The sequence below is a fragment of the Telmatherina bonti genome (genome assembly GCF_933228915.1).
Source record: "Telmatherina bonti genome assembly, chromosome: 12".
NCBI classification, from domain to species: Eukaryota; Metazoa; Chordata; class Actinopteri; order Atheriniformes; family Telmatherinidae; genus Telmatherina; species Telmatherina bonti.
The window spans coordinates 12578658-12722836 of NC_136610.1; the positions used below are offsets into that span (position 1 = coordinate 12578658).

The 144179-nt window shown below is 38.6% G+C and overlaps 1 protein-coding gene across 1 annotated transcript; it reads left to right on the top strand.

Annotated features, from left to right (window-relative positions):
* Positions 1 to 50218: 50218 nt before the first annotated feature.
* Positions 50219 to 112307, top strand: cplx1 (complexin 1; the record flags this gene model as incomplete). The annotated part of the gene is made up of 3 exons (XM_079250491.1): positions 50219 to 50249; positions 107228 to 107403; positions 112113 to 112307. The coding sequence occupies 3 exons, from the start codon at positions 50219 to 50221 to the stop codon at positions 112305 to 112307; spliced, it is 402 nt and encodes a 133-aa protein (XP_079106617.1).
* Between the last annotated feature and the right edge of the window lie 31872 nt (positions 112308 to 144179).

Sequence of the window (144179 nt, forward strand, 5' to 3'; positions counted from 1 at the left end):
AGGAACCTACAGAGAGAAGAAGAGACAGATGAAGAAGTTAACTCAGGAGATGGAGAGCTTAAGACTGTCAGAAAGACTAAGTTGGGAATCCTTCGCCTTAATTGCGTCGTGCCTGAGATCACTGACTTTCTTCGATAAGTGAGCTATTTATAAAATTCGACATGAAAACTTTTTTTTCTGCCTACGTTGCTGAAATTGGTTATTTTCTGCTTATGTTCAAGGTTTTTCCAGCAGATAAGTGGATGGAGTCCTGTTGTTTTCACTTCAGCTAATGGTGACAAACTACTTCCACTTGTGCAGTTTCTCCTTGGAAAATGTGAGACATAAATCAAATCACTGCAGGGGCTTTTTTTGGGATTTTTAACCTTCACTTTGGGGAAATGCTGAAGAGCAGGTCATTTACTAAATTTATCAAACACTCCAGCCAGAAGTCTTCTGGTAAAATGAAGACTGTGCTATCATGCTGTGGCTGCACAATAATTTTTGCACTATGGAAAGGTGCTGTTTTTTTCTACTTTTTAACTGGATAAGCTGAATGTAGAAGATTTTTTTTACATTTTTATTTTATGTTATTTTTAATAATACTGTAGAGTTTTTGGTGAAGTCAAAACATTTTGTTATTTTATTAAATGAACAACAACAAAACAAAACCCTCCTAAAAACAATCTACTTTCCTGACTTCTTTTGATGGCATGCTGACATTCATTGTGCATATTCCCATTATTAAGGCTGAGAAATCACACTTCACAGCTGTTCTTTCTCCAGCCAAGGGCCCAAGTGACAGCGGTGTTTGGTAATGGAAACACCACAACGATCAGTAACTTAATTTTAGCCTGCTGGCTGTCTCTTTTGAACATGTATTGTGGTTGATTTAACATTCTCTGAAAAGGTGAAAAAGAGAAAGAAGCAAAGGGATAGAGTAAGAGTTCAGATAAGAGTCACATTAGACTGACTTTTAATGGCTACAGAGAGCAGAGAGAAAAGATAGGATGCAGGATGAATGCAGAGTTATCCTTCATAAGGGGAACTGCAGTGTAAATATCTTCCAGAGTTTAGCTTTAAAACTTCTTCATTTTACATCTTATAACATCTTATAACTCATCTTTTTACTATAAAAATACCCTTTGGAGCATATCCAAACTATCCAAACATTACATGATTTCTTTTCTTTTTTTTTCAATTCACTCTTTTTTTTAATCATCTTTATTTTAATAATGTCCTAAAGACTAATCAAAACCAGTCAAAAGTTTGAACAAACTGAGTCATTCCTGTTGAATAAGCAGGTGTGTCCAAACAGGTACTGATTGTTAATCACAACTGTCTTAATAAACTTTTTGTAATCTAAAATTGTTCAGTTATGAATGACGAGGCCTACACAGTAAAAGAAAAGGTAGATTTAATGTTTAAAAAAGTTTTCAGTAACAAGTAAAAGACACATGTTATCTGTTCTTTTCAGCAACTCAAGTTGTTCCAGTGGAGCTGCTTGTCCCTGAGGTCAATTTTACTGGCTTACTGGGCTTACAGAGCAGCTCCACTGGAAGCTAATGTGCAGCTTAATCAAGGCAATTGTTTGAAAGGTCATCTAATGAGTAGGAGAGAAGATCATATGTTAGCCTTTATCCCTCGGTGTGGGATCTTGTGGTGAGGAGGGGGCCACCTGCTGCCTCCGGTCAAAACATTAGCTGATGCTAATTACCTACAGCTATTCGCCTTTCCCTTTTTTCTTTTCTTAACTGGTTCAGCTGTCGACCAGAGGAACATTTTACAAACACATGGAACAATAGATGCTAGCTGACTTCAGTATCTCCTGCATCATATATTAATGGATATTCCTTATGACATCGGTATATGTAAGTATTTCTGTCAGAGGCTAAAAGTCCATGTCCAAATTCTGATCATTTTCATTTCAGTGTGAATTCCCTCACTCTCTCTCTCTCTCTCTCTCACACACACACACACTCTAAACCACAGAAATATAATAAAGTCCAATTTCAGAAAAACTGAGGCCTTCAGATGGATAGAGTCAATTATCCAAATCCTCTGTCTTAGTGAGTCTTCATCTGCACACGCCTCGTATTGTTTCCTCCAGATGAAAATATTGAGATCAGACCTTGTGGATACTAATAGTAGCCATAGTATCTCAGTAAATGAAAACAAAAACTCCTAGGTACTCTTTTGAAAAACAATCTATATGTCCTTTTCTTCGTTGTAAAGTCACAGTCAAGTCTAAAAGTGGAATTCCATCTGCAGTGGAAATCAGCAAAACTTGTCCCAAATAAAACAACGCTCTTACATTTGGTTCAATGAGCTTTACTTTGCACTTTCTCTTATTTGCAGAGGGTGGTTTTTGCTATGGGCAATGTGGGCAGGTGCCAGGGAACAATCTGTGAAGGGGCACACTGTGTACGAGAGGGAAATTATTTATATATTTGTGTAAGAATGATGCAAAACCGGTGCACAAAAGCAAAAGAAACAGCTTAATTTACACCTCGTTCCATGTCAAGTTATGGGGGTGGGTGTTCAGTCTTCTGTGGAGGCACCAGGCAAGCTCATAAGTTGCTGTTGCAGTCATCAGCAGTGTGTGTTGCTAGAAAGGCAAAGGTTGGTGACAGGCAGCAGGCCACAATGCAATTAATATCTAGTCACAAACTGCTTCCAAATAAATTGTATTTCCATACAAGTTTTGGTTTTATATAACCATACTATGGCTATTTTTATTTTACTGACAGTGATACAAACTAGGCTGTTAGGAGTTCTCTTGTTGCAACAGTAATGTTAAACATGCAATGCATTTATGCACTCTCAAAAATAGAAGTACAAGATAAGGACATTTCTGTATCTATAGGTACATTTTAAAGAAATGTTCTCCCAAAAGTACAATACTGGTCTTTAAGAGACCAGAAGCGCACCTTCAGAGTACGAAAAAGGGTTCAAAGTGACATAAAGTACAAATTTGTACCATTTCGACCATAAGGGTACCTGCAGCATTGAAAAATGTAATGTCAATGGCTGTAATGTAACAAACTAGAGCAGAGTTGAGTGATGACAGTAGAACTACTTAACAGTCATTTACTACACCAGGCAATGAAGGTCAGATGCTGCAAACTAAGTGTATGGCTGGTCAGTATTTTGAGTTTTTGAAGATTATTTCTAGATTAAAGATAAGATAATATTGCTAAATTGCATGGACCAGGCCTAATCCTGTGAAAACATAAAAAAACATGACTTGAAAAGGTGAGGTTGAACTTGATAAGGTACAAAAATAGACCAGAACTGAAGGGTACAGAAATGTCTCTCAAAAGAGTACACCCCCAGCGACAAGCATTTGTACCTTTTTAGGTAAAAGCTGGTACCTCTACTTTTGAGTGTGTGCAGAAGCAGAAAATGGGCTTGGAATATGCCACAGCGACCAGGCTCTCATGAGCTGAGTCCAGCAATAAAGGATGAAAATTATAAAGTAAAAAGTTACAAAAAGGACAAACAATAAATGTGCACACTCTACTGTCATGTAATAGCCACAGCCTAATGTGATTAATGTTTATTAGCCTCTTGTTTATAGTAGCAGCAACACCCCAACTGGTTATTGTATGACTATTTCCAAATCTGGCTCTGCTGCAGGCTTTTCCTTCCTGTTTAAAGGGAGTTTTTCCTTTTTACTGTCACCCTGTGCATCCTGAGTAGGGGGCTTTAATTTAAGAGAAAATTTAATGCAATCCAATGGCTTCTTTAGCTTGGTGACATTTAATTGTTTACTTTTTTCTTCTAAATAAATAAATTGGCAATGAACAAGAACATGAATTCAACTGTTGTGTATGTCATGTATATTATACAATCACTTTGATTTTATGTGATCACAGTGGTAGTGGACTGTATATTTTAAAGTGACATGGTTGTGCTCTAATAAAGCATTTATTTAAAAAATAACAAGAAAATGAAACAAGTTGAAACATTAAGTGACTACAGAAACGGACAGGGTATGGGGTCAGTTAGGGCCTGTGTGTGCATTCATCTGAAGTTGAGTGTAAATAACAAAAGAAAGTCAAACTGGTGACCTTGTAGTCCGGGTCATCAATATATGATAAAAATGCACATCATGCTCTTCCAAAAACCAGTGTTGATGAAGGATTAGAGCAAAGTCGGTTTGCTGTCCTGCATGTTTTCCATGTATCCCTGCTCCAACACACCTAGTTTCCATGAAATGGATCCAACAGCCAATGAAGTTTTGCACAGTGACTGATTAGTTTAAGAGTCAGGAGTGTTGGAACAGGGATGCACGGAAAAGATGTAGGATTGTGGCCCTTGAAGACTAGAGCTAGACACCTCTGGATTAAAGCATCATTTAAATCACCAACTTATAAACACATACATGAATTTTTCAAGGTATTTGCTCCATGTTACTTTCTCCATCAGACACCTTAAAGGAGACTGTAGATGACTGTTCAGTTTGATAAATCACTTTATCTTCTACTCCAGGTCTGTGACTGCATGATGTATTTCTGTCTCATGACTGTCGAGTCATATTAAAAAAAAAAAAAAAAAAATCCCTTAAACACAATCATAAATTTGACTTTGTATTAGTAATTTTTATTAAGTTGTAACTTTTGTAATATTAATCTTAGAGAAAATACATACATTTAATGTGATTTTACACATTTGAGAATTTATTGATTTTTTTTCCATTTATGGAATAACTTTTAAACGAAAATGCAAGTACGTGTTTCTGGCACACATCATAATAGTTGTCTTACTCCATAGTGAGACTTAAAACCAACCTTATCTTACATTACAGTTAAAGGGCCTACTCCCATCCAGCCTGCTTTCCAAGAAGGCATTTTTCCCTTCAGTAGTGGCAGTGTTAGAAAAGTGATTGTATCAGCGGTACAATGAGAGGGCCAAAACATCTGACACAAAATGATAATTAAAAATTAAGAAAAATTCAAAGGAAGTTTTACTTTATTTCTCTGGAATTGTCTCTAATAACATCTGCAACACATGTTTCATGGTTATAACTTATTATTGTATCATCATGTTTATGTCTGAAGGACAAGCAATGTTTGGTAAGAAATCTAAAAAAAAGAAAAACAGGAGTCCAACTGAAAGATTTGACATTCACAGCAGAACAGGAGTACAAACACAAGCCATCCTGCTCTGTGACTCTTCACTGAACCAGATCCACTGAGCCGGACCAGTTTACAGCAGATTGCATTTTTATGTCACCATGAAGCATGATCTCAGTTGCCTGCAGTGACTTTCATCAGGCTGACCAAACCATTTAGGTCCTCCCTCAGTGCAGAGACATGCTGCCGCTGTTTTAAAGGCAGGGCTTTTCAGTGGGGCATCTTCTAGTTGAACATCTCAAAATCATGCAAACAACGCAGCAGAAAAAGACAAAAGAGCTTCAGCCCTTAAGGACCGATTATCAAACTTATTAACAGTTAACATAGCTAATTATCTGAACCAAAGCGCCTTTATTCTAAAGTTTGCCTAAGATCCATTTCTTTAAATAAATGTTTGTAGTCATAAAATACTATGAGATTTAAATCAGTGTGGGTTTCCTAGTGTTACGGCCCATGGCCTGTCCTCTAGCTCATCATTTCAACAAGCATCACCTGGGGGATCTGTTACACCTGGCTTTCTTCCTGGAGTTGCCCATGATGTGTGCTGGATACTGATTGGTCGCCACACGCCCACCTCACCCTTGATTGGCAGGACCTTCTACAGAGCACCGGAATAAAGGCTGTCGCCAACCTTTGTTCCTGGCAGCTGTGTTCTGGTTGAGCCTGGTGCCGCAGCTTGCCACTCCTTCAGTGACTGCGAAGGACTGTTTGGTGTTTGCATTGACGCTTTTGCGATTACCGCTGGGTTGGTGCCAGCTTTGGTGGACACTTTTGTTATTGGGTTTGTTTGGTTGTTTTCTGACCTTTGATGCGTTTAGGGACTAGTGGGTCCAAAAATAAAGCCTTCATTTGTACATTTTCATGGTATTCTTTTGTTAATGTTGTTACCCCTGGACAAACTCCATTGAGGGTCGTAAAACCTAGCTCATACAGAGAACAGACATCTCTTCCTAAAATATTTACTGTTTTTTTTTTTTTTTTTTTAATCTTTTCTTAATGTTATTTTCATTCATCAGTTTCTCTTAACTGTTAAATCCAGTTATGGGTCGCTAAGGGAAGCTGGAGCCATCCCAGCAATCATTGGGTGGGTGGCAGGCTACATCCTGGATGGGTCACCTGTCCATCACAGAGAGACAAACAACCATTCACATTCACACTCACACGGGTCAATTTAGAGTAATCAATTAACATGCATATCTCTGGATGGTGGGAGGAAGCTGGAGTACCCAGATGGAACCCACGTATATATGGGGAAAACAAGCAAACTCCAGACAGAAAGACCACCATTTGAACCTCCCCCACAGCCGAGGCCTGAACCAGCAAACTTCTCACTTTGAGGCTGAAGCTGCCATGCAGCCTTAATAGTACTCATCATTCTTAATTTTTTTTTGCCAATTTGGTGCAAAAAGTACTCAACTAAATCATGTAAACAGAGTATAAAATAGAATGAACATACAGATATTTCTAGACTATGCACTGCTGAAAGGAAAGTTACAGGCTCTAGTTGTTATGTGAGCTTCATTTCTCCCCTTTTTTTTAGCACATCACAATTCTAGACTCAGCTTTGACACAGCACATGCCAAACTGATATCTGTAATAAACTACATGTAAAATATCCATTGCAAGTACATCTGTGATCATCTGGTTGTTCCTCTGGAACATCTGATAAATGCATTCTTGTCACATTAGAATGACAATCTGAAATATTTCTATACTTCCTAACATATGTAAAGTATGTAAACTTATCATCACACATGTATTATCTGCAGCAGTTCTGCCAGAGATTTACTACAGTTTCTGTTCAGGTAAGATATGATGAAACTTTTTAACAAAGGTGTTTTTTATCTGTGAAAAGCTGCAGCATGACTCAGTTTCTGACATCTGTCACAATGCTACGACACTTTTTTCTCCAATGTCTGTACTGCAAATCTGATGCATTAATTGTCAACTTCTCTGTGTTAGCACATGATTTTGAAGCTGACAGACTATGGATTTGGTTTATTCTTTAGTTTTTTATTTTCCCACCTGAAGCATAACTGCACTGAAAGACATGCTGCTTTTCCTGCAGCAAACGTCTTGGATGTTGCAGCCTTAATGCAGTAAATAACCAAAGCACAAACTACGGAAATACCTGCAGAGGCCTGCTGGAAGTCAAATGTATTAAATGATCAACAAATGTATAAATAACTATTAAACTTCTACATGAGCTCAGTAAATGGAGTCACTTGATCATAAGTGAATTAATATTTTTCCTCTACAGTCTGTCAGATAACATCTCCTTCATACTCCTTAGTATTTACTTTTCCATTTTCATCTTCCTTCTTTAGTATCTTCTATTTTTTCTTCATTTCATTCCACTGACATGCTGTCCTTCTCTTTGTCCTTCCACTCCTCTCCTCCGTGTTTTTTTAATCTTTATTATTTTTCTGCTCTTCCTCCCTGCAGACACACAGTACTCCTGTGGCTAGCAAAAGGTCAGTGAATGCGGGACCATTAAATGCACACACTTCCTGGTGTCTGCAAAACATTAATGCATAAACACATAAAAAGCAAAGCACATGCGCATTTTGGAAGTACACAACGACTCACTTCAAGTTCCACAAGTTCAGAATCTGACACTAACTAGAAAACAGCGCGAGAAAGCTGACATGGTTTGAAGGAAAAGGATCACAGTAGGCATCTTCTGAAGGTGCTTTAGCACATATAAAACATGTGTAATTACCAGCTACTCAGCAGAACAACACCACCATCTTTAACAGGACTAATAGACTGTAACACTGTTTCATGCAATTAGTTGTATTACATGAGGAGAAAGTAATTGTTCCTTTTTCTGACATCTAGTTAAGATGACATGCTCACGTCATGCTAATTGTCACCTCATTCACATGGAGGTGATCTAAGGAGCACCGTGTCATCTGACTGTAGTGACGCTTTCATGCTTTCCACTGTTTTATTGAAAAGCAGAATGAAATGATTAAAAAAAAAAATCTGGAAACGAATGGGCAAAATAAACAAGGAAATATATAGCCAAATGTAAAAAGAATAAAGAAAAGCAAATGAATTAATTTAATGAGAAATTACTGTGAATATTTTGATGTTTCTTTTCTTATTTTCTTTATAATTAAATTCTTTAATTTTTATTTATTTAAGTTTTCCTGTTCTTTTCTCTATTTTTGCCATATATTTCCTTTTCATATTTCTCAATATTTTTTTCTTTTCACTGTTTATTTTCTTTGTGTACAAGCTGTCAACCGTCCGCTTTGAGGCTGGGCTTCCTGTCCACACCGAGAAGTCAATCCTCGCACAAGTGATGACAACTCACTGTTCTGTGAGCCGGTGGGCTTTCAGCACGAGTAGACTGCACCCGCCACTCTAATGGACTAACTCTTTATTTATTTAACCCCAGTTGTCTACTATTACCTGTTTCTGATGCTATTTTGGCCTTAAAGTAGACAATGTCATTGTTGAAGTGTCATTCACCTTTAATGACTTATTTAAGTTTGGTCCAACTTTTACACTGCAAAAACTCAGCCTTAAAAAACACGAGAAAAAAAATATACAAAAATTAGGTAAATGTTGCTTAAAATAAGATAAATTATCTGCCAACAGAACAAGAAAATGTGGCTTGTCGAGACTTCCCAAAACAAGTAAAAATACTCTTAAAATAAGAGGAATTCTCTGGCATAAAAACTAAGAATTATCTTACCTTTAAAAAAAAAAAGCATATGTGTTCTTGATTTAAAGATTTTTAATCTTACTTAGATTTCAGTTTTTGCAGTGTATAAGACAGCTCTCTATCACACTTCCAGTCACGGTGATGTTGCTCAGCTGATGATTGTGAACAGTCATTCTGATCTGTGCATCCTGTTTATCTAGACTGCTGATTACTTTTTCCCTGAAATGCAAGCGATGCAAGTTTTACATTTTTTTGCTTGTTCAGATGAATTCACAAGGATTCCGTTTTAACAATCACTACTGTTTCACAGTATTGAGATGCTACTTTATATGATATCACCTGTTAGGGTTAGAGTTAGAGAAAAACCTTTCAATGGACAACACATACTCACACGTTATCGCTGCAAAGAGTTCACACAAGCCAGCTGTCAAGTTCTGTGTTCTGTGTTTTTGGTCTTGGTTTCTTGTTTTGTTTCTGATTTCTAGTGTTTTATTTTGTAGTTTTCCTAGTTTGTTTATGTCTAGTTTCCTGTTTATTAACTCACCTGGTCTCTTTAAGTAAATCATTCCACCTGTGTCTTGTTATGTTTGTGTGGGTATATATACTCCTAGGTTTCTGTTTCCTGTGACTGGATCGTTGTGTTGATTTACCCGTAGTATCTTGCATTAACTTACCTGTAGTTTCCTGTGTTAGATCATTCATGTTCATTCATGTTTCCCTGTGTTAGTTTAGTTGCTTGTGTCACTTCTGTCTTCATTTGGGTCCTGGATTAAAACCCTCTTCATTCAGCATTCCTGACTCCCGTCTCCTGCATTTGGGTCCACACCTCCGCCACCATTATGACACCAGCAGATCCTGGTGAGTGGACAAAGAGAACTAACATTCAGCTTAGAGTGACACTCTTATTATTCCTTCTCCCAACCCCATCTTTACATCTAGAAAGGTCAGAGCAGACTGCACTTCTTAAGGAAGTTGAGATCGTTTAACGTCTGCGCCAAGATGTTGCATATCTTCTATAAGTCTGTTGTGGAGAGGGCAGTCAGCTTTGCAGCATCTGCTGGGGTAGTAGCATCAGAACCAGACTGGAAGAGAATCAACAAACAGATAAATAAAGCTGGTTCTGTGCTTGGAGTAACTCTGGAGCTGTTGGAGCTGATTGTCCAAAGAAGAATGCTGCACAAGCTGATGAAGATGATGGAGGATTCTTCACACCTTCTCCACAACACAGTGATGAAACAACAAAGTGTGCTCAGTGAGAGGCTTCTTCAGGTCCGATGCAAGACTGAAAGATACAGAAGATCATTCCTGCCATCAGCCTCCGGAACAAGACCTCCTCTAGTTAATTATTATTATATACTACAATATTGAATTTTCCTTTGGGGATTAATAAAGTATTTTTCATTCGTTCATTAATTCATTTCATCTGAGACAATTGTTCTCTCAGTTGTTGGTGTAGGATCTCCAGACCGAGGTTTACAATGATAATCCCCTGCAGTTCTTCTGAGTCTGCAGCTCGCATCAATACATCACGCTTTCTGTCTTTCAAACCTCCAACTTTTATTTTTAACTCCTGAAACAGGTTTTAACTAGTAGATTTCTTTTTTAAAACCCTTTTTTAATGGAATTTGAATGAAGAAAGGAAGTTGGATCAACAAATTAACCAATACAAACTAGTGGCTCAACAGTCTGATTTCTGTATTCTGAACACATTCAGTTGAAACCTGCAACATCATGTTCGGATGACACTGAAATAATCAGGAGCTGTGCATAAAAAATAACTGAAGAAATGAATTCGTTAAAAGTTTGTAAAGCATATTCAGAGCTGAGGACATTATTCAGATAAAACATCACACACAAGGTGTAAAACAAAGTAATAAAAACAACTAAAAGGACATGTATGCATGTCGAGAGCTGCTTTAAAACATTTTGTACAGTCAGTAATTTAAAGGTTGTTGTTGTCTCCCTTTTGGCTTTTCCCCCTGAAGGGGTCGCCACAGCCAATCATCGGCCTCCAACAACCGAGCCGGTATGGAAGCCCTATCAGCCTGTTTGTACTTTGGCAACCCTCTGCATTTATTTGAGATTGGGATCAACCCTCAGATATAAGACTGGACCTTCAGGTCACAGGACAACCTGAGCCACTGCCACCATGGAATATCATTGTCTTAAGGTAAGGGGTTAAATATCAAATTATGTCTGGATAGCAAGAGATTTTTCCTTGAGATACCACAATGCTTTATCTTATCTTGAATTTATTAAACTGGATTCTCTGGATAATCTTTTGATTACTAAATGAAACCTTGACAGGAGATAATGAGAATAACACATATATGTTTTACCGTTAGATTCTGACCAAATGTGATAAATAACTTACTAATGATGCTACACACTCATTTCTGAGCTCACCGTCAGCCATCTGTTGCCTTTGTGAGAACATGGCTTGTTGCCTTGTTAAAACTAGTGACAGTAGGCTGTTACCTTAACAGAACAAAGAGCAGATTTATTGAAATGAGTAACATCAACTTGATCCCTAAATGAGCTTCACTGTTGTCAGATAATGGAACAATAAATGCATGCTTCCCTACAAAAGTTAACATCTTCTATAGAAATGTCCAATTTTACTTTGATTTCACAATCTCTTGATGATATAAAATTATGTTTAAGTCTCTCTTGGGTAATTTGGTGAGTTTGCATGACTTTGCTTTTGTTTCCAGCTGCAACAGACCGCCACAATTAAAGCTATACTATACTGACACACACTGACAGAAATCTTAACCAAATTATCGAATATTCTCTATGCATCCATAAGGCTTCTCAGTTTTACCGTCCTCTGTTTATGTGAGACATATAAAAGCAACTTGCAATGCTGTTTTTGAATGTGACAATATATTAGCCGCCTTGGGGGCGCCATACCTCACTGGATGCTGTGGTTTCAGACTGTTCTCACATATTGTGTTTTTTTTTCTACACAAGTGGTCGAGTTGGAAGAGTTGCCTTTAAAGCAAGCCTTGTTTTCACATCGGCACAACAAATCACAAGCCCCCGTGCCTCAATGGCCCCACGTTTTGCCACAGCCTGTCGCTCCCTGTATATGACAGACACTCTGTAGTTGTCTAGAGCAAATAGTGATGATAGGAAGACCCGAGCTTTTGGCAGCTGCTGACAGGAATCAACGCTCAAGGCCCACATCCAGTCTTGTTTAATTCAAAGCCTTTCTGAAGAAAGTTGGCTCAAAGTCTGAAGGCTCTAACAAGGTTTAAAACTTATCCAGGAAGACTCCATGCCAGCGCTCATCATTTCAGACATGTATACATGCTGCCTGCTAATGATATTGTAGCTTCCATGCCATATTCCTGGCCTTTCTCGCTGGTCATCAGGTGACGGGATGAAATGCTGTGATGTAGTGCAGGCAAAGTGCTTTTAAAGCCTCATTTGTGCCTGTCATGGTTGGTTTGATCTTGTGCCCTTCCTTAGTCTCACACATAAACACACACTGTGGTCCTGCTAGGTAGCTACATACAAAACCAGCTTGTTGCTATATTTATGTTTCTTAAAAAAAAAAAAAAAAAAAAAAAAAAAGTGTAAGAGACAAAAAAGATACCTTTGTGTTGTTCACCAAGATGCTGATCAATGTAAAACCTTGACAATTTTCTTTTAGTTCAGTCCAAAGTGAGTCCAGGTTAAGGTACCTGTGCTCAACCAGGTGGCAAAATAAGTTTACAGCCACTTTCATACGAAGCAAACAGACAGATGCAGCGGATATACCTGAGACTGTGTGTAGAAGCAGGGGATTCTCATGAGATGGAAATTATCCTTTATCTTATTCAGACAAGTAACTTGTCCTGGGGCTTTATGAAGCTGCGTGGTAAACGTACAGAAGAAATAGAGAAAGGATCACAGCATGAGAGCTTATGTTCCTTCTGGTGCATTCATGTAAAGTGTGTGTGTGCTTTGGAAAGAAAATGTGTGTCAATATTTCAATCGCAAATCATATTCACATGCAAGTCAGGCTATTTTCCAACAAACAGTAATTAGGTCAAAACTAAAATCCTTAGGGATGTGGAAGATGGTTATCCTGGGGAAACAGAACCATTAAAGCACCCAACAACACCTTGGCTGCAATGTGGGTCTGCAGCTGCTGCCCTTTTCTTTGTATTGTTGGCCACTGATTATTGGCTTGGGTATGCTGTGTAGGTTTTTAGAGAAATATGTCCAGTTTATGGCCCTGTGATGGGCGGGGGACCTGTCTGGGGTCTATGCTGCCTCTCGGCCTTAGATTGCTGGGATAGGCTCCAGCTTCCCCTACAACTCTTAATTGGACCAAGCAGTATAGTGAATAAATGAATGAGTAAACAAATGAATGTCCAGTTTATTGATACATGTGTTGTTTTTTTGGTTGTTATTTTCATATTCCAAAATTTTGTCCTGGAACAATACAGGAAATCTTAACCTATTTGAGAAATTTTCTATCACAGTGTGGTGCTGCTCCTGTTCACCAAGCGTGCTCTAAAAACTAAAGTTCCGTATTTGTTTTTTCTTTCATAAAAGAAAAAAAAAAAAACAAGTCGATATGTCACTACTGTAAATTTGATTTGATAAAAAGTTTAATTTGCTTGACATTATGCAGTATTATTCGACTTATGCTGTTTTCCTGCATTGGCACAAAAAAAAATGTAACTAATGAATGCATATCTTTATGGATGTTAAGATACAGTATGCAAATAATTTTTATATCAACGTGTTTTCTAGGAGAGTTTTACACTTCAGTGTGCTTGTAGACATGCAAGTGGGCCTGCTGGAGTGCAACCATTGGCACAGACCTTTGGTCACCACTGGGCTGGTCGGCAAGAAAAGGCAGGCTTATTTGTAAAGCGCATTTCATGCACCAGACAATGTTATCCATAAAAAATTGAAAAGCATTGCAGCAGGGTGCAGAATGATAATTAAGCATGCTTCATAACAAAATTTAAGAGTACTAGAAATTAAATAAAATTAGTGGAACCGAAACAAAATGCAAATGCGAGAAATAAACATGAGAACTTTCGGTGAACTGAAGCCCTCTGATGGAGGAAGCTCTGTATGTACAGCATGTGTTATAATATAGATACGTGATGATTTTTATTATGCCTCCAGATGTAATGCATTAAAACTGAAAGCAAATGTGTTTTTTGGTTTTTATGCACAACTAAAACAGGTCTAAAAACATGTATGCCCTTTACAGAATCCTCCCAGCTTTGCTTCAGCTCATTTTGTTCTCTCACTAAAGAAGCAGCATGAATTAAATTTCTATTGCTCCCATAAGTTTGCACAAAACAGTGTGAAGGCCCAATCGGGTGGTTGATCGGTGCTGCTGACTCTGTGATCACTGCTAACTGCTTAAAGACTAATTCACTGCTCCTGTGCTGACGTTAATAATGGAGCAAGTTACTCATGTACAGCTGACAGTGCAACAAATCACAACACTCACATCATGCCATTGGTCTCCATGGCAAGATTTTATTACAGTCAATCATATTATAGTTCTTTAATCAGGAAGTATACAGATTAATGTTTTATCAAATGTGTTTATTTCATGTGAAGACCATGGCTGGATTTTGTTTGCACAAAATATACTAAAAACTAAATGTCTACTATTCTAGTTAAAAAAAAAAAGAAAAAAAAAAAAGAAAAAAATCAGTGCTAATGGCTACGACTTTAAGCTGCTTCATGTCAACAGTTTATAAATAAATGTAAAAATAAATGTCAACTAAAATGTTAATAAATTTCAGTCTAGTGAAATGTGATGCCTGAATAACTGAAATTCGTCCAGAAAAAAGTGTGGATCTAAAGTAGCATCCAAAGTGGTCTTTTCTTTTGTCTCTGATGTTGAAGATATATTAACACAATTATTTTAGTAGCAACTTGAGTCAAAGGAAATTGTAAAAAAAAACAAACAAACAAACAAACAAACAAAAACAAAAAAAAAAACAAACAAACAAACAAAAAAAAACATTTGGAGAAAAGCTGTCTTCAAATTTGAGTGAACTTTTATTTTTATTGAACATAACTTCAACTGATGCTGAAAACAGCAGCTCCAGATGTTTGGCTAAATTAATCCCATTTTATTTGCAAGAATGACAATTTCTTCAGTTTTTCCATTTTATTTTCCTAATCTTTCTCTCCCCTCTTTACCATCTGTCTCTCCCATGTTTTATTCTTCTTTGTTTCTATTAATTGTCTCTCTCATCTTGACTTCAAATTAGAATAAATCAGTTTGTATAAACGGCAGTAACTGGGGCCAATAACATCAATAAATCAAAAGAGAAAACCATTTCATTTATATTTAAGTATGAAGTATACTCTGCAGTAAATAGCTGTGATGTGATGTACCGGGGCAGTAAAATGGGATATATTGAAGTTATATACTTCCATTTAAAACTACGGGGTTTTAAATTGTTGTCATAAACATCAGGAACCCCTGAAAAGATTTCCACAAAATTAAACTTCACATTTCTGCTTCTTCCTCTTGCAGTTTATCATTCTAATCAAAACCAGCCATCAGTTTCATAACACAGTCTACTGTTATTAAACTACTTCTTTATAGCATCATTTAGATTCAGAATAAAACAAAATAAAATAAACACCTCATCAGTTAAACCAGTGGGTCAATGACCAACATTTAAAACACACAAGAAGATACTAATAAGTGAAAATGTGTATCAGGACCTAAGACCAGAGACTGCCCCGTGGACAGGATGCTGTCTGGGATCAGCTGTAAACTTTGACGAACCGTGGTCACAGCAGTAAGAGTGGGGCGCATCGCTTTCATCTCTCTATGACATCTAATTAAAGATGAGATGTGCAGCCGCTTGCTGAGATGACTGACATTCTACTTAAGGCTGAAAGCCAATTTATCTGCAGAGTTGCCCATAACATGAACAGAGAACACACTGAAAAGTAAAATCTCTCTCTGGTTTTACTGAGCACATCTGGATGGGATCACGTGCGTCAAGGGAGACGGGGTAACATCTGGATGCATACCACAGCAGCAGCAGTAGTAAATAATTCAGGGCCGTTACCTCGGTTGACATTTCCACAAATGGCGAGACGGAGTAATTCCACCCATCTACTGATATTGTTACAGACGCAAACAAACACACACACAAACTATAAATAGGCGAAGCTCAGCTCCTTCCTGTACTCTCGATATTGTTTCACTGTGAGGGAGAAATTATAGTCTTTTAGAGAAATCACAGACTGTTGCACCAACAACAGAAATGAGCGATTTGTGACATGCTGGGCCATTCGTTTCATGCCATTTCTCGTCATTAGTGAGGCCTTTACATGGACGATTGCTGAGTCATTATGCGAGCAGGAAAGTGTGTGAGAAAGCCAACAAAGCACTCACAACATCTGCGTTCAGTTTGAAGAGTAATGAAGTAATGGGATGATATGAGTGGCAGTCTGGATGTTCGAGTAGATTTTATAATCCAAGGAAATCATTTTTTACATATCAGGCAAAATGAAAATGAGTTGGTCCTTTATCAGGTTGTAGATTTAGGTGAATACTTGACACCGTTATGTGTGCCTCAGCCCAGGAAGCTTCATGAAACTAACCCGGCAACAAAAGCAAAGTGTGTGTGTAAGTGTGTGTGTTTGTGTGTGAGATAGATCTGATAACTCTAAGCAGAGAGATGAAACAGTTTTAAGTGTAAAGTTGCAGAAGAGTTTGTTTGGTAAAGCTACCGAAAAGTTTTAAAGCAGCGCTCCCAACAATTTTCAAATGAAAACCAGTTTATCCAGAATTAAAAGCAACATTGTTAAAACAAAACAAAAATAATAAAAAACCAAACAAGAAGCTCACATCAAACATCCCAGAAACACCTGTAAATGTGTAAACAGGGAAATGACAAACAGCACACATCCCAGACTTCACTGCTGAATGATGAAATCTGATTTAATAAGTGAAATGAACATTTTAATGGCCAGCTACTGGCTAATTCCTAAACCTATCCATCAATAACAAAATCCATAATCCATGTGTTTTAGGTTGAAATAAATCTGACGCAACTGAAGGAATCCAATGAAATATCTCGAAAGTGTTTTATGTTTTGTTCATGAGTTCCCAGACAACATCACTGGCAATTCTTCTTTGTCTTCTTTCTTTCTCTTCTGACCTGTTTTGATAGAGCACTGACATGCATTATGTACATTCCTGGAACAGTTATTTCTCCACAGCATCTCAAGGCTAGATAACTCTTTTTTTTTTTTTTCTTGCTTGGAGTTTCATTTGACAGCCATGATTTGTTTTACAGCACTCATCACATGCCATCAACACACACTGGCATGGTCTCAAAGGACTGGCTATTTTGGATTTGCACTATGGCTGATTCAACAAAGAAGTGCATTAGGACTTTACTGAACAGTCTGAAGGAAATAAAGAGAGAAAGTCACAATAAAAGACAGGAGTCATCCTCATTCTGACTTTTACTGGCTGGAGAGGGCTCAGAGAGAAAGCAGGATGCACAACAGATGTCAAATTAAGTCAGATTTTTGCACCTTGGTTCTCTCCTTGTTTCAGTAATCCACTTTAACACATTTTAAATGATTTTGTAGATTTTTTAAATGTTACTTGCATGTTTACATTGTCCCACCCCTCTTTCATTAACAGCCTTCTCTTCTATCTCCGTCCTTTTCCTGTAACCAGCCTGTTTCTTACAACATCAACCACAGCCACATATTTTTTACACGTCACTTGATTTAAATTCTTCTCTTGTTCAGGCAAAAAAAGTTTATTTGTGTAAAACATTTCATTACAAGACAGTTAAAAGAGCTTTACATGAAAACACTGAAGCATCACAGCGGGGTGCAGAGAGCATTTTAAAAAAGTAGCGTGTCAACAACACCAAGTATGCTAGAATAATAACACAACTGGGATGAATGGCACATGGAGTTGATGTGAAATACACTGCAAGTACAAATAACTCAAATTACTTGTTTTATTCATAACCTGCCAAACTGGTCCTCTACAGTGGTGAAACTGGACTGTTTAGACACAGCTGCTTAATCACCAGTTAGAAGTACACAATGACTGAATGATTTTAAGAATCGTCTTCTCCATCATGTCGATTGCCTGGTTGGCTGTGGGAGATATAAAAAGCTGTACAGGCCAAGCTTTTTCCCCAGCCTAAATAGAGACATTTTTTATATAATTTGTGTGTTTGATGATTGTTGGTACTGTTTGTATAGTTAATTATAATATTTACATGTTTGGGCCTATTTTGTCTTGCATGCCAGGAATATTTTTTACTATCTCCTGGGAATCAGACAGAATGAGTCAAATCTTGTCAAACATTTTATTTTTACCATCAGTGGTCCCGTATCCCACTGAGACTGACTGCGGAGCAGCGACAGCCTCTTTGGTTTCATGCTGGCATGCATGAGAAGCTGTAAAAGGATTCTGACAATCAAAAAGTTAAAAACACAGAACCTGAAACTTCCTCAGAGCTGCAACTCTCAGCTTTATATCTGTACCATTCAACTCTAGTGTACAGTCCGCTGTTGAGAAGACAAAAATTTTTTTCTTTTTTTAGCCTTTCACATACAAGGAAGACAGCTAGCTTATGAAAAAAAAACTGCTTAAATAATTGCACAAGAAATGGTGTCTGTATCACTCACTGTGTGCAACGTATGTATTGCTTTTATAGGAAATTCTATTTGCATAGATTTGACATTTACATTAAGTCAAAAAATATGTAAAGATCATTACTGGGTAATAAGGTGCCCTTGAGTCAGTCTCCAGCTAACGCCAATACTAATAATAAAGAAATGTTCTATTTGAACATCGGCCTAAATAAAATGGGTTTAGCAAGCTTCAAATCAGCAGATCAACACAGAAATCTTGCTGTCAATTTGGACTCTGAGCTAACTTTTAAGAGCCATATAGTAGCAGCAACTAAATCAGCCTTTTACCTCCTAGAATATAAATCTAGATATAGTGAAGGACTGATTGCTAAACTTGAATTGGAAAAACTTCCTTGTGCATTTGTTTTTAGCAAAGGCTTGAGTATTGGAATTGTGTTTTTTCAGGTCTTGTGAAAAACATCACTAACACAACAGCATCTACTCCAGCGATTTGCTGCTCGTGTCCTCACAGAGACCAAAGCATATCATCACAACAGATCTTTCAATTTCTCAGATATTCACGCTGCTTGCTGTTCCCCAAATAACTGATTTAAAAGTTTTACTGCTGGTTTTCAAGGCACTGAATGGTTCTGCTCCAGAATATGTATCTGTTTTGCTGAAGCCGTATGAGTCACATGACACAAGACAAGATTATCTGGGTTGAGTTTGCTTTCCGTCCCAAGAGGCTTCAGTGTTTACTTTTTATATGCTCCTGTTATCTGGAGCAAACTAGAGAACCTGAATTCTGCTCCAAACCTTAATTCTATTAAACCAGGCATGAATGCAATTTTATTTACCTCTCCTTTAAGAGAAGGTAGAGATTTATTTGTTTTTTAATACATTTTGTAGTATATGAATGTTAATAGTATTGATACTAATGACCCATTCGCTCATATATGTACCTCACTGTATGTATTCTTTCTTTTTTTTTTATTTTAGCATGTTCTCTTTCTAATTATTTATTTTTTATTCTTTTAGTTTGCTTTAGTTCATCTAGTTAATGCTTTGTTTTGTGATGCTTTTTAACTCCTGTGCAAAGCACTTGGAGTGTTTTTTGGCATAAATTGCAATACAAATAATATCTTCTCATTTTGCCCCATATCTTCTTCAAGTTACAAGTTAATATGTAAAAACATGAACATAGTCAGAACATTTTCCCCAACATTTGAAAAAATTAAGAACATTTGCAAACATTTTGTGAAAAGTTATTAAAACTCTGATGTCATTCTGCTCAGATATTTATTTGCTTCTGTGTTTTTGTATGAGTTTCACTCTGTCCCTGTGGTGTTTCCCTTCAGAAGATGAGACGTCTGAAGCATTAGCGCGCACACACACACACACACACACACACACACACACACATACACACACACACACACGCGTGCACAGTGTCTTACTGAACTTATTATGAACCCACTGCAGTAGGAAGTCATCAGCAGCATCTTCACTATGACAGAGAACTGTGAGCATCACTGCATCTCAGTTTAGCTAAGCTCAAGTCACCCAAAGTCACACTAAAAACACAATTAATTCTTATTTCTGCAGAGAGTATTATATTAAAGCTTGTTAAAAAGTTTGGACTTGTGTAAGTGAAGTTAACTTGAGCTCAGGTAAGACAACACAAATGTTACAAACTACTATTGTACAAGAATAAAAAATAAATCTATCCCTGCCAAAGCTGAAATTTCATATCACAAAGGTTATGTCACATTGCAAAACATTTTGGTAACAGGACTTTCCATGGCTTTAAATGCTTGTTGATTGAGGTCCTGCAGTCATATGAAGCAGTGGTGGAGGGGACCCAAATATGGGTTGGGAGGCAGAAATAAATATGTTATTCAAACAAAAGCAGAAAGTGTTGCAGCAGCAGAGAGTTGTAACACAAAGTTAACAGAAACAGTTTCAGGTTGAAGAAAGAAAAACGCTCCTCTGTGAAGCTCTTTTTCTATGGAAAATATCATCAGACTAAAAGCTCAAGGAGAGCGTAGACCTCCGCCAAGCACATTGTAATTAGCACCCAACATAACTTCAAAGTGATCTAGAATCCAGGATCTCTTCTAGGTCGCCCCCAAAATGTAATCATTTGTTCCTTGTGAGACCCCCAACATATCCTGAAAATATCATCAAACTCTATCCATAACTTTTTGAGTAATGTTGCCAACAAACAAACAAACAAACAAACTCCAGTGAAAACATAACCTCTTTGGCGGAGGTGATTAAAAGACCAAGTAAACAGAGTCCGCAGAAATATGTAAACAAAAATATTTGACCCTTGTGTCCACCGAACAGCATGGAAACAAACAAACAGCACCTCTACCGAAAGCACACATCCCACAGATTCCAGTCATACCAGTTTAATATTGCTATGACCAAGATTCACTCAACCAGAGTCAAAAGAAGGCTGAATTTATGCATCACTTTTGAAAAACATCATTACATCTTCCATCTTACCTTTGCTGTTTTGCCTCCAAAACTTTGATCCACTGACATAAAACTGCATTCAGTGAAGCAACTACATTTCCCACGGTGCTTCGGGAGTAGTTAAGAGGTCAAAATCACAATTTTGTGCCCGGTAAAATCAGTTTGATTGGACGACAACAGGTGTCAGTCATTCAGCGTCACAAACATTTCCTGCTTTGTCAGTGGCGATTGGTCACATTTATGTAAACATGATGACATCAGCATGATTCTACCGTATCACACAATTAGAAAGAGGGGTTGTCATACTGATCGGCCAATCATAGCCAAAGTCACGTGCATTATGCACACACCCACTACATCTGATGACGTGGTAGTCAGTGGCGCGGCGTCTCCTTTTTACTTTTTGTTTAAAAACCAGAATGCAGGATCCCTTCTGGATCTCCACCAAAATTTCATCATTTGTTTCTTGTATCCCAAAGATTTAATCAAAATCCATCCATAACTTTTTGAGTAATGTTGTTAACAGCCAAACAAACTCCGACAAAAACATGACCTCCTTGGCGGAGGTAATTAAACAAGAGGAAGCAAAGAGAAGCTTTCTGTAAGCTGTAACAATAACTAAAACATTTAATTTTCTCATTTGCAGCCTTTGCTTCTGGTGCAGAATAGTGATTTTTGTCTCACTTCAATGACACAAAGGTCCAATAAGATGCAACGAGACTGTTCAGATTGGGGACACTTTGAAATCCTGGATTAGTACGCGATTTAGGAACACATGAAAGGGGCCCCTCTCCCTGAGCCGTCACCTTATCATGGTGGAGGGGTTTGTGCGTCCCGAAGATCCTAGCAGCTATGTTGTCGGGGGCTTTATGCCCCTGGTAGGGTCACCCATGGCAAACAGGTGTCTAGGGGAGGGACCAGACCAAGCACGGCTCATAGACCCCTATGATGACGACCAACCCGGGCATGAATGTTCCCTTGCCCGGACGCGGGTTACCGGGACCCCCCTCTGGAGCCAGGCCTGGAGGCGGGGTACGTGAGCGAGCGTCTGGTGGCCGGGCCTTCGCCCATGGGGCCCGGTCGGGCTCAGCCCGAAAGGGTTACATGGGCCCCACCTCCCGTGGGCTCACCATCTGCGGGAGGAGCCGTAGGGGTCGGGTGCAATGTGAGCTGGGCGGCAGCAAGGGGCGGGGACCCTGGCGGTCCGATCCCCGGCTGCAGAAGCTGGCTCTGGGGACGTGGAACGTCACCTCTCTGGTGGGGAAGGAGCCTGAGCTTGTGCGCGAGGTTGAGCGGTTCCGACTAGATATAGTTGGACTCACCTCGACGCATGGCTTGGGCTCTGGAACCAGTACCCTCGAGAGGGGCTGGACCTTCTTCCACTCTGGAGTTGCTCATGGTGAGAGGCGCCGAGCAGGTGTGGGCATTCTCATCAGCCCCCAGCTTGGTGCCTGCACGTTGGGGTTTACCCCGGTGAATGAAAGGGTAGTTTCCCTCCGCCTCCGGGTGGGGGGACGGGTCCTGACTGTTGTCTGTGCTTATGCACCGAACAGCAGTTCAGAGTACCCACCCTTTCTGGGGTCCTTTGAGGGAGTGCTGGAGGGTGCTCCTTCTGGGGACTCCATTGTTCTGCTGGGGGACTTCAATGCTCACGTGGGCAATGACAGTGAGACCTGGAGGGGAGTGATTTGGAGGCATGGTCCCCCCCCTCTGAACCCAAATGGTGTTTTGTTATTGGACTTCTGTGCTCGTCATGGATTGTCTATAATGAACACCATGTTCCAGCATAAGAGTGTCCATATGTACACCTGGCATCAGGATTCCCTGGGCCGCAGTTCAATGATCGACTTTGTAGTCGTATCGTCGGACCTGCGGCCACATGCCTTGGACACTCGGGTGAAGAGGGGGGCGGAGCTGTCAACTGATCACCACCTGGTGGTGAGTTGGCTCAGATGGTGGGGGAGGAAGCCGGTCAGAGCTGGCAGACCCAAACGTGTTGTGAGGGTCTGCTGGGAACGTCTGGCTGAGTCCCCTGTCAGAGCGAGCTTCAACTCCCACCTTCAGCAGAGCTTCGAACATGTCCCGAGTGAGGCGGGGGACATTGAGTCCGAATGGGCTGTGTTCCGTGCCTCTATTGCTGAGGCGGCCAGCCGGAGCTGTGGCTGCAAGGTCGTTGGTGCCTGTCGTGGCGGTAATCCCAGGACTCGTTGGTGAACACCAGCAGTGAGGGATGTCGTCAAGCTGAAGAAGGAGTCCTATCGGGCCTTCTTGGCCTGTGGGACTCTGGAGGCAGCTGATGGGTACCGACAGGCTAAGCGGCATGCGGCTTCGGCTGTTGCCGAGGCAAAAACTCGGGCATGGGAGGAGTTCGGCGAGGCCATGGTGAAAGAATTCCGAACGGCTTCGAGGAGATTCTGGTCCACCATCCGGCGGCTCAGGAGGGGGAAGCAGTGCTCCATCAATACTGTGTACAGTGGAGGTGGGGAGCTGCTGACCTCAACCCGGGATGTTGTGGGTCGGTGGAGGGAATACTTCGAAGACCTCCTCAATCCTACCAACACGTCTTCCCATGAGGGAGCAGAGCTGGTGGACTCAGGGGTGGACTCTCCTATCTCTGGGGCTGAAGTCGCTGAGGTGGTCAAAAAGCTCCTTGGCGGCAAGGCCCCGGGGGTGGATGAGATCCGCCCGGAGTTCCTTAAGGCTCTGGATGCTTTGGGGCTGTCCTGGCTGACACGCCTCTGCAGCATCGCGTGGACATCGGGGGCAGTACCGCTGGATTGGCAGACTGGGGTGGTGGTCCCCCTTTTTAAGAAGGGGGACCGGAGGGTGTGTTCCAATTACAGGGGAATCACACTCCTCAGCCTCCCTGGTAAGGTCTATTCAGGGGTCCTGGAGAGGAGGGTCCGCCGGATAGTCGAATCCCGGATTGAGGAGGAGCAGTGTGGTTTTCGTCCTGGTCGCGGAACAGTGGACCAGCTCTATACCCTCTCTGGGGTCCTGGAGGGGGCATGGGAGTTTGCCCAACCAGTCTACATGTGCTTTGTGGACCTGGAGAAGGCATTCGACCGTGTCCCCCGGGGGCTCCTGTGGGGGGTACTCCGGGAGTATGGGGTACCGGACCCCCTTGTACGAGCTGTCCGGTCCCTGTACGACAGGTGTCAGAGCTTGGTCCGCATTGCCGGTAGTAAGTCGGATTCGTTTCCGGTGAGGGTTGGACTCCGCCAAGGCTGCCCTTTATCATCGATTCTGTTCATAACTTATATGGACAGAATTTCTAGGCGCAGCCGAGGGGTTGAGGGGATCCGACTTGGTGGCCTCAGGATTGGGTCCCTGCTTTTTGCGGATGATGTGGTCCTGTTGGCTTCGTCTGGTCGTGATCTCCAGCTCTCGCTTGAGCGATTCGCGGCCGATTGTGAAGCGGCTGGGATGAGAATCAGCACCTCCAAATCTGAGACCATGGTCCTCAGCCAGAATAGGGTGGATTGCCCTCTCCGGGTCGGGAGTCAGGTCCTGCCTCAAGTGGAGGAGTTTAAATATCTCGGGGTCTTGTTCACGAGTGAGGGAAGGATGGAGCGTGAGATCGACAGACGGATCGGTGCGGCGTCTGCAGTAATGCGGGCTCTGCGCCGGTCTGTCGTGGTGAAGAAGGAGCTGAGCCAGAAGGCGAAGCTCTCGATTTATCAGTCGATCTACGTTCCTACCCTCACCTATGGTCATGAGCTGTGGGTCGTGACCGAAAGAACCAGATCTCGTATACAGGCGGCTGAAATGAGTTTCCTCCGCAGGGTGGCCGGGCTCTCCCTTAGAGATAGGGTGAGGAGCTCAGTCATCCGGGAGGGGCTCAGAGTGGAGCCGCTGCTCCTTCGCATCGAGAGGAACCAGTTGAGGTGGCTCGTCCATCTGGTCAGGATGCCTCCTGGACGCCTCCCTGGTGAGGTGTTCCAGGCACGTCCCTCTGGGGGGAGACCCCGGGGAAGACCCAGGACACGCTGGAGGGATTACATCTCTCGGCTGGCCTGGGAACGCCTTGGGATCCCCCCCGCAGAGTTGGCAAATGTGGCTGGGGAGAGGGAAGTCTGGGCTTCCCTGCTTAGGCTGCTGCCCCTGCGACCCGACCCCGGATAAGCGGCAGAAGATGGATGGATGGATGGATGGATGAAAGGGGCCTGCGTTGGAAAAAAAAATGTAACTATGCTGTTTGGCTGTCATTAAACAAAACAAACAAACAAACAAAAAGGGTTATATGTGGGCAAAAGAGACAGAATTAGGCCTCTTTTAGTTACAGAGAAAACGCAGCCCAAACAACCCAAAGAAGACAATAACAATATATAAATGAATAAATAAATAAAAATAGCAGACCCTGAAAAATCATAACACATAAAAGATGAAAATCATAAACAAATCTAAATAAAACAGATCCCTATAGGCTATTAAATCAAATATTTATAACAGTAAAAATGATGAGTTGAATATATGGTAAACAGATGATTATAGACAACATCACACAGAAGATATTACAGTGATTGATGCTCATTCCCACCAATGAATGATTGATTGAATGAATATGAGACACAACAATGAAGAACTAAGAGAATACCTGTGTTATAAACCTGAATGTCATTGGAGAAAAGCTACTGTTAAACTGTAATATTTACAGACAAAAAGGAAAATGCTCATGCAGGCTTCAAGTATCATCATGACAATCTGCACTAATCTGACTGCTCCACCTCAGGAGGGTGGAGGGTTCAATAAAGGGATGAATAGCTAACATTTTACTTCCTGCTTCCACCATCTCCCTGACGAGGGATATTTACAACGAGAACGAATACAAGCAAGATTGAGTTAACATTTCCTCAGCATCACTTGCTAGAAGCTTCCTGCAGAAACCATGAGTCCTCTGCAGCCCACATTAACTAGTCATCCTTTCAACAAAGGGACTTTTTAACAGACTCCCACAAGAGGATTGCATCTTCACCAAACCTTCTGCTTTGCTTCAAGACAGAGAGCTAATTACACAACCCTTACTGCACATTTTGATAAACATCGCCCCCATGCCACACCCCACACTAAACACTCAAGGCTGAAAAAATTGTTGTTATTCAAAAAACTCATCTAAGTGAAAAAACAAGGACAAGAAAAAAAAAGCATCTTATATAAGAGGCAGCAAGTGTTTTCTCCCAGTGTTGCAGAGACACGTCAGTAGAATCATTCTAGTTGCGAGAAGGGTTTAAATAAAGTTTATTGAACTTGAGAAGAGTTTGTTTTAGAAACTAAAATGTTAAAGGTAGAGAACAAACTTGGCAAGGTGGAAAACATTTCACTTTGACAGCAGGGAGAATGTAATCACAGTGGTGTGCACAGACTTGGGTAGGGATGGACTGCCCATGGCTATTTTCCCCTGAGTGTCAAAGTGACCTTTTTAACACTAATGCCAGTGGAAACACATAATTATAAATTCATGCTGTGCAGTCGAATCTGTCTGCAGTGACCCCCTCCACCACCACCACCACTCCCCTCCATGTTATTCCACAGACGTCAAATGCATGCGGTTAAATTTCAAGGAAATGTCTGTAAATTCGTGCAAGTGAGTTTGAACATTAAAGACTTTGACAGAATAAAATATGTTTTTCACCAAAACAGGTCCAGCTTTGGCGTGGTTTTGTAGGAGCTACCCTGCTGCAAGTTAATTATGATTGGATGTGATTTTCACTCGCTGACCACCCACAGATCAGCTGTTTATGTCATTGCTGGTTGTTTGTAGCGCTGCTTAAAATGGTCCAACTGCAGTGGAAATGATTAAATAGAAATGTGTAAATTCATAGACCATTTTAAACAATGATAATTTCCAAAAAACCAGACATCTGGGTTGTTCTGTAAAACCTAAAGGGGCAATGTGTTACATTTCTGCAGTTTGCTGGCCAAAATCAATGTGTGCATTTAAAAGTGGCATCATTAGTGTATTACCCTAGCCAATATTTTGACACTTTCTTAAAGATTATTATTACCATTAAGATTTTATTTCATTTTCTACACTACAAAAACTGAAATCTGAGTAAGATTACAAATCTTAAATTGAACATATGCTTATTCTTTTGAAGGTAAGATAATTCTTAGTTTTTATGCTAGAGAACTTCTCTTGTTTTAAGAGTATTTTTACTTGTTTTGGGAAGTCTTGACAAGCCAAATTTTCTTGTTCTGTTGGCAGATAATTTATCTTATTTTAAGCAACATTTACCTCATTTTTGTATTTTTTTTCTTATTTTTTAAGGCTGAGTTTTTGCAGTGTATACCTGTAATGGGTAGCCTAAGCCAGTAGGCAAGTGTCATGACAGTCTATCATCTTGTAACTACAGCAGCTGGTCAGGGACAAATAGGACCATAAGTGTGCATGTTCCCTGCAAGTCAGTCCACACCGATTGGGATGCTGGGAGAGAAGATCAGGGAGAAAGACTTGCTATCCCAGCAAGTTGGTAAATCTGTTCAGCTGTCATTTACAGCAATGCAGAACCGTGCATGTCCAGCGGCAGTACAGGAACCATTTTCACCCTTGTCAAAGGAAGAGCACTTAAAAGGCAGCATGACCAAAAAAATTGTACTGTCTAAATAAGCCTAAAACTAACTTAAATTAAGTTATAATTATACAAGATAAGCCTAAAGCTAACTGAAGTTTTCACTCAGGTTGTTGGGCAGTGTTTCTCATAACCGGCATGACAGCAGACCCTGCTAAAATGCATCATCCTGGTTAGTACAGAAATGAATGTTTACATGGATTTAGTAGCTTTCCACGTTGCAGTAAACAGTGGTTATTTGTCACTGTAAATACCAACCTATAAAGCCTTCCCACCTGCCTTAAGTCCGACTCTACTGAGACCAAAAGTCAGCATTTACAACCACTATGAAAGCTACTGAAACTTTGTAAACGTATACAGTAGTTCTGATGTAACCAGATTAATAATATGTTGCAGTATGTATTATCTATAACATCACTGAGCTGTTAATCTGAGTGAACACCGTATCAAGCATTGGACGACATAGTTTCATCACTGTCAAGGCTTTAAAGGGTCATTGTGTAACATTTACATCCGCCTGACGTCGGAATTGTGGCTACAATTCTAACGCATGCGCGTTCTGGCACCTCACTTTCTGAAAAACAGGCATCGTAACGACAGTAGCCAACGTGTATCAAAAAGCCTCGGCAACACCAAGAAATAAAAATATATATTATGACTGTAGTAAACACAACCGAATGAAAAATGTTTCTTTAGGCCAATTTATCAGCGCATTTGACTTACTTGTCGAGAAGAAAGTTGGCAACTTCGGCATCCTTTTTAAAACCCTTCTCCATCTTCAGCTCTTTCCACCTGGAGAAAGCTAGTCCAATGTTGATCCTTGTTTTTTGTATTTCCTGGTCACGCTGCCTTTTAAGTGTCCTTTTACGCTTTCTCAGCCATGGCAAGCAGGGCTCCCATGCTGCTGCTGCATATCCGTGGTCCTCCATCTTTGTTAATAACAATTTAACACGATTTTCCCCGCTGACGAAAAGCCGTTGGTTCTAGCAGCTTTAGGCGTTTTAAAACGGCAAATTCACTGATAATTTTTAGCCCAGTAAAATGCCTAATTTAGGTAAATGAAAAAAATAATTAGATCTAAAGTTAAAAATGCAGTTTTTGGATTAACTAAACGAGTGGAACGCATCTGGAGCTTTATAACAAGAATTGGCGATTATTTATTCTGCCATTGGGGACGTTTGTCCCTCCCCGGAGGCTGTATAATTTCACGATTGCGGACTGTCATGGCCCGCCCTGCTGGCTTACCCGTTGAATGGAGAAACAAGTCTAAAATATTTCGTTTTATGTGAATGTGTTGGGCTTCTAACAGAGGTAATAATACACCAAAGATGACGCACATATAAATACAGAAATCAATTTTGGTCAGTTAACAACAAAAAATCTTACACAATGTCCCTTTAAGTTGGAGCAGGGAAACACATGACACTCGTGGCACAGTGACTCTTAAGAACCAAGGCTTGAGGTCCCTGCTGTACAGTTTGGTTTGTAGGCTTGGCCAGGTTTTAGTGTTAAAGGGTGCAGTGTGTAACCAAATCAAGACTCAGTGACAGAAATATTAATGTATGAACAAATACTGTACCTTTATTGGAATCAAATCACTTTAATAAACTAATTCTTATGCTTTTAATTCTAGAATGAAGCATTAATATCGACTTGTAGTGGATCCACGTACATGGGGGCTGCATATTTATGGCACGATTTGTACGATGGTGTCTCTCAATAGACAAACAACTGTGAGTGCAAAATAAGAACCCCATGAGCTTTGAAATGGCAGTACCAGATTTGTTTGTAAAGTGCTGGAGCACCATTTGGATTCAGTCAGAAGCCAGTGGATCCAGACCAGAATAAAATAGAAATTGTATTGTAATTTTGCAAACATACAACAAAACTAAGATGCATTTGCTGGAATGAGTTATTGCATATAAAGCCCAGTTGTTGCACTCATAGAGGAAAACATGTTGTGAGCTTTGGCCACTGACAGCCTTTGTCAATTTGCAACTGTGCTTGGCGTTTGAAGTCATTTCTTTGACCATCTTTACCAACAGAAATTTGTATACACTGTACTTTTAAATGCATCTCAGTTCACTTGTTGATTTCTAGTAGTTAACACATGTTTAGAGGTGTTACTTCTTATTGGTATTTGGTTTGGCCAGTAAGAGTAGACAACCAATGCTTTGAGGCATGATTAACATACTGAGGAGATCTCTCTGTTACCTGGGGTGGCTTACCCAATTTTCCAATCCTGAAAAGTTGTACTATGAACCAGATTATCAGCTCAGTAAATGGACCTACGGTTTCTGATCTCGATGAGTGTACCCTTATATAAAAAGGGTGGCCTTTGCAGCGTCTGACCAATAACAAACACGCAGAAACCCTGCAGAGAAGCATATTTTGCCAAAAATATAAGGAATTCAAATACATTGTCCAGACCAAAAACAACACTTGCTCCAGCAAAAGCCAAAAATTAATAAATAAATGAATGAATAAAAATGCTGGCAGAAAATTGCAGACTCTGAAAGTTTGTGCCGATTTATACTTTAGACAGTATGAAGGGACAGAATTCATTCATTCATTCATTCATTTTCCGAACCGCTTATTCCAATTCAGGGTCGCGGGGAAGCTGGAGCCTATCCCAGCCGGCTTTGGGCGACAGGCAGGGTACACCCTGGACAGCTCGCCAGTCCATCGCAGGGCCAGGGACAGAATTCATTTATTTTCATTACAACACACATTTACTTTTTAGTTCCTATTCTTATTTTTTATTTTTGTAATTCCATGCACTTAATAATTTGCCTGTCTTGACAAAGATGGAGTCTGGACTGTTTGGTGGATACTGGTGTCTCACTTGGTGGTGGTCTGCCTATTGTACCAAATAGGGGAACTTAATTGCTCCCCATCAATAATCAGTTACCTTGCTAATTGCGCAGGAAGAGGGAAACCTGCCTGAGTCTGAGCCTGTCTTCCACCTCGGGAAAAACCACCAAAAGACACTCAGAGAAGTAATGAACTGTAATTCAGTTGGGGGACTCAGTGTGACATCAGCCTTTGGTTTAAAGCGAGCCATGATAAATGGATATGTATATATGCTGAAGCAAGTATTCAATTTGTTTTAGGTCAGAGCAGACTTTGTGAGAGAGTTCTATAAGAGAAAGTGCTCAACATGGAATAAGAAAAAAATAATTACAAGCTGGAGCTGGAGAAACTGGAACATGTCAAGAAGGTGATTAATTGACGTAGGCTTATTTACTTTCAGCCACGGAGAAACATTTAGGTTTGCACACATTTTACAAAGTCATCATAAAAATCAAGCATTTTTAAGGACGTGAATGAAACCAAAATGTTTTGTACAGTCAAAAAAGGAACTGAAAGAGTGACTGAAATAGTAACACGGTAAATATAAAATCACAGGAGATGGGGTCCACTATATCAGGGGAATGGGAGCTAATGGAACGGCTCCTCTCCTTCCTCATGACAGTGGCATTGTACAAAACACGCAGATTATTTTGCATATTGCCCTGAAAAAGCACCCTGGCAGCAGCTCAGCATTTAGACAAAGAGGGGAAATATTTTAACAAACTAACTTTATTGAATTATTTCTAATATTTGGCTTTTTAACCAACTAATCACCAATATTATGTAATATTTTATTACTTTTATGGTATTTTGAATGTTTGTTTCAATATCTACAACATCTTTTCAATATCTTTTTTGTTTTTTTTTTAGGTTCAGTGTTTAGAGTTGTTGTTTGGAAAGGAAACGTCCTCAATGTAGTGACATCTTTATATTAGGTGTAATTTTTTTTTTTAGAAGATGCACAGTTGAAACCCATCCTGCTGTACCTTCTGATATTGTAATTATTAAGAATAATCTGCTCTTCTGTTGAATCATTATACAACATAATAAATACATGCATCTATTTGAAATTGCCCATATTCATAATGAAGGTATTTTATGTATTCCCTTTCTGCTTTCTTTGTCTTTCTTCAGCATCCAGGAAGCAACGGCTGGATGAAGGCTTGCTGAACCTTATTATTTAGAGCCTTGCTGCATCTCCCAGATCCCCTGTACACATCTCAAAAACACAATCCCCTAATTTCCATTTTCACTTCATTATCACACTGTGGCACAACACAGTCTTTCAGAATTATTCCTAAAAACTTCCTCTGCAAGGTCAAATTTTAATCTTTTCACATCACATGCTATAAACCACATCCAGGGATGTTTCTTCATCAAAACAACCAAAAGTTGTTTCCAATTAAATGAAAAATTTCTCCCAAACCTTTATTTATCTGCTAAAAACACAAACGTTAAAGCATTGATCTTTTCAATCTGCCAGATGAAAACACGTTGAATTCTGACAGGACAACACATTTAAACATTTTGCCAATATTGACATTTAAAAACGATGTTTTCTTTATTGGACCGTGACTCTCATAGTGAAACACAGCTGTTTTTGTGTGTGACTGAAATCAACATCTGTGTAAATCATTTTAATGTTTGTGGCTGCTGATACCAGACATCACTGGTAGGATCTTCAGGGATTTCAGGCATCAAATCTGTTTTTCAGTAAAATAAAAAAAGACGCCTCAAAAGTTTCACATGACTTCCTCTGCACATCAGTATATTGTGTCCTCCACTTGATCACAGCCTCTTATCCTTCTCTTCTCCGTGTTTCCTCCACTCTTAATGAACAAGCATGTATGATGCATTTTTTATTTTTGCAGACTGTTTTGCAAGTTCAGACTCTTTGAGGGCCACCGTTCTGCAGGTTCTGGTCGCTTCCTCGTTCCATTGAAAATTAAATGAATCCAACAGCTCAGTCTGTATTGCGCAATGACCCATTATTTGAGTCAGGCCTTTTAAAACAGGAAAATGTAGGACAGCAGCCCTTAAAACTGAGTTTGACATCCCTGAGTTACAGCAAATGAAATAAAAAAACAATAAAACATCAAAGATATCCTAATAATTTAGAACTAGAGCTCACCACATACATGCAATATAAAAGATTATTGAACACAAGACCAAGATTTACACAAGTTTATACAAGCCATGTCAGCTGAATGACAGGACAACCTGTTTGAAGACTGGCCAATCAGTTGCCAGAAAAGCACAGGTTCTTTCCAGATGTTAGGGATCAGAAGAAAATCCCAATTCCTTATTGACTAGCTGTTGCTCATAAAAGTGATCATATTATTATCCTAACATTTAATATGAGTGAAATTTAACCCTCCAATATAGCTTTTCTGGTAGTTATCATTTATCTTGAGTGAGCCTAGTTTTATTTAAACCTTTGTTCATTTGGAAATGTCAGAAACTTTTATCCCGATCTTTCCAAATGAAAGCTCAGAACTGTTCTGCGCTCGTAAAGAGTTTAATTATTCAACTAGACAGACAGATGACTTCTCCACACAGCTGTTGATGTTTCACAAATGTGTTCCCGCAGCATGTGAATGAAGTAAAACTGTGATGTAGACAGAAGCTAAATGTTTTGTGTCAAAATTCAACTTTATCAACCAAATTCAATATTTATCATAGTAGAAAGCCTTATTTAAACATTGCAAAGTTAAATGTAATATAAGTCATACAAAACCAAAATACCAAGAAGCATTCTTCATAGTCCATAAAAGACCCATTTACCCAAGTTGCAAAATCACTGCTATTATTAGAGATTGTAATTGTTCCTCTCATGTTTCAAAAGAAGCAATGAAGCATTTCTGGAGGAGGGACTAGCTGGAGAATCACAACGTTCTGCCAATGAGTCTGGCCTTGCAAGACTTCCTCATATCAGCGCATTTCTTCTTTTTTAAACTGAAACCTCAAACTTTGCAGCTTTAGTCTTGGCTGCAGCCTTTGGCATCAATAAAAGGAGAAGAGAGCTTCTGACAGGTGCAGAATTTTATTCTTCTCATTTGGGATGTAGGAATGTTCCTGACACCACCAGCATCACCACAAGTAGTGACAATTATAAAATAAAATAAAACAAAGGAAATACATCTGCTTATTGTTTGCAAGATATAATAATAAGCAGAGTTGAGAAGAAATTCAACTCCCAACGTATGCAAGAAATGATAAACTTCACTTCAGCAATTCAAGTTATAAGTACATAAGTCCGTATTCTAGTGCCTTCATGTGCAACATCCAAAACTTAAAATATCATAAGAAAATCATATTATCATTCTTAATGCTTCACTACAAATTTACATTATATGCACATTTACGGCATACCTCGCTCCGCTTGCCAAAGGGCGCAAGTTGTGACTGAAAACGCTTGCCTTAGCCCACCTTCATACGAGGCACTGCTGGCCTGTTTGGCACATACACATGTCGGCTACACAGAGAGTAAACAGCGTTGAGACAAATGAAAACACAGGCATGTTTAAGAGTGACTTCTTTTAACCCTATAGTCTCAACATGCATGTACAGTCAGATTTAAATGATTCCTGATTAACTCACTTATAAAGGAAAAGAGGAGAAGTCGTCTTTCTGCCGCAGAGACTGATAGGTGGAACGTTTTGCGGCAAGTAACGTGAATGACGTCAGCGGAACACAAATAATTCAGTAAAGGAGCAGCCATTTATAGTCTTAATATATAAATATATTAATATTAAAATTTGATTTTTTTCATTTCAGTTAATACTTTTCTTCTCTGTCATCATGCATCTGTTCTACATTCACCTGTCAATTATGCAGAAAGCCTCTAAACACTGAAGCTATTCAACAACATAACCACAGTTCATTTCAGCCGCTCATTTCCTTCCACAGAACATTATTACCCATGATTCATTTCCTCGTCATTAAGACTGTGCTGAAAATAGAAAATGAGATGATAATAAAAAAAGAAAAAAGAAAGGCAAACAGATGTGACAGAGCTCATCCCATATTCAGTCTCTACAGTATCTGTCTGCTGGTTGCCTGGAACTGAGCTGGCAGATGCAGAGTCAAGGCTGCTCCATGACAATGTCAGTGCATTTAAGTAAATTATCTCTTTTTTTAACCCAACAATCATAAAAAAAAATGAATCTGCACAGTTATACTGGCAGTAATGTGAAATAAGAGAAAAGAGAAAACTTCAGAAGAATGAATTTAGATGACTAAATGCAGCCTGAAACTGCACAACAGACCCCTTTGCAAGGCAACTGTTTTGACCTGAAATAGGACAAGCACCTGTGGTTTTCTTAAGGGCTGCTTTCCACTTCATGGAAGTTTGGTTTTTAATCATGTTCTACAAATAAACAATATGCACAGGTGCAAAAGTGGAAAGTGTGTGTGAAAAGGGCCTGCTTTTAGAAAAGTTGGAGAATCTGTCGACTCAGCTGGAAATCACTGCTCAAAATGGAACATCATGTATTTAATACATCCAAGTTGCAAGAAAAATAAGTTTGTTCCCATTTTACCTTTCTGAAAATCCTACTAAGACATGTGTGTTTTTCTCAGCCCAGAGTCTCTGTGTGAGGGACATGGAGTTTATGCATTTACTGCAACACCAAAACATGTTACTTTTTTAACTATCACCAGTTTTTTTATGTCTTAATCGAAATAACAGGCTTTTGTTTTAAAGCTCTTAAAACTTACCACGTGAGCAAAACTTCAAAGCAGTCGCTGACAGGGAACCACACACTCCAACCAGTGTCTTCTATGTGTAACAACACATTCCAAAAACCAGACGGTTCTTTGAATCGAATCATGTGATGCATCGGGTTTGATTGATGGAGGAATAAAGCATTTCAGGATCTTTGGCCACAAACTGCTCTTTGATGCTGTATGTTGATGCAAATCCCAACACAACCCCCTTCATCCAAACACTGGGGTGTTCCATTGAACATAATGACCACACGATGAATAGATTTGCTAATTAATGAAAATCTACTTATTTTAGCACTTAAGCACTATGAATACAGTTTCCTGTCATGTTTACTTCCATTTCAGAAAATACACGCGAGAAGGTTTTAGCCATTTAACAACCCAACATACTCCCATATTAGACATTTTGAATTTCCCATAGTTCTGTATGATTTTTCATTAATGCCTGGCATGGGTCATCTCAGCCATCCACCCACATGCAGTATGTTACAGTTAATTGTTATCTTTTTTTTTAATGAAAATATATACTCATCCCCCGTTCTTCACTCCTGATACATGCAATGATTCACACATTCAAATGCATTTTTCCTGTGAACCTATGATCCTTGTTGGATTGTTGCCATAATTTTCAAAAACCGCATTGCCTTAACAACTGCTGTGCAAGTGCATTATGTATTACTTCACTTTATATAAGTGCACTTTGTAATTATCTTCAGCTCTGCATCTGAGGAGGATGGGGAGGCTAGTGTTAGCATGAAGTCAAAACAGAAACAAGCAAAGCTAAATTTATGTTGGAGAAAAATGACTTTGCTTTTACACTTAATTACACATTTGGCAAAGATAATCAAACCAAACAGAAGTATTTTCCCCTGATACTAAAACCTCCAGGTCACAAACCTCATCCTCTGGAGAAACTGAGCGCTGTGTGCCAACGGCTCAGCAGTCTCTCGCAGGGACAGTTTTAGTGTCTTGATGACTTCTCATGTTGACTTACAGGCAACGTGGCTGCATTAACCCACTGCTCAGCTTTGGCCAGAAAGTGTTTATAATGAGTCAGAGCTGCATTAGTGGTCCTCTTCCTTCAAAGCTGTGCACTTTTTTTTTTTACTGTAAAAGAAAGATGAATATGGTGCCTAGGAGTAGGGTTGAGATGGATGAATAAGATGTCACCGGAGTATGTGTGTAAGACAGGGAAATGGATGAAGATTTGTGTGTGTGTGCCTCAGCGAGCATGTGCACTCCAGCTATTGCATTTTGATCATTAAACAGCAGTTTACCAAAGATATGGTTAAAGTTTTCCTGTGGCTGCTGCTTTACCAACTTAAGTTTTTAAGGTTATTACACTATTAGCTTTAAAGCACAGGTTGCAGAATCAGTTAAGTAGCTGAATTATCCTGTACACAGAGACAGTTACCGACACATACAGTCGTAAAATAATATCTTTTGTTCTGACTCAAACATATTTTATTTGCTATTTCATGTCATTATGATGTACACAATATAAATATGTAGGATGTTTTTCTTTTGTTTGGTCTGCCTCTGATCTTTGCAAAGGTCTGTTGCATTTGCATCACATTCATCATTGATCCCTATTCATTCCCAATAAGTTGCACTGCTGACACAGTAACTCTGTGGTCTTTTGGCTTAATTATGAATACCTACAGTTATGTTTAATTATGTTAGTTATGTTTATTTTATTTGTGTTGCTGATAGTTTTGTTGTTGTTGGGACTCATATATTTTTTAACATTTCCCTGTCCTTTTGATTTAAAGTGATCTAGATGATTATGAAATGGATCTAAAAGCCTCTTGTCAACTTCTTCACAACGACATTTTAATTTTAATCAGGTGTGTTGGAGCAGGGGGGCTGCACGGTGGCAAAGTGGTTAGCACTGTGGCCTCACAGGAAGAAGGTTGCTGGTTTGAGCCTTGGCAGGTTTGGTCAAGGTTTGGGCAGTGTGGAGTGTGGAGTTTCTGTGTGGAGTTTGCATGTTCTCCCCGTATAAACGTTGGTTCTCTCCAGATACTCCGGCTTCCTCCCACTGTCCATTAGGTTAATTGGTTACTCTACTCATTCCTTAGGAATGAGTGAGGAATAAGTGAGCATGGTGAGTGGTTGTTTGTCTCTGTGTGGCCCTGTGATGGACTGTTGAGCTGTCCAGGGTGTACCCCGCCTTTCGCCCAAAAGACTGCTGGGATAGACTCCAGCTTCTCTGCGACCTTTCATTGGATAAAGCGGTTAGAATAATGAATTAATGTTGGTATATATATATATATATATATATATATATATATATATATAGCTGCTACATCTGCTATATATATGTATGCACACACACACACATTATTATTAATAATAATAATAATAATAATAATAATAATCAGCCAGAAATTCATATCAGTGATATCTGGGTACGAAAAAATGTATGTGTTTTTACAAGAATGAGAAAGTCTGAGTACAAATCAGGTTGCATTATGTAACTAAGGATTTCAACTATTTCCCAGTACAAAAGTCGTCCCATTAGAGAGCCTTCATACTTCATGATCCCTGTATATGTAGACAGAATAATTTTCCGAAAAGTTTGTGTCTTGCTTAGTAATTGTTTTAGTGATTTAAACATGAATTTTAAAACAACGTTCTAAACATGATTTAACATTTAAACGTGATTTAACATTTAAAACAATGTTAGATCTCCATCAAATGCTTTATCGAGGAAAGAGTTCCAACTTTTGGCCTTAAAACTGGCCCTATTAGCATCCAATGCTGATGTTGTAGCTAGCTTAACATTGATATTCAAAAGCTTTTGGTCCTAAAAGTGCAGCAAAAGCAACAGATGTCTCAGACTGAATGAATCACAAGAGTTAAACACAGAAGCTTCTTTTTAGTTTTTCTCTTGGACTGCTCTTTACATTTGCTGGCTTTATTTAAGATGGTTTACATATTTACCAATCATACTTTTTCATAAAAGAAAGAAATGGTTTGAATTCATCTTCCTATTTTGTGCATATAAGTACTATATTAATGTTATTACAGTATGAAGCCAGTGATGTTTTAATGTTCTTTCTGAGTAAATCCTGACACATTTATGGAGAATGAGAAGATGTCATGCATGCTGTCTGTTTGAAAGGTGATGCCATCTTGAAAAAATACTCTCCCTTTTACCACAGTTCAAAACTACCTTTGTCTACAAATAGTCAAATGAAGTGGAGAAAGGAAGCAAAAAGGACACGTGCACCTCACTGCTAACTGAATTGCACGGTTTGCTGAACAAGTAAGCCGATTTGACTCCAATCTGAGATTCCTGAGTGAAATCCAACCCATTTTTTGATGCACGTATTAAATGAATCTTAATCTAAAATATATTTAGCAGTATATTCATTTAGTCGTCATGAGTGATATTGATAAAAAAAAAAAAAAAAAAGTGTTTTCACAAATAAACTTTATTGTGAATGTGTGTGATGGTGATTTCTTTTCTTTCAAATATGTAGTCAGACATTTTTTCATCTGTCTATGAGGATTAGAAATGAGTTGAGATGATTTTAATCTTTATAGTTTGGGATTAGAAAGATTTTTCAGAAGCTAAAGTTTAAAGGTAGAGTATGTAAGATTTTCTATATTAAAAAAAAAATTTACTAAAAAATAACTACAATCATAATTATGTAGATACAGTATCATGATATTATGTATCATGTAGGTTCCAGTCTGTCCATATTTGATGTGTTGTTATATTACAAGTTTAATTAATGACAAAGACCCTTCTTAAATGTTTGCCTACCAGTAAAAAAAAACAGTGCTTTTTGTCATTTGTCATTAATTAAACTTGTAATTTAATAACGCATCAAATATGAACAGACTGGAACCTACATGTTCAAAAAACTTTCTAATTATGATTCTAGTTATTTTATTAGTTAATTCATTTTGAAAATATTGAAAATCTTACATACTCCACCTTTAATGTCGCGTCAAAACAGCCCCAGAGCACGAAAAACTGTCATGGCAACTCAACAAAACACATGATGCCAACTGCACATTTTGATTAATGCACATATTTAGACCTCATATAAACCAGAGGAGAACCATGTTTATTGTATAATACAGCTTAAAAGGTTTAGGCACAGTGTAGGTCTACGTTGTGTATGCTGCATTTTCAGCCAGTTTATGCTACGGTGAACTTTGTGTGAGCTTTGCACACCAGAGGTTTTACCCATTAACTGCCTTTAATTCCCCCCTGTAGTTTAAATGCTGTCCTTTTTTAATATCAGCCTAATTTCTGTCTCTCTACCCCGCCTTGTTCACTGTAGTGGTGAAATACTCTCATGGTGCTTATTAGGTTTTCTTTCAACCTACCATTTAGTGCACAGAATATTATGTGTTGCCTGTTTTTTTCTCTTCTCTTGCTATTTCTCACCTGCCTTAAAGTTTGCTCCTCTGCTTGGGCTCATGACTTTTCCAGACTAAACTTTACTTTGTGTCTGCATATAAAAGGTGAACAAAAAGGAAAGCTGCAAGATATTACACAGTTCTTTTTGGATTTACACATTTAAAAATCACTAAAAGTTACAAATGCTATTTTAATGCTGTACATGTTATTTTACTTTGCACAACACACATCTTCAAGTTAATTGACCAGAACTCAAGCTGTATTCAGCAAAATGTACAGTTGTCAGCTTTCTCCATTAGTTTGTGGATAACTTTGTCTCCTCTTTTGTCTTTAGGGGGTGTAACAGCCAGATCACGCTGGCATCTGGTGATAGACGCAGTCATTGCAATGCATTGCACTTTTCCTTGGTTGCTGATCGGGTATGGACCATTCTGAGGTGTCTAACAGCTTCTATGCATCTTGCTGGATTAAAGAGACACCATACATTCACTGGACTTTTTATTAGTTGTAAGTATTCTGCTGGATCTTCTTCCTTTCAGAGATGCCTCAGTGTGAATGTCCCATTCCACCACATCCCACAGCTTCTCTATTAGATGGAGATGCAGTGACTGCAGAGCCCACTGGAATACAATGAACTCATTTTCATGTTCAAGAAAGCATTTAGAGATGGTTTGAGCCTTGTGGCATGGTGCATTATCCTGCTGGAAGTAGCCATCAGAAGATGCTACACTGTGGTCAAAGAAAGGTGGACATGGTCAACAACAATACTCAGGTGGGCTGTGGTGTCTAAAGGATGCTCAGTTGCCATACTTTGGGTTCCTTAGTAACAAGAAACTATCCTCCACACCATCACAACACCACCAGCAGCAGCAGCCAGAACTTTTGATTAAGGAAAGATGCATCACTGAATATTTTTTCTATCATCTACTGTTAAATGTTTGGAAAGCCTGTGTGAGGTGTACCGTCAGGTAACTGAGCAGGTTTAGCTGGCTGGTGACAGCAAGTCACTGCATGCTTCAAAGTTCATCCAGCTTCTTGTGATTTCTGTCACTTTGTGAATAAACACAAGCGATCCACAGAAAGCCATGAACGGCCCATATCATGAAACTGCCTCCATGTATTTAAAAGATGACAATGCAGCTCCTCCATACTTTTCATTCCGGTGTGATCTCTTCTACTTCTGAAATCTTCAGGACAATTTTGGACAAATTCTACTTTGGCCTCTATATTCTTGAAGCCTTAAATATTTCCCACTTTCTGGCCGCCTCTCCTTATTTGCCGTCATGGCCTTTTCTTTGATGTATATGATGTGAGTGAAGTATATTTTACATCTTCTATCATTTTTAATCATAAGTATAATCTTACATATTATTTCATTTATTATTATTAATCAATATATAATCAATTGATTATTTTATTATGACCTGATGTGGCTCTATAACAGAAGTAAAAAAAAAACAGGCACACAAAGAGAGCACAGGAGAAGCAGAAACATAGTTCCTGATGAGAAAAGTCAAGGACGTTGGTTGGACTGATGTTTCAACTGAAACCACACACACACATGGCTCGAGTGTAAGTTATCAGTAATTTTCACACAGACAGGAGCAGACAACTCCTTAGAAAGTGGACAATAGCAGGTTTGTGAAGCCATGGGAAAAGAGTAGGGAGGATGCAACTTTCACAGGAACCTGCTGACACAGCGCCAGGACCAAATAAGGAGAAGACCACGGTCCTGCAGAAGGAGCGACGCTCTCAACAGAAATGCACATTCAGATGAATTTGCATATTCATGCACACACATAGTCACATGATTTGTCCAGTATAAAAGAGGAGGGTTGACGTATGACAGGCGAGATCTTCAGGCTGAACCTGGGACCCTCGCATTCGATGTATTAGCTTAGCTGCTAAGAGTATCAGCAAGACCTCCTCTCGAGATATCTTCTTTTCCTCAACAAACAATAGTCAATTCTAACTTGAATCCTCTGTCTTGGTCTTCTTTCTCATTTCAACCAGATTTGAATTATATAACCTTCTGATCAATGGTTTAATGTGTTTGCATTTTTAAATATTACAGATTTAAGAGAAAAGAACGACAACATGAGCCATGTTCTTCACTTGACTGGATGGACGGAAGGATTTCAGCTGACGGGATTTTCACACATCAGGATCTTGCTTGCAGTAAAGTTTGTACCTCCTGAACTGAACGACTCAGTGACGCCAAATCCATTACAGTATTAAACATTCATCCCAGTGGAGTATTGTTCTGCAAATTTATGCAAACCCGGGAAGCTGCAATTTCTCATCTCGCACCCTTTTAGCTGTTGCTCACTTAGCAAACCATTCAGCGTTCACAGATGTTCTTTGGTTTACATGATTTGTTCATGCCAACTTGAGACACTTCATAGTTTTTGTTGGATAGCTAAGAGTTGACATGTTCTCTGGAATTAGGTTCATGTAGAGGGTTCTAATCCTCGGGTTTGTTTTATGTCATTTGCTCACTTCATTTGAGAATTCTTTGGAGGAAAAGGTTGAGCGAGCTGCCAAGCTCAGGTAATTATTCTTCTTCGCTTTTCTTTCCAGGGTATTTTTCCCAAATACTGAGACTCAGATGGTGATAAAAGTGAAATATATTTCCTTCAGTTTTCACATCACACGCGTGAAGCTTGACTTTTCAGCAGCTAAGCTGAGCCCACAGAAGCACCTGTAAGCTCTGTTATACAAGGAAAGGTTCTTATTTTAATGTGACTAATGAGTGCAAGACTTCTGTTTGATAAAGCAGAAACCATTTTTTTCTGACAAAATGTGACCGTGAACCAGAGATGAGAGGAGGTTGGGGTCGTAGGTTTTGTGCTGCATAGGAGGATCAATTCATCAGCCAGCTTCAACTAATTCAATTTAAGCTTCCATTTACTAGCCCAGGAAAATTCATAGAATTGAAATCATAAACGTAATAAATAATGTTAAGCAACGATGGTAATTGGAAGTATTTATTGTGTTTCAGACACAAACAGGTGTGTTAAATAGATGGGTTTGCTTGTGAATGGGACATTAATCCAGCTACAAAGACTGACAGACTGACAGAGAAGATTAAAGGTGGATTCTGCATGTTTCTCTGATGTCACCCTACCAGACTGATGAAAGTCCTTCAACTTCAAAGTTAACTCTTTTTATGAATTTGTAGAAACCTTGGCAACAAGGTTTTTCTTGTTCCTGATATTGTTTTTGTCAGGTTCTAATTATTTTTCTTCATTTTATATGTGCACCATTTTAGAAAAGACAAATATGATCAACAGTGTGTCCAGTCTGGTTATTTAATCATGTAAAGTGTCCTTCAAGTTCCAATCAGTAAGGCAGGTCATGAAGAGTCCAGGCTATGGCTCATATGCACCGATAGTCAAAAGAGGAGAAGAAAGCCTTTCATATCGAGACAAGAAAGCTCTTGAAGAGCCCTGGAAGAGAACATACCTACTCTGCCTCTCATCATCCGCCCTACTACCTGGCAACAGAGAACAGAAACCTTGTTTCCTGTTAATAACTTGGTGTCTTATCTATCTTCCTCACACTATCTGCAGTTCTCGCTCACAGAACTGGTTCTGGTTGGTTGGGCTCACAGGCTTCTCTTTTCTACGTGTGTGTTTAACCTTTGCTCGCAGTTTGTTTTGCTCTGCTATGTGTGTGTGTGTGTGTGTGTAAACTGCAGTTGTCCTCTGATAACTTGAGCTCATCGAGCCTTGCATCAGCTTTTATACCATGGAACTGCGTACTGCCAATCTTCCTTCTCTCATCAGGTTATCCCACCCAAAATAAGGCACTGTAATGTATGTGAATATATCTAAGCAATGGAATATAAAAATATAGCCCAACATTTCCAAATCCAACTAATTTATACTGGATTTTCCTTCTTGGCAAGAGACTTCCAGTGGACACTGTTGCACTTAGCAGACGGTCAGAAACGGAAGGTGTTAGTTGACCCCCACACATTTCATAAACTACAAAAGTATTGAACAAATAAGCACAAAATGATAACATGCCATAGTGAAATGCCATGAAATGATAACCACTTGCCATCCTTTGTATTTCTATAATTTAAGCCTTATGTGTATTTGTTATTATGAGTCTACCATTTTCAGTCAACAGATTTTATTTATTTAGATTTATTGTGATGGGTACTTTAAGTTCAGATTTATTTTGAAGCACTTGAACGCCACCTGTCGAGCCCCTGCAGACTTGAGACGGACGCCCCCTCCGTCTAGCCTCAGTCTGATATCGGGAGGACTTGTTGTAAGTTGGCTTGCACTGATCTCTACAGTGATCTTTTTATCATCGTGTTTTAAATATTTATTTTCCATCTGTATGTATTCTGTTAAGTTAACAACTGCTGGCGTAGTGTGGTTGTGCTTTGTAAAAGGCTATATTACTCAGTAGCAACTTGTTAGTTTAGTCTGTGTGGCTAATGCTAGTAACTTGGCTGCGTAAAACAAGTGAGTTTTCTTTTTCAGTTGTGTCAATGCCGTGACTGTGGGAGCAGATGAGCCTTTTTTATTTTTATGTTTTGAACCAGAACTCAGATGTGGTAATAAAGAAGCCGTGGATTCTGAGACTGGGTACCTTGGTCTTCATTTCACACAACGCAGAAAAGAATAACCTAACCGCTACATTTGCTCTGAAAGATCCAGGCCTCTTTTGTTTGAGTAACACCTGTTTAGGGAATACTGGCTGAATCAAAAGAAATGGACTGGTTGGGCAGATTACTTTAAAATTATAGTTAGTTGTTATTTTTACTAAAAACTGAACAAGTTAGCAAAGAAGTTGCAGTATTATCAAAATAAGTAGTAACTCAGGAACACAGTTACTCCATTGGAGGGATAAGTTTAAATATCTTCCTTGTAGCAGAACTTTCAATTCAACTACATGCTCATTTATTCATAATGAAACTGAATATCAAATGTGACTAATGAACCAAATAAAAAATACATAGAATAAATTACTTACAAAAAAGTAATAAATATTAATCACAGACTGCTTGGATGTCGTGACTCCATCTTAGAAGTTTTTTACGTGATTATGATGGCCAACATGAAGAAACATTTTGTGTATTTGCATAAAAAAACATTTCACATAACATTCTTTTCTTTGAACGTTTAACAGGAAAAGTGATTTCTGTGATTTCATTAAAAAAAAAAAAAAAAACTGTTTAAAACTGTAAACCATTGTTTTCTTTGTTTTTTTTGTTTTTTTTTATCTGGATGTACTGTTGCTGTGTGTTTGTGTGTGTGGCTCTGTACATGTGCTTCAGCTTACCACACTTGCCCTAGTCTACCATGACATTTTAATCTTCCTCAGTCAATTATTATCACTCTGCAAATGCTCTGGTCACATGAAGACAACTGTGCAGAATAACACACCATTTTCTCTTCAGTAACTGTAACAGTGCTGTAATGGTGGAATGAGAAATAAGGTAGATTACCCTTCCTTGAAAAGTAAAGCCATTAGTAACACATTATCACACCGCTGCTGATCTGCGCACCACAAGAGTTGGAGGTGAACACAAGAAGCCAGGGTATAACACACAGATAGGGCCCCAGCTTTAAGCTCAGAAAGATACCTCTGAGACGATCTGGGTGTGTCAGGGTGTAAGGGTGCAAACATACTTGTATTATCTTGTATTTGTTTAGAATAATGTGAATGCACATTTAAACTCTGGTGCAGACAAAATAAGCAAATCCTGGTGTGTTTGAGAACTGGGGGTCTCGGGTCACTTGCAAGTGAATCCTGGTGCAGTTTGTTTGCAGTGTGAAAGCAAAAAGACCATCCAGTTGACCAAAGAGAGGAAGTGACATAGGAGAGGTTGTGATACGTCTTGTCTGATAACTCTTTGCTGCTCCTGGTGCTCATACTCGACAGATTCTGGTAAAGCCACATTGGGTTTGAAAAAACAAAGTAAAATAAAATACCTAAGACTGCATAAACTTAGTGTCACTGAATGTGATCAAGCCATTTTTGGACCTGTTCAATCAATGAGCTGGACTTTCTTCTTCTTTCTTCTTTGCTCAGCAGCCGTTTGGGGAAATATTGCCCATTGCAAGCAGATGGTGTAATTATATATATATATATATATATATATATATATATATATATATATATATATATATATATATATATATATATATATATATATATATATATATATATATATATATGTGTGTGTGTGTGTGTGTGTGTGTGTGTGTGTGAAATGAAAATGAATTAAATGATATTAAAACTACTTTATTAATCCTAAAGGGAAATTCAGTATTATAGCAAATAATTAACTAGAGGAGGTCTTGTTCTGGAGGCTGATGGCTGCTGGCAGGAATGATCTTCTGTATCTTTCAGTCTTACATCGGACCTGAAAAAAGCCTCTCGCTGAACACACTTTGTTGTTTCTTCACTGTGTTGTGGAGAGGGTGTGAAGAATCCTCCATCATCTATACCTGTAAATAAATTCAGGCACTGATGCATTGAGGCATCAAAGCAGTTCTTGGATTTTTATTTAAAGGATCAGCTTGTTATTTTTGCTGACATTAGCCCTCGTCCAGAACCAGAACTGTAAAACTTGTAAAAGAGGAAAGAGTGACTTCATTCAGAGACTTCTTCAGCGCTACAATGAAGGCCATCATATAACACAGGCCAGCTCTGAACCTGCTTGTTGCTTGGTAACACAATCGCTAATTGGCCAATCACATGGCAGCAACTCTGTGCATTTTGGCATGTAGACATGGTCTAGATGACTTGCTGAAGTTAAAAATGAGCATCAAAATGAAGAAGAAAGGAGATTTAAGTCACTTTGAACATGACATGATTGTTGCTGTCAGACAGGCTGGTTTGCGTATTGTATGTGGTTTTAACACAACCAGCTGTAGGCGTCACAGAGAACAATCCAAAATACAGAAAACATCTAGTGAAGGCAAATGTTTGGATGAAAATGTCTTGTTAATGTAAAAAATCCAAAGCGAATGTGCAGATTGGATGTGCTGAAAAGACAACAGATAACTGTTTACAATCAAGGTATGTAGAACAAAATTTAAACACAATAGATCAAACCGTGAAGCAGATGGTCTCCAGCAGCAGGAGACCACGCTGGGTGCCACTCCCGTCTGCTAAGACCAGGAAATTAAGGCTACAATTCACACAGACCCACCAGAACTGGACATAGAAATTGGAAAATCATTGCTGATCTAATGAGTCTACATTGTAGCTGCAACATTCAGATGAGAAAACAAATTAGTGTAAGCAACATGATAGCATGGATCTATCTTATCTCAGATAAAAGGTGCAGGCTGGGGCTGCTATAATGGTCTATGGAATACTTTCCTGGCACACTTTTTGTTGTAACAATTCTGCATCTGCAGCTCATCCAGATGCCGCATCTCAAGCTTTAACTAGGACTAAGTGATGTGAACACATCACACCAGTTTTAGTCAGTCAGGCACAGGATAGATTTTAAAATCCTCCTGATCATTTACAAATCTGGTTTAGGACCGGTCACCAGAATACATCAGAGAATATAAACCAAGCAGAGCTCTTCAATCCAAAGACTCAGGTCAACTAGTGCAGACCAGAGTCCAGACTAGAGTCCAGACCAGAGTCCAGACTAGAGTCCAGACTAGAGTCCAGAGCAGAGTCCAGACTAGAGTCCAGACCAGAGTCCAGACTAGAGTCCAGACTAGAGTCCAGAGCAGAGTCCAGACTAGAGTCCAGACTAGAGTCCAGAGCAGAGTCCAGACTAGAGTCCAGACTAGAGTCCAGACTAGAGTCCAGACTAGAGTCCAGACTACAGTCCAGACCAGAGTCCAGACTAGAGTCCAGACTAGACATGGAGAAGTAGCATTTAGCTGAGATGAAACTCTCACCAAATGCAGACACTTTTAAATCCAAGTTAAAAACATTTCTTTTATCTTACACCTATGCATAAAATCTGCACAGGAACCTTTAACTGATCTTGCTTTCAGTTATCTTAATATAATTTATTATTTTATTGTGATTTTTTTAAAACTTCTTGTTGTCTTTTATGCCTCTTTACACCATCTGTAATGTGTTTAATGTTTCATGTAAAGCACTTTGAATTCTCTTGTACATGAAAACATGCGATAAAAATAAACTTGCCTTGCATCATTTAAGTGTCACAGCACACCTGAGTGTTGTCACTGACCATTATGATGACACTGTTTAATCTTCTAATAGCAACTTCCAGCAGGATAGATAGCTCTCATCATCTCCAACTGGTTTTGCTGAACATGCCAACCAGTTCACTGTACTCCACAGTCACAACATCTGAATCCAATAGAGCATCTTTGGGATGTGGTGAACAGAAGATTCACATCACAGGTGTGCAGCTGACAAACCTGCATCAAATGTAATGATGATCATATTGATGATGATGATGATGGTGGTGATGAAGAGGAAGAAGGATAATGGATTAGATATGGTACTTTACAGTATTATTTAGGGCACTGTAAGTGCTTCAAATGAAACCATTTTCCATTCACACCAAATCCATCCCTGTCGAAGGTAAGATCATATGTAGCTACAGCTGCACAGTCTGCACATCTGGCAGACTGATAGAATCGTGGCAGCCAATCCACACCATCCACCACCTAACATTCATACACCAGTGATGCTTACACTTGAAGCAAGGTGGATGAAGTGCTTGGCCCAAGGATAATGTGACAGCTGGACAAGGATAACGAAAACACCACGAAGAGTTAAGCCAGTTTTTAAGGGTTTGCAGGAGATCCCTCATAAAGTAGCAGATATGTGTAATTATGTTTTTCATTTTAATTTTCCTCATATTTTAAATTATTGCTGCTTTAATAATATAATTTCCTTTTGGGGATTAATAAACCAAACCGAGGACTTTAAAGGACAATTAAATGTTTTCTGTTTTGCTTTTCCAGATGTAAATGTTTGCAAATTAAACAGTATCCATGTATCTCTTCGGTATAAGAGGATTCCTCCTTGTTCAGTTTGGTGTCAGAGGTCTGATGATGCGATCCAGGAACACACAAGAGACTCCCAGATACTGTGCAAACCATCATTATTCTATGTGATATGTTATATCAGACATGTAATATCATGTAGTAGAATTTAATTCATCCATTGTCATCGCTTAGTCTGATTAAGGGTTGCAGGTAAGCTGGAGCCTATCCCAGCAGTCTTTGGGCAAAAGGCAGGGTACATCCTGGACAGCTCACCAGTCTATCACAGGGCCACACAGAGAACACAACACTCACTATGAGCAATTAAGAGCTACCAATTGACCTAACATGCATGTCTTTGGAGGAAGCCGGAGTACCCTGGATGGAAACCGAAAGCGTGACACCTCCAACCACGCAGCCGAAGCTCCAACACGTTCTCCATCCGACTGCTCTGTCGTTTCAGGGTAGCCCACAACCCCAATTTTGGTTTCCGTTGCAGAGAAAAAGGGGGGGGGGGGGGGGGGGGGGGCATCCAGGCAGCGTAATGTGTGAATAATTGATATCTCTGTAGCGGTTTGGAGGACGCTCGTGGGACGTTTCTCCCTCCATCCCTCCATGTGATTCGGTCGCCTCTTCTCAGCTGCATCACCGTCCGCAAACCACCACCCCTTTCACTCCTCTTCCTCCTCCTCCTTCTCTCTCTCTTTCTCTCCCTACGTATGTGAGTGAGTGTGTGTGCAGTAATACGAAGCGGCAAACAGGAGGAAGCACCAAGGACGTCCTTTTTCGAGCCCCTGGAGCCGGAGATGCAAGGGACGAGCAGTTATTAGCCTGAACCGCTGCTGCTGCAGGACAACTTCATCCCGGGAGGTGCTGCAGCTGAAGCTCTTCCTCTCTGATCCTTGTTTTGGTGTGTGAGTGTGTGAGGAGGATTCCATCCAGTCGCCGGACGGAGGTAAATCGATGCTTGATGCCGCTACTGGAGCGCAACAGAGCGGCTTTGTGGAGCTTTCCAGCCGCGGTGGTGCTGAAATCACGAGGAAGTGCTCGTGTTTCTGCATTTCCACGATCCGTGTCTCCCCCCACCTCTTTGAATGCACATCAGCAAATGTTGATTGTCAAAAAACATATTTCGTGCACATTCGATGCATATCCAGCTGTGCACGTGCATACATCAGACGGCATTTCTCGTGCCGTGCGAGCAGCGTTTTATGCCGGAGTGGGATGTCTGTGTCCTGAGTCCCTCCAATGGAGGATGGAAAGTTTTACCACATGATCAGGATAAAACACACAGGAGTGGTTTAGTCCTCATGACGGCACACTGTCCTGCCAAGCTGAGGACTTCCACCGAGCACTTTCTTAAAACTCGTTTCAAAGCTCGGAGGTTACTACGCCACTCAGGCTCCTGTCGTGACACGCGCACTGTTCACTCTGATACTAAACACGCTCCTGTGCGGAAATACCAGAAAAGCAAGGAAACAGACAGATAAGTCCTGATTTGGTCAGTAGTTTGGTAAATTCACAGAGCTGAGTGTGTTGTTGTGTTTAAAGCGCTGACCTTGGTGTCCTTCATTTGGCGCAATAAAGAAGCGCACAGTTCACCTGATTACTGCGTTTTATTTGCCATGTTTTATTTGTTTTTGTTTCATTTTTGTGAATCTATGTGTAAAGGGATTTCTCTGCTTGATATTTCTATGTAAAGGGTCCAAAGTGTCCAGCAAAGAGAACGAACAGTGATGGTTGTTTTTGTCCATCTCCTCTTCCAGATCTGGCAACACAGGATTCTACTTTTCCTCAACTACTGAATGTAATATCGATCGGATAAGGAAGGCGGGGAATTAAAAGCCATCATCATGAATTTCGTTATGAAACAAGCGTTGGGAGGTAAGTTCAAGCTTTTTAAACATGCACGGGGTGCTTCTGAAGCTTCTGTTTCTCTTTAAACCTATTAGTTTTACATACTCATATGTGCAACTTTATCTTTCTTTTGGTTCAGCTGGAGTAAAATTAAGTGGTTTTCTTGCTTCTTTTTGTCTTTGTGGTGCGTTCTGCGTTTTTTTTTCCTCCACACTTTGGAGCGCTGGACAAATGGCGCAATTGGCCCCGGGGGCTCACAGAGTGCAGCTTACTGTGGTAATACGCTAAACCAAACAATTGTGACCAGAAGGCTATTTCACGTTTCAGTGAATGCCACTTACTAACCAGTTCAACCAGGTCGGGGCTGTTGCTCAGTTTTAACTATGATCAAGCAGTGATGCCTCTTGACTGGACGCCGCAGCGACTCTTATCTCGACATGCTGAGTGCACATTTTCCACCTGAAGCTGGGAGAAAGATAATCGAGACTGAATCTAATCTCCATTCATTTCATTCCTGCATTCAGACATGTGGATGGTTTTCTAATTGCTTCTGCTGACTCCCCGGACATGAGATTATCATCACAGATTAATGGATTTTGAAAGAATATGAACTGGTTATCATGCATGACTCTGCAGATGGCGCAGAGGAGGGGGGGGGGGGGGGGGGGGGGGGGGGGGGGATTAAGTAGTTTTCACTAAAGAGTGAAGCCCCCCCCCCAAAAAAAAAAAAATGTTTCCAACCAGTTTTCACACTAAAAACTAAATATTTTCAAGCTTTGTTCTTGGGCATCAATGAAAAGCTGATTTTAAATCTGTCAAAATAATGTACCCAGCACTTTTTATGGCATCTCATTGATAAAATAATGTGACGTCACCTTTTTTTTCTTCGTCGAGCCACCCGTAACTTAAATTGTCCTTGTTTATTCAGAAAACTGGACAGTTTGTCAAAACCCTGAGTTAAAATACATTTCTTGCAGCTTTTAATGTTAAATTACCAAAAAAATAAATAAAAATGAAAAAAGGGGGTGTCGGGGGCAGGGGTGGCTTGTTATTACAAAACGGATTGACGTCATCTTTACATCTAGACATTATGGGAACGTCCTGAGCCCTGCTGACTGAATGGCCAAAAGGAGCTTTGAAGACACAATGTGAGCACTGGATTATGCACTGAGGACAAACTCAGAGGTGCATTTGCTAAATGAACAGCAGATGTGGAAAGCCATTGTCAGATGTTTCTCTTTAAATGGAGCATCAGTCAACACCTCTGGCGCTCAGTGTAAAAGAAAGATGTGGATTGTGGTGGTACACTGCTCTTATTGTGTTGCCCAGCTTTCACTTCCACCCAGTTCATATGTTTAACTATCTGTCTGTGGTAAGCAATTAGTATTTTAGCTTTCATATCAGTGCTGAAAAGACTCCCTGTTTGGAGAATCGGATGGTTTCCCAGTGGATGACGAAAAGTCAAACCCTCTTCAGAAGACTCATCAAAATAAATAAATAAAAACACTGGAATCTAATAAGAACTCCATGCAGGTTTAGCTGTTGTGGATGTTTAGGATATTTACATTCATTCTTCTTGTAGCCTCATTCTCCTGCTTTAGGCTATCTTCAGGAAAGCTTACAATTTCCCACACTATAAAAAATGCCTGTATAGGAAAACAAGTAATATACAATATATAGTATATTATACCACCCATTATGTCCCGACATGATATACTATATTTTCCTTTGATTAGATATTTCTGTTATGCCAAAAAAGTCAAAGTTTGTATTTCCAGTGTACTGCAGTCTTTCTAAGTTCCGGTCCGCAGGCCCCCCTGCCCTGCATGTTTTAGACATGATCCTCCTCCAAAGCACCTGAGTCTTCCTCATCAAGTTCTTTGCAGCCTGTTAACGAGCCCTTTATTTAATCTAGGTGTGTTAAAGTAGGGTTAGCTATAAAACATGCAGGACAGGGGGGCCTGAGGACCAGAATTGAGAATCACTGCATTACTGGCATAATACCACACTGAAATAAAGAAAATAGTTTAAAAGTTATTGATTTTTTATTTTAAGTTATAAGAATTCAATAAATTTAAGTTTATCCAGTTCAGGTATTTAAGTCAAATCCTGCATAATTTTCACTGCAACATAAATACTAATGTCAGTGGTGGGGGTGAATCCCTGTACTGTCCTCAACAATCATGGTGCAAACTTATAGATTTTATCTGAACGTAAAATTAAAACTAAATGTAAATGTCTGAATGGAAACAAAACACAAGCAGTAAAGCACAAACTTTATGGGGCAGCAATCATAAAAGGTAAAAGTCCTGCTCGATATGAGTTTCCCATCATCCTTTGCTGTCTTTATACAGTTGATACAGTGGATATGTGAATTTAGATAAAATTTTATGTCACTAGGATGCTTTGTCAAACTTATCTGTTGAAATTTGAGTGTAGAAAATAAATCTCAGATGACTTCAGATACAATGAGTTTTGGCAGAACCATACCATGCTCATTTGTCTGTGTTAGTCATTATTATCACACTGCTCAATGTTGAAAAATACCAGAAACAACCAATTTGGCTCAGTGATGAGAAACTGTCTATACAAAACATGAACCATAAATAACCAACATAAAAAAGTTTATATTCTAACAAAATCATGGTTTACTGAAGGAAACGTTTTAAAAGGAGTCTGGCTGGAAGTGACGCCTCACAGTTTTTGTAGTCATCTGAGGTACTTCTTCTCAATATCCAATAAAAAATACAGAAAAACAGAAAATTTCTTTACATTTTATGATAAACCTTTCCCCATTTTTGTTGGGACTTTTCTTACGGTGCTTAAGTTGGAGCCATCAGATTGCGCTTTTTAGAGCATGTAAATTCTTTTTCCTTGCATCAATGCAGAAAATGAACAACAACAGGTACAGAGACTCTGTTTGCACATGTGACAGTTGCCAAGCCAGTAAGTAGTTGTCTTCACATGTCATTTTGGGCAAGACACCAACACAAAGAAACAGAAGTAAGCTAGAGGATGAGCATTATTCAAGAAGGAAAAACAAGTCGAGAATCAACCATAAACTTATGAAAACTGTATGTTTCATTTCTAGATAAATATAACTGCTAAATGTTCAGGTTTAGTTTGTTTCCACTGAACAGTAAAAGTAGAAAACAAACAGAAGAAAAGATAATAAGATGTATAATAATGGATGAGATCTCTTGGTGTAAATATACATGACACATCAGTTGAATCAAACTAAGCATCTCTCTTTGGTAAAATGTGCTCTTTCACTGAGAAAGTATTGATGAGAACATATCAAACCCCCGTTTTGCATCCACACAAATTGAACCAAATCAAAACATTCTTTTTTATGTACAGTATGAACCAGTTTAGGAAATAAAGCGTTATGTAGCATTTCCACATCTGGCTGAAATATTTGCAACATGTACAAAACTTCCACCTCCTTTTTACATTCAGGTAGTTTCTTAACAGCTCCTATGTGATACTTTGCAACTTCCCAGTACTTATTTTTAGGATTAGGACTTGAAAATGTGCAATTTTAGGGCTAAAATTTGTCACCTTAACAATTTCCTTCCACTGGCTGCTTTTATGACACAGAATGCTCGTTTCCTGCTTTCCAGTTTGTGGCAGTAACATTTACTTTTGATGAGGGTTTAAAGAAAGAGACAAAAAAATATTAAATGAAGATTTAGGACTTCAACAAATATTTTCTTTGACGCGACAGTCTTTATTTTGGCTACACAAGTCCAGTTTGACTCATTAAATGCAGTTTCACTCATGACCACCAGAGGGGGCATATTCTTAAGTTATTATTTTATAATAAAATATAATTATACTTGTACCTAAAATAGTTTTAATTGCCTGATTGAAAAAAAAAAAAAACAACCACAGATTATGTGTTATGGGGAACCATTTATATCATATAATAATAGACTTGTGCTTTTCTTTGTAGCAAAGTGTAAGAGTATGATGTTAGGGAAAAAATGGTCATTTTAATAAAATTGAGATAAGATACAGCAAAAGATAATGCTCATTGGACACTTGCAGAAAGACACACACATTCCTGACTGTGTGTGTCTTGCTTTCCACAGATTTCTATTCAAATAAATGGCTGTACTGCTTTTGTTTGCTGGCTTGGTGCAGCATTTTAGGGGATTATTGTAATGCTGTCTGAAAAGCTTGTCACATTGTTGGGTGTCTAGGTGTGTTTATCGTTGGCTCAGTGATATGACAACATGCGACGATATATGATGGAACATGTCTGCATTTCACAGAACATGCTAAACCTGCCTGCTCATCTGCAGATCCAGCGATGGTTTCTTGAATCAATGCAGTGACTCAAAAGCTTCCATTTGAATTTTGAATATCTAAAAATCTTAGGATTATAATTTTAAAAGTTTAACCAGCAAATGCTCATCTATTGTACAGTCAGAGCTGTTGAAATCGTATATAAAATATTAAACATCCCATTAGATTTAGTAAATTATGACTAAATAATCTGAAACATCGGACTTATACCTGCCTAATAATCTCTAACCTTTTGCACATGACTGACCTTAAAGCAGCTCAGGCTGTCGGGTCACACTCTGTTCACCATGAAAGATCAGTTGATATCACCTAAACAAAATGTACATGTTGACACTTCAAGGCATGGCAAAGTTACTTGTAAAGCACCTTTCATACAAGACCGTTCAAAGTTCTTCATTAAATACAAATACAGGGCATGGACTGCAAAGCAATGAGGATTGTGGGTTAAACACATAAGACTGCGAGTAAACTCTAGTGGTGGTGGGTGGCTCTGGACAGGAGAAATGGCTTACAGGTCGATGTGGAAGAATGTAGTAAAAGTTCTCATGGGAATATGCTCAACCAGAGACCACTAGGACCTGATGCAGCTCCATGTTTTCTCTTGTGTGGTGGAAACAGATACTGTCCTTCATTAACCAATAGATGAGCAAGTTTCATCTTTTGTAGTGTGTTTTGTCTTCTCCTTCAGTAATTCTTAATTCAGTGCCACCACTGGCGTGGAGATGAAAGGGTCCTTAAAAGGTCCAGTCACTTCATGAGTACATAAACTGAGAAAGCAAACTCGCACTGGAAGAATGTTGCAGCCCCCAGCAGAACTGAACCGAGTCCCCATCCAAACAGAGCCTAGCAGACTGTCTGGGTGTGAATGTACTCTTAAGATCATTTAAATTAGCCACACATTTTCATTGTCTGGCTGAATGGATCCTGAATTCATTTTATTGATGCAAGACATCAAAAAAATCAGAAGTCAGCTGCCGGTGCCACATAGATGCAAACCCCGCTCTAAACATTTAAAAAAAAAAAAAAGTATTTCTCTGCTGTACGATAAGTTGACATAATTTATCTTTAATATATTCAATGAAAATCTGTGGCTTTTTTTTTTTTTTTTTTTTTACATTTTTGCCTGCATTTCCAAATTGAAAATATAGACAACAGGTTGCATGTTTTGTTGAAACTTGGAGGTTTTGAGATTAATATTTTATTAAGTTTCATTATTGTAATATTAAGGTGTTTGGTTTCTTTGTCTGTGCTTTTCAGTCTATGAACCGTTTTAGGCGGCATGTTTAATAAGTGGCCCTGCAATGGACTGGCGAGCTGTCCAGGGTGTACCCTGCCTGTCGCCCAAAGCCAGCTGGGATAGGCTCCAGCTTCCCCGCGACCCTAAATTGGATTAAGCGGTTTAGAAAATGAATGAATGAATGAATGAATGAATGAATGAATGTTTAATAAGTGGTGCTGCATGTTTGAAGCTCAGCTGAGTTGAATTAAAGTTAAAATATGGATGATTTCTCCATAAAGTAGTGCTTGCAGATACACATGTGTTACAGCTTTCTGCCTCTCTGCTTTATGTGTGTCACATTGGTTTGAATGAGTGGTGGGAACATTAGTGGGTGTCGAAGAAGCTGTAGGAGCCCACTATCAGCTACAACAAGTCTCCCTGTCAATAACAGAAAATCAAAGAAGCTGAAGTGTCCATAAAAGACATTTCACACGTGAGAAAAACCAGGCCGTTTGTGCCAGGGTCTTCACCTTTAGCAGAGTGTTTCTTTCCATCTTGGGGAGCAAGTTTTTTATTTCCTTCTTTAAAGAGTAATGGGTTTTTCACTGTGCAGTGGATTAGCTGTGGGCTATTATCTCACTTCTTCCTCTGTGCACTCTGAGGAGAAACTCACACTCCATCTGCTCCAAACTGAGCTCTGGTTTATATTCTGTTTGTTTTACACATTGAAGCAAGGTCTTGTGGCTACACAACATGAAAGCACTCTGACCCCTGCATCTTTTTTATGTATTTGTGGATTTAATTAGTCAGAAACAGACAGTAAATGAAAGAAAACAGATGTACATGTTACACCTGAAGACGGGATAAATCGTAAGAAAATGATCTTGTTAGTGTTGCTAACTAGTGGCACATGCGGGCATGCTATCACATAATTTCTTTAAAGCATGATTTATTTTTACTTAGAAACAATGTGAGCTGTTTTCAAATAACTTTGTATACTTTGTATATCAACTTCAATAGGTAGCACCAAAAAATTATCATAAGCAATGGACAGAAACATGCTAATGCTATAGCTAGCTAACAGCAGCTTATTTAGCATTAAATATGTGCTGTGACTTTATTTAATATGTATATCCTACTCTTTTTGTTTTTATAAAGGATCATTTATGTGCTGTTAGAGGCTTGGTGTTATATATATTTGTAACATTGAAGGTACCTTGAGTGTTATTTAAGATATTTTTGTTGGTACAGTTTGATATGGTACACACACCCACATGACTGACGGTTCTGTTGTCTCAAATCAAACATGGAAAATTAGGCTGTTAGCAAAGATAGTAAGCTTAGCATTGGGCAGCGATAGTTAAAGCTCAACTAATGTTGAAAAGACTGTCTGGCATGCTAGCTCGCTATAACAGGTTGGTTTGTCCCCACATCTTGAGCAGTGTTTTAAAGTGCAGATACTGAGTGCTGAAATGTAACCAAAGATTATAACTGTTAACCATAAACTGAACAGATTTGAGACAACAGAACCGTCAATCATGTGGGTGATGTGGCGTACGCCTAATTTACTTTATATACATATATATATATATATATATATATATATATATATATATATATATATATATATATATATATATATATATATATATATATGTGTGTGTGTGTGTGTGTGTGTGTGTGTGTGTGTATATTTGCAAATTCTTTGCTTTATAGTTTTGCAAACATCACCGTATGGCTTTCCTTCACCACTTTTAATTTTAATTTTCACTATGGTTAAAATAGGTTAAATAGGTAAATCACTCAAAAATTCATGCATGTGTAGTCTAGCTAGAATCGTTAAGAATAAATGTCGCTGAAACAACTTTGACAAGTACACGGGTATTCATCAAAAGGGATTTAAAGCAATGTGCGTGTATGTTTGTGTGAACATGAAAGCTCTTATTACAAGAACAGGAAACCAGGCTGGATAGAGGGGAGGATTTGTTACAGATGACATCATCAGAAATGCGAGTAAATAGAAGGCAGCTATCTCAGTCTCAACGCTTTGTCTCCATCGAGATGAGACTTCAGCTCCTCCCTCTGCCTCTCCTCCTCTGGTCTTTTCTTGCCTGGAGTGGAAAGAGGAGGAGAATAAGGTGTAGGAGGAGATGAAAAGTGACAAATTGATCTTTTAAAGGGGGTGTTATATCATCAGCGGCCAATGGCAGAGGTTGTAAAGTGGCGCTGCACTCTAGACCGACAGAAGCTGTAATCTCGTTTTAATGGGATATGTTTTCTGTCCTCGACGGCCTTGAGTTTCTCTTCTTCTCTTCTTCTACTCATTCTTCTCTTAAACATGTTTGTCCTACAATGTGTTTATCTCCTTTTAACCTTCCTCATCTACACATCTTTGCTGCTCTTTTCTTACACTTTGCAGCACCTCTCTCCCTTCATCCCTCTAAACACACTTCCTTAATGCTCTCTCTCTTCACTTCATTCTCACTTTGCTCTTCCATTCTTCAATTTAACTTTCTACCCTGCCTCACTCTTTCCACGATTACAGTAAATCTAAAGGGCGAGGCAAGGAAACCTCAATCAGGCAGTCACAGTGGAGACTGTGGCCGGGTGTGTGTGTGTGTGTGTGTGTGTGTGTGTGCATGAGGGTGTATTTCAGTGTCTACTTGTGTGTGAAAAATGAACAGAGACTTAGACAGAGAGTTGTGTGTGACAGGCGCAGAGTCCAGGGAGGACATTAGTTGTGAGCTTGAGCTGCCATTAGATGATACACTGTAAGTGAGTGTGTGTATGCGTTGTTTGTGTATGTGAGCTTCCAAGTGTGAGAGAAAGAGATGATGCTTTTACAAACAGAGACGCACACAAAACTGGCACAAAAGTACACACAGTAAAACAACTTCAATTTCAAACTTACTTGCAAATCTAAGAATGCACACACACACACACACACACTCTAAGAGTCGTAATCAGTGGGATGCGACAGACCTCCTGCCCAGCTGAAAACCACAGGAGGCAGAATAACACCACACTAGTACAGATATAGCAGGCTGCAGCTGAGCCATTTTCACCAACAAACACACAGAGATTCTCCAAGACGACAAACTTCAGTGTGTCAACAGATAATGCCACCAAATCGCACTGCTGTATACACACTACTGATATTCAGGACTTTTGGGAGGAATCTGTTTGCAAAAAGACACACTGCAGAAATAAAATGAATCATTGCTTCTGTAAATGCATTTTATTATTTGGGGTCTCTTCTGTGACTGGTTTAATTTCTCAACAAGACCTCCAATCCTAACAGCCATATAGGTTATCCATTCATACCTTTTAACATGGCCTAAAATTGGGTCGTACTAATCACCCTTACAAGTAATGGGAGGAAGAAAGTACTCACCTTTTGGAGAAAACACCATGCCAAAGACTGTAGGCTTGGCCAAACAAGACCAAAATACATTCTTTTTACAAGACAACCAATGGGGGCCATTTTTTTTATCTTCTTTTTAATGTACATGCAGTAGCTTTCATGACCACTAGAGGTCAGATATGGCCTAAATGTCATCATAGGTTGTTTTGAACTGGAGGGAAAAAAAATTAGGCCATATTTAAGATTAAAAAAAACAAAAAAACAAAAAAAAAAAAAAACAGGCTCCAATTTGCAGCCCAGTTTCATCAGAAATGTGTCTTTTTTTCTAACTGGAACCAAATTTTACAAACAGTGGCAACAATTTTTTTTTCAAGAAATCAAAAACAAATGTGTTTTATGTTCAGTTTTTACTCAACTCCTACCTTCTACATCCTCATTAGCGTTTCTGAAAACCTTATATTTATAGATCATCACACTTGAAACAGTTTCATATAATGGAGATAATAAGCATGTTACAAGTTTTGAAGGAAAACATAAGAATGTAACATTTTGAGAGCCAAGTTATTACAATGTAATAGTAAGAAAAAGGATGAGACAACAATTTAAAGGCAGAAAATCAATCGTATAAACAAGGTTTTATGATTTTAATGGTTATAATTGGAGGTATTCACTCTAAAAGTCTCCTATGTTTCAGTAAGTGGCTTCCTAATGTGTTTTTAGGCATTCTCTGACAGAAAGAAAAGCTGTAATTCCTGTAAAGTGGCCACACTGGATCACAATAATGGCTGAACAGAACATTAGCTGTAAGCTAACTTGAAGCAATTGGATTTTTTTTGACAAATGTTCAAGCATTTTTAACTTTCATAGATAAATTTATGACTTCAGTTTGCAACAGCTTGAGCAAATTGTAACTAATTGCTTCACTCCTGTCAAAAATTATTCAGTTCATTACTTGTTTGTGTTAAGAAATAAGCCAGTGGAGAGTGATCACTGTCGGAAAAGACTGTGGGTTTACAGAGTGGAAGAGGAGCGAACAAACCCAAATTGTTCTATCAGAATATGTTGTTTGTGATTAGATTAGTTTAAAAAAAAAAAACCTTCCAGTTTCACCCCTAAACACACAAACATGACGGGTGGTTTCAGCGAAGCGGTACATAAGCTCATCTGACAGTGGCTGCAGAGCCCGTCAGACATAAAAGGCCGGGAACCATCGCTGTAAGCAGTTACAGTAGCTGCATGTGTATTTAGTCACACAAATACACACATGCAGGGCATTTGTTAATGAAGTAGTGCGGGTGTAGCGGGTCATGTGTATGTGAGACTTTGTCATGTCAGATACAGGCATTAATTATGAAGTGTTGTGACTAATATTAATGGTGAAACCGTGAAAAATCAGTCGAGTGTGTCGCATGAGACAATTCCTTGTGCTTTGGCTGTGTGGCCAGTATAGCCTTTTATTATCCTCAGGATTAATTAGGATCAGCCGAAGACACCTATAGGACATATGGCTGTATTTAAAAAAATAAAAAAAAGTGACCTTGAAACATCACCAGTCAGTGCAGTTTTCACTTGTTTGAGGATCAAAAAAAAAAACAAAAAAAAACAAAAGGCTGATTTGAGATTCTGTATGGCAAACCTGCTGAGGAATTGATTTGACATTATTTCCATTTTCCAAAGAAGCAAGTTCTTCGGCATGCTTCCATCTCTAATTTGTGTTTTCATCTGACTGTATCCAGGTTATGCAAATGAGACTTAAAGACTGTACTATTTTTCCAAATAAGAGAAAAGAAAACAGAAATTAATTTAAAAATGTACAAAAAAAGTTTTGTTTTTTTTTTAACTTGGTTTTATTTGCTAAAATGTTACATAACTCACCAAAGATGGATTTATTCACATCATTGTGACAATATAGTATATTATTAAAGCCCTAAAGTCAGTGAGTTTAAAAATATGACCTTTTTCATACTTTTTGCAGAAACGTGTTTGCAACCTTCAGAAGACTAGCATGCAGCAAACCGTACGAGATGTCACCGTTTAACTCGAGGTTTAGATAACATGACACATAATTTCACCATAACACACGCTTCCTGCTGGATTTCATATAAAACCTTAGCGCTTGGCTGGGCAGCCTGGGAGCAGCTCAGATGAGTTTCTTCACACTTAAGTGGCTTTTGGCTGACTTGACGTGTAGAAATAATGTTTAATGCTGGAAATCAGGCCATTTCAACCCAGTTCAAAGAAATGAGCTAAGAAGGGAAGCGATGCAATCCTGATAAACTAAGTTGCAGCAATAAAATGTGCCCCTTTTCAGCACAATGGGATTGCAAAGTTGTGTTAAACTCCTTTCATGCTGGGTGAAGAATTCAACAACTATTTTTAAAGATTCATGTATCTGATTTGATATCAGGTTGATGAAGCGTTTATTATTAATTAATCTGTTATTAATTTGTTCATATGAAACACAAAATAGAAAACTCAAATTCTCTTAATCCGCTACCAAGTGTTTGTTAAAAAAGAACATTCTGCTCCTAATTACACTTTGAGAGCTGAAATGAAATAAATACGACTGAATGAGCTAGACTGCAAAACTTACCACCAATTAGTGCTCCCCAAGGACAGGAGCGTTGGTGAATTAGAGACAAAAAAAATGTTATCACAGGCAAGTTCAGGAAGCTTATGTTCCAGTTTGCTCATGGGGTTCTGGTCTTTGATCCAAACATACATTTTCTCTGCATAAGACAAGAAAGGGGACAAGACAGCATGAAGTATTAAGCCCCTGATGTAGATGACCAAACTGCCTTTGACTCTGCAGCTGATTGAACATGTTTGATCCTAGTTTTTAAGCTTTTGTAGGAAAATATGACTTAATGTGCTGGCGAGAGAAAAGGAGTGGCGAGCTCTAATGCCACTAAGTTATAAAATCAAATCCTTGCAGTCTACAGATTTAATAATCTGATTAGACATGTACCTGCAGCAACAGTGATATGTTCACTTGAAGCCATTGCAGACAGGCAGGTAAACAAACTCCATCCCTGAAGACTCTTTATGCAAGTCGGCTGCATGATGTCGCAAGCCTGGAGTAAAGATGTTTCAGCCCAAGTTAACTCTGCAAAGTCTGACATGTCAAACAGAGAAGAAATTAAGTATTTTGTTATTTCAACTTCTGCGATGGACTAGCGAGCTGTCCAGGGTGTACCCTGGCTTTCCCCCAAAAGACTGCTGGGATAGGCTCCAGCTTCCCCGTGACACTTCATTGGACTAAGCAGTTAGGATAATTAATGAAAATATGAATGTTATTTCAACTTTTTGTTGGATCTTTAAACTGAACACAGCTATTTATTTATTTAGTATCATTATTTGAATATCCATTAACGCTAGTAATGTTTGACTGAACCGTTCAGAAATGCTTCTGCAACAGCCATGTTTTTTTTAAGATATTTTAAAAGTTCAATGATCAAAGCATAAGTTTAAGATTACATTATTAACAAACTTCTATGCATAAAAAAGAACTCCTCCAGTGAAGCCACGCTTACTAAAGTCAGACCAGAGAATAAAAAATGGTTTTGTCCCCATAAAGTCTCAGTTGTTCTTTGTACTTGTAAATAAAAAATGACCAGTGAAACTACACATCAGACTGATCTTCAGTCAGTCTGAAGATGATTGATGTATTGATATTTTACTTGTCATCATGGTCCAGCGAATCAGCCCAGAAGGTCCTCAAGTCACACTTTATGTTATCCCAACAGACCAACAGAGACCACCCCAAGGATATTTTTTTAAAATCGACTTACAGAAAACTTCCAGAAACTACCATGTCCGAAAAGCCCCTGAAGCTCAAAACCAGCTATTTAATGAAAGGATTAGTACATTTACATCTCATGTTTTCTTTTGCAGCGACTGATTTTTATGCATGTCACATTTCAAACCAAACAGTCTTCTGTTATATAAGATCTTTGCCAAAACGGTCCCTGAACCACTTATTATGACAGTAATGATAATAATAACATCATTTTTAGATCCAGATTCTTATTCTGGAGAGGTTATTGGTGCGTTAAAATCTTCAGACCACCCAGACTTGCTTTGTATTGTAATGACAATAGATTGACATTTCCAGTCCGTGGGTTTTTTTTTGCCCTGCAACAGCCTACTGGGGGCGGACAGTCTGTCAGCCGCGAAGGGAATCCCCATGTGGCCAACATGCCTGCCAATCAAGTCTTTTCATTTTCAACATGAAAAGTCCCTGAGGTGTCCACTGTGCGGAAACCGCTTCAACTGACATGAAAGAAATGTGCAAATATGGCCTTAAAAAAGTTGAAAACACACCTGCTACACACAAAAAAAGCCCAGATTTTCTGGATGACAGTTCAGTTTTGAGTTATCACTTTGCTTCAGGGAGCAGAATAATTTTCCAAAAATGCCTTATAATAGTCTGCACTCACACAATACAGCGCCTTTTAACCTTCACCTGGTTGTCTTGTGGCATTTTTGAAGGAGTGCACAGCTAGTGAGCTTTGATTCAAGATGCAGTAGGTGAGACTGAAATGTACTGTCTGCTATAAAATATATGTATTAAAAACGAACATGTGTAAATGTTTAGGAGAAGCAAACTTTTTCAGATTGCACACCTTTGTTGTTGATGATGGTTTACATGTTAGAAATTGTTTCTGTTTTCCCAAAACTGAACAAAAGTTAGGCGATCGGCCGCAGTTTATAAAACTTTAAGGAAATCTCATCTGTTGATTGTTGTTTTTTTTTGTTCTTTTCCATCATGTTAATGGCCTTAAAATAGTCAGCATGGAGAAATATGTGTGTATGTGGGATATACAGGCAGCCAACTGGTTTGCAGAGGTATTAAAAGGATGTAGAAAACTCAACAGAAAGCTATCATGTGACGTAAAGGCTGCAGGTTTGTCCAGCAGAACCGTGCATCATGAGATGGGCAGCATAGTATAAAAGTGGTCTATAATGCCGTAATATTAAGGCTGATATCTGCATATAGCATCATGGCTAATAGCTAATAAATTTTTAAAAAAGTACATCCCAGATTTAACTGGTGGACAAGGTAAACATAGGAGGACAGACAGTCATGGTGTATGGATTCAAATGTTTTTACCATCCCATATGAACTGTTCACTGTTGTTTCATTCACTGTTCAGGTCAGACTAAACCACCTGAAGTATATGGTTACATTTACTTCATATACTAAGTACATGCTGTACTTACAGGATTAGACCTTCACTCAGCATTTATCACATGTGAGAGACTCCGCTTTCATATCGAATCTCCCTGCATATGTCATCATAAAAACAGGTTTGACTACATTATAATACAGATTATATTAATTTTTTTTTAAATGAACTCTTATATATTATCTTCAGTGTTTTTCAAGGTTTTGATACAAGACCAAAAAATACCTGCGAAGTTAGCTGCATATCAATATCTGTGTAACTACTGTAAGTATATACCACCTCTTCAAACAATAATGTCTTACATGTCACAGCCGAGGTGAAGACATGTTAAGAAAGTTGCATGAATGATCTCTTCATCCATGATGTTTGCTTCCATCTCCCCTCCTCCTAATTAGCAGTAGCTCCCCTTTACTTTGCTAACTGTGAGCAACTTTGAGCCAATTTAACTGGGGAAATGAAAGAAACCATATTGAACAATAAATAAATAAGAAACCAAATAAACAATGCACAATGCTTTATGAGACTGCCGTTGGCATGACAAAGAGAGGCAACACATGCAAGCATGTAAAAATGCTCCCCATGTGGCAGTTCCACTCACTCATTCATCCCTGAAGACAATCCAGCCTCTATGAACCTAAACATACAAAGACCTTAGTTCTTTGCTTCTCGGAGCTAATTACTTCTTAAATTGGATTTTTGCCCTCCCACTATTCCTGATTGGGGGGGGGGGGGATCAAAACACTCTACCTGCCTCACCATAGAGCTGAGAGGCAGTGAGAGCAGCTGCTGCTTACTACCAATTCACACTTTAACCTAGAAAATGGTTAATAGACCGATCTGTGGCCTAACAGCACTTCATCATGTGCAGTGGTAAAAGGAGAACTAGATGGCATTCACGGCAGATATGGAGCACCCTCTTGATTGTGTTGCTTATCTGCATAAGGTTGTTTGAATGTTACTTTTCACTTTTGTCATTTGTTATCAACATTTACTCCTGGCTGCCTGCTTGCAGGATATCAGGGTCACTTTTATCTGGTCTCTGAACTGGAACTGAAATGGAAATCTTACTGTATGGTATTTTTATTTTTTTTTTTTTAAAATTTTTTGTTGTTTGTTTTTTGCACATAAAGTTATGTAAGTAGCAGACAGGAACTTTTTTTTTTTTTTTGCACAAGTTGAACTGGAATTGTATTGGAATTTCATTCCTTGTGAAAAATTTGTAACAACACCGGATGGCGTCCTGCCAGCCTCCTTCAGGCAAGCGGGTGGGTGGAAATAAACAAAGTAGGAACCGTAAACATGAATATGGACAGGTAGAGTCAAGCTTATTTCAATTGTTTAATTAATATATTTTAGATTTTGCAAGCATGCATTAAAATATTGCATACATTATTTTTTTTTTTCAGTTAAATTGCTGAAACTGCTGACAAAAAGCAGGATGCTTGAAATCTGAGCTGCAAAAACACTATAATTTCAGTACAGGATTAATTTCATTTTTTGCACCCTTATATTTTATTAAATAATAGCAAATGAGTCTAAATAAATAAAAAAATAAAAAATAAATAAATAAAAACTAAAAAAAACAAAAATGCATTTCAGTCTGCACAGCGAAGCTTTTTGGCAGCCTCATATAAACTTGTATCTTCTACCCTTAGCGGTGCTGTGACAATATCACCACTCAACTATATAATAAATGATGCGCGATATTATGTTGCATCCTAATCCAGCGTGCAGCCACTAAAGATCGCCATCCGTCACATGGACAACCTGCAGCAGACTAAAATAAATAAATGACTGGCTTCACTGTGGATAAAAAAAATTCTCATGTCGCTCACAACACTCACTAAAAACTAGGTAGGAAGCAGGAGCGGATGGTGGTGGGACATCTAATAAAACACTTTAAACAAAGAGAACTGTTTTCCATCTGAAATAAAGATTTTGGTTTTGCTGTTTTCTTCGATATTTTTCAGGCCATTATTTTAGTTTCAGCCTGATTGTTAGGTTTATACATTAAAACCTGTTTGGGTGGGCACCAAAAGTACCCCGGGCATATAACAACCCAATTACAGTTACGTTTTGACAGCGTTCCCATGTCACCATAGTAACCAAATAGGCTGGTTTGACAGACAGATACTGAAATGAGCATCTTCATAACACATGGAAGAAAAGCTTACCATTTTCTGCTCAATTTCACATTACATATAAGGAAGTCGTGCTCATTTGATGAATGTCTTTCACACCAGCCTGGTATTGTAGACGCCATTTTATACACAACTTTTGTTGCGCAAATGAATATGTTAAAAGTGGAAGAAAATATCTTTTCAAGATACATAAATATCAGTAATACATGTAGTTTGCCTTTTCTGCAAATTACTTGACTTTGTGCACATACAGAAGGCAAAGACGAGCACTGGCCAGGACACCCTGTCAGTGGGCTCAGCAGTATCCAGAACTTTATGAAGGGGTCAGCAGCTGTGCACTTGGCACACACTCACACATGCAGATACACACACACACACACACACACATACACAAACTGGCAGGGTCAGTACTGTCTGAACTACAGTCAGAGGGAATCGGTGTAGCCCGCTGAGCCTCCCGGAGGATCCTGATGCAAAGAGACGACACCTTCCACTGTGACACATGCACACACGACAGGGTGAGATGTTATCAATGGACACAGCGGGAGTGCTGGAAGCTGCAGAACTTCCTTTTCTCTAAAACAAATTTGGCCTTGAAGTGATTTTTTTTCCTTTCCAAGCATACATATAAGAAGTGAGTCGGTGATGTTGCTCAATGAGCCTAAAAACTCCTGCAGATGTAAAAGGGATAGTTTGTTCTACCAGGCAGCGAAAATCAACATCCGCTCAAAATGTATGCATGCCCAAAAGGAACAAACGTAATAAAAAAAGAGGAAAAATCATGTGAGAATAGTAAGAAAATGATGCAAAGAATGAACAGACATTAGTCCAAAAACAAAGCTGTGTGGAGAGACAGACAGCAGCACATTAGTGCCACAAATGCACACCACAGATGGGCTCCCTCTCCTCCTCTGCAGTAACTGTGATGCGAGGAAATGAGTCATCTGTTTGGCCTGAATGTTTGCACCTACATTATGCAAGATCACTGTGCCGACTTCCACGGTTCATTTATCTGCGATTTCACATCAAACAGCGCTGTTTAGTTTGGGTCAGGACAGGCGAGGAGATCAAATATAGATGCTGTTTTGCCACCTTCACTGCCAAATGAAAACATTTCAAAAGTTGCACTCCAGAGTTAAATCAACGTAGCCACTGAGGTTTGTTTAACCCAGTTAGAGGCTTCACATGGTGATGTTTGGTCATACGAGCTTGTGTTTGCAGCATAGACTGTATATAAAGAGATGGACAGAGTCTCTGTGACGTCACCCGTAGGTTTCTGAAGAGCTGAATTGAAGCTCGGTGGGCGGTTCCTACCGTCGCCATCTTGGCAGCGTCATGCGCGCCGTCTCTCCCGGAAAATACAAATATGGGCAAAGAGGTGGAGCTGAGAGGGCAGCCGTGAGCATCATGGTGGATGATTGACATCGAGCAAACTCCGAGCTTTCTGTAGCTAAAAGCTAACCGAGCTAACCCCAAGATAACGGGAGCTACACAGCTAACGGAGGTAAGCAGGCTAAAGCTAAGTCACATTGTTAACCGGCTAAAAACCGTGGTTGTTCTACGTTCTTCTGACTTGAAGCCAGAGAATGGTACCTGTCAATCAAAAGGACGCGCCCCTAAATTTGCCGAACTTCGAGATTAAATTACTTTAAAACAGGCGAGTTAGAAAAAAATTCACTCGCCCCACAGTTGTCATGAAGGTAAACCTGACCTATAAACCGAAAATGGATTTTTGAACCAGGCTGTAAACATGTTTATTTCTGCTATGAAGTTGGTCTTTTTAACATGGGAGTCTATAAGGATTTGCTCCTTTTTGCAGCCAGCCCCTAGCGGATGAAGGGGAAATGCAATTTTATGCACTTCCGCATAGGCTTCACTTTTAACCGCCGGAGGTTGCCGCTTGGTTTGCAGGCAGAACTCCTTAGTTATCAGAAAGATTATGAATGAACTTGGATATCAGTGGATGGGGTCAGATGCCACAGTGGGTGAGCTGGTATAAGGCTGACTTTTAGGTAATGTTACATCCATTTTGTTTTTTTAGATCAATTTATGCTTTACATTGAATAAGAAAACTGCAGTTAATTAAACTAAAGAGGAAAAAAAAGAAAATATTAAAAACATTTTTTTTTCTTTCTCTTTTTGCTGTTCTAAATTTAGGAAGTCATTGCATCAGTTCTGTCTTTCCCACCACAATATTCTTCCTCACACCACTGACATTTAGTGACTTTGCTGTGTATGGCAGCCAGTATCTACTTTTCTTACTGAGGAGTTGGCAACAGTGGTCTTTTACACTCTTGGTTTCACTGGGGGAGTTATGTTCCCACTCAAGGCTGAGAAGTGTTTCAATTCCCAGATTAAAACATTTTCTATAGAGAAAATACTTTTACTTCAGCAGCTGTCGCTACTCCCACACCAGACTACTGCAGATGCAAAGTCTAAAGAAATTATAACAAATAAACTTAACATCCTTGTTTCTGGACAAGAATGCAACTATTCTGCTTTCTAGACAGACATCAACTGACGATAATGTTAGATAAATATATCAGTGTATCCCTAACATGCATAGATGTGTAGTAAGAAGAGCAAAATCATAGTTAGGTCACACTGAATTTGAACCATCTGTCTTCATAAATGAACTGTGTATCAACCATTAATAAAAAGCATTTCGGAAGTATAGGATAATTTCCTGCTCCAGTATTATTCACCAGTCTATTAACAGCTGAACTTCATAGTTAGCACTGCTAATTCCTCTCTCACTGTTTTAATTAACCTAACCACATATTAGGAAATTAAGGTGACTGTTGCACAGCAACAATCTTTATTGATACCAATTTCCTGCAAATGCTGCAGCTGATTATGCAAAGGAACCACTGTTGCCTAAAATAAGCACTGTGACGTCTTCTCCTCTTAGATAATCACTAATTTTCCACTTGGCTCTCTGCTGCAACATGCTGTGCGGCTCTGCCCAGTGAAAACAACGTGGAGTTCTTTGGCTACGACAAAAAGCAACAGCTAAACCTTCACCGCACCCTCTTGAAGAAGGTCCAGAATGGCCGCCCTCTTCAATATGTTATGTTGGCATAAAATTACAATCCACTCCTTGGCTTTAGCTGCAACGCTATATAACAAACGCATGGGAGATTAATAGTGGTTCCCTTCAGCTTTAGCTCTGAATCCACAAGCATGCACAGACATACACTGAACAAAAACACACATTTTCTATGAAAAACAAATGAGTCTGTCATTTATCTCCACTGCAGACTGAGTCGCTGTACGTCCATTAAACCATACCGCTCCCATTTGTCTTGCTGGATCATTAATCACAGCACCTGCCTGTGCAGATGTGTGTATCTTCATCCTGCACATGGGAATTCATCCAAGGGGTGTTAAGTAGTGCTGATGTGGGTCTGGAGGCTTCGCAGTAGTGACTGTCTGATTTACAGTGCAAGGTTGAGCTGAAAGCCTATGGATAAAAGACACGCAGCAGAACACCCACTGAGGTTTCAGTCAAGGTTACATCAAGGCTGGTGCTTTTATCCTCCCTGTCACTAAAAGCTGCAGTTGGACTTTTAAACTTGAAAGCAGTGATGTTATGATGCTGCTTATCTTGACTCTCCTGGTGGAACAAATTGTTAATGTCAAACGAAAACCATCGAGTGCAAAAGAACAACTTCATTTTAAAGTCAGTAGCAGCCACGGTATCTTAAGCTTTAAAAGTTTGACTAATTTGAAAGACAATTTTGATTAAACGGCCATTGAGTTCGCAATTTATCACAACGAAGACCTTTTCTTTTTAGAAAAATGAAGAAGTTTTATTATAAACCCTAAAAAGTAATAAACTGGTCAATGATTGAGTTTATGTTATTTAACCAACCTGGATACAAATACACACAAATAATACAGTGTGAAATCAAATTATACAGTTGTGCTCATATGTATTCATACCCTTTCATTAAAGAAGGAAAAAAAAATAGCTGCCTGTAAAATAAGATGAAATTGACTAAAGTAAAAGTAAATAAAAAATGTATGAAAATCATTAGATTATTTTCTAATTCTGGTTCAATAGAAATATTCTTTTTTAAAAGCAAACAAATAAGATCATTTTTTACCTATTACATCACTCATAAACTAATATTTAGTTGAACAATCCTTGTTTCCGCTACAGTCAAGTGTTTTCTGTTCCTCTCAGTCAGACTTCTGCACCTGTTGACAGGTTTTTTGTCCCACTGTTCAACAGAAAAGTGCTCTAATTTGTCCAGGACCAATTTGTTTTTTTGTTTTTTTTTTTCTTTCTTCAACTCAATTAAATGAAAAAACAGTGTCTTATATTATTAAATTATACTTTTGCAAATTTTTAGTTATTGTTCCTTTTTTAAATCTCCAGTTATTTGAGTGACGGTTGTGAATTCAGCCTTTTCTTTAATGAAAGGGGATGAATACATATGAGCACAACTGTACTTGAACACATTCACTGTGCGAATGAACTTGTCAAGGCACTGGGCTAATACTAAAATAAAAAACAAGTAAACAAATGAGGAAGAAGCCAACTGTAAATCTCACACTTCCCTCAACCTATAGCTCGCTAAATTGTCCATTGTTTTGGTCTGTAATCAAAAGTCCACTGTGAGGAACATGAAAGGCGAGCTATCACTACCCGCTGTAGAGGAGATGGACGTGTTTTTGTCACTAAACCAGTTCTCCTTGTATGTTTGTCTCTGCATCAAGAACAAATATTTGATTTATGGTGCATACACATCATGCTCATCTGCTAGACTCTTGTCTGGTTGGGGACTCGGTTCAGTAGGGGGTCGGTCGGTTCGTCATTATTCCTAATGAGATTGCATTTAGGCTGCACTTCTCATACAATTTGGACCTTTTAAAATGTTTTTTACTCTCCACCCGAGGAAAATATAGAGCTCCATCAGATCTTAGTGGTCTGAGCTGATCAGATTTCCATTAAAACTTTTACCAAATTTTTCCATGTGTCCCCCATGAGCTATTTTTCCTTTCCAGAGCTGTGTATGTCCCAACACACATTGTGTTTACCCATGGTGCCGTGCTCTGAACCCACAATGCAATTAGTTTTGTAGTCTGCTTCCTTTATCTGATCCACTTGAAATGGACCAAAACCTGCATTTGTAGGTGGACCACGCCTGTTTCTTCGATCTGAATCAGAATTCGTTTGCACGTTCACAAAACCCCAAATGAAGTGAACTTCCCAATCAAATGGACTAGGATTCAAATGCAAAAGGCTGGTGTGAAAATGCACTTAATGGCTGTAAGTACTGGAAGTTGTCTGGATAAATGGGAATTCAAAAAGTGCAATTAAAATGATCAAATGCAATAAACAAACAATATCTGAAGGAATATTTAATTAGTATAAAAATGTAATAATTTTCTTTTTCTTTCTATTAAATTAATCAATATGCATTGTTATCATGAATACTTAGCATGATTATTTCAATGGAAATGTGACATTATTCATTTCCAGTGAGGGTTGGACTATACCAAGGCTGCCCTTTATCACTGAATCTGTTCACAACCTTGATGGACAGAATTTTTAGGTGCAGCCAAGGTGTTGAGAGTATCCGATTTCCTGGTCTCAGAATTGGGTCTCTGCTTTTTGCGGATGATGAAGTTCTGTTGGCCTCATCTGGTCATGATTGGAGCAATTTGTGGCCGAGTGTGAAGTGGCTGGGATGGGAATCAGCACCTCCAAATCAGAGACCATGCTCCTCAGCCGGAACAGGGTGGATTGCCCTCTCCAGGTCGGGAGTGAGGTCCTGCCTCAAGTGGAGAAGTTTAAATATCTCGGGGTCTTGTTCACGAGTGAGGGAAAGATGGAGTGTTAGATCGACTGAGGGATCAGTGCTCCGTCTGCTGTAATGGCAACTCTGTGCCGGTCTGTCGTGGTGAAGAAGGAACTGAGCCAGAAGGCGAAGCTCTCGATTTACCAGTCGATCTACGTTCCTACCCTCACCTATGATCATGAGCTGTGGGTCGTGACTGAAAGAACGAGATTGCAAATACAGGCAACTGAAATGAGTTTCCTTCGCATGGTGGCCGGGCTCTCCCTTAGAGATAGGGTGAAGAGCTTGGTCATCCAGGAGGGGCTCAGAGTAGAGCTGATGCTGCTCCTCCAGAAGAGCAGGTTGAGGTGGCTCGGGCATCTGGTTAGGATGCCTCCTGGACACCTCCCTGGTGTTATGTTCTGGGGCACCTCATTAAAGGAGAAGACCCCGGTGAAGACCTAGGACAAGAGAAAGGGATTATATCTCTCGGCTGGCCTGTGAAAGCCTCAGGATCCCCCCTGAAGAGCTGGCAAATGCAACAGGGGAGAGGAAAGTCTGGGCCTCCCTACTGACCCAGCAAATGGATGGATGGATGGATGGATGGATGGATGGATGACATAATAATCTAATTGAGATCTATAATATATAATTTACTCATTAAATGGAGTAAACTATTTGAGACATAACAAAGCTGAGTTCATTTGAGCTCTACCATGAACATTCTCAAAAGGCATTTTTTCCTATTAGATAAAATTTCTTTTGTCTTTTCTGGAAAAAAACAACAACACAAGCTTTCATCCAGTACAAACAAAATAAATTAACAATGATTCACCGTTCGTTTGATCTCGTAGCTGCTCTTTTTGTAGTGTACACATAAGCTAGTGGTGGTTTTCCACCTTAATTAATTGATGTTAAAAGCATTAACAAAGCTTGTTGGGTCATTTCCTGATTAGCTGGTGAGAACAAAAGCCAGCAGGGCTCTGAAACCAAAGGGGTGAGGAAATCTACATTATGATGATGTTGTAGGTAAACCCAAAAAAAAAAAAAAAAAACAAGTTAGGCTTTAATTAGTAGACTAATTCCCTGCCTTATTCCTTTTTGTTTTCATTCCAAGTCCTTATTCTGTATTTCAGTTAGCATGTGTCCCTACATGGTCCATTACAAACATCCTCTCTTGCAGTCTGCACAGGACAAGCTTTACATCCTGCTGGTTGTCATATGTCGAGTGTCCTCAAAAAGCCTTAGTTCCAAATACTGCCAAGGTTTCTGTGGTTTAATTCCCGTCGGGACAAGCCATGCAGAAAATGTATGCACTCACGATATTGTATGTTTCTGTGGATTAATAGCTTGTGGTATTGGCCCGGTTGTGGTGGAAAAAAAAAAGACATGGAAGAGGACAGGATGGTTGAGGTAGGGATGGTGAGCACACAACTCTGACTTTACTCTGCTGATAAAATCATAAACACGTCATCCACCATCTGTCTCAGGGAAATTCCTCCTCCATTGCTCTGGAATACAAGATGCCGCAGGACAAGTATGAGGGACAGACATGAAATTTGAAAAACTAGTCACGGTAAATCTTCACCAGTGATAATCAACCTTTTTTTTTTAGGAATGACACTTTTTTTTTTTTTTACACTAAAAACAGAATCCCATTTTACAGAACCAAACAAAAATGTTAAATAATGACCCTCTTCGATCAGTAAAAACGGGACCTGGTTAGATTTGACAAGGCTTCACTTGTCTGCATCCATGTATCATTGCTATCTTTGAGAGGGACTTTATCTTTTTTTAAATATCGCTGATAGTTTTGGAGGCATAGTATTAATGAAGCTAGCCAGCAAGTTGCAGAACTTGGAGGAAAACTTCCAGAACTCTTGTCAGAACATTTGTGGGTTTTTCAGTAAAATTGCCGGCAAGAAGGGACGTTTGTAATGGACCATGTTCACACAGCCAAACAAAAAGTCCAAGTTCCTTACGTTGTTTGTTTGTAAATGGTGTTTAAGTTTGTTTGTGACTATAGTTGTATTAATTCATTTTCTGAAAATAGACCAGAAGTAGTTGAAGAGTTTTCTCGGTGCTGCATTAAATGTGGGAAGCTTCCTCGTAACACGGGGAAATTTAATCTGTCTGATTCTTTCCCAAACTTGTCCTGCCTTCACACACACCTAAAATTAGGTCTGACGACCTCTACCTGATATTTTCATTTAGTTTGCACCTGCTAAAAGTTTTAATTGTTTTGTTATAGATTTAGATTAAGTGGATTATTTTTCATTTTGGTTTAGTCTCATTTTCTTCCATTGCCAGGAAGTGAACAAAATAATGCATTAGCACCAACTAGCTGGGAAAGATTTTGACCAATGCCAACTACTCCTGTTTATTTACATTGTTGCCTTGTGATCTTCAGAGACTAAGCGCATTATTTTGTGTTAACTAGTAAGAGTAGGTGGTTATTTTAGGCCAAAATCTTAAAACAGCATGAGACTGTTCAGCTGTTTGAAGACATTTTTCAGACACCTAAAGTTTACCAGACTGTACAGGCCCCATTTATTCAGTCTTCCTCTATTTTAGCCCGAATCTTATATTAGAAAAAAATAAAGAAAGAAAATAAAGAAAAAAATAAAGAAAACATCTGATTCTAACCAAGAACAATGTTGTGTTTTTGTTCCAATAACATGCTAATTTTCAGTAAATTACAATCATTTATGGTAAAACTATGAATTCAAGACTTAGCTGATGAATTATTTAGCTTTTTTTGGAAACTTCATGCTGGTGCTGGAGTCAGCAGAGGTCCAAAGTTTTAGTTTATACACACCAAAGTGTTTTCAGTTTATGGACTCTCTGGGGACTGAATGTTGTTTGTGTGTTTTTTGTTTTGAGATTATTTTTGCTGGAGATTTTACAGCAGATCCCTCCAGCACTGAGTCATAGCATGATTAATGTGTCTCCCAGCGAAATCCTGAGCTCAGGTGATGACTCCAGGGAATCGGCTCACCAATCCAGATGCTGATTCTGAGCTTTCAGGCTGGATGTGCTGTCCACAGCAGGCTCCAGTCTGGGCTTATACATCTCCACTGTGTATGTGTGGGTGTGTGTGTGTGTTTTTTTTTTGTTTTTTTTTTTGTGGCCACCCAATTTGAGTATGTGTAGTGTGGAAATATGTTTTAAACCCAAGTTTTTATTCCAGGTTTGTGTTACTACTCATGATAAATTCCAGCCTTATGTGGTTTTGCACCAGTCCCAGATGGCAACAAAAGAAAAGCTTAAAAGATGCTAACTAAAAAAATCTGAGTTGTTTCAATACGTTTAAGAAATAAACCTTCCATTAAGATGAAAATCACTCATCAAAAACTGTGCAGATTTGTACAAGAAAAGAGAAACAACCAGAGCATCTGGTGTGCTGACAATGTGCTGCAAAAGCGTTTCAATTTGTCACAGAGGTGCGGCAGATCAATAGTCTGAATGGTGATTGTGTGACAGCCAGAAGGGTTTTCACACAACAAGCAATTTAGAAAGGATCCTTGTAATGGATCATAGCTATTTAGTCTCTCTGTGTAGGTCTTCAAAACACAAGATTGTTTTTCTTCTTCTATCAAGCATGAATAGAAGAAGACGGCATTGAAAGTGGAGGTCTCAGAGCCGCTTCAAGCTGAAGTGACTCTGCTAACTGTGAACTTTTGTGAAGGTGCAGGAGGTGTAGGTGTTGAGAAAAGGCCGCCGTGAGTGGGAGTGTGAACTTCTGCCGACCGCTAAAAAGTTTTATTAAGCTTCCTGAAGCTTTCCACCTAAACAGCAGCAGGCATCTAAGGACCCAGGTTGAGCCATTGTTGCTGGCACAGGCCATCGCAGCTACGCCGACCCCGACTTCACAACTCCCAGCAGAGCTTTCGGTATTTTCTCCTGTTCTATTTTAACCAACATGAAAAGATTTCAGCAACTCTATTGAAACCTGCAAAGGAAGAATGAGAGCAAACTTCACAGTGTGTGACCACAGTTTGAAGAATCTGGTTGCTTGGAGCATTTTTTCAAGTAAACATGGCACACAGGCTGTGTAAAAAGATATGAAAAAATAGGCATAGTGAATCACTGAAGTCCTATTTACAAAGAAGAGTAAATATGTCCTCTTTAAGATCCCAAGCCATCGAATAAAGAGCAGCTACAAATAAAATAGACATGAAAATGACTCTGACCGACACAACAGACGTTTTAATTAGTTTGAATGGGGATGCTTGGTGCCTCATATTGGAGGATGATGAAATATGTCACTACGAGGGAGAGGAGTATGAAATTAGGCCACTTAAGTCATGTCCCACAAAGCTGATTAAAGGAATCAGAACACCATCTGATTAAAAACCTGAAGGTTCGAGTGGAACACAAGTGTGCATTTACAAACAAACTCAAAGCAGAGAAAACAGAAATGATTCAGGATTAAATTGTACAAATATCAATGCTTAGGTGGCAAAAAAAATCAGCTTATCACATTTTCTTAGCCCAGAATCAGTTTGGCTTGATGTTACACTGTCACACATGTGAATGAAATTTTTAAATTTCTAAATTTCTAAAACACACTGAATCCCAACTCATCACACCTTTTTAACAGTTTAGGCCCATAAATCAAACTCCACAGCTTCATTGTGCCTCTTATCCTTCTCCTACCATAAGGGACAGTTTTCTAATAAAAATAAAGCACCAAAGGAGGTTGGAGAAAAAAAAGGTAAATTCACAATTCCAAGTTTGGGATTTGTGCTCAAATCCAACCTTAATTCTTCTGGTTTTTACATTTATCTGGACTTTTTTCACTCTGCTACTAATTGGAACACATTAATGTAATAATGTAGTTATAAGGTTTGGTAAATGTCACAGTTTGGGTATTATAAAGCAATTATTGATGCATTCTTTACTTTCCTGTGTGACAACTTAACTATTAGTGAAAACATTTTTTCTCATATTTGTTGCGACAAACAGCAAAGAAGAAAACATCTACTGCTTAATGCAAGACAACTGTTTCCACCACATCAGTGCCAAACATGGAGCTGAATCAATCCAAGTCATTCAGAATTTATGAATTTTTCATTCTTCATCTGATCGGGAAACGTTTTTCCTGCACATAGCTGCCTAAGATCCAATATGCACATATGTTTTGCATGTTTCCATATAAGGCCCCTTCCTACGTGGTCTGCTTCCTGTATGTGGCTCATTCCAAGTGAACAGACAGCCATGTTTGTAGGACCAGTGTTCGCTTCTTTGATCTGTATCAGAACTTAGTTGTACATTTACACCTCCACAGACGAACTGAACTTTCCAAGCAAACAAAATCCCCAGTAGATGCAAAATATTTCCACAAATTACCTTTTAATGCCCACAGGATTCCTCCCTTAGCCATTGTGTGTGTGTGTGTGTGTTTGATATACAATCCACAGGTCTTTTGCTTCCACAAGTACTGCTTTTTGTATTGTTTAATATTGTGTCCATAAATATCAGTGAAAAATACAAAACCTTTGGCATATATTTGGATTGTGATAAGTATCTGAAAAAACTAAAGAAATGGTTTAAATATTCATAAATAGGAAAGGCAAGGCTGATAGATTTTTTGTCTGTTGTGCTTTTTCAAACGTTTACATCACTTTATGTTACATTTTAATGTAGAAAAAGTGCTTTTTAGATAAAAGTTTGAATTGATTTTATTTGATAAATACATGGATGCCAGTTGGCATTACGTTGCATTAATCCTGGTCATTTGTTTATGTTGCTGTCGCACAAGCAAAGTAAAAATATCCTCCTAATTTCTGTCTGAGACTGTGACTACATCACATGTTGGACACTGGGAAAAACCTGTCACGCTTGCAGCTGATAGGAGTTTTTCTGCATCTCAGCTGTCTTGATGCAGCTTTGTGTGAAAAGACCCCTTCACAGATTCAAGTTGGGTAATTTATTCTTACAATGGTTAGAGGTTCAGGTCTGAGGGCACGGAAAATGGCCTCCTGCCAGACATTTGATATAAGCACATCACCTTCAGGTTAGAGAAGGTCAATCCCTCCGTTTGCACACACTGAGTCACTGATTCAATGCTAACTCCCGACATACAGTAACATTAGCTGTAAGCGTGACTTTGCTGAATTCATGTCACCTTTGTGAGTCTCTGGAGAAAAAGAAAAGAAACATGACAGAATCAATAGCAGCCTAAGTATCATGCTGTTGGAGGAGAATTGCTTTTTCTATTGCCGGAGTGATTATGAGAGAGCATTGGCAGCTTTGTTATCAGGGCAGTGCACAATCCAGACAGCACTGATTTTTTTTTTGGTCCCCCAAAACAATAATCAATCCATATCAAAGAGGCTTGTCCCAAAGGCCAAGAGAGCAGCATAAAAATCTCCTTTCAGAGAGCATAAAGACATCTATCAGATGGCAGCGCTGAGAATGTCCAGCAAAATATCTTTAACTCAGTATTTCAAAGCTTGCATACTGCAGATGTAGCACACCACTGACTGACTGCAATGCTGTGGTATTTTTAGCACAGTGAGTAATCCAATACTAATAAAACTAATTAAAAATAAGTTTTTTAAAAGTCTGTTTTATTACCTACATGTTTAAAAGCAGCTTGACGTGAGCAGATAAATGCAGAATCAGCAGATTTTTCATACTTTACCTTTAACCTCTCACTTGTGTATTTGTTTCAAAACCCAATTTATCCTAAACTACAATTTTTAAACACTCATTTGCAATCTGAAAAGACACATATTAATTAATTATGTGTTCTGTCTTTTTCTTAAAACTGGATCAAGTTTTCATCCATTTTTAAAAGTAAACTTTTGATCATGGTGTCATGTTAATGGCATGTACTGCTGTTCCTTTTAAAGTAAAACCTACACTTTAAAGGCAGAGTATGTAAGATTTCAAGGCGATTCTTTCCACCACCACGTGGCAAACACCAGGTCGTGAGCAAAACCACAAAACTGCTACCTCCACAAACAACCACAGGTTGGCAGTAATGAGCAAAACTCACCCCTCACCCCTCCTCCTTGCCAGCTCCAATGAGGGCAGGAATCGCTTGTGAGCTGAAGCTCAGAGCCGCTCTGCAATAAATGGGCTTATACTCACCCTACTGGTGGAAAAAAAGTACTTTTTTTTTTTTTTTTTACTGGTCAGAAAACATTCAAGAAGGGTCTTTGTCATTAATTAAACTTGTAATTTAATAACGCATCAAATATGGACAGACTGGAACCTACATGTTTAAAAAACTATCAAATTATGATTGTAGTTATTTTTTTAGTTAGTTTACTTTGAAAATATTGAAAATCTTACATACTCTACCTTTAAGATTTCTGCCTTTTAAACCAGTAAAATGTTTACAGTGCAATATTTTACCTTGTAGACCCATACAATTCTCTGTACAACATGACAACATTCCTGCTATTTTAACCAAATGACTTTTCCAGTAATACATTTTTAAAGTCTTGATTTAAATCAAAATAAGTAAGGAGGCTGGAAAAAAAGATAACACATCTAAACTATAGTCTGTCTTTATTTATTTAAATGTGTGTTTTGGTTTTGCTTTCAAATATGAATATTTATGCAGCTTTAACTCTACAGAGAAACGCATGCATCCACCATGCAGCTGCTGCGTGTCGTTGTGTCAGACAATCTTGACTGAAAATAAAAATGAGAGTGCAAAGGCGTGCTGAGGAGCACGCAAACTAGAGGCCAATTTACCGCGTGGCACAGAGCTTATGCAAATGCTAAAGCTGCTAATTACTGATGGTTCCTGCTCAAGTGAAAATGAAAGTGATTTCAAACAGTTTCACACAAGAAGTCTTGATTAGTTTCTTTCATTTGCTGATGAAGCAGTGCTGCAGAGGGACGAGCTCCAGTGTGGCAACACAGACATCATCTTGACTCAGATGTTTTCAGGTCTTTTTTGCTTTGTCCAAACCAAAAATAGCAGCTAACATAAACTGCTGTGCATGATTGTATCACACACAGTTGAAGTATCTCACTCCATGTCTACAGGAAAACGTTCCTTTATGTTTTTAGTAAAAGATAGGGATGCATTTTACATCATCTAAAGCCATTTGAAGAAAGATTTATATCTAAGTCCCACTGTAAGGTTATGCTACTTATGTTTGAAGGACATAATCAGCAATGATTCAACCTTTCTAACACAGATGTGTCCTCCCATGAAAATCAAGCTTTATATTTATTGTCATGTCCATCTGATGTTTATTGATATAGATGAGATAACATTTAAAAAAAAAAAGCAATCAATACCACTGTTAAGCATTTCCTACTTGAAAATCTAAGTTTCACATGAGAAGTTTTTTATTGATAATTACCATACAGTACCATGAGTTTTTTCTACGTCTGAGGTAACTCATCAGATAGCAATCTATGGTAATGCTCATGTCACTGGCAACACATTTTTAGCCGCTCACCAAGAGCTTTCTTCCTGAATCTTGGTTCAGTTGAAAATGGATGCTAAATGACTGCTGTGCTGTTTTACAACAGTGTCTAATAGTTACAGTGCTTGAAACACTTGAATATGTAGACCTTTGAATTGGCATACTAACTGAGGGAAAAGGTGTAGTTACAACTAAACCAAACTTGTTTGTAAGTTTTGATCAACAAAGACCGCCAAATTAAGCTTCAAGATTGTTTCTTCATATCTCTTAAATAAGACTTATAAGTTAAATAAAGTACAGCTGCTACTACGTTTTATCTATTTTTTTTTTTTTTTTTTAGTTTCTATGAAATGCATTTATCACCATCATGGTTTTATAAATCACCATGGTCACATGTGAACACCAGAGTTGCAAATTAAAACCACTGTGTTAGAAAAGGGCCTTGGTTCTACCTAAAATATATCATTTTCACAAAACCACCATAATTGCTGTAGTTTCCCTTTTTATTCTGCATATGCATCAGTATTTTGGGGTTATGTGTACATTAACCAACCATCCCAGTAGTCAAACAGCACAATGGAGCTGCACACTTACTTATGTCGAAAGCGTTGAAGGTGCATCTGGAAATAAAACATCTCGCATACAGAAAATACACAGAAAACAAATCATTATTGTCAGCATCTTGGCTGCTGCAAGCTGACCTCCACTTAGTTTATCAGTGGTGCCGAGGAAAGAATTTCTTTATAGGCTTGTTTTGTCAGCCAAAGGAGCAACCGAAGCTATTCTGACAACAGTTTACTCCCAATCTTGCACCTTCCAGGTCCGCTTGGCCTCCTAAACCTTGGAACCACAAGCTTCTCCCCCTGGGCATAACATAGGTTTGCCACTGACTAGCCCTTGTCATTCAACCCTGAGGAATAAAGGTTAATTTTCCAAGTGAGCAGCTCCTGTCGCATGCATGATTCATAAACAGTGCAGCAGCTGTGTGGTGGTATGCACACAACTCCAGGCACTGAGTGTATCAGCCCTTGACTCATGCGTGACTCAGTTGGAGTCTCAGACATCGAGCCTGTCAGAAGGTTTCACTGAGCTCGGGCTTAACTGGTGCAGCTCACCAGCTCGGACTCAGAGAGGAGAAAGAAATCGACCAGAAGAATGTGCAGACATGAGTGTTGTATGTCTGCTTCTTAAAGAATTGAACTGTCTTTGGCTCTACTTGAAAGTCTGTTTTGTTTGAGATCCAAGAACTATCCCATTAGCCATTTTCTCCTTTATCTGGATAAATACCCAAAGCCAGGCTCAATTTTAATTTCTTAAACATTCAAAGTTTTTTTTAAAATTATTATTATATGAATAAGCAAGTTTAAGTGATGCTATATTTTTACAGTGCCAGTCATTTTCAACATCTTATTCTTGTGAACATGCTATAATTTTACATTAGTCTTTGAACTTGTCATTTGAAGCTGCATACTTAAAGTGGAACTATTATGTGCATTTCAGGCTAATTTATTTTTATTTCTGAGCCCAGAAGGGCTGGGATTTATGGAGTTATTGTCACAAATCGCTTTATTTACTTCAGACCGACCCTCTCCGTAGGCTGTCAGATCAGCCTGCGGGCAAAACGAGTGGATTGAGACTCTTCCGCATTAAGCCCCGCCTCCCGCCACTGCACTACATTGGGAGCGCGCTCCGCAACTGTTTTCATCGTCATTGTAACATCTCATAAACAGAAGGATTAGGCTAATATGAACTCAATAAAAAAAAAAAAAAAAAAAATACAATGTCAACACATAGCATACAGCCCTACATGTTGGAACCTGAATCAGACCCTGAAAACAAAGTGGAAAACAGCAACCCACAGCAACGAATGCAGCAGGATGTCTCTCTTTGGTAAACTCACCAGCCATCGTTGGAAATAACTTTATCCCACGTTTTCCACCCGCCTGATGTATTTCTACATGCCCTTGTTAACCAGTAGAAGGTAACCATTCACCGAACCTTATCCCCCGGGACGTCACAAGGATTTCCAAGTAGAAATAAACTCTCTAAAACGACGCCTTTTTCGTCGCCATGGAAACCAAACGAAGAGAATGCTGAAACTCAAACTCAAACTCAAACATGCGTTTAGGTGATAAAAAACAGTGCCGTTCACATGTCTGATGAGGATTCAACACTGTAACTCTGTAGAAGGCTCAGAAAACTCAAAATACCATAATAGCACCCCTTCAAATTCAGAGGTACAAATTGAAGGTTTTTATGCTCAATGTCAAGTATAACTGATCACATGAAGGATGGTTTTGGCCATTTTAGGTCTTAAGAAAGTCCAGATTCTTTTCAATGGAAACACATTAAAATAATCACTGTGTTTTTTATCCATTCTAAATAAAAATATATTAGTATACCTTCTAACAATCACAACTATTCACATGGATATCAAAATCTCATGTTGTAGCGCCCACTCAAAAACACAACTTAAAAAGGTATTTGCTCATTTAGTATTTCATCCTTCTATTAAATTGAAATTATGAAGCCATTTTAAAGCCAAGCAGTTCATCTCTATGGCATGTGTTTTGGTGCATCTTTTTATCATTTCATTTCTTTGCATAATTTGGTTGCAATGATTAGGGTTAGAAAATAAAGGTTATGACTTGGGTGTCATCGTCTCAGGACTGATAACTTTAAATGCAACACAAAGCTGTAAAAATGCATTCTAACAATGAAACGTAACATGTGTTGCAACCCGGTCTTCTTTGTGTGAACGGGTTGAAAGTGCTGATCAATTTAGTTTTTTGAAAGCTGCATTGCTTTGATTGTGTTTTTATACACATTCAGTTGGAGAAAAGAGAAAAAACTGAAACAAATAAAGGCTGCGGAAAGAGAAGCACATTTGATTAACAAGGACTGGATCAGTTGATAAAACAGTTCCAGTACCAGGAGTAACAAGGTCATTCAGACAGATTGCCTTCAGAGAGAAAAGTTTGTGTGTTTCTGACAAATTTTGTTCATGAACAAAAAAAATGAGATGTTTTTATTCGTACAGTTTTATTTGGCAAGTGTAAAAAGAGAAAGAAAACAAACATTCAGTGCGTGGATCCAAACTAATTTCAGTGAAATTGCTTGTGTTTGAAAATGTTCCCCTCATCAGTAATACAATAATGACACTTTCTCTCTGAAGTTGGATGTTGACTTGCGTAGCTTTTGCAGTTGATTAAACACCAGGCTTTGTCTGATTCTGCACAATGTATTACACACACCACAGCTTGTTTATTTGACACAATATGTTCTTTCCTGTTATTCCTTTTGATACTGCTTGAAAACCAGAGGAAACTTTAATTCAGTTTAATTGTGGAGCAATATATATCTGTATCTGCAAAAGAAAATGATTTGCTTCCCTCCATATTGCTCCCCTGGGATTATGCAGGTTTGCCGTAATATAGTGAAATAATCACCACTTCTTACACTTTAGATCATAGCTTCATCAAGGTTCATGAAGACATTTAAATCAGGGCTAATGACTGTCCCTTAGAGGATTTGGGTTTCAGTATAGAACATCCATCTTTGCTCTGAGGCTGATAATTCCCCTCAGCATCCTCCCTGACCTTACCTTGTTCAGCTCCCGTGATAAATCAGCAGTCTTTTTCTAGTCAAGGAGCTTTGGAGTATGTTTTTTACAGCTTCATTTTCTTTTTTTCTTTTGTCCTTCCTCTTCTGAAAAAAACCTGACATTGGAAAAACATACCTGAATTAAAATGCCAAAATTGTTTTTTTAAGAGCAACACCAAATGAATGGAATCCATAAACCATCCTACATCTTCCCATGCCAAAAACAAAGTAGCATTACCATCATATTTCATGTTTTTCACTCAGCAGGATTTATGTAGTGAACTGCATTAGAGTCTTTTGGTTCATGGCTGGTCACTTTTAAAAAGGAGATTTCTTTTTTTCTTTTTTTTTTTTTTTCTTTTATGTGTGTATGTGTGTGTGTGTATCAAATTCATTTAAGTTTAATGAATAAATCGTACTCCAGCTGCTAACTATCATAAGGAAATTTCCAAATTTTAACATTCATATATTTCTAAAGTGTAAGGATTCAAAGTCTTTCAAATTGGCATCTTTATATAACATTGTCTATGTATTTAGCTTAAAAAGTGATCTAAATTCTACATTTTATGCACAACATGATTCAATAGAGAATCATGGCATGTATTTGAACATAAAGATACATGTTGTTTTCTTGTCTTTAGCATAGACTCTAAGTTCTAGTTCCCTGTTAAGTCATTATTCTTTGATTTTTACAATCCCAGTCTGCGATGTGGAAGCCTGGGAATACCTTTATCCCTAGAGCACTCTTATTCAGGAAATGTTACATCACCAATATATAACTATGGATCTATGACTTACCTCACAAACAGACCACAGTTTGGGAGACTGAAAGTTTGTGTGTCTGAGATGGAGGTCAGCAGCACTGGTGCACCACAAGGAACTGTACTCTCACCATTCCTCTTCACTCTTTACACCTCAGACTTCCAGTACAACTCTGAGTCCTGTCATCTGCAGAAATACTCTGATGACTCTGCAGTTGTGGGGTGTATTAGGGATGGACAAGAAGCAGAGTACAGAGAACTGGTCAGTCAGTTTGTTAAGTGGTGCGGTGACAATCATCTTATATTAAATAACAGCAAAACAAAAGAGATAATTGTTGACTTCAGGAGAAGCTGATTGTCCAAAGAAGAATGCTGCACAAGCTGATGAAGATGATGGAGGATTCTTCACACCCTCTCCACAACACAGTGATGAAACAACAAAGTGTGTTCAGTGAGAGGCTTCTTCAGGTCCGATGCAAGACTGAAAGATACAGAAGATCATTCCTGCCAGCAGCCATCAGCCTCCGGAACAAGACCTCCTCTAGTTAATTATTATATACTACAATACTGAATTTCCCTTTGGAGATTAATAAAGTAATAATGATACTAATTATTAAATATTTATAATATCAATATTTATCAATAATTATAATGATATAAATATAATTCTTATAATTATTAATAATTAATAATAATATTAATTATTACCGGCTGAAGATAGCCTTATAGGGCTGCACCTACACTCATAGAATCTGGGGTTACAATAAGTAACCAACGTTTTGTTAGGTGGAGTCCTAGCTTAGCATGCTAGCAAGTAGGAGCAGCATGCTAATAGCCACCCAAACTTTTGTCACTGATTAATCAGCGATGTAATTTAGTCCCTTCTGCTGTGCTCAGAAGAACCGGCTTGAAGTCTAAAATCTCAATAAATCTTATCCACTAATCTCATCCATCCACTGCAAGAAGCTGGAGCCTATCCCGGTAATTAACAGGCATGAGGCAGGGTACAGCTCGGACAGGTCACCGGTCTCCCACAGAGCTGATAATTAAATCCATTCATGTGGAAATAATAGAATCTACCTTTTTAGAGGAACTATAGATCTTAGTATAGTAGTAAAATAAAGAGGCAGTAATTTAACTGTTTGTTGGGGATTTACTCGACTCTTATTTATTTCTATGTTCAAGTGATGAAGCAATGTTTATTCATGAAGCAAATTTTTACAGATAAAATCACAAAATATTCTACATTGCTTTTTTTATAATAAAAAAAAAAAAACACAACCAGTGTGATGGGTTAAAGTAAATATATCTTCAGCTTTACTTTGTTTTATATTGCTTTGGCATGTTATTTATTTACAAATGAGTAAGAAAAGCTACTGTTGGTTTTGCATTTCATTTCTTTACACTCCCACTTTTTTCTTTTTTTTTTTTTTAGTGTAAGCAAATACTAGAGTTGAATAACTACAAAGTTTCACATGACTGGATCACTTCAGAGTGATGGCAGGTACTTTGGCCAATCCTAGAGTACTGACAAACAGTTTGCAATGGATTCCACCATTTGCCCGGCATTAGTCAGCTGAACACATTAGCTGTTTGGACCATCTTGCACTAAGCCAGAAGCTGACTTCCTGAGCGCCTCCTTTTTGTTATATTTAGTTATGAAACATCCTCTGAGTTGCAGCCAGATTTGTCAAACATTGTTAAGGACATGTCAAGTTTGTCCCAGCTCTCCCCGCATTGATATTCCTCACTTCTTCTCCTTCCTTTGCCAGTCAAGGTCAGTGACATGGATGAGTCAGCGTCACAAAGCCCTCCGTCCCACTCTACTTGTTTTTCTTCCTCGACAGCTCACAATTTTGAGCTTCTTTATTTTTTTGAGCTTCTTTATTTTTCCAGCCTTTTCTTTTTTTTTTTGTTCCTCCTTCTTCTTTCCCTCCATGCTCCAATTGCTGCCTCTGCCTTTGATTTTCACCCTCTACGACTTTCACTTCTGTTTCACTCGCTTTCTTCTCACATGGATATTAAAATTCTTGCATTTCAGAAAGGAATTGCAGATGTGGGAGAGCCTCACTGCCACTGTAAACCTGCTCAGAATCGAACACTGACCTCGATTCACAGCTTGCTTCTTACTTTCTTTTGCTCTTTCTGCACAAGAACAACTTCAAAGAGCTGCGGGAAAGTCAGGGGACTGGTCGCCTGCAGAACATCACAGGACATGCAGACATACGCAACCCAGCCTGGAAGTGTGCCAGAGCATGTGGCATGACTGCAAATCAGTCAAGGGAAAGGCATGATGGGATTTTTCCTCTGCAGCCAGACCCACTTTTTCACACATGAGAAGGATGCAACACAGCGCGACTTGTGGAGCTGGAGGTCAAAGCGCCTTAAGAGGAGGAGCAAGGTCATTTCACGAGAAACATCTGAGACACTCCTAAACCTTTGATTTCTGAATTTCAGATACATTAAGGTTAAAGTGTTTTGTAGGATGAATAATGCAGCGTGGTGTTGAAAGTTGAAACCACGAACTGTGCAGAGTGGGAAGTCTGTGGATCTGCTTTTTTTCCAGTTAGATTTCTCTAAACTACTCCTACTTATCACTGACATGAGCTTATAAGTAGGAGTTTAAGGAGGAAGGTGTGAGTCAAAAAGTTGATTTGGTCCAAATAAAATGTTATATTCATTACCACTATTTTCCTTTAGTAATGATATAGAATGATTTATTAGCAAGGCTACACCATGACAACATGAGTTTATTGTTTCCTGAAAAGTTTCTTTAATGAAGATGACAAGCTGGATCATCTGGTTTGGTTTTTAAGGTGAACCAGTTGGAGGAAACGGTGTTCTTGTCTCAGGATGTCAGTAACTGTTTTTTTCAAGGCTCTTTCCTGATCGTGCCTGAAAAAAACTATTAACCTTGTTGTCCATTATTTTTTCATTAACTAAAAATGAAAATGTAAAAATATTTTATTTATTCCAGATGGAAATTATAATGTATTATAAATAAAGTTCGTAGTCAGTGCTATAGCAGGCGATTTCTGTTTGAATCTGCATATTCTACAATAATAAAATGATATAGTTTGTCTGCTAATGGGGTGGGATTTCACAGCTAGTGTGAAAGCCTTGTAGGTCAAACCATTATAAGCTGGGAAGAGCAATGAGATGTTAGCTGGCTGCCCCGGGATGTTGCTAGCAGCCACTAACACTGGAGCAGTGGAGCACTTTATGTACTTTCAAGAAAATCACCATTCGTCACCCTGGAAGCTGAACCTGCATGTGATCTCATATTTTTCAGGTTCTCTTCTTAAATTATCCCAGTTTTAGAGGTGGCTGCTATAGGGGAGTCAGAGTAAACTGGTGGTCAGCTGTTCTTATCTTTTTTGTTGTTTTTTGTTTGTATTGCAATGCAAAATCTTAAAATTATACAAGTTTTAGAGCCCCAGAGTGGTATTGCATAAAAGCAAAACAGGCTTTTTTTTTTTAAAAAAAAAAAAAGATGTTTGATTTAAATACCTGTTTAATGTACATACTCTTAAGTGTTGACCTCTTTATTTTACTAATTTACTAGCAAAGTGGACATAGCAAAGACAACTTCAATTTAACTGGATGTATATAAATGTGAAATTGGGTTTAAATATGGATCTCAGCTTGAATAAAGGGTCCAAAAATGTGAACCCTTGTCCTATATGTCCTATCTTTCAAAGCTGAGATTGACAAACCAAATGAGTCTCTATGCAAATAGATCATTCTTTACATTTTGCAAAGCATCAGATCAGTTTGTTTTATGCAGCTGAAAAAAGTTGGAGAATCTGTGATTACTCAGAGTCTGTGATTCAGTTTAGCTCTCTTTTGTTACCAACTGTCATGTTATTTCCAGATGGATGGATTGCAGATTAACCCCATGAAAATTTAGTCTGCTCTGACAACAGTGAAATCATATTAAAAGGAGATATATATTGCTGAAAAAAAAAAAAAAAAAAAAAAAAAAAAAAATATATATATATATATATATATAGATATATATATATATATATATATATATATATATATATATATATATATATATATATATATATATGTGTATGTATGTATGTATATTTATAAGTCTTTGCTTTATGGTTTTGCAAACATCACCATATGCCTTTCCTTCACCACCTTCACCACTTTTAATTTTAATTTTCACTTTGGTTAAAATAGGTTTCATCTGCATTTTCAACTTTTTAAATACATTGAGAAATTGCAGTGTCATCAGACTCATGCAGAGCTCGACATTACTTTGCATGTGCTTGCTGACTTTGCTCCTGCATCAATGCTCGTGCCTGAGAGGGATTGGAGTGAATCACATTTTCATTTTTCACATTCTCAAAAAACCCCTCGAAAGCGACACAAATCCAAGCCGCGGGTGACGGCATGGAGATCTCATGTTTGAGCAATGGTGTTAGTTATCATTGATATCAAATTTTCCTCCATGTGATTGATGAGAGAGTGGCGGGATGAGACGAGAGTGATTATGTGTTGCGGGTAGCCATGAATCTGCCAAGCTAATTTTCACACTGAGGCTCTCCAAAGCCATCAGGAGGCAAAGAGGATTGAATCCCAGTTTCAGATATTAGCATAGAAGCAGGAGGTAAAATTGGAGCTAAAAGCATACATGTGGGGTGAGAGGGAAGCAGAGCCTCGGGTCTCGAGGATCAATGTGTGCATAATGCTGCCTATGCATACCCAAGGAGAATCTCAGTAAGCTTAGTTTCGTGCGGTTTTCATGGAAATGCTCTTTCAGGAGGTGACAGAGGGGATGTGGAATTCAAGATGACTTTTCTTGAAGGTCATCCCACAATTTGAGATTCAATTTAAACTGTTTGCATTGGCATATGAGTTCAGATTGAATTTTATATCATCCATCTGGCCTGTTTACAGTCAGCTGTTTATAAAATTCCTTCAAACAGAAAATTGGCTTTTTCTTTTTTTAATTTAAAAAAAAAATTGACCTACTTGAAGAACTGTTAACAAAACCTCCTCCTGTTCTTTTCTTACACAGTTTTTGACTTTCTGTCTTGTATTTACGTGTATTTTTTAAAGCATTAAAAGCAGCCTTTATTTTAAGCAGAGAGAGATGACATCATGGCTGTGATCAGACTGTTCAGATGATAAAACTGAAAATGTAATGAAATTAAAAGGCATGTGAGAACATGTTGTTGCTCCCAACATCAAAGAGCCCGTCTGCTGAATCGCTGGCGGGGAATTTCATTGCAAAGCAGAGGAAGGAGCTGCAGCAGCATCCTTAAGCGTGTGGGAGTACTCAAATAGAAAATGCAAATGTCAGATTGATGAATTTTCTTAAACATTGCTCCTGGCAGGAAGGATAAACTTGCTCTTTTTTATAAAAAAAAAAAAAAAGGAATACAAACTGAAAGGTAATTTAGATTTATTGCAAAACACAGTGCACATTTTGCACATATCCTGCAGAAAATGGGATGAAAATGAATCAGGAAGTTCAGCTCTGAACTCATCTGCATGCAAACAAGCAGATGAAGGTATCGGTTCATTCCTTAACCTGTTAATTGGTTCTGGTATGTTCAGATGTGTTAGAAGTCAAAGCCTAAGTAGATGAAAACTTTATAAATAGGATGTGAAAATAAAGTGCACATCTTCAGGAAATTGTGATAAAGTAAATAAATTAACAATGTGATAATTTAATCCTTTTTGCCCTAAAAAGCCATGCTGGATTCTGGAACTGTGATTGGCGGTACTGAAATCTTTGAACAAACAATCAATAACTTCTTCTTTTGTCTAATTAATTAACCTTGGATCCTCATTATCAGAAGCAGACAACAGATACATAAAGAGTTAAATGATTTTCTATCACTTCTGACAGAAACATAATTGCTTTCAGGACTCCTACCTGAGAACAAAGCAAATATCTGCAGAGTACAATGAACCTGGTATGATTAGGCGTTGAATGGACCTAATTAGTGAGAGGATGAACCAACATGACCTTGCTGATTGGACTGACTGACACACAATGTTGCAACAAAGCTGAAAAGGAATAAACTTGAAATTTCTCTTCAAGATGAAGACTGCTATGTCATAAAATGACGACAGCTTCAATCAAACATGGAGCTCTTCTGGTCGTCTCTGGAGCTAAATACCTGCTTATTTTTATCTTGTTATATTTTGCTTCTGTCATTAACTGTCTCACAACCAGTTAATGACTGACTAATCAAAGTCTGGAAGGAGCATCAGGGTGTAACATTAAAGTCCAGCTTTGCAGAAAATCCTTCTCTGAGGTCTCACAGCAACTTAGTTTATTCTCTTATGTTTCAAAATAACTATTAGTGTTACAAAGTATATAAAATCAAGGAAAAATACTGTGCTTCCAAGTTAATGCACCGCCTCAGAGTGACGTGACGCTTTACGCAGTCGGAGGTTCAGAGTATCAGCTGTTATTTACACAAGAGCTGTGAAGAGATTTCCTTTTTTCAGAAATGGTAAACTCTTGTGGATGTGGTGTTTTTCAAACTCCATTTCATCTGGACATCGTGTACACTGATTTCCAGCTCAGACAGAAAAACTTCTTTCGGGCTTGGGTGAGATTTGTGCAGGTAATTAAGCAGTTTGTCTACTAAATTCAACGACTAAATTTAATAAAGGTGTCATCTTATTAAAATATAATAAGATGCTGAGACAAAAAACGCGAAGGGGATGATATACAAGAGTAAAATTGATTGAACTCAAGCTGAATCGATTTAAATCAGCAGAGAATATAAGCTATAACCAGAATATTTGGATGCTGTTCCATCAGACTGAGGCATCGCCTGCTTGATGAATTTAGTTCAACTTTCCATACAGACATGGTTTGAACTCTCAAATAAAAGATCAGGATTTTTCTTACCTTTTTTATTTATTTACGAAATAATTATTTGGATTATAAACAGACGACTTTCTTATCAACACTCCCATTATAATTTTGTTTTTTATGAAGTAATCAGTGTCGGCTTCACTTTACACTTGCTTTCAATGCATGAACACTTACTAAGCACATATCAATGCCCTTATCTCTGTCAGATGCATTTAATGAGCCATCAAGGATGTTGTGATCCGACCAGACATACAGCAGCTATAAAACAACAAAGAGACATCCTTCATAATACCATCCTGTGAAATATTGATATTTATATAAAGCACAATTTACCACCCTTTAAGTCTTACAGAGCAAAGCAGTTTTGTGTATTTTAGTTAACTTAAAAAAGCTTAAATGCTGTGTTCAGTGAAACTCAGCTGCATCGTGACAAATCAGGCCTTCCCAACCAGGAACTAACTTTATTTTTATTTTCATTTGTATACCTTGTAACATATTTTTTTAAAGTATTTACGAGCTATTTGAATGGTCCTAAATCATTATTATTAGAATCCATTGCTGCTTATGCTCCTTTAGCAATGACAGCTTTTATGTTCTGTCTGGTTTGTCTGGTGTGTGTGTGTGTGTGTGTGTGTGTGTGTGTGTGTGTGTGTACAACTGTACAATAAATCTAAGCGCATATATTATCCTCAACTCTCCCAGTAACTCACATGATGCTTTATTTTCTATATATTGTCGCAGTGTGTGGCATGTAGCCATTAGCTAGCTTTAATGACGTAGTAGCCAACACCTTTTCAGAAGTCTCGTTGCATGAATCAAACACTTCAAGAATCTTGGATGATTCCAGCAACAAGACCGAGCAAGATAGAAACTATAGCAACCAGAGGTGTGTGTCCTTGCATCTGGATTAAACTCAGTCTGACTAAATACAGTAAGTCACATTGACACTTTTACTGATGGCATTTTATCACGTTGGTTTTTTTGACTGCTGGACATGTTTTACTGATGTTTAACAGAGTTAAAGTTAGCTGCACAATGTTATCAGGACCTCGTCTGGTTGAGCTGTCGCTGCTGAACTCTAAAATGAACTTGGAGTGACATGGAGGGTGAACCACAGCATTAAATATAAATTAAATTCAATTGAAAAGACATGAAACATACATGTTAATCACAAAGGGAAACTGCAATGTCGTAGAATCTTTTTTTAAATTATCAATGTTATGTTAACAAAAGCACAATTACTGTTTCTATGTAAGTGAAAATAAAATGTGTTTTAAAGATTGACACATTCAACCTTTCAGCTGAGTTGTTTTTATGTAAGACATCATAAACAGTTTTATTCTCTGTCTTAATGATTCCCTGGAGGGATGTTTTTGTCTTTATCACAGTGCAATTTTAATAAATTTTAGTCAACTTTGTTGATGGGTGGAGGGCTTTGGTGCTGCTGGTGGAATATTAGCTTGCTGCAATGTCACCTCCATGACTCATTTCTGCAGTGACTTTAAATTAATTGCAAATGCAGATCAGTGATTGCTCTCTGTGATCTTCGGCACACGACCGACCAGGCCAACCCAAGCTGTCGGGGCAAGTTTGAACGCACTGCAAAGGGTGGTGATTATTTGAAGAGGCAGATGAAGTTGTGAGACCTAAATTCCAGACAAAGCCAGACGCATATAACCGCTGAACATCCAGGAGAGAACGAGATTCTGCTGAAAAATGTAAGAAGCAGCACAGCATCATAAATTTTAGGCTCGTTTGTCTTTGTTTTATGTGAGTTAATAACTTCAGATGTTGCTTCAAACACAGTTTGTTTTTATTTTTGTGCATTTTTCTTTTGCTTTTCATCTTTATTTTTATAGGTTTTTTGGCGAAATAAATAAAAAGACATTTTGAAGTAAAATGTGTAGCTGTGACGCATGATGAGAGTGTGTGTGGATTGAGCGATTTTCCACATAAAATCCAGTCTGCAGGTACGGAAGCTGAGTGTTTTGTCATTTCTCAACATCAACACCTAAAGAAAACAAGTTAGCTGCTTGTTGTCTGAAAAACAAAGGTTTAATTATTTTTAAAGAAAATGAATGCAGATTCTGATCAATTGCAACAATTACCAGTTAAATGAGAATTCAAAAGCCTGAAGCATGATGATGATGATGATGATAAAGGTGATGAAGATATATAGTAAAAAAGCTGATTATGAACCTGAGTTTAGGATTGGAGTAAATTTATGTTTCTCAACAGTGAAAGAGTGTTTTGACATGTGTGTTTTCTCTGTAATCTCCTCTGTGTCACTGTCAGTGACTACATCCTCATCAGCACAGTAGGCTGTCTTTTAAACTGGATTCCCCCCCGCCTGCATGTCATGCATGTTTGCATGTGTGTGTGTGTAGAAGGGTGGTTTGCCTAGTCCATGGCGCTAACATCAGAGGTGATGAATGCCGTCTGCCTCTGCTCGCTCATCACCGGGTGCACGCTCCGTGAAGCTGTCTTCCATTGATAATGGTTGTGAACGGGTGATAAAGCACACGAACGATGCACCCTGAGCCACCTCTCCTCACGTGTCCCAGAGATTTCCAGATGTATGTTTTTGGTGGGGGAGGGATGGCTACTGTAAAGCTCACATCTCGAGTGTGTCCTCTTCATTTTGCTTCAGGGGCATGAAAAATAATTCCATGTTTCTGCCTGGTTTTCTGAATCTTTCAGCCACTGACACGGTCATTTACTTTCACTGCCTCTGCTGCCAAGGTTCATTTACACCGGTGTCCGTGGATATCCACAGAGGGCTGTTTTTGTCTTCATCGCACTGCAGTTTTATTTCATTTAAGTTAACTTTGTTCTTCAAATTAATTATAATAGATTCTCCGACAGAATGAAATATTTTTGTAATATTGCCACTTAAAAGTAATATATTCTTGAGAAATGATAAGATCTACAGTCAAAAGGGTAAAACATCCACAAAAATTGCAATTGTTGTAACAGCAAATATGCAAAAAATGTTTTGGGAGATTGTTCCAAATATGGGAAATTATATTCATGGGATCATTTTCAGACCATTTTAATGATTTACTAAATTATTTATACATAACAAAAAAAAAAAATTATCTAAAAAAAAAGCAAAACAAAAAAACAAAAAAAACATTTCTTGGTGCTAACTGATGGATGGCTTCAAGGTTGTGGTTTACAAAGTTTTCTGTATCATCTTCTCATATGTATAAACACAAACTACAGTTATGAAAATAGATAAAACATTATCCTGCATCACTTTTAAAGCTACAGCTGCAACAAGTTGTGAATCATTTTCCTCTTTCTTCACCAATTTTCCACTATTTCCTGTGATAACAGAGATTTCAAAGGAAGCATCGGAGCTCTTTTCATCAGTACGGAAAAATAAAAACAAATCTTGCGGTTGCTGCTAACATATTTATGAGGGTAACGGGCATCATATCTTAAGTAGAGGCAAAGAAGCAGTGTTGGGGGGTGGGATCCAGCATCAAAGGTTGGAACATGCTGTCTCATTATTTCCAGTGAGTGTGTCCTAACTTTTGACTGGTAGTTTTCATATACACTGTCATGTGTGGGTCAATTATATGAAATAATTAGAAAAATCCATTCTCTAGGATCTAAGAATAAACTCTGTATATATATATATTTTTACAAGCCATCGTAGGTTCTGGCCTCTGATGTTGACATCTGTCCCTTCCTCTACGGCGGTAAATAGTCCTGCCTGGTAGGCGCTTTCCTTGACTTTATCTACCTGAACAGACTGTGTGAGGTTCATCACTATTCGGTTGTTTTAAGCAATACAAATTCTCTCTCATACCATTTACATTCCTTTCTACTAAGTTTGTTAGACTACCCCTGCTGTAATTCAGTTAAATGTTTATTTATGGTTGTGTTGAAATAAATGGCAGCATTATAAGGTGCTAATAAGTTAGATTTTTGGTCTTGGTAAGACAATAATGTATTCCTGCTGAAAAACTACGCTTTTCAACATCAAACTGCATTGTTCAACTAAATTAATTTTTTCTCACTTCTCCAGGTGATTTTTTTTTTACTCTTTTAGCTTTTCTATGATGAATAGAAGTGACTAATAAAAGATATATTGTTTGTGAAACTAAACGGTTGCATTCAAAGCTTCACTTGAATGGCATTCTTGCCCACAAGGGAAAGAATAGGGAGAGGCTCGAGGACACACAGGAGATCTGATTCAACTATAAAGTAATTTTTCCCCCATGACAGTCTGTAACTCTCAGCAGTAGGAAGGCAATATTCAGTGCAAAACATGGAAATTTTTCTCACCCAATGTGCTGCTTGAGCTCTCCAAGGACAGCTGTGTTCCAAAAAGCCAGTAAAATGGGGAGGATGAGCACGGACAGCTCAGCGCGAAAAGTGAGTCAGTGCTGCTTTAACAAAAGATCTGTTTAACTTGTGACATCAGGAAAAACCTTGTGTGGGAGATAAAAAATAAATAAATAAAAACAGCCACAGATATCTGAAAGCATCACGATGCATCTGTGAACTTTAAGAAGTTGGAAAGGATTTTTTTTTTTGTCACTTCATTAACATTTACTCGTTAGTTTTTTTTTCTTTTTTTACCTGAGCATTGCTGTTTTTATAAAGCTAGTGTGATTAATTATGTGATTTTTCTCACCATTTCTTTGTCACCAAGATGACATTAACACAGATTATGTGGCTAACTTGGTAAAAACACAACAAATCCTCCTGTCCAATTAAAATGTTGCCTTAACCTTTCATACAATTCAAACTGTCAAACCAGCACGCAGCAGGAGGGAAATTAGATTTTTATGGTTTATATCTTGGACATAACTGTAGTGTGTAATATTCTCAAGCATGATGGTGGTAGTGATTGTTGAAACGTGACAATGTGTGGCATAAAATAGACATTTCTCTTTCTTTCCTTTTTTTCTTCATGGTCTTTTGTGTGGATCTACATTAATAGTCTTTTTATCCGAGGAGAGTCCTTAAAAGGAAGAAATAGCCAAAGTATCGGAGTAAAACATGATAAAGAGCTTTTTGACTTCCTGGAAATAAGAGTGAATCCTTTAACACAGGAAACATTGCAGCATCCTTAAGAAAAAGTAAAGAGATCATTCCATCTCACATTTTTTTCTTGCTACAACTTCCAAACCAACACATGATGATATTTGTACATTCATACTCGTTGGGTTTCATCTGGAAAAATGTGGCAATCTGAGCAACCTTCAGAGTCAAAGTTCCTGTTTGTGAATTTCTGTTTCCTTTCTTTTCTTACCAACCTATTCACAAATACTTTTTACTCTAACTTCTGATGTGAACACTAAAAGTATATGATAGAATATGTATAAGAGAGTTGTATCTGTGTAACGACACGATCCGATTACATTAAATAAACCATCCAAATCCATTTCTTCTACATATTTATTCAACATTAAAAGCTCCAGTGCTGAACGTTTTATTCTCATACTCCTACTGCTGTTTGGTCATTTTTTTTCCTTTTAAACTTTACGTAACACCAAAACGTTGTCCTAAGAGATCAAGGAAAATAACTTTAAATTCATTTTTTTATTGTATGATCACAATCTATCCATTAATTTGTGGCTGAACTACCGAATGATTTGGGAAACCATCATGGTCAGGGCTTCTGTTCAGAACATACCTCTAAATCATGTGACATGTAAGTTGTGGAGGGAACTGGAAAAGGTTGGACAACCAATGTTTCCAATGCTTTCAGCTCTCTGTTGATGAGGTCCCATTGGTGTTACTCCTACTGGGTTTTGGGACCACCTTCTTGCTCAGCTCAGGGCAGCAGGTTGATGAAGACGGTCTGGACGTCTGGTGTGAGCCACGGGGGTTGAGGAGGGACCTGCTGCTCTGCAGCCGTGGGACTGTTGAGGACTGGTGACAGATGGAGGAGCAGGAACATGCAGTCCTTGAGCTGGTCCCGCTGTTTTCTGCTCTTTTCCACTATCACTTGTTTTTCTGAGCTGTAGTCCATTTTCTCACTCCAACAGTCGATTTATGCCTTTTTATTTAGTTTTCCTTTCTATTCTCTCCTTAGAATCAGTTTCCCTTCTTCTTTCTCTCATTTTTCATGACATTGATATCTCTTGATTTCCCTCTCTCAATGTTCCTTTTTTTTCTCTCCTTGTGAAGTTTTCTCATTTTTTCTTTCACTCACATATAAATTCTTCCCTTCTCTTTCATTTACTTTTGTGGATATGTTTTTTTCTTCTAATTCTCAGTTTTAATTCTATCCATCGTTTTTCTTTTTTCCACAGTCTTTCTCCAGATGCCTTGTCGCTCCGCAGGGGTTTTTGCTTGTGTGGCTTCAGTTCAAAACACGCAACCATAATTCCCACATGCAGTGAAAACGCTCTCAGAGCCCAGATGCACCTGGAGGACATGCACTTGATCTAACTTTAATAGCACACAGGAACAAGGATAGATCTGTTCAAACACGCCACCCAACTACAGACACAGGGAGGGAATTGGAGGCTAAACATTTTGTTCTGCACATATACACACACATACACACACTAAGCATCACTGATGCTTACATACTCTCTTGTGTTTTCACACACTCTAAATTTAATGCCTGACCTTATGTAACTGTTCACAGTCAAATCCACCTCTTGACCCAGTCATCCATAACTTTTAAACTTCCTGATCCGTTTTCAATTTGCACTTTTTCCCACTAAGCCTTCTCAGACTTTAAAATTAGCCTCCAGGCCTCAGCTGGCCTAAAAATCCTTTAAGTTGGCATTCATGGCTCTGAATGTTTTGTTTGTTTGTTTGTTTTTATCTGCATCACCAATTTTTTTTTTTTTTTTTGTAAAAATATTTAAAAATATTTTTCTTTTTTTTAAAAATTATTATTATTTTACATCTATTGATTGGTTTGCTTGGAACTTGTAGAGAAGAGTGAGGTTGATAATACTCTAGACGTTCCTCTTTCAGTCTTTCCAGAAGGTTCGTTGGAATATTTTTTACAGTGCATAAATTAGCATTTAATTTAGCATAAGTATGCTATACAGTGCAAGCTTGGTGATGTATTGACCTTTTATCAAAAATGAGGAAACAGCTGCTCAGCATAATGTGTAACAGGCTGGTCTACAGTATAAGATGTGAGAGTTTCATAATCCCAAAAGCTGTAAAATGATCTAACTTACTGGGCGCCAATGTTGCATGCTTATGTTTGCTCTTAAAAGTTAAATGAAGCTGCCACATTTTAAGAGAACTCGCTCGGTGACTACATTGCTCTAAAGAAGACTGCAGGCATACGTTCCCTTATGGATCAAATTACACAACGGCTTTTGTGAGAGTTTTGCTGGAGTCTTCTTTCTGCCATCCACGGTGCTGAAACAACAAATCCTAAAGTGAGTCCAATGAAACCAATGGATTCCCTGAGTCTTAGTTTAGAATAGAGCTGAGGCGATCAGGACTTGCTTTCATATTGACATGATTCACTTGTCTGAATTCCCAGAGCCACCTTACCAACACCAGAGGGAGCTTTCATGGTCCTGTTTTTCCAAAGATTAGAATTATAAAAGTTTTAACCAGTAAAATATGTTGATGCAGAATCTGTTCATAAAAAAATCTCCTGTAGAATTCACATAAACAATTATTCATCTTTTACCTTATTTTACTCAGACTTTCTAGTTCAGATGCAGCGGTTAGAAATAAGGAAAAATAACCAAGTTTAACTTCTTCTGTAGTCAAAGACATGAAACATTTCATTAGGTAGAATACAGGATTTTATGGGACACTGGATTGGCAAAAAGAACAGAAAAAAACAAGATTTTGAATTCAATTATGCATCATATTCTGTAAAGTCCATTTTTGCACTTGAGAAAGTATTCTTCATAGTGAAGGACAATCCCATTAAAGTCTTTTGCTCAGTGACAACTGAGGGAGACTTTAGCCACCCTGTAACTCTGAATTAGATTAAAGTGGATATAGAAAACAGGTAGCTTGATGGATTAACACAATTTGAAGAGGCCTGGAAGAAAAAAAAACACATTAAAGAAAACTGATTGTTTTCTTGACCTGGATTTAGGTTTATCAGTGCATTTTCTCTTCATCAGTACAAATTCTTCATGATTGACTTTTTCCCACTTACAGAACATACTAGATATTAGACTAATGATTATGTTGCACTGGAGACTAAGTATACAGCAATATCTATATTTGAGCTTTATTCAGCTTTACAAATTTTAGCTGCATGTGGCATTAATTACAACAAATATTTCTGGTTGTCTCCCGCCGTTTAAAGCAACAGTGAACATATATATCTATCAGACGCTAAAACACTGGTGAGGAATAATTTATTCAGTTATTCCAATTAAGTACTTTAAACGCAGTTTTTGTGTTTGCTTCTTTTTATTTATTTATTTTTTCTCTGATATCTTTCTCTGGAGCTTTCTCGTTGCACAGCTTCGAGACTCCACAGCAGGCAGCTTTTGACGACACCAAGGCTTTTGGGAATGACAACTGTCACAGACTTCTGCACAGCAACTTTGTCACAATCAGACGAGCTAATTAGCCTTGAGCATGGAGATCAGTCATGTGGAGCTTTGGGAGAGACAAACAAAAGTAAACAGCGATATGTGGGAATGACAGCAAGGATCAGGAGAAGACGGAGATGATCAATAACACAGAGATGAAACAGAGTTGGAACATTGATACTGAAATTAAACTGCTTGTTGTTTTGTTTTTCTTTTCTATTGAAAAAACACATCAAAATGTACAATATTTTGGTATTGTTTGAGACATTTCATACTGCCCATACGTAGGTAAAATGACTGAATGGTTATTTGTCAACACCCTTAGAAATTGTTTGGACTGAACAATGGCTTTGACATCATTCAGTCATCATTTCGACCAAAGCTGTGAAGCTGCCCTTGAAAAAGCCTTGATTGAGCACCATGACATGAGACCAACTTGGGAGCTGTGGTCCAGTTCTGAATTATTTTTAGTCATGCTTGGAGAATGGGGACAAGTCAGCTGGTAAATATAGGCCTCTATAAAACAAAGGTGAAATACTGTGTTCCCCAAGGCTCCATTTCAGGGCCCCTAGCGTTCATTTTCTACCTCCTCCCTTTAGCTCAAATCATGGAAACAATCACAATATCTTATCATAAAATAGGTGACATTCAGCTCAATATTACTATCTCACTATGGACTCTTGTCTATACAAATCTTCTATGTGTACCTCAGTCAAAGCAATTATAGAATGTTTTCTCCTGCTGATTTGATCATATTTAGCTAACAGATCTACAAACACCATTAGGTCTAATTATCATTGATAAAGGTCGGTCCCCGTTTTATCTTTCAGAAGGTTCAGGGTCATCCAGGTTTTTCTCAGTGAGAGACATTTTACCAGAGTTTTTAATGGAAAAGAATTGTGGACTTGTAGACGGTGTGTAGACCATACCACAGGCTTGGGGGAGCCGCTTTTCTTCGGCATGTAAGAACATGATGCCAACTGATATCTTGCCCCAAAGAACATAAGCTACTGATACTGTTAACAACCTTCAGCAACTCATTTCCTTCTTTTACCTTGTTACTAAACGCAGACCCACAAGAAACTTAAATAAATTAATTTAAATAATCAAATATTTATTAGGGATGCACCAATCCACTTTTTGGGCGTTCTGATCCAATACGAACATCTGAAATTTGAATATCTGCAGATACCGATATTTGCCGACACCAAATCTGCTTATGTGAACATTATTGTAGCTATGGTTATTATTGCTGTTATAACTGTGTAAGATTTCATTAGGTTGTAATGAATTACCCATCCTTTTAAGTTACCTCACCAATACATATGTAATAACATTACAGATGTAACAATTTCAACAAGTTTTATTTTAAATTGGCAAATTTTACTTAGATACACCTATAAATGTGCGACGGTCCTGGTCCAGATATCAGTGGTGAAGCTAAATTTCTTGTAACAGGCCGTGGATGAGCCCCTTCATAAAATCATGTAGTTTTGGCAACACAGTGTCAGTAATATGGTGCCGGCTAGGAATCTCATACCTCAGCTCCAGTACAGCGAGAAGGCTTCAAAATCCCGTATTGTGAACCACTGACAACGGCGGGTCATGAAGAGCAATGTACTGGGCAAGAGCTTCTGTTGTTTTCACAGCATACGTGTTGTACCTCGACATCTTTCCCATGATTTGCTGCAGAGTTGGATGGTGCTGTTTCCCGCTGTTGATCGCAAACTCCCTGCACTGTGATGATTTCTGAGATGTTTAATTGCTAGTTTTAAAAGTTCTTACGCTTGTTCCTCTTCTTGACAGTTTTGCTGTACATAATTTGGAGTTTGCTTTAGTTTTGTCACTATCGGTTACGTTGAAATACCTCCACACAGCGGACCTGTTTAAGGACGGTGCACTGACCTTTTAGCCCAGTGTACTTTTATTTCATGGCGTGCTACTGCCCCCCCACTGGACTGGAGCATGTTTGCACAACCTTGTATATTAACTTCTATGATAGAGGTATCTGGTGTGGTATTGGAATACTTTTATTACCAGGTACGAGTACATACACAGTATTGAGCTGATACAGATAGTGATATCGGTATTGGTGCATCCCTAATAACAATAATAGCATCCACAGTTGTACTTAGGGTACGGTGAATTTGTAATTAATCAATAAAACAAACACTCAATCATTTAATCAATCAATCAAACTTTATAAATACACTTATACAATAAAAAGTGTAGCACAAAGTGCTTTACATCAAAAGCAAAAGAAAAAGCAAATTAAAGTATTACCTGCCAAATCCCCCTTCAAAACAACCTATGAAACTCGCATATACACAACAGAGCAAACATGTAAAATCTTGTCTCATGAGGATACCCCCCCCCCCCAACCCCATTAAATGTGTCAGGATGCTAAGTCACTGGAAAAATAAAAGATGTTAAGACTGAGGAAAAATCAGCATACATTTTATTGTCAGTATTAAGTAGCTCCGCTAAAGTGTCATAAATCGTGGTTCTAGGTGAACTCTTGTTCAGTGGAGCTTTAGCTCCCCCAGCTCCCCTGTAGTTTGCACCCTGGTTGTAGAGGCAGGTAAATCTAAGTGTCATCAACATAACTATGGATTAGGGTACCATCTTTCCTCAGGACAGAACAAGTTAAGAGCATGTAGAGGGAAAATGACCCTGAACTGTTTTCAACATTAAAGTGAAGAAAACTGCATATAAGTTTTAGAGAAAACAGTTTTAATAAAAACACTCTGGTGTTCACAATGTAAACAAATCCATGCAAAATAAACAATCCAAAGTAACATTTTTCCCTCATAACTGTATTAAAATGTAAACACATTTTATAAAACCACAGTGTAATCAAACGTTATAGACAGCATTTATAAATAATTCAGGGTCTTGTGCTGCAGAATGAGAAGTTCAAAATAGCTCCTGATGATAGGAATGTGGGAGGATATGTGTGCAAGTATCAGCTAACAAGGGAACAATATGTGTCATGCCACATTTTCATTTGTAGGTTCAGAAGAGATTTTAAGTTTTAATTTCAAAAGTTTCTCTGTTCTGCCCGATGAAAGTGAAAATACGATCCCTGAGGTGATGAAGGTTATTCTTCCTCTAAGTTTTCTCCACCGTGAAGATTGCTGCACTCACACAGGCTTCGGGAAATATCCTTAAGCTGCCAGCAACAAAGTCGGAGAAGTTTAGGGTCCCAATCAGCAGTTCTACTTTGTCCTCCGGCAAAGCGAAGGGAAGCAGAATGTTTAAGACTTCTTATGAGCATTACAGTCAGACTCTGAGATGCAGAAGTCTCTAGGAGTGCATAGAAACGTGTTATTAATAATAAAACCTTGGAGTTCCTCCGTGCCCGCGTGGAAAACGTGGTTGCCCGGAGAATAATGAGATCAGTAGCAAAATAAAATCTGAGACGGCGTCGCATTCCTCGATGGCCACTGCTGTGTCTTTAACAAAACAGTGCATTTAAAATGTCAATAAATCACATTATTTTCTCCCGTAAGCTGATAATGTGCTTTGAGTAAGGTCAACAACTTTGACTGAAGTCAGTATTATTACTGAGAAAGACCAAATATAGTTTACATTGAGACGTTTTTCAGCAGGTAAAAAGGCACATGCATATGCCTTGTCGACTTCGGCTGGTCAAGAGGAACACAACTGATTTGTGACAGATGTTGCAAAAGCAAAAAACACAGATGAAAACAAAATGTGTGCACAAATCAGCACAAATTTCAGCTATCATTACATATTTGATATGGAAATGGGGTTTGTGTTTTGTGTGTTTTGTTGAGGAAACAAAACATCAATCACCCAGGAACAGGACGTTTCGCTGCATTACATTATTGTGCTGTTTTATACATTGACCTGTTAATCCCTGCAAATAGTTTCATTAAAATGATTGAATTTAAAAAAGAAAAAAAATATACCCAGGGAAAGAATTGTTCTACAATAATTAAGCTCATATATGTGTTATTTGAGGCTTCATAAAAGGTACCCCTGCTGTCAAAAGTTTTATTTTACCATGCCTAACAAAGTTATAATAAAACAAATCGGAGAGAAATTTTCTTTTCTTGCTTGTTTCTTTTTTCCTAACTGATTGATAACATGAGAAAAAATTATGTTTACACGGAAAAATGCATTCAGATTAAACCTTCATCTTCATCTTCATCTTTATGACGCTTATCCGGGGTCTGGTGCGGGGGCAGCAGCCTAAGCAGGGAAGCCCAGACTTCCCTCTCCCCAGCCACATTTGCCAACTCTGCGGGGGGGATCCTGAGGCGTTCAGGCCAGCCGAGAGATGTAATCCCTCCAGCGTGTCCTGGGTCTTCCCCGGGGTCTCCTCCCAGAGGAACGTGCCTGGAACACCTCACCAGGGAGGTCCAGGAGGCATCCTGACCAGATGTCCGAGCCACCTCAACTGGTTCCTCTCGATGCGGAGGGCAGCAGCTCTACTCTGAGCCCCTCCAGGATGACCGAGCTCCTCACCCTATCTCTAAGGGAGAGCCCGGCCACCCTGCGGAGGAAACCCATTTCAGCCGCCTGTATACGAGATCTGGTTCTTTCGGTCACGACCCACAGCTAATGACAGATAAACCATTATCGGAATAAAAAGAAATATGATTTCCACACATTTATAAGTTTTATGTTGTACTTTTACTTCTGATCACTGATTGCCTGTTTTTTTTATTGGTTTTTTTTTTTTTTGTTTTTTTTATGGACACTTAAATTTAGTGTGAACAGAAACATTTTCCTTATACAAAATCTCCCAATTATCTATTTTCAGACCTCCATAAAAAGAATCTCATCATGTAATAATTGTAACTGTTAGGAGACCATCAGGGCAACATATATCTCATACATCTAAGTGTCCCAAGCTGGATTTTATATTATGGGGTCTTTTTAGAGCCACAAATGGGGATCTAAACTCTTTATAAAGGAGGACAAAAACACCCTAAGAGATTTTAAGGTTTTTGACACAAAGCATATCAAACCTAATCAAAGTAGAAGATTTAATTAGATATTCTTCGTCCAACTTGTGTTTAACTTCGACACACATCTTGAAGGTCTTCCCTTCTTAATAACTGTAGGACACTTCCCTTATGTCTATTTATTCTCTGTGTTTGTTGTGGTACATCAACATTGCAAGCTCAGATTACACAAAGAAACCTCAAGGTTACGACTGTCTCATCAATTTCCCTGCAAAAACAGATGGTTCTGCCTCTGATTTTTCCCTCCAGAGAGCCCTAGATGCTCAGCACTGCAGCCGAGCACAGACCAAGACGGAGACAAAGGCCCTAATAAAAACAGGGAGGGTGCTGGACAGAGGGCAGGGAGAGAGCAAGGCATATTTCAAATTTGCCCGTTGTGGTCTGTGAGGTCCAGCTCTCATTAAAATCCATTTCTTTCCTGTGAGTTGAAAGAGAGCATAGAATCAAGGGTCCAGGCTTTATCGGACCACTGTTAAAGCACTGGCTCATTTCCAGCCGCTGAGTTGGAAAGAAGCTCCGCTGGCAGAGGGGCGCGGACACGCAGGCAGAGCCATCTGAAGGCAGCAGCTGAACATGTTGACCTTCAGCATTGGGACTTAAGAGTTTTTGATGTGACGTCATTATTAAAATGAACCATCGGCTCTTAAATAAAGGTTATCTTTGTTTTCAAGGGCTTTCCTGCAAAACGTGGCAAGTTCTAAGAATGAATGTTGAAGCTAAACATGGCCTGACTCGTCTTTTGTGTAGGTTTTGACAGCGCCATCAGTGATTTCACTGAATACAAAAGACATTTTCTTATTTATTTATTGGTTTTTCTATAACATCTGTTCATAACTGCTACAATATGGCTGAAGATAGAGTGTGTGCACCCTTTCAGAAAGGTCACAGAACTGGATATAAATTGCAAAGTCATCCAATATGAACAGAACTCCCAGGAGTTCTTGGATAAGACAAAACACATCAGCCATGTAGTGACATGTGAAGCATGACAATTGATGCATGCAGCACACAGCAGATGCTCCACACAGGCACAGAAGTGGAAAGGATCCAGTGGTTAAAACCTTTTGAATAAGTCAAACCTTATCGGGGAATGACTTTATGGAAATGATATTTTTGGCACCTCTTTTCTCAAACATTCAGAATCTGAGATTTGCAAATGACACAAAAGCATCATCAACAAACAGCTGGAAATTAAAATGTGAGCTCTTATTCAAACGTGAAAAATTAATAAAATATTTGATTCAGAAGATCATAAGAAATGAGCCGATAAGGAAGACAGCGGTCGTAGAATATATTTGTAGTGCGTGTCTGATCTCTTGTTTAGCATATCTAACAATTACAGGCAAGGATTGGGATCAGTAAATGAATGAGCTTCAGTCTACCATGTATTACGGTCCTTTCAGCAATAATAACACTTTTGTTCTCAGGTCTTGACCCATGATCCAAGTGGACCCTTTGCATGAGGATGTATATTCCTTTTGGAGATAGCAAAGGCCAAAGTGAACAACACAAAGGCAATCAAGAGAATAGCTAATAATTAATTGCAGTCTCTTTTATCTCGGGCTCTTGTTCATGCTGCTCACCTCTTGTTCCCTCTGTTGTCACACGCTTTTGTCTCTGGTGCAAAGGAGGGCAGACTGTGCTGCTCTTTCACTGGCATGAAGGAGAATTAAAATACAAAGAAATATCTGCTGAATAATCCATATCTTAGATGTACCAGTGTGCACATCGAAAGCGAGCATCAGCGAGAACTGCGAGCCGTTATGAGCAATTATGTGTGATTTGCCAGTGTCATGCGTTAAAAGGATTCAATTTTTTTTTCTTTTCCATTAAACACAATAATCATTCCTTTGTCTCTGTTACTATAATCAACAGGGGCCACCAAAGACATGGGCAAGATGCTTGGTGGAGAGGAAGAGAAGGACCCCGATGCTCAGAAGAAAGAGGAGGAGAGGCAAGAAGCCCTGAGGCAACAAGAAGAGGAGAGGAAGGCCAAATATGCAAGGATGGAAGCAGAGAGAGAAAACATCAGACAGGGCATCAGGGATAAGGTAAAAAAATACCTAAATGTTTGTAACTTTTAGTGCATATTGTCAGTTTTTAACTGGATACTGTGGGCTACATTTCAGTAACATTAGAGATGACAAATCAAGGCTTGTTCCACGTAGCAGATTTAAATTATTGCACTAAAATCCCAACAGCTCCACCCAAAATTAATCAGCCAAGGAGATCTATACAAGGGTTCTGCTTCCTTTCTCGGTTTGCAATCTGATGAAGTTCAAAGAGAATTCAGGATTGAAGCTGCTTAAAATACTGGATCTTCCGTATGCAAGCCTCACTTTCACAGCTTCATATGTGTTTTTTTTTTAGCATCTTACTGCTTCTCATATAGCCAATGCTATCTTCTCTTTGATGAAGTCATGATTAATATTTAATTAAACTTTAATATTATCAAAGTGTCTCCAGCTTGCAGTGGAATATTCCCCTTGACACTGCTAATAATGAACTGAATATGTGACATTAATACTCTTTGAGGGCTTCCAGGATGAGTTTAAAAGTTTTCCATGTGTAGCTCTTGTGAAATTATCTTTAAACTTTGGGGATCAGTTCTGAACTCCAGAGTTGGTAAAACACTGGAGGAAGAAAAAGGAGAAAAAAGTTCAATATGACAGGATATCTATGGAAAGTGTTTGATTAGAGAAAGTGGAGCGGGGCTGACTAAACGTTAACAGTCTCCATTTTAACTCACGGAAGTCAGAAGTGCGAGATGAAGTGGCATGAAGAACAAACAATGAAGATGAAGGAATATGCAGGGAGGAAATCCACAACTGATAACCAGAATGATTTTCTACTTGTCGTCAGCAAAGACATTTCTCAGGCTTTTAACTCAGACTGCGGATTCCACCTATCAAAACTTTCCACCACATCAATGCAGAAACTTTGTCTAATTTGACATACTTGACTTTATCCACCACACATCCCATCTGCTGAAACTGGGCTGTGGTTTATCCACCAATAACAACCAGTTTAATGTGACTTAAAACAGAATATAGCTGCAGATGAATGCTATTTCTTCAAGATGGTTCAACTCCATGAAACAGCAGCAGAATACATACAGAAAGTTACATAATTGATGTGACTGAAGCACATACAAAAGATTTGTATGGACAACTTATCTATAATTTCACTACATGGCATCTAAATGGATGTGGCTTTGGCACTTTTACACTTTTCATCCAGTCACCAAAAACCACGGGGAGGACGAAATATCAGGCTGTTTGTGATCATTATATGGCTGATGGGCTCTCAGATTGCTTGTCTCTAATAAATTTAATTGGTTATGATATTGGGGGGAGTTTGAAATCAGAATGTCACAGATAAATCACCAAGGATGAAGATTTGGGAGGTTTGACAGAAATCTTGCTGTTAGCTCTACATTGCGAAAGGAAAAGGCAACTCTGGGTTCATGCTATTTTAAAAACAAGGATACAGCTGGTGAATATCATCATTTGATGGCAGACCTCAAGGATGATCCAGAAAAATCCAGGACCTACTCGATCAGTCAGAGAAAGCCTTGAGGACCGGTTAAAAGGCCATGTGACAGCGACATAAGTTGAGCATTTTTCAACTTTTAGTATTGTGTCACAAGCCTCCAGGTGCACGTTTATGTGAATAAAGGTGAAATTTCACATACGTGAACATAGCCTGTCACTGGCTGGAGGACGGCAGCGATTTTCACCTCACTTCACAACATCTTTAGGAAATGAATGGAGTGTGTAGAGTCGTTGACAGGTTTATATCTCCTTTATACCAATATCCAAACTCTTCTTTTAGTTTGGGCCATTTTTTAATTTTGTATCCAATTAAATACTTTTTTTTAAATGCATCCAGCTTCTTAGAAAGAAACCAATGTTTTTGTTCTTTAAGTGAAACTCTTTAGTAAACTCTAAAGTAAAAACCTTTAACGTTTTCTGTCATTAACTTCATAAATAAAGGCATTTCCGTATGCTGACATTAACTTTGACATGTCAAAAACTTCTGAAATTTTCATTTTCATTTTATAGAAATCATATGAGGAGTTGATTTCATTTATTAGGAACGGTAATATAACAATAAACATTTGATTTATTTTACCATATTAATTAATTTTCACAGTAAAGGAGCTAAATATGCTGAAAAAAGTGAGTTTTTTTCCACAGTCTCATTTAAATTGTAAATGCTGTTGCTTATATTGCTTGTGGCACATCTTAAACTAACATTACAAATGTGTGTGTTATAAAAATAAATAATCAAATGCCCTATAAGGCCTTTACAAGTGTAACTTGACTACAGGTTTAGGAATTGCAGAATAAAGCTGTTTGAAGGCTTCAGTGAAAGGTAACTTCCACTCAGGCTTAGTCGTCTCTCTGCACAGCCTATCTGCTTCACTTCCAGACACATAGATGCTCCCACAGCCCCCCATATAGCAGAAATGGACTCTAGTAGCCTTCTTTTAAAATATTTATTGCTCCCGAATCCCATTAATGTGTGCCTGGCATAGCAGCAAAGAGGTCATGGAGGAGTCTGGATAATTTTCCACTACTCTGCCTCATGATCAGCCATCGCTCCGCCTGCCGGCCTTCCTGTGCTCTGTTACCTTTTCCCTGCAGTTCGGCTGGATTCATTCTGCTGAAACCCAAAATCTAATACTATACTGAAAAAAAAGAACTTATGGGTGTTGATGAATGCAAATCTGAAGAATTGTTTAATAAAAGCTCCGGCTCTCATTTCAGGGTGCTGTGTTTGAATTAATGTGTAATTATATTTCAGACTGTCTGAACAGTTTTGTTTCACCCTGCTGTCAACTTCAGTAAAAAAACGTACATTCATGCATTGGAAGATTTTTGCTTTTTTTTGTGGATTTACACACATGATACCAACCTCATGTGGCATAATTATTTGAAAGTAATTTCCTCTTCATTATTGGATTGATATCAAATCCAGTTATAATCATTTGCATGGAGACGCTTAAACAGATTTCACACCTAATATTGCCTTCTTTTACATCCAAAACACCCCCCGTGCTCTTTCTTTGACAAACAACTCAATAGAAATCTGCTGGGGAGCAGGGTTTGGAGTTAATTATGGTCCAGAACAGCTGCTAACTTCACCTGGTTTGGTAATGGGTACATAAAATATCCAGTGAAAACCATTTACAGGCACCAGCAGTTTAAGCATCCATATAATCTACACACAGACACACACACACACACACACAAACAATCAATAACTTAAGTTTTTATGTTAAGCTTTAGATTTGCATGTAACTGAAGTAGGTGGATGCAGCTGCTGTTCACGCTGAGGTCAAAAGGCTACAAGATGCTGCGTGCTCAGCTTTACACGTAGGTGGATCCAGCCTAAAGCTGCCTCCATATGAATAAAGATATCTATGTTCTTTCTTTTTTGAATAATCTAATTATCTCTAAACAGGACATGTTTTACCCATTTCTAATAAAGAATACACTTTAAAATTGCTTTAAAAAGAACCTCAATACAATAATCAACACAGTATTGTGGTTAAAGGGAACGGCAAACTGTTTTTTTTGTTTTGTTTTTAAATAGGCATGAAACATGGAGCCTTTTTAGCAGCTGGATCTGTTTATTTCAGGGAAAGCAGAGGTCCAATTTAACCTTGAAAATAACCCATTTTCACGACTACAGTGTCAAACAGTACAATTGGGCAAACAGAAATGCTGTGAAAGGGAGAACTAGATGAATACTTGTTAGATAAACAACAACTTTATCAGCCAATACAGGTTACTTGGCTGTAACCACGCTGGACAACCAGCAACAACCACAAAAAAAAGACCCCACAAAACGAGCCTGATTTCTCACCCCACCTCCATTTCTACGTCAGCACACACATGCCGACTCATGACGAACCTCCCTCCCGTTTTACTCTACCCCACCCCTCTCCCTTTCTCCTATAACCACATATCTGTCTTAACTCTACACATATTCAGCATCAGAACATTTGAACAGGTAAACTATGCTGGAGCATTAAAGGAAGATTGCTCCAAAAACCATCAAACTGCTGGTTGATTAATCAGGATTGTAACTGGGCAAACTAAAATCCACTGCTCCTTTTAGTGAGGGGTTTCTTTCAGGTCTGCGCCACTTCCTAGTATTTTGAAGACATGTGGGAATGACAAAAAAAAAACACGTAACATGCTGTAGAGCAGGAATACTCAATCCTGGTCCTCAAGGGCCGGTTTCCTGCAGGTTTTCCAAGTGTCCCTAGTGGAACACACTTGATTCAAATCAATGTGTATTTCGCAGACATGTGCAGAGCTTGTCTGAGTCTGAATCAGGTGTGTTCACGGACACTTGGAAAACCTGCAAGACATCCCCCCTTGAGGTTCAGGATTACGTATCTCTGCTGTAGAAGTTGTGAGGCCTATGAGATTTTTAATATTGAAATCCAACAAGTGAAGTGAAAACAAGCATAAACAACTGAAAACAAAAAGGAAAATTAAGTTTAAAAACTTCAAAAAATGTTTCAAACAAACCCATTAATTTGATATGCTACTAATAACATATATGCATGCATACATATGTGACCTGGGTTTTTTTTATAAGCATGTGAAGGATTGTTAAAATCATTAATGTTATCCCCACATAATGTCCATTTTAACATCCTGTCAAATACCATTTACATCTTGTATTGCTTGTTCAGTAAGTTTAACAGGATACAATGACGCAGTGTTGTTTTTTTTTGCAGTATGGCATCAAGAAGAAGGAGGAAAAGGAAGCAGAGGCAGCAGCTGCTATGGAGCAGGCCTCAGAGGGCAGCCTTACCCGCCCGAAAAAGGCCGTTCCCACCGGCTGTGGTGATGAGGAGGAAGAAGAAAGCATCGTGGATACGGTCATGAAATTTATCCCGGCACCTCTCATGGATATGTTTAATAAAAAGTAATATTTCTGGATTAGATATGGTCAACTTCTTACAATGTACTTCTAATTAACACTGTACCTTCCTGCCCCACCCAAACCTGCCGTCACACTTCTCATCACACCGCAATGCAACTTCTAAGTGTCCTGAAATTGCACATTGTGCCATTGATTTTGTTTTTTTAACTAAACCATCTGATCTCAGACAGTAATTTATACTTTTTAACTTCTTGGACAGCGTCTGCCTTGATACTCTGTACTCGTATCTTAAAAAGTATACAACACACAGATCTAAAGTCCATAAGATAACCTGAGTTCACATTGTCCAAATGTCCAAAAGTCAGAAAAAGACCAGATATTACCCATCGTCCACCTTTTTGTTTGTAAATAGCTTCAGTATATATATATATATATATATATATATATATATATATATATATATATATATATGAAAAAAGTACTATATAAGTGAAATATGACATATAACAGAATGAGTATAAGCCATATTTTTAACGTTTAAGAAATTATCCAAACCATATCAAAATTTGATTAAATTTTCCTTTAGTGTCCATGGTGATATTTGAGTGTATATAAATACGTGCATATCTATTGGTTGACCGTTGTGAAGATTCACCCTGAAAACTTCCCATCACTTTTCATTGATTTTCAGTAAATGAGTTATAAGAGTACAACATTCAAGACTTCTGTAAACTAGAAAGTGAAGGAGTTAATTTATTATTTACATTTTTTGGTTCACTTTTTTTTTTTTTTATCTTTTCAAAGCATGCAGTTAATAGTTGTGAAGTGATGTGAATATATGGATGACATTTTATTTGTTACGTTGAAGCAGACCACATTGATATGAGGCAATAACTGGTTCTCCATTTTATTTGACTGAGGTTTCATCCAACATGTACAGAAAGTGATAATTGACTTTGTGTCTAAAATGTTCTTCCATGGAGAAACCTATACATTTTTCTCCATACATCCATGTTGCTCTAAAGCAGTAAAATGAAATTATTTAAATTCTATTAATTCACTGGCTTTACATGTTTGTGGTTTTAAAATTCAGTTCCATATCTTGTGGCAGGTATTGACGTTTTTGTATTAGTTCATGTAAAGGTTGACTGGGCCAGTTAATATTAAACATTATCTTGTTTGTTTTCTCTTTTTTTTCCATGTAAAAGAAAAAACAAAAGAAACTTCACAAACACAACCATGTTGTGTACACACTTTGTGAACAGACAGTGACAATAGTGCAATATATTGTTCGAAATGAAGTTGTGCTGTGTCCGTTGGTTGAACTGATGGGAGTAAAGTCCCAAATCAGCAATAACAGACAATCTTCATTGTTGTGTGTTAAGTTACTCCTTAATGTGTTAGTTGAGGTTAAAGATACAGATGTGTTTACATAACTACTGTAGTAATATGGAGACCTGTGTAGGTCACACATGTTAAATTGACTAAAAAAAAAAAAAAAAGAGGAAAGGTGGGGTGATTTGTTTCATGTTGTTTAAAAAATGTTTAGTCATATGACTCAGAGTGATAAGCAAAACTGCGATATTTTAAATAAATAAAAGGCTAATTAAACTGCCGGTTTGTACAGACTGGTATTGACTAATTGTGCTAAGGAAGAGGGTGACACTATGTTTTTAACAACCCTCCATCAGGTCCTATAACCTTTTGAAACATTTACCATCTCCACAGGGTCTGGACTGGTTTGTTAAAAAAGAAAAAACTGCAAAGGCACAACTTTAAAGATAAGGACAAAATCAGATTAATCTTCACATGCCTTGTTTTTTATTTTTCTTTAATTCCAGTGTCTTGTTGAACATTCCAGAAATTCCAGACATTCCACCAGACTTGAACTGGAGTCACACTGACTTAATCACAGAAGATTACAAGCCTCAATCAATGCTGTCCTGTCTCACAATGAATGATGTTTTTAAGCTATTATAACACACAAAAATATCATATACTTAATATGCACTGAGACTAGAGACAACACACTATGATCATGCAAAGCATGATTTTTCCTGCCATACAGAAGTCCCACATGAAGTACAAGATGATTAATGAGTCCCTAAATACTGATAAAGTATGTTTGGATAAAGAATATTCAATATTTTAAATGTTTAATTACTATTTTAAAAATCATTATTCACCACGCTATGGTTATGATTAGGCTTGTTTCAATCTCAAATAATGTTAATTCTAAATGTGTATTTTTGTGCCATCGATAAAAGAAAGTTAGCTTTTCTCTGTGCTTTGTGAGCTCTGTAATCATGCTGAGAATTTTTTTAAAAAGCACCAGAAGTCCAAATGTGACATGTAGAGCACATTTTATTGAACTTGTGACAACGTAGCCTATTTGTGAACTGCCTTGAACATCTTCTGCTTCAACAACGTGTTAGTAGATAGTTAGCCACTAATCAGTTATGGCAACGTGCATTACACCTCCATAATCAGAGCAATTAGTAAAACAAACCAAAGAATAGTGCTTGTAGAAGTAGACAAATAGTTTCCATTCTTTATATACATTTCTTACATTTATTTTCAAATTCTCAGGTATTCTAGCTTTATGGTTTTGATAGTATAGAGTTAGCATCACCGCTCCAGAATTGTTTCCTTGCTAGCTACCTAGCTAAACTACAGCAACTCTTATTTCTAGCTGCATTATCCTTTGGCCCAAGAATATTCCAGACAGCTACAAGTACTGCCCCTGTAAAGGATTCCAAGAAACAACACATTAGCAAACATTACTAGTGTGTTCAGACTATCAACGAGTCTTTTACAAACCGATGTGCTCTGAAATCAGAACACCTTTTGCATCACATCCAACAACAAGTAAAACAAGCTCATTCATTCCCATTTTGTAAATGCCAACTGATTGCGCTCCTAATGGCTTTTAGACCACTGCCCGAACAAACTGCCCAAGTCATGCGTGATCAATATTTTGTAGTCCAGTAAATGCTGTATCAGAAATCCATTAAAGTCTTAAGTCACTCATTTGTGCCACTCAGCCATTATTAAGATTTTAAAAACTGCCTGAGAAATGTGGCTTGTAGAAAAAAAATCCTTTTCTGTGACTTGAATGTAACTGTCTGACGTTTATCTCCTCTTGCATCTGTCTTTGTGTATGTGTTTAGAAGATACTTACTCTGGTGCACTATTTCTTCCTTGTTGTCTGTAGTTGGTCCTGTTTCTGTCTTTTGGTGGTTAAATATATTGAGGAAAAAAAAATTAAACATGTTCATTCGGTGCATTATTTTGTACTGCAAAATCTCACCCTTCTCCCTCCTTCTCTCTCTCTAAATCTCCGTAATTGTGGACAAAAATGTATGCATGCTTATGGTGTGCAATGTAGGCAAGGTTGTTGATATAATCGTTTTGTGTCTTCTCTGTGTTTCAAAGCTCCACCTGTTAGCCTCACTGCATGCCATTTTAGACAAAGATTTCAGTCTGTATCTTTCCTGCAAAAATGGAATCACCGCACATTGAGAATAAAGTGATTTCATATAATTTTTCATCGTCTTGTGTTTCTGCATTTAACAGTTCTGCAGCAGTACTTTGGTTTTTGCCACCACTATGTAAAAATATGGGAGCAGTGGTAGAGGCATGTATTTCTGCTTTAAGAGGAAAAATTGCCCCTAATTTGTAAGACTGAGATATGAGCTTGCAGTCATGGATCACCCCGTTGCATGAGATTCGTTAAGGTCTATGTGCAAAGACCTTCAATGTGTATCATATGTTACTGTTTTTTGTTAGTCAAACCTGTTTTTATGTCAACATGACTGTTGTGCATATTTTCCACATTAATTTTTTTTCTCAAAAAGAGTCAACATCTCTTCAATAAAAATGAAAAGGGCTGTAAATAATGAACTGTGTTGTTCAAATCATGATTGGAGGGCAACCTGACTTGTAATCATGTCACAGTGAGTGCACACATCAAAGCGATGCAAATAGCATCTCTCTTCATAGCAGCCTGTTTGTCATAAGTGTGTCTCTGATATGGGTATCGGCAAACATTTTATATTTAACAAATCCACTGGAAAGATCACGGAGAAGTGCCAAGCAAGGATTAGGGATGGCAGCGACTTCTGAGTTGGGTTTATTTTCAGCCCAGAAAGGAGGCTGACATTGATATGAAATTAATTGATTATCATGCCGTGACATTTTCCAGTTTCTCGCTTATTAAAGATTGAGTTTGGATTTTAAATGAGGTTTGTCCAGTTGGTTAAGAACCTTTTTTTCCATCATACAGCATGCAAAAACTAGTCATTTATTTACTTCCTGCAAATTTCACTGTTCAAGGTGAGCTACCAAGTCATTTTCCTCAGTGCTGCTGTCCATTTGGAAAAAATACACGTTGTTTTGAAGAATGGTGTAAACTTTGTTATATAAGTCCAGTTTCTCAAATTATGCTAAATATAAAATTATTTTCAGTCACCTGATGCATCAAAGACCTGCAAGCTGTTGCACTTCAAAAGCGCATGTGGTTTGTTCAGCACAGAGGATATAAAATCCTTCTCTCTGTTGACAACAGATGTTGTGATTCTGATTCTGCAAGTTCTTTGTTCACAAATGTGCCCATAAACACACAGGTTGTTATGATTCATAAACATAAAGTCATCAGTGGAACTGTAAATAAATATAGGTTTGTGCAAAAACAAAGCAACTGAGCCTAAAAGGAAGTCCACAACTAAAATTTCATCAATATTAAAATGGAAAAGAGATCTTTTTAGGCAGCATTTCATAAAAGATAAATTCACTTCACAATTATACACTGGATGTGTTATTTAGTCATGGTTAAAGGATGTTCTTAGTTAAGGCCAAAATAGTTCATTCATAACATGAATTTACCTTTTCCAGCAGCCCAATACAAAGTAGGTGAAACTTTTTTAAACTATTCACTGCCCCCAACTTCTTCTTCATATATTTAAATAATTGTGAGGGAAAACATATAAAGACATCAATAAAGAATGATCATAAATAAGCCACAGGAGGCCAGGATGTCCTGGCCTTGCATGTCCAAGCAATAACCATTAGATTTGTGTATATGGAGACATTTGGTTTTTACCTGAAACGGAGACAAATGTTGCATTTTATCTGCACCTCAGTTGTAGTCTGACTAAAGTCTTGGCCACAAATAAAGTTATAATCTCTGCACCCTGCACTTATGATCTCATTCAGTAAAATACTTCTAAAGTATGGGATCATTTGTTATATATTATTGTAAAATAAAGGGGTATTTAAACTAGCCAGTGATGCCTTTAATGACTAGGCTGTGTCCATTTTTGGTCATTCATTTGTTATTTAGAATATCTGACATGTTTTTCTTTCAACAAAAAGTAGCCTTCATATCAGCCTTTAGGATTTTAAGTGCTCTGCATCAACAAACTTATATAATTTATCTAGTGGATATTAGTGTTGCAAAATGAATGTTAATCAGCAAAGTGGATTCTTTCATGGACTCACTGTCAATTGAGCTCGATGACTGACTCCCAGCTTCGAGGGAAAGGATCTTTTCTTTTAACAAGGGAATCTGAACTGGACATACTCATTCTGTTTCCATGCACAGGGTGAAGCCTTTGATGGCTGACACTAGTTTAAGGGCAGGATAGACCATAAATAGATCACCAGTCCATCAGAGTGTGACCACACAAAGAGACAACCGTGAATATTTGGAGCCATTTTAGAAAGATGAAATGATCTAGCTTGAAATGTATTTGGAGGATACTCATTACACATGGAGTTCATGAAGCCTCCATTAGAGCAGGTCCACCTGATGATCAAACCGGGCTGTGAGGCAACTAACAACACTAACCCTAAAACCAGTCCAGTAACCTCTGCCATGGTGTTGGTGCGGATTCTTTAATTATTGCTTTCAGGGTCAGAGTAGCCTCCTGCTGCAACTTCCAACCCTGCTCACATCTAAGTCAGTCATCCTGATGCATGAGAAGAGTCCCCACATCCAAGACATTCTTCATCAATAAACAGAAAGAGGAGTTTGTTTGTCAAGACAGCTCTCTGTTTTATCAGGCCTGCTTCTTAACTCCATTTCATCCTCTTTGTGTTCTCATGGACCACAAGGTCCTTTAAGGAATGTAAATACATTGTATTTTCTTTCATATTTCTGCTCACAGTACTTAAACGTAATAATATATTATTACGCAACATGAGTGCTCACAATTTCCTCTGACATATAATGTATTCAATCCAACTACAGCAAAGTCAAATATGTTTGCTTTAAAACATTGTGAAATTAATGAAATGCACAAAATGATCATTTTAAGATTATTGTGCATCCCGAATGCGATGATAAAGCACTCTATTTTCTGATGACAATCGCTGTGTGAGATTAAACACCACTTCATAATCTTACATGGGTTTTATAACTTGGTTAATCATGTTGGGCAACAAAGATGCTGTATTTCTGTCCATATTCAGCAAAGTTGATCATAAACGTATTACATTATGACATGTCTGTATTTACCTTAACGGCCTCAACGTAAATAAAAAAATAATTATATTGAGATAAAACGGGGTTACGAATGACAAACCAAATATAGTTGTTCATAATTAGTCTTCCAATCTCTAATTCTGATCACAGGGCCACATGGAGACAAACAACCACTCATGCTCCTATGGGCAATTTAGAGTAACCAATCAGCCTAACATGCATGTCTTTGGACGGTGGGAGGAAGCCAACCCCTCCCCAGCCAAGGATCAAACCAGTGACCTTCTCACTGTGAGGCCACAGTGCTAGCCACTGCACCACCGTGCCTGTTGCATTTTATTCAGTGAGTCAAATTTAGTCTTTAAAAAAATCTGTTACATGAAGTTAGTTAAACCACAGCGAGTCGGGTTAGGGTTGCGTACTTAAAGGACAAACTTCCTGAAAGCAGGTGGGATTCACAGTGAGACTCACTTTTTAAGCTAACAGCAGGTTTTTTCCCCGACAAGTGGAAAGATGACGACTTTTCAACCTTAACTCATGTATTTAGTGTACTAATATACATCCACATTTCTGGCTTTTGAGTACACCCCTACACTCGCACAGTCATTCCTTTGATGGACGTCACTAATAGCTTGAATCCTGGCTACTCTTTTTGCAGCAGGCCTGCAATAATCTCTTACGGTTTTTCTGTGCTGCTGTTTCACCACTTCAGGGCTGTTGAGCACACACAACACTCTTGGCTCCTCAAGTCTCCCAGTAGGAAATGGAGGTATTAATCAATTCCATTAGTATTCATGGGCTGAGGTAGCCCTTTCAAAGCAAGCTGCCTTTGTGCTCTCCGAACAGCACTCAGACTGCAGGAGAGTCGGAGCGCCACTGTAGGCACGCTACAGTCACTGTCAATTAACTACTCTACTGGGCACTGGCTCTCCATTCTCCTGCTCAGCCATTATTGACAGCTTGGCTCCTGATTTTTATTTCTCTTTTTAACTCCATTTGTCAATTTTATTTTTGGATAAGTGCAGAAAAGGATGGCAGCTGGAATGGGAACACTGACAGTTCCACAGCCAGTGTTAACTCTAAATTAATAAGTTTAATATACCATAAATGATCATAATCATCATGGTGACAGACTAGCTGCAGTGTTAGCTACATGTTTCTTAAACTGATCTAATACCACATTAAGACACAATCCCATTCATCAGTGTTATCCATTTCATTTCATCTCCACTGTCCTCCTGAAAAAAAGTTACAAAGTAAAGTTATTGAAATACTCCCAAATGAAATGGGACCTGTGTCTCATATACCATTATTAGACCAGAATTAGAAAGTAGATGCATGTTTTAAAGGAAGGTGTCTCCACTAATGCTAGCAAGTTTATTTCATTCCTGTTTCGGTGTGTAGCATGTTTACACACTGACTCAAAGCTGAATTGCAACCAGTAATGACTATTTCCTCCCAAGGCATGGCAAACTACTTCAGCAAAAGGATTTCTTTATTATACACTGCCTTACTGATACGTGGGCTGTAGATATCCTTTTGAGGTATTAGGGAAAAACATGAAAACACAAAAATGCTGGTGGACGATTTAGTGGGATGATAGATGTCCAATAAAGTGGTGTTATATCTGAAACAGAACAAGGAAGCAGAGCTAAAAGGAACAGTAAGTTCTATGATGATGTAAAGCTGATCAAAGCGCAGAAGCTTTTATAAATATGTGTGTTTATATATATACATATATATATATATATATATATATATATATATATATATATATATATATATATATATATATATATATATATATATGTATACAGGTCTCCATATGAGCTTTCTTTTTTTTTTTTTTTAGCTGAACAATCATTGCTGCTGACGACACATTAATATTTTTAAGCTAAAACACTCACGTTTCATTTCGACACTATTTGTGTTTTTATCAGTCACAAGTGAACACAACAAACGAGAAGTGCATGCATCTGCAGACCCGGAGACCGCAATTTCAGAGCCACAGTTTTGGACCACACATAATAAATCCTTCTCTTTCCTTACACACCAACACGGTGTGTAAGGTCAAGCCGTTGTCTAAATTTGGAAAATAAAATGAAGTTTTATGGTAATGAGTTCACAAAATTTGACAATTTTTACTGCAGTTGTTTGAAAATGTTTTAGAATTGCAATCTAAGATAGATAGTAGGTAATAGCCTAGCTATAAAACTGTCACTAGCGTTGTCACCCTCACACAGACATAAGGGATCCAGAACTGCAGGTGTGAAAGTGTGGCTCTACAGACACATGCCATTGCAGCAAACGGGCAGATAATTATAAACTACCAAAGGCAGGTGTACAGAGTTCATCCGAAGTGGAGTAGAGTCATGTTAAAACACGGTCAAAACAGAGTAAGGTGGAACTTATCAAAGTCTCTGTCTTTCCGTGCTTCTCTGCAGTGTAAAGTTTTAAGACGTCTTTTTCTTTTTTTAAATTTCCCATAATTAAGGATGCAGCAGAAACATGGTTGGATTGTGCATAATCCCGGCAATCACATACTCCACTGTGAGTAACAGAGTTTTTAGAACTCTTTTAGTCGCTCCTACACAAACAAACACAACAGAGGCATCTCAATAGGGACAGTTGTGCTCATATTTATTTATTTACCCTTTCATTAAAGAAGGGGAAAAAAAGCAGCTGCCGGTAAAATAAGCTGAAATGGACTAAAGTAATAATAAATAATTTATTTTTTAAAAAGCAAACAAATAAGATAATTTATTACATATTACATCACTCATAAACTAATATTTTGTTGAACAATCCTTAAATGTTTCCGCTACAGTTTTCTGTTGCTCTCAGTCAGACTTCTGCACCTGTTGACAGGTATTTTGTCCCACTGTTCAACAGAAAATTACTCCAATTTATCCAGGACCAATTTATTTGTTTTGTTTGTTTTTTCTTTCTTCAGCTCAATTAAATTAAAAAAACAGAGTCTTACATTACTAAATTATATTTTTGCAAATTTTTAGTTATTGTTCCTTTTTTAAGTCTCCAGTTATTTGAGTGACGGTTGTAAATTCCGCCTTTTCTTTAATGAAAGGGGATGAATACATATGAGCACAACTGTATACCGTACAACATGTGTGCTACCACAATTTTTAAATGATTTTAAAGTATACTGTCTATGTGTGTGTGGATGAGTGAGAATGTCTGATGAGGTGGAACACTAAGCGCACTGATCACAACAGAAACATGCTATGGGTTGGTTTGGAGCTAGAGTTTTAGATCATTATTAGTATAATGATCTAATGAATAATGAATAAACCAGCCTGTCTCTTAAATTTCATGGGTGTTTAAAAGTGACCGGGGTTGTCAGAGCTCATTGAGCTGAGAGATGGATCACTCTTCAGGATATTCCGATGGTTTAGAATGATGATTTACCCAACCTGCCAGTGATGAGTATTCTGTGGAAAAAATTATCAGAGTGGAAGTTTTTTTAGTTTTCTTTTTAATAACAATGATTCTCTATATGTGAAGCTCTTGGATAGGCTGATGTTATTATCACAGATGTAGAATAACCTCTCTGGCGAAACATGAATGACATCTCAGCAGCTTCAGACTCAAACTCTGTGATGGTGCAACAGTTTATGCCAAATCTCATGAACTCACCACAGGGGATATTCTGAATAAGGCGTTTGGGATGATTACTTTCACCTCTCAGTAGTTTATTTCTAACTTAAAGGTTTACAAAAGATAGATGGATACAAAATAATCAATTGGCTTTTGTGTAGTACTGTGATTCGCCAGTATTACACACAAACCAACGGTTCTGGAGCATCCTTTTGTGTGAAAGTTGTTGGTGAGCATATAGTGAACACACTGGAAAGTTCCACTTTACTCTGTCTTTACATAGGCTCTTAACATGACTCTACTCCACTTCTTATTAACTCTGAATTCCTGCCTTAAATTGTCTGTAATTATCTGCCCGTTTGCTGTTTTATTATTATTTTTTTTTTATTAATACCAATTTGATTTACTAAAGAGCAGTGAGCTGCCATGTTTCAACACTCAGGGAGGAGTCAGGGGTTTGTAGGTTAAGGACACGGTGCCACAATTGATGGGATATGGTAATATTGCAATATTTAATTAATAACTCAATCACAGTAAATTTCTAACCTCTTGTTTGCAACTGAACTAATAATAAAGGTAAAGTAGAGACATAACACTAAATAAATATTAATAAAACAGTGATATTGCAAAAAAAAAAAAAAGTGCTGAAAATGTGATAACTATTGTAATCATTGCTTTTGAATACAATGATTACATATTGAAACTCACATATAAAACGGCCATATTCTGCCTCTGATTTTATTATAGTGTTATGTCTGAGGAAAGATATCTTCTTCTTAACTGACATCACACTGAGAAAACCTGTTTGTCCAACATTTACCCTCAAATTCTGGAGACCTGCAGGCTGTTATCATAACAATCACCACATTGAGGTGACTGGTTGACAAGTCCATTGACTTGAGATCTAAACAGCCACAGCAGTACAGATGAAGCTGTCATAGGTCTACTTAATGAATAAAGCCACCCAGAGCCTTTCCACTTTGACCTCACTGACAGGAGGTCTGACATATTATTAGACTTTTAATTTAAGCATGACACTCCAACGGGACAATCCTTCATTTCAGTGTGAAAAGAGCAAGTAAATGGGTTATAATGGGGATTTAACAAGTCTGGCAAAGGGCAATCCTGACCGTAATTAGCGAACCTTTCTCCTCTGGGTCTGATGTGTGAGCCATTATATGATAATGTTGCGTATTTTGCCATATATATATATATATATATATATATATATATATATATATATATATATATATATATATATATATATATATATATATATTTATATATGTGTATATATATATGTATATATATATATATATGTATGTGTATATATATGTGTATATATATATATGTATGTATGTATGTATGTATATATATGTATATATATATATATATATATATATATATATATATATATATATATATATATATATATATATATATATATATATATATATATAAAGCAGCAGGGGCATCATCTCCTCCTCTTACTGTAGTCGGAGCTGGGAGCTGGGAACTGGGAGCTGGGAACTGGGAGCTGGGAGCTGGGAACTGGGAGCTGGGAGCTGGAGCCTCAGAGCTGCATGAAAATCAAGCTTCTTGTGAGTGTTTTTGGCTGGGCGAGGGGTATGTTACACTACCCATTGCTGCTCCATGAGAAGAGTCGACAAAACATTTTTTTTTTCACATCAGTCACATAAAAGTCTTCAATAACTAGTGTTGTGACATTCAGCAACAAATCAAATCTTTTGAAAGGCTCTCGGATGCACTTCCTCGAAGCAAAAGAAAAATGCAAAGTGTAGTCATGGCAGAAATTAATTTCCGACAATTCTGAACCAACTACTGCAGAACCTCATTGGAAATTTATTAAATTATAATGCATCACTCATTCCAGGGTTTATGTTATTATTCAAACATTACTTTTTCAAAATAAGACATAAAAAACCATAAAGATTCAGTCTTTTGACCATAAAGAGTCACTCTTTGAAGTGAACAGCTTCCTTCAAAGAGCCATGAGTCCCATCACTACCAATAACTCCAGAAAACTGACTAGATTTATTGCTTTTTTTTTTGTAAATACAATTACTAGAGGAGTTTGAAGGTATTAGCCAAGCTCTAGTGTGCGCACCACAGATCCCTGCACTAAGAAAACCTGCTCTGACAAATATTCTGTGTTGTTCAATCTGCAATAAATGCATTAACTTTTTAACACATTATTTTTCTTTAATTAATCACAATTTAACACATTAAAGACCCACCATGCATACATGTGTGACTGGTGTGGATGTAGCTTTGCGTTGTGTAAATGACCAGAGGAACCAGCCCAAGTCATCGTCATGTTTATTCTGCACAAAATGACATGAAGTGCAGCTGTATGATGAGCAGTAAAACAGACAGCTGAGCCGACCCAGTACTCCTTCCTCCGCAGCAGTCGGCAGCAGACTGAGGGAGGAAGTGCTATTCACGTGATGACTTCATGAACAGTTACAAGCGTTAATTAAAACCACGAACTCACAAATTAATTTTCTCTGATCATACAAAAAAATGGTAAATAAAAATTAAACAAATAAAAATATAAAAGAAGTGAAGGATTTTTGGTGGAATGCATTACATATTTCTACATGTTACACATGGATGGATGGATGGGTAGGTAGGTGGGTACGTAGATAGATAGATAGATAGATAGATAGATAGATAGATAGATAGATAGATAGATAGATAGATAGATAGATAGATAGATAGATAGATAGATCATGACTTCATCTCTGCAGAGATGCAACATGTAGACTGGAAGTGTGAATACTGCATGATTCTGCGTAAGTACTTCAGGGAACCAGGATGCTTCCCTCCATCTATAAATACTACTGCGCTTCTGTAATGTTTCTTTCCATGAAGCTGTCAGCGCACACTGTGTGCCATGTGTTACTTCTTATCATCTCCCACCGAACCGAGAGAAATTGCCACTGGGAAACCAGGTGTAGAATCAACTGTTATGGTTGTTGTGGTTATCCAGCTCAGACTGCCTGGAAAATATAATGAAGTTTTACTTGTTTGCTCTGCATCGTTTCTTTATTTTCTGTCTATATTTTTTGTTCTGTCTCTGTGTAGTGAGGTGTGTTTGTTCTATTCTTGTGGAAAAATGTCAGGTTTTATTTCATCTAAACCAGCTATGCCATGTTTGACTCCTACATCGGATTTGAAAGCGGCCAGGATGTTCAGACCAAAGGAAAAAAAAAAGCTTTTGGTGGAACCTTGGTCCGAAAACATTACATTTATTTATGTTTGGGTTAGGATTAGGGCTAACCCCTAAACCTACCTTCATCCATTCATTCAATCACTCACTGTGAAAAGAAAACTGACCTGGGCAAAAGTGGAACTGGATGTAGGGTCACATCTTCATTTTTCAAGCGACTGGACTACATGGTGGGTCATCAACCAGATGACCAGATGAACATCAGGTTACTGGGGCGCAGAACTCAGCAACCAAACACGATGAAACCACCTGAATACCTCCTCCATCCTCTTTCACAAATGAAAATGGTAGGCTTATTAATAATAAAGTTTAGTTAGGCCGAGTTAGGATGATCAAAGACTGGATGTTCACTTAAGACCTGAGTGTCACTGTATTATCTGTATTATCTGACCTGTCAACAGAGTTAAAGTTTGGTGAGCTTGGGTTATTAAAGCTTGTTGGCATCCAAGCACCTAATAAAATTTGCTTGGTCATCTGTATATATTGTTCACTTTGGAAAACCATAGGTTATAATAAAGCCTGATGGCTTACTATCAACTATGTGCATTTCTGGAGCTGTTGATGCACAGCAGTGAGAAGGCGCCAAGATAGTATTGTGTTTTACTGGTCAGACAGACCAGTAAAACACAATACTATCTTGGCAATATACAAGATGAATGATCAGCTGTCCATAGAGGGTGTGTCTCTCACCAAATGTCAACAGTTTGTCTTTATTAAGCTCCATTAGAAAATATTAGAATTTTAGCTGCTTTATATGATTGATTATTAATCGAAGCCATTGTGTTGACAATCTTTGTTCTGTAATCCTGAATCATTACAACACTGCTTTCATTATCAAAGCTGTGATTTACAGGCTAAATAGCAGTAAAAATACTGAAAATAGCATTTTTATGGTATTTGCCTGTGTGTGTATTTCAGAGACATACTGGCTTTAACAAAATAGGAGCACTTGTCTCTTTCAGACAGACACTGCTGTGACTTTGTTATGGAGTCTCAGAACTTTGTTGCTCAATGGTGAACCTGTCAGTGATTGCAACAGTTTCACTAAAACCAATGTTTGAGGACTACTTGGTGAACGTAAACATAAACATCCTAAGTCAGCAAATCAATATCGTTTTTTATATAGGCAGTTGATTCAAGACACACAGTGTTACTTAATCGGGAGACCAGTTTTGGACAGCTAAAACAACAGCTTTAATGACCATGATGGCACAGTCTGACATTAGCAGTTATTTTCATACCTGTGGATATCTGCATGTTCTTTAAAATAAACAAGAAAGTTAGAAAAAATTTAATAAATCAGTTCCACTAGTACCTCAGCGTGTCTTACCATTTTTTTTTACTGCATTGTTTGATATTTTCAATGTAAAAAATTCCTGTTTGATGATTGACTATGTCATTATTTAATTAAATGTTTCCATACTTCAACATTTCGACAAATCCAGGAAAGAGGTCAAAGTAACAAATGATCCTCACTTCTTCCTCCCTGAATTCAACTCGGCTCTGTTGTAGATCTGGACCGCGTTAAGTTCATAAACATGTTATTACAAGCTTGATTCACCCTCTGTATACTTCCAAACACCATCCTCTGAATGTAGCAGCACATCTCGCTCAGCTCCTCCGAAAGGGTTCTTTTGGCTTAAGCTCTGCTGAGCTGAGAAATTGAACTGTCACTCTTCTATAGAAATCTGGTAACAGACGGTAATGCTCTGAGCTTGACATCTGAATTTTAACTCTAAAGTGACTGCGGCAGTGAGTGGTGCAGCCTAAATCGCCCAATCGAGGGCTAAACCGTGAAATGAAGAGTACAGAAGAGAGAGGAAAGAAATGCAAAGTGCCTGATAAAGATTGCACCATTATGAACCTGTTTGATGAAGCATCTGGGACTTCACAGTCCAGTCCCTGTTGTTGCACCTCAGAGTACACCCACATCTTCCCTCATCCAGGCCTGAGCTATGGCTGTTTGATCTATCTAGAAAAGCAATTACAGAAAGCAGGTGGCCTAATTGTCTCAATTTTACCTTAAGACATTCATTGTTCCACCGTCAACAGATGGACCAAGATTTATGCAAAGCAGCCATGTGCTGCTTCAAGCAAATATGTTGCTTTGAAATTGAAATGCCAGGATCTTCTGCCAGGAGAATCACTGGGGAAAGAAATAGAGGTATACCATTTATTAGCTATGTGTTAAACTACACATGTTTAAACATACATATTCCACTTCGTTTCACGTTTGTTGTCTCCTTTCTGCTCCATTGAATATAAATATTCAAATAGATTTTTTTTTTTTTTTTAAATGCAATTTCTCTGCTTTGCACTACTGAGAAAGTCCCATGTTGGTTGATCATTAAAGATTTTATTATTTTATTATTAAATAAAACTTTATTTTGTCTGAGTTGTGCTGCTTTCAATCTAATTATAAACTGCGAGGATACCTTTGTTATCAGGAAATGCTTTATTTGATCCAGCTTGAGATAAAAATAGGACAAAAGAATGTTTTTCTTTCTTTATTTTTGGCATGTTTCTTATCTGTTACACCATATGGAGGTTTAGCTCTGATCATCTGGGACACTGTGTACAAGTTTTTGAGTGAGGGGATGGATTATCTGGCCCAGAAATCACAGAGCAGATCAAATGCTGATTGTATTGGTTACAGTATGAGCCTAAAACAGTCGCTGTTCACTATTAAGAAGCAGCTAAGTTTGTTCTTTAACCCTTTAAAAAGCCCATCTTAAGAACAACTGGGGAGAGAAGTCCAGTTGTTTAAATCTGAAGATTTTATTAGGCCCTTCAAAAATGTTAAATATATATAGTAGGTAGTTAAAAAGTGTTGTAGTGTGGTCTTCTGACTCCTCATTTCTGTTAGGAGGCAGGACACAACGGGGTACAACGTGGCTTTAAGCAAAGTTTCTGACAAAAATCTCAGAAACCGTTTGTATCAAATATGATACGTTTGGCTTTCTGGGTTCAGCCAGAAAACCAGACATAAAAAACTTAAATGAATATACTTGACATAATTGAATTTTATGAATTTTATGTATGGTGGTGGTTTCTGTGACTGCAACATCTGAACCCTTACCAGTACAGGATCTGGTTCATTCAGCTCTTTGATCTACTGGCACTGAAACTGAATGAGACAGAACGAGGCCACAAAAAGAAATTCCTTGTACCGCAACAAAATAAATAAAACAAAACAAGGAAAGTAAGAAACAAGATCAAGACTTTGTTTCACTTGGATGAGGGAAATTTGGAGGGATTGTTTTTATTCTTTAGAGTTTTTATTTTTGTTTTGTTGAAAATCCAAAAACAGTTCATGGAATTGCAACAAATATGAAAGGATGGAAGATTTCATCATGTGAAATTTATCGCCATCTACATTTTTATTTAAGTGTGTTTGGTCTCACCTGCAGTCACCAGCAAACAAACACAATGTTTAAGCCGCTCTAAGTGACACAAAGTGTGTTGCAGGGTGTGAAAATACAAATGTAGATGAGAAAAACCTCCTTCAGTGTGTCTGAGCAGAGCCTGTGAGTACATTAATAGTTTTATTACTGAAACTGTAATTACGAGCAGCCGGTTGGGAGAGCGTGTTCCCACAGGAAACAACTTAAAATTTTAAATCACAAACTGTTAATGGCTGCGATATCTCCTCCTCCTTGTAATGACACGGCTCAATAGGCGCACCATGATTACCCACATTTCAAGTTGTAAAAGGAAACATTGAGGGTTTGAAACGTCCTCTCCTCTGTTAAAATAGGAGGCAGTAAAAACTGAAATGTTGTGACTACAGAGCCTCTCCTGCTGTGTTACACCCTAATTGCAGATACCACTACGGTCTTACCTTTTCTCTCCCGCCTCAGCATGGCAATATGACCCTGGGAAAACAAACTGAGCAGATAAACAAAGAGTCTTTGTGTCGGTACCAACTCCACATTTCCAGTGCACAATAGGAAACGCTGACTTTGATAACAGCAGAGGCAACTGGCACTTATTTCCCTGGGTGTCGTGGTGAGAGAATACCTTTATTTTGTACTGAAGCAGTGTTACAAGAAAGATGCTCGTCTCTTGTTTGTCCTTTTAGTGTTGGCATTTTAATTGGATTTCTTTGAAAGTTCAGATTAACTACCAGGGGGCCTCAGCCTCGGGTTCTGCTCTGACATCCAGCTTCAACCTCCTCTTCTGAGAGGCTGATTAGATCGCATCCTGTTTCTGGGAGCTGCTATTCATCATGTCTCGACTTGTTTTTGATCAGCTCTTGCTAAACAAGCCAGAGATGTTGTGGAGTCGCAGGGGATTTGTCCAAAGATCTGGACATATCATGCACATGCTCCCAAAAGCTAACAAAGCAATGCAACTGATGTTTGTGTCCTTGTAACACAAAAATTCAATTGTGTTTACTAAAATAGTTTAGTGTATACACTAAACTATACTTTATATAGTTTATATAAAATATACTTTAGTTTAACAGTGGAAGATGCAGAAAAGGCTATGAACCTGAATGCCCTGAAAAAGAGATAAGTACAAGTTCTTAAAGCCCTTTTTTCCTTTATAATGGAAGTCTTTATATGAGATTTGTCTTCTACATTTCCATTTCATTTGGTGCTTGCTTAATCCAATATTCTTTCAATGACCTCTTATAAATATTCAGCATCCTCATAATTATCTTGAATATAATCAGGGATTTAAATTCATGTTTAATCAAATGATACAGAGGGAATAAATTTCATTCTGTTTTATTACAGTATCTTGCGGAGGTGAGTGGAGTAACTGGTAAGAAGTGTTTGTAGAAGTTTGCTTTATGTTTCCACTAAGTTTCAGATAAAAGATGCAAAGTTTGTGTTCTGCTGCTAACTTTTATGACAACTTTAGATCTTTGGAAATAATAAAGCAATTGTTTCAATTAAAGTGGTCGACTGATATAAAAAGTAAAAAAAAAAATAGTCATAGTAAACAACAAGTGATATTTTTCATCAATACTTGTTTACTTAAGATGATTCAGTATAATGTGGCTTCAATCGTTCAATTGGTTTATACTCACATCTGTATGTTTTATGACTTTTATACCGTCTTCATACCATGTGTGAGAAATGCCATGCACACAGGGGATAGAAAAGATGTTGTTGGACAACTGGGTTATGATCATGGCAGTTTTATAGACATTTAAATACAATATAGACAACAACATATAGACTACTGTATGAGTACATTGCACGCCGCTTTTACTTCAACTTGTGTATCTGATGTTCGAACAGTTAAAAGTCAACTTAATATTTGTTAGAATTTTATTGTCAATGAATCAATTCAATTTTTGAAGAAGTACTCACAGGATGGGATGGGGGGAGGGGGGTAATACGATTTTAAGCCCCCTTGATGGGTGGTCAAGAGAGCCATAGAGGGGCTATAGACACACCCTTGATTTGGTCAACAGCAGTAGCATCATCGGTCTGGGTGTTTATATTTTCCAGATACAACTTGAACATACTGCGATGGACTGGTGAGCTGTCCAGGGTGGACCCTGCCTTTCACCCAAAGACGGCTGGGATAGGTTCCAGCTTCCCCGCGACTCTTCATCAGACTAAGTGGTTCGGATGAATGAACATATGATAAGCTAATAAAAACATTAGCATTTAACATGAGCAGCATACATTATGTCAATATGGCATAAAGTAACTTTACAAAGTCATGCTATCCAGACAAATCTCTGATGTCCATAAAAGAAAATGTTTCTGAAGCTTTTTGCATGTTGCTTTATAAACGTGGTTAATACTGTGCTGGTCAAGTTCTCGACAAATCATACAAGGTGTTATTGGGGGGAAGTTGCAACTAAGCATTTCCCATCATTGGCTCATTATGATGACAACTGCTTCCTCTTCTGTTTGCTCCTGAACAAACAGAAAAGGTGCAAACTTGTATTAAAAACAGAGATTTTTTAGGGATTCTGTTGGCTTGTTGTTGGATTATTCATGTAAACTTACAAATGGTAACATGTAAATTGCCTGTAACTCTTGCTGCCTCTTGGCCAGGACTCCCTTGAGAAAGAGGTTCTTAACCTCAATGGGACTTTCCTGGTGAAATAAAGGTTAAATAAAAAATAAAATAAATAAACAAATGAGCTTCAATTTTTAATCTTTTCTTTTAGAAAGGGGTCCAGCAGAAGATGCAGGGGGTGACTGTTTGTGGTGGGGCCCAGTAGCAAAGAGCGCAGCACACTTCTCTCTGCTGACTAGTGGAGTGAACAGATCCTGAAACATTGATGTAGAACACACACATGTTCTTGTCTCACAAGCTGGCACTGCAGTCACCTCCAGAAGTCACTTTTACAGTAGAATTCACCACATGACGGGGAATAAATCATTTCTTATATTTAGCAACGCGTTGACTGCAGAAGAGGATAATCCAGAGTAAAATTAGAGCAGCAGCTCATTTTTCACTGTTTCACCATGGTTTTGCTTGAATTTATCTTCCATAACCAAAGCATATGGCAAACTGTGGTCACATGGTTTGTCATAGCTCTATAAATGCACAAATAACAAGATTCATACTGACGGATCTCCAGTAAGGCACTGAACCACTCCAGTTCCAGCTGTGACGGCATACTGGGGAGATCTCATTAATTTTCTATCATACACCCGTAAGATATCTCGTTCTCTTTCCCTGATGATGTGTGACAGCTGCCACGTGTGTTTTTATCTTGTCACACACAGATAGAAAAACAATCAATGTGTGACATAGAGGAGACTGGGACACTGATCCCTAACAGGAAAGCCCAGGAACTCTTTGTCCTGTCCTGTTTTAGGAGAGCCAGGTTTGGTGATAACAGTCTGTCTTTGCTGATTTTCAGACGAATGATCATCACATCTGTCACAACATAATTTTCCAGTACTTGTTTGGGTCTGCTCTGAGATTAATCTTAATAAAATACGAAGCCTGATTCATCTGCTCATCACTTTGAAAGTTAAATCTAAGCACAGAGTTTCAGGTACCAGATTAGTTAGGGGGGATTGGGGGGTCAGGGACATGGTGGTCTGTAGCATAACCAACAGAGGCAAACTAACTAATCAGAGCTTAAAAAGGACAAGCTAAGAAATACTAATGACTTTACTAACTAGTAGCTGTGAAGCTAGGTTGCTCTTCTCATTTCCCATCCAGTGCTTGCTTATCATTGGCCATTATCTGTAGCTGCTGTCAGAAAGGATGCTGCGATAGTACCTAATGAGTGGTAGTTTAAAAGCCTTTTCTTTTGCAATATTTTTAGCTGCCATGGTTACTCCAGCCACGTTTGGGGGGAGGGGTTTAGTTGGTAAAGCTGAAGGTGAAGGGCCAACAAGTTGTACTTTCTCAAACTTTCTTCACATATTCACAAGTCAGATGCCATTCAAGTTTTAAAATAGTATTTTAGCATCTCACTGCAGTCACAATCTCATTTTGGAAGCACTGGGTCTTCATTAATAATAAATTAATTACTTCATTAATTCATTCATTTTCTACAAAGCTTACTTCAAATCTGGAGCCTATCCCAGCAATCAGCAGGCGAGCAACAGGAGTGACCCTGGACAGGTCGGCAGTACATCACACTGCATCACAGAAAACTGATTTTGACAAGTCTTATAAAAATGAAAATACAATATTACTTTCAAACAGAGTCACTCAATTAAAATTTAATCTTTGCCACAATCTTCTCCTGATCTCGACTGAACTTCTTTTATTGCCTGAACCTCAGATTGGACAAAGATTGAATGTCTTCATTATGAACTTAGTGGCAGTACAGCTGGGTTTCATGGCAACAACTTCTGATACAGTTAATAGATGCTTTATTTTGCCAAAGACACATTCAGAAGAACAACCTTATAGCCTTGTTGACAACTACGATGAAACAGATTAATCCAGCTCCTGATTTACTGGAGAGATGATGATGATTAGGGGATTTGTAACTCCTCTACACACCCTGCAGGATATACTTTTTGGAATAAGATCACCAGGGCAGAACAACCATAATGGTATTAGTGGGTGCTAAACACTTAACAGCATTAGTATAATCCTCAAATTGCTCTTAATGAAAAACCCACACATTTGGGATAAAAGCAGGCTATATATATTTCACACAGGAAGAACATGACTGTTTTTGTTATTAACTCAATCTTCAAAAGTTTTAGTTGTCAAATACAATTGGATGATAACTTATATGAACAAAATTTCTAAGATTTCTATTGATACAACCAGCGAGGTGGCTGTTGAGTGACAACATGCCTTCCAGCTTGAGATCAGAATATTTTCCATGGATCTTTTCCCTTTCTGCCTGGATCTGGCATCTCAACCCTCAAACCCTTCTTTCTTAAAGGACTCTGGTGTTCTGAGATGGAAAACTGAGTGAACTTGGTATCAAAGCATCAACTGTCTGAACTGAAAGATAGTTCCTTAATTTCTCTTTCCATGAAACTGAATGCAAAGGATTAAAGCAGGCAATCAGGACAGCTTTTTCGATGGTGGCAGACATGTTGGCCTACATATACTTGAGCTCACACAGGGGATGAGTGGAATAAATTATTTAGCAGACCACTAAAGTGTTTCAAAGGACACGTGTGTTGTTGTCTGTGGAAGAAAAATCCATACACCTTACTCTCAAATCAAACATCCAGAGTCTGGATGATCATGTATCATCCAGTATGCCAATATGTCGTGGGTGTGGGAAGGATTTGGAAACCCAAAATGATGGATTGGAGTTGTGTATAACTTGTAATTCCCTGGCTGACCAACGCCCACTGCTGCGCTCTTATCGATTGGCTCATTTCAGCAGCCTGTGTGTAGCCTGAGAGCCTCTGCTTCACAATGACCTCTCTCACCACCTGATTTGATCAAGATGGATTTATGAAGTAGGCGACAATATTTGTGACTTAAAAGGCAGAGGTAAATACATTCCTTTTAAATCACAAATCTTTCTAGATCACAGTTTTTACTATTTTGTTCCTCTTGTTCTAAAATGGATAATGAAAATAGTTTAGAGACTTGTTAGTATGCTGCTGTTCTGCAGCATGCATGTAGGAAAGAAATATGGTTGTTTTCAACAAAAAAAAATAATAGATACCTAAGGCAGATTTGGTGATCATGAAACAGAATATTGTCTTTCCCAATATAATTATACTTTTGGCCTTGTTCATTGGCTGTATGTAAAGATGAATGTTGAAACACATTCTGAAACTTCAAGCCAACGTGTGAGTGTGTAATACTTGTGTGAAGAAAAGCACATGAGATCATCTGATGATGCCACAACAGTAAAGCAGCAAAATTATTGAGACCATTTCTGATTACAGTGAACCTCTGTCTGCACCTGTAAGTGAGCCTTTAAAGCGTTACAACATACTGCATCTGTTAACATGGACAATCAGGTGTTTGTGGTGTTGTGTTGACTTGATGCTGAGTGGAACAGAGACAGACCAGAAACATCTAAAGAGACTGAGCAAAGTGACTTTAATGTGCTGTGTGTACCCTTGTAGCCGTGTTATCGGTATATGTCTGCTGATCCCTAATGGCAAGGTAATCCAAAAATATTGTGAGGTAATGCAAAAGAAACAATTCCCTTCTGTTACACGCGAGGCTCCAACTGCATGAAAAACAACAATCCTGATCTTTATATCCAAATCCCCTCGACCACACATCTAAAAGTCACACACATACCCATTGATGATATGGCCACACATACCCAGTTTTAAATCCTCCGAAGGCCATGGAATGTGATATTCACCTATGTGATCATTTTCAAAATGCCCACCAACATGACTGAAAAGAGGGAAGTAGTGAATTGAGAGTTGTTGTCTAGTTTTGTTTTGTTTTTGTTTTTTTTTGCATCGCTGTTTCAGTTTTGCATTGCTGTTTCAGTTCCAGACTGTTTATCCTGATCTTGTGTCTTCATGCAGTCATATCTCTGCAGAAGTAAGTCACCACTTGAACGTTGATTTATGAACAGGTTATGAAAACTGCATGAAGACTCCAGAGTCTATGTTGCTTGAATTCAAGGTCTATAATAACTACACATTATGAAGCATTGGTTATCATTAACAAAAACTGAATTAATCATTTACAAAGCATATTTCTGACAGCAAAACTCCTTTGTATATGGTTTATAAGAACAGTTGTAAATGTTTTACTCATCATTGATAAGCACATTAGTTAGGAGTTGAAAATGCCTGAAAGTCATCTTCATCTTCATCTTCATCTTCTGCCGCTTATCCGGGGTCGGGTCGCGGGGGCAGCAGGCTAAGCAGGGAAGCCCAGACTTCCCTCTCCCCAGCCACATTTGCCAACTCTGCGGGGGGGATCCCAAGGCGTTCCCAGGCCAGCCGAGAGATATAATCCCTCCAGTGTGTCCTGGGTCTTCCCCAGGGTCTCCTCCCAGAGGGACGTGCCTGGAACACCTCACCAGCGAGGCGTCCAGGAGGCATCCTGACCAGATGCCCGAGCCACCTCAACTGGTTCCTTTCGATGCGGAGGAGCAGCGGCTCTACTCTGAGCCCCTCTCGGATGACCGAGCTCCTCACCCTATCTCTAAGGGTGAGCCCGGCCACCCTGCGGAGGAAACCCATTTCAGCCGCCTGTATACGAGATCTCATTCTTTCGGTCACAACCCACAGCTCATGACCATAAGTGAGGGTAGGAACGTAGATCGACTGGTTAATCGAGAGCTTCGCCTTCTGGCTCAGCTCCTTCTTCACCACGACAGACCGGCGCAGAGTCCGCATTACTGCAGACGCCGCACCGATCCGTCTGTCGATCTCGCGCTCCATCCTTCCCTCACTTGTGAACAAGACCCCGAGATATTTAAACTCCTCCACTTGAGGCAGGACCTCACTCCCGACCCGGAGAGGGCAATCCACCCTATTCCGGCTGAGGACCATGGTCTCAGATTTGGAGGTGCTGATTCTCACCCTAGCCGCTTCACACTCGGCCGCGAATCGCTCAAGCGGGAGCTGGAGATCACGACCAGATGAAGCCAACAGGACCACGTCATCTGCAAAAAGCAGGGACCCAATCCTGAGGCCACCGAGCCGGATCCCCTCAACACCTCAGCTGCGCGTAGAAATTCTGTCCATATGAGTTATGAACAGAATCGGTGATAAAGGGCAGCCTTGGCGGAGTCCAACCCTCACCAGAAACGAATCCGACTTACTACCGGCAATGCAGACCAAGCTCTGACACCTGTCGTACAGGGACCGGACACCTCGTACAAGGGGGTCCGGTACCCCATACTCCCGGAGTACCCCCCACAGCAGCCCCGGGGGACACAGTCGGATGCCTTCTCCAGGTCCACAAAGCACATGTAGACTGGTTGGGCAAACTCCAATGCCCCCTCCAGGACCCCAAAGAGGGTATAGAGCTGGTCCACTGTTCCGCGACCAGGATGAAAACCACACTGCTCCTCCTCAATCCGGGATTCAACTATCCGGCGGATCCTCCTCTCCAAGACCCCTGAATAGACCTTACCAGGGAGGTTGAGGAGTGTGATTCCCCTGTAATTGGAACACACCCTCCAGTCCCCCTTCTTAAAAAGGGGGACCACCACCCCAGTCTGCCAATCCAGAGGTACTGCCCCCGATGTCCACGCGATGCTCCAGAGGCGTGTCAGCCAGGACAGCCCCACAGCATCCAGAGCCTTAAGGAACTCCGGGCGGATCTCATCCACCCCCGGGGCCTTGCCGCCAAAGAGCTTTTTGACCACCTCAGCAACTTCAGCCCCAGAGATAGGAGAGTCCACCCCTGAGTCCACCAGCTCTGCTTCGTCATCGGAAGAAGTGTTGGTAGGATTGAGGAGGTCTTCGAAGTATTCCTTCCACCGAACCACAACGTCCCGAGTTGAGGTCAGCAGCTCCCAACCTCCACTGTACACAGTGTTGATGGAGCACTGCTCCCCCCCACCCCCCCTGAGCCGCCGGATGGTGGACCAGAATCTCCTCGAAGCCGTCCGGAAGTATTTCTCCATGGCCTCGCCGAACTCCTCCCATGCCCGAGTTTTTGCCTCGGCAACAGCCGAAGCCGCATGCCACTTAGCCTGTCGGTACCCATCAGCTGCCTCCAGAGTCCCACAGGCCAAGAAGGCCCGATAGGACTCCTTCTTCAGCTTGACGGCATCCCTCACTGCTGGTGTCCACCAACGAGTCCTGGGATTACCGCCACGACAGGCACCAACGACCTTACAGCCACAGCTCCGGCTGGCCGCCTCAGCAATAGAGGCACGGAACACAGCCCATTCGGACTCAATGTCCCCCGCCTCACTCGGGACATGTTCGAAGCTCTGCTGAAGGTGGGAGTTGAAGCTCGCTCTGACAGGGGACTCAGCCAGATGTTCCCAGCAGACCCTCAACACGTTTGGGCCAGCCAGATCTGACCGGCTTCCTCCACCACCATCTGAGCCAATTCACCACCAGGTGGTGATCAGTTGACTGCTCCGCCCCCCTTTTCACCCGAGTGTCCAAGGCATGTGGCCGCAGATCCGACGATGCGACTACAAAATCGATCATCGAACTGCGGCCCAGGGAATCCTGATGCCAGGTGTACATATGGACACTCTTATGTTGGAACATGGTGTTCGTTATGGACAAGCCATGACGAGCATAGAAGTCCAATAACAAAACACCATTTGGGTTCAGAGGGGGGGACCATGCCTCCCAATCACTCCCCTACAGGTCTCACTGTCATTGCCCACGTGAGCATTGAAGTCCCCCAGCAGAACAATGGAGTCCCCAGAAGCAGCACCCTCCAGCACTCCCTCCAAGGACTCCAGAAAGTCCAGCCCCTTTCGAGGGTACTGGTTCCAGAGCCCAAGCCATGCGTCGAGGTGAATCCAACTATATCTAGCCGGAACCGCTCAACCTTGCGCACAAGCTCAGGCTCCTTCCCCACCAGAGAGGTGACGTTCCACGTCCCTAGAGCCAGCTTCTGCAGCCGGGGATCGGACCGCCAGGGTCCCCACCTCTTGCCGCCGCCCAGCTCACATTGCACCCGACCCCTATGGCTCCTCCCGCAGGTGGTGAGCCCACGGGAGGTGGGGCCCATGTAACCCTTTCGGGCTGAGCCCGACCGGGCCCCATGGGTAAAGGCCCGGCCACCAGAAGCTCGCTCTCGTACCCCACCTCCAGGCCTGGCTCCAGAGGAGGGTCCCGGTAACCCACATCCGGGCAATGGAACATTTCTGCCCGAGTTTGTGTACATCATAGGGGTCTTGTGAGCTGTACTTGGTTTGGTCCCTCCCCTAGACACCTGTTTGCCATGGGTGACCCTACCGGGGGCATAAAGCCCCAGACAACATAGCTGCTAGGATCTTTGGGACACACAAACCCCTCCACCACGATAAGGTGACGGCTCAGGGAGGGGATGCCTGAAAGTATCATTTATAAAGCAATTCTCTGATACACATTTATGAAAGTTGTTCTCTCTATTAATAAGCTCATCTCTGATATCTATTTAATTATTGTATTTTCATACTGTACAATGTGGATTCAGCATTTCAAGATCTATTATTACATCATTTACCAACCAGTTGTGACTTATTTGTATGTATGTCTGCACTTACAGGGTTAAGGTGTGTGCTAATGGTTAGTAAATATTTTAATAAATATTCTATACAAACTTACAAATTTCTTTTCCAACCAATGTCTTTAAAGCGGTTATTAAGAATTCATTATTGCAGGTCTAAGCATTCACTACTTACTTATTAAATATATTATGTGAGCTCATCTAAAGCGTGAACTATCTATGCATCATAAAGAATTTACAGATAAGATTTAAAGTTTGGCAATACCTGAAGATTCACAAACATGTCTGTTATCATAACAAAGTAAAGACAACAAGATTAAACAAATTGCACTAATATTTATTTCTACTTCTCAGGATGAAGAATAGGGCTCATCGGTGAGCACTGTTAATAATACTTCCCAACACCAAAAGTCAGAAAGTTCAGGTACAAAATATAGAAAGTGCAAAGTACAAATAAAATCCTTGAAGTAAAATAAAATCTCATTCTCAGCATCCAAAAATAAAAATAAATAAATAAATATGACCATCTCAAAACTTAAAGTCTCTAAATTTAACAAAAGCAGATCCAGAAAAACTTAACATAGTACATGAAAAAATTAACTTGACAATGAAAATGGCAAAAGTTTTGCAGTGTGTCTTTAATGTCAGAAACTTGCTTTACAACTGATAATTTCACAATTTTTTTTAACTTCTCACTAATGTGCTTATCAAAGATGAGTAAAACATCTACAACTGTTTTTATAAACTATATACAAATGAGTTTTCTGTCAGAAATGTGCTTTGAAAAATGATAAATTCTCTATTTTTAAATGCTGAACCAATGCTCCACAGTGTGTAGTTATTATAGAGTGTTACCTTTTAGTTGAACTTCTAGTTTGTTTTCCATTTTAGTGAATGCATTACCTTTAAAGTCCTCTAAATATTTATCACTGATTGTTTAATACAGTTGATAATGTTTCCAATAAAAGAAAAATATTCCCATCCATTAAAAAGAGGATGAAATGCAATGCATGTTATGGAAAGACTATTCATTTAAAGAGGGAAACAAAATAAAAGTAATAAAAGATTACTGTAACTTATTTTTAATCAAGATTTTATCACAGAATCAGCATCTCTATAACACTCTTGATGGTCATAGCAATTAAATGAAAATCCTGAATTGCTGCTTACGATACAAATCAAAGTCCACATCCACCCTTCATTTATGGGCTCTGTTTCACCTTTAACATCCCACAACACCAGAACATGAAGGTCTGATATTTTTGGTTCTAGTGAAGATATTGAATCTTCAATTATTCATTAAAATCATAACAAGCTAAGGAAGAGGACAGATCATTAATGATAAGTATTCTGTCCACCGCACGAGCACAATAAGGACCACCTTTGGCTCAGAGCATCACTTTTCTCCCCTGGATAATTTAATCCATTCCCCATGAAGCACACTCTCCAAATACAGAAAGGGAGATATGATTGAGAGAAAAAGATTAAATTTATGTAGGAGTCATCTTAAAATGTTGTTTCATTGTGTAAGGGTCCCTGAGGCTGATGTGTGATGTTTGGTCTTTTTCTTTTTAATGACCCTCACAGACATGATAAGAGTTGAAGTAAAGCCATTATTTTATGAGCTTCAGGTGTCCCCAGGAAGATTGTTAAAAGTTCACACAGGCTTAGTGTTCACTGACAACCCAACATTGAGAACGGTACCTTATATTACCAGTAATAGTGTTCCAGATTATTAAGCATAACATCAGATCTTCTTTACTACTGACATTCGAAATCGAAGTTCATGTTCTGGGGCATCAGTGTCATTCTGGCATGCAGTTGTACTTCTAAAATGTCAAAACTAATCAGGTGATTAGCTGATGGAATCAGTGCACTGCTGTAGCAAGGCCTGAATCACAAGTGCAGATGTATTCAGCTTTGTCTGTTAAACTTCCATTCCCACCCCTAAATCAGATTTTACTTTGTGAGATTTGGTTTTTACACCTGTCTTCAGAAGTAATAATTGTAGAATTTTTGTCTGTTCTCCTGTTACCAAAATCCGAGCAAGCATGCACTCTGAGAACAAAATGTTCCTGTTGTTTTATAGGGAAGAATGAGACTTTTAAGATAATGTGGAGCTTGGCTACAAGGGCTTTTGGTGCAGTGCAGTCCAAGATAATACACATAGGGCCAGCACGACTAAGATCCCCATTGCAAGTAGTAATTGGTATGTGCAATCTAGACTTTTGCACACAGGGCTGAACAGCTTACTTCATCCAAACAGTGGATGAAGTAAAAACACACATTAGAAAGCAAACAAAAGAATTAGCCTATGGCGTAAAATTAAACAACTACAAATAAAAGAGGGGGGTGTATGTGGTATGCGCTGTTGCCTTGGAAAAAGAGAAAGAAAACATGAATGAATATGACACAGTCTTTAGTTTTTAATATTGGCCTCGTTTATTTTTATTAAGGGTTTCATAAATTCACCCACCTAAATGTCAGCTGTCTTAAAACTTGCCACAAATTAAATCTGTTTTTCAAAATAAAAGAATCATGCACAGTCATGAGATGTTTCACCACAATGTTGATTATGCGTTTGGCATCACAGACACACTCCACAATAAGCCAATGTGTGTGATTACAATTTCTGTACACACTGTCAGTATTTGCGGGGGGCAAAAGCTTTACATGGGCACAATCATTTGCTCCTATTACTCTGGGAAATCTAGCTACAAAAAAAAAAAAAAAAATCCTTTTTTTGCCTCAGGTAATGACCACTGAGTAGGTGGAAACCTAATAACTGTGATCATCTGGTGACACATGGCATTAACTTGGAGAGGACATCTAAGGGATCCCAGCTGTGACTGCCACATATTGCATATTCATTGTGTCAGACTACTAACTGGATGCAGACACGCTATTTTATAACTTTGAAATACGCAACCATCGGTGAGCACTGTTAATAATTTAGTTTGTGCTTTTTTTTCTTTTGTTTTGTATTTTTTTGCTTGTGAATTAAGTTTGCACATGTTTTAGTACACACAAACCTTTAGTAGATCCAGCCCATAGTGTACAGATTTCATAGCCTCAATTTGTTATTTACCTATTCAAAGGCAATTTTACTTGTATATAAGACTGAAACTATCCCACCAGTATCTTGTTCCCAGCATTGAATTCACATCTTTGTGATAAAATGTTGTGATCAATGATGCTGTCGTTGCCCTGCACTGAAACCTGAGAGCTTTAAGAGGGAAAGTTCTGATTTCATTTTTCCCAACAGGTTACTGGGATTGCATGCATGTTCCAGCAATATAAAGACTGTGGTTTCTAAAAAAAAAAAAAAAAAAACTACAGAGGTATCTTACATGTGCATCACCTCAAGCTTAATGCTATTTTCAAAAGCATGATTTGCCTCAGATCTGTAAAAGTCAGTTATTAGTACCATAGGGAGAATTTCCATTCACTGAGCTGTGTTTCATCAGCTGGATGGAGAAGCTGTTCATGCATCAAAGACTTAACAAGAAAGGACCAGCGCTTATTTCAAAAGAAAGAAAAAAGTAAAAACAGGTGCAGCTGTTCTGTGGTCCAGTTCTGTTTTTGATAGGCAGGATTATCATTCAGCTGTGTGACGCCGTCATACCTGTTGAACAGCAACATAGTAACAATTTTACCTTACCTTTATTAGCACATAGTGGAACTAACAGAGGCTCATCTATTTGAGCCACGTACTAAAAAAGATGGAAAGGTTTGCAAAAAGATATCTGATATGCCATTGTCCTCGCAACCACGCAGCTCTAAACTCACTAACTTTCTGACATTCAGCTCCAGACCTGCTTACCATGCTCTCTTTAAGCTGTTGGTGAACTCTTTAGCCCCTAGCTTCCTTCTGCATAGCTAACAAATGACACTGAAAGTTCATCATCTGATGATGTGATAAAGGTTAATAAAGATAGCAGCCAGGTACTCATGTAAAGATCGCTCACCTAGAGTTCTACTTTGGATTGTAATTCTGCTCATTTTTTTAGAGAATTTGCCATTAATGTAACATACTTGTTTCATTACTTTTAAGATACCTGATTAACTATGTTGACCTGTTGGTACAGCTAAAACCTAAAGCGACAATCCTAAAATGACTTTTTTTGTAGCTTCACATGGAGCATATATGACACATATACCTTCAACTTGAACTTTGAGCTTCATGGATGATGTAAACACGTGTGTCTTGAGGGGACATCTCAGTTGGAAAACTGCTAAAATTGGAGGGTTTCACCTCCCAATATATCTGTGAAACTCTTCTTTTGGCTTTGACAGCCTTTAGAATCCATGATATAGCCTGCAGTATAAGTTGGACTTTTTAATCATTATTTGTCTTTCTTTAAAAATATATGGTGAAAAGGAAGGGGAAATAAATGTTTTGCCCTGAAAGAAAACACAATCAGTTAAATTAAAAATAAATAAATAAAATAAAAAAAGGCTAGAAGTGTAAAAATCGGAATTATCTTCAGCTTCTATGGGTTAAAACTAAAAAGCTGAGATTTGATTGATTGTTCAGCCACAAAGTTTCCAAAGTCTTTCATAGACCTCAAGTTGCTCTGGGAACCAAGTCAAACCCAACATCCACATGGCATAAAAGTGAGGTGGGAGCTATAGTATATCAGTACACACAGTGCTATCGACTGTCATCCAAAAGCCTGAAGGCAGAAAAGCTCTGGGTCATTAGTAGAAAAGTAAGAAGAGAACCTGGTTTGGCAGATAGTCAGGATTTTCTATGACTGAATTCCTGACTTTTTAACCTACATTTGGATTTATCATACAGTAACAAATCTTTTACCCGCACTCTGTTGCATTAGACAGCATCCCATTTATGTGAACTATTTCAGTCTTGTCGGACACACTGTGTAGGCTCACACTGAGTGTTTACCATGCAAATTAAATCCAAAACAAACTAGATGCAAAGTTTGCAGCCATATCAGGATCTGTTTAAAAGAGGAAAAACAAATAGAAGCTATATAACAGTGGGATGTGTGCAGAAAAGGTCATAGTAGAGGGTGATTAACAAG